Below are 144,179 nucleotides of genomic sequence, written 5' to 3'. Positions count from 1 at the left end.
TGTAACTTGCTGCTTATTGATGTACTATAGGCTAACTATAATATTTTAGAGTAAAACAAAGAAGCCTTCAAAATTTAGCATGTTCTTTTCATAACAACATAAAATGACAAGGTATTTGCTAACATAAACCAAGATCATTAGGTTAACCAACTGAAAGGAATTTTATTGGTGGCAAGTATATCCTAATCTGTGGCTTGGGAGGCTTAGGTGGAATAATCTAAGAGCATATTTGAAACATGGAAACATTATTATTATGATTACTATTCTTATTTATTGCTAAATAAAAGAATTTATGAATGCTAAAAACTAATACAATGCTTATTTGGATAAGTGGCTGCGTAGAGGAATATTGTTAGTTCAATAGATAATAATTTTCAAGCATTTTTCTCACATAAAGCATGAATACTAGTTAGTATTTAATTTAAACAAATCTATAGTATTTACATAATTCTATATAAGAAAAATATGTTTTAGAAGATTGAATATTGTTGCTTAATAAAATCCTTTATAGAATCACAAATTAGCTAAACTAAATACATTATAGAGTCTAGGTTAAAGAACCATAATTATACCCTCCAGTCCCTTTTCTCCCAAAGAAAAACTTGTTCAGGAGAAGTCTTCCAAACTTATGCTCATGGGTAATGGAGGTCATATTTTGCATCGTTGGCCAAATATGTCGAAGTTGACATGCAATGTCAGCTGCATTCCAAAAGAAAAGAATATTCTGTTGATACAGCTGTAGAAGAGTATGCTTTTCTTCTTATATATGCAATTGTTTCTTTATTGAAAATCCTAATAGCAAAACAGTGGGAGATGATGTCCCCAACTCAATAACCTTGAAGCATATCTAGTACATATTAGCAAAACAGAAATGAGTTGTTTTCTTAGGGCACTTGTCTTAATATTTTGCATGTCTGCATGTACATGTATAAGTATCTGTGTGTCTATTTGCATTGTAACCTTTGGTAGGTTTTATGCCTGGAAATCATGATGACATCAGTAACAGATCTATAACTGAACAGTGTTTAAAACCCTATTTTCCATTCAGTTCAGTTCAGTTCAGTCGCTCAGTCATGTCCGACTCTTTGCGACCCCATGAATCACAACACTCCAGGCCTCCCTGTCCATCAACAACTCCTGGAGTTCACTCAAACTCATGTTCATCGAGTCAGTGATGCCATCCAGCCATCTCATCCTCTGTCGTCCCCTTCTCCTCCTGGCCCAATCCCTCCCAGCATCAGAGGCTTTTCCAATGAGTCAACTCTTCGCATGAGGTGGCCAAAGTACTGGGGTTTCAGCTTTAGCATCATTCCTTCCAAAGACATCCCAGGGCTGATCTCCTTCAGAATGGACTGGTTGGATCTCCTTGCAGTCCAAGGGACTTTCAAGAGTTTTCTCCAACACCACAGTTCAAAAGCATCAATTCTTTGGCACTCAGCTTTCTTCACAGTCCAACTCTCACTTCCATACATGACCTCTGGAAAAACCATAGCCTTGACTAGACGGACCTTTGTTGACAATGTCCCTGGTTTTTAATATGCTTTCTAGGTTGGTCATAACTTTCCTTCCAAGGAGTAAGAGTCTTTTAATTTCATGGCTGCAATCGCCATCTACAGTGATTTTGGAGCCCCCCAAAATAAAATCTGACACTGTTTCCACTGTTTCCCCATCTATTTGCCATGAAGTGATGGGACCAGATGCCATGATCTTAGTTTTCTGAATGTTGACCTTTAAGCCAACCTTTTCACTCTTCTCTTGCACTTTCATCAAGAGGCTTTTTAGTTCCTCTTCACTTTCTGCCATAAGGGTGGTGTCATCTGCATATCTGAAGTTATTGATATTTCTCCCAGCAATCTTGATTCCAGCTTGTGCTTCTTCCAGCCCAGCATTTCTCATGATGTTCTCTGCATAGAAGTTAAATAAGCAGGGTGACAATATACAGCCTTGACATACTCCCACCAGTCTGTTCCCTGTCCAGTTCTAACTGTTGCTTCCTGACCTGCATATAGGTTTCTCAAGAGGCAGGTCAGGTGGTCTGGTATTCCCATCTCTTTCAGAATTTTCCACAGTTTATTGTGATCCACACAGTCAAAGGCTTTGCATAGTCAATAAAGCAGAAATAGATGTTTTTCTTGTACTTTCTTGCTTTTTCCATGATCCAGCGGATGTTGGCAATTTGATTTCTGGTTCCTCTGCCTTTTCTAAAACCAGCTTGAACATCTGGAAGTTCACGGTTCACGTACTGCTGAAGCCTGGCTTGCAGAATTTTGAGCATTACTTTATAAGCGTGTGAGATGAGTGCAATTGTGCGGTAGTTTGAGCATTCTTTGGTATTGCCTTTCTTTGGGATTGGAATGAAAACGGACCTTTTCCAGTCCTGTGGCCACTGGAGAGTTTTCCAAATTTGCTAGCATATTGAGTGCAACACTTTCACAGCATCATCTTTCAGGATTTGAAATAGCTCAACTGGAATTCCATCTCCTCCACTAGCCTTGTTCGTAGTGATGTTTTCTAAGGCCCACTTGACTTCACATTCCAGGATATCTGGCTCTAGGTGCGTGATCACACCGTGATTGTGAAAGAAAGAAAGTGAAGTCTCTCAGTCGTGTCCGACTCTTTGTGACCCCATGGACTGTAGTTTACCAGGCTCCTCCGTCCATGGTATTCTCCAGGCAAGAGTACTGGAGTGGGTTGCCATTTCCTTCTCCAGGGGTCTTCCCAACCCAGGGATTGAACCCGGGTCTCCCACATTGAAGGCAGATTCTTTAACCTCTGAGCCACCAGGGAAGCCCGATTATCTGGGTCTTGAAGGTCTTTTTTGTACAGTTCTTATGTGTATTCTTGCTACCTCTTAATATCTTCTGCTTCTGTTAGGTCCACACCATTTCTGTCCTATATTTATTTTCCATTAATAATTGCTAAAAGTTGACACTTAGAAAATTTTCACTGTTTTGAAGCAGAGGATGGCAATGTTTCTTGCAAGAGTCTGGATGGTAAATAATGTAGATTCTAAGGGCCATTGCAACTATGACTGTATTGTAATAGTACAAATGTTCTCCAAGACCATATATACATGAAGGAGTAAGGCTCTGCTCCAGTGAAACACTACTGATGGGGAAATTTAAATTTCATGCAATTTTTTATGTCACAGAATCTTATTCTTTCAATTTTGTTTCAACTTTTTGAAAATGTAAAAACCGTTAATAGCCGGTGAGATATACAAAACAAAAAACAGACATTGGTTTGCATTTGACCAGAAGGTTGGAGTTTGCCAAACCCTCTGCCCTAGGGGAATGTTTGGACAGATATTTACTCCATAATTCAGTTCACTATATGTTAATTTTGGTGTAACATTTGTTTCCTCTCAAAGAATCAAGTTTCTACATTTCTTCATATTTAATGTCAGAGATTAATAATTGGGATTTTTGAGAGATGGGGGAAGAGAAGAGGCCAGCAAAGAAGAAGAGATGGGGCAGTAAGCTCTTTGCACTGAAAAATTAAGAAGGTAAAAATCACCTAAATTTTTGTTTTTCAAAAGAAGAGCTGATGTTTGGCAGTCTTTTAATAATGTTGCAACTTTCAGACTCTCTAGAGAAATGCAAAAGTTACGCCTTCCCTAAGGTGTTCATTACCGTGTTACTTTGGTTAAGAAAATTAACATAACACGAACAAAGTGAAGGCTAATAGTCAGCATATTAGCTCTAAATGTGTAAAATTGAAGTAAAAGCATTTTCTCAAAATACTCTTAAAATATGATGAATATGTTGATACGAAAGAGGTATTTAATAATTACAGAAAATCATCATGATCATTAATACATTCACTGTGGAAGGAAATCTTGATAACTTATTGTTTTAGCTTACTGTTCTTAGAGATTCAAATTCATTGACTGAATATTTCACCATATTAAGAAATCAGTATATTTTAAAAGGTATGGTAGTATTTTGTGGTAAAGTTAATGGAAAATAGATTATGTTTTAGAGATGCATAATAAAATATAGATGGAGTAATAGGATTTCTGGGTGCTTTGCAGTAATTCCCGATGGGGAGATGAGTGAACATACAATTGAAACCATAAGTTGATAATTGTTGAAGTTGAGTGATGGGCCCCTAGGGGTTCATTCTTTTTATTTTGGTCTAAGTTTTGTTTTTGATATTTAAGTAATTTGACTGGGTTGGATCTTAGTTGCAGCAAGCAGGATCTAATTTCCAGGAATCAAACCTGGCTCCCCTGCATTGGGAATGCAGAGTCTTAGCTTCTGGACCACTAGGGAAATTCCTGTTTTGGCTTAAACTTGAAGTGTGTGTGTGTGTGTGTGTGTTTATGTATGTGTGTGTGTGCGTGTACATACATACATATATATATATATATATATATACACACATACATACATACAGGAATTCCCAAGTGACTCAGTAGTAAAGAATCTGCCTGCCAATTCAGGAGACACAGGAGACGTGAGTTCAATCCCTGGGTTGGGAAGATTGCCTGGAGAAAGGGATGGCAACCCACTCCAATATTCTTGCCTGGAAAATTCCATGGACAGAGAACCGGTGGGCTACAGTCCATGAGGTCACAAAGAGTTGGACACGACTTAGCGACTGAGCACATGTGCATGTATATAGAAGTGTGTTAGTTGCTCAGTCGTGTCTGACTCTTTGCGACACTTTGGACTGTAGCCCACCAGACTACTCTATCCATAGAATTCTACAGGCAAGAATGATGGAGTGGGTTGCCATTTCCTTCTCCAAGGGATCTTCCCAACCCAGAGTTTGAACCAGTGTCTCCTGCATTGCAGGCAGATTCTTTACCATCTGAGTCACCAGTGAAGCCCATATATACAAAAAGTTTCCCTATGAAACATGGATTCTAAAAAATCTATTATTTTTCTTTCCTAGCCCAGTTAAATCTTTCCGAGACCCCAAATGCATGGATGGACCCTTCAATACATTCTATTTTTCAATAACTGTATATTAATATATATAAATTGAATATATATTAATAGCTACAGGAATGATGCTGAAGCTGGAACTCCAGTACTTTGGCCACCTCATGCGAAGAGTTGACTCACTGGAAAAGACTCTGATGCTGGGAGGGATTGGGGGCAGGAGGAGAAGGGGACGACAGAGGATGAGATGGCTGGATGGCATCACCGACTCGATGGACATGAGTCTGAGTGAACTCCAGGAGTTGGTGATGGACAGGGAGGCCTGGCGTGCTGCAATCCATGGGGTCACAAAGAGTCTGACATGACTGAGTGACAGAACTGAACTGAACTGAACAGGGGATATAAATGTTAAAAAACGAGGTATTACATACATGGAACCAATTAGTAAATGTGTACTTTTATGATTATTTATTGTCTTCAGTGGAGTTTGTTAAAGCAGTTAAGAGTATAGACTTGGAAGTTAGACATATGTATCCTGTCAGTTCTGTGACCTCAGGTAAGTTACTCAATTTTGTTAGGCCTCATTTGTTTCAAATGAAAAATAGGTATAATTTTATCTATGTTATAGGGTTTTTAAATTACATGAATGTCATATTTAATCATGTAATGCAGTTAAAATGTTTAGTAGTAACATGGAAATAATAAACAATAAATGTTAATAATTACTATAAATACAAATGTTTTTATTTTTAGCATTATATTTGAAAATAATTCATGGGATAAAAAGTACTGTGTACAGTGTTATAACATTTACTTACCCTTCTTCACTTCAGAAGTCTTAGTCTCCAGAGGAAGTCACTTGTAACAATGGTAACTGTTTTAAAGTGATTAGTGTTATTCTGTAAATAATATGCTATTCAGTTCAAGTCAGTTCAGTCGCTCAGGCATATCTGACTCTTTGTGACCCCATGAATCGCAGCACATCAGGCCTCCCTGTCCGTCACCAACTCCCAGAGTTCACTCAAACTCACGTCCATTGAGTCGGTGATGCCATCCAGCCATCTCATCCTCTGTCGTCCCCTTTTCCTCCTGCCCAAAATCCCTCCTAGCATCAGGGTCTTTTCCAATGAGTCAACTCTTTGCAGGAGGTGGCCAAAGTATTGGAGTTTCAGCTTCAGCATCAGTCCTTCCAATGAACACCCAGTACTGATCTCCTTTAGCATGGACTGGTTGGATCTTCTCACAGTCCAAGGGACTCTCAAGAGTCTTCTCCAACACCACAGTTCAAAAGCATCAATTCTTCGGCGCTCAGCTTTCTTCACAGTCTAACTCTCACATCCATACATGACCACTGGAAAAACTATAGCCTTGACTAGATGGACCTTTGTTGGCAAGGTACTATCTCTGCTTTTCAATATGCTATCTAGGTTGGTCATAACTTTCCTTCCAAGGAGTATGCGTCTTTTAATTTCATGGCTGCAATCACCATCTGCAGTGATTTTGGAGCCCTAAAAAATAAAGTCTCACACTATTTCCACTGTTTCCCCATCTATTTCCCATGGAGTGAGGGGACCAGATGCCATGATCTTAGTTTTCTGAATGTTGAGCTTTAAGCCATCTTTTTCACTCTCCTCTTTCGCTTTCATCAAGAGGCTTTTTAGTTCCTCTTCACTTTCTGCCATAAGGGTGGTGTCATCTGCATATCTGAGGTGATTGATATTTCTCCTAGCAATCTTGATTCCAGCGTGTGCTTCTTCCAGCCCAGCGTTTCTCATGATCTACTCTGCATAGAAGTTAAATAAGCAGAGTGACAATATACAGCCTTGACGTACTCCTTTTCCTATTTGGAACCAGTCTGTTGTTCCATGTCCAGTTCTAACTGTTGCTTCCTGACCTGCATTTAGGTTTCTCAAGAAGCAGGTCAGGTGGTCTGGTATTCCCATCTCTTCCAGAATTTTCCTCAGTTTATTGTGATCCACACAAAGGCTTTGGCATAATCAATAAAGCAGAAATATATGTTTTTTCTGTAACTGTCTTGCTTTTTTGATGATCCAGTGGATGCTGGCAATTTGATTTCTGGTTCCTCTGCTTTTCTAAAACCAGGTTGAACTTGAATAATATAATATTACTATTTATTAGTTTTATGCAGTGTCTCTCAGTCTCATATTAAAATAGATTAGTTTAAAACCACACTTATCTACTCTTTCCCTGATTTTTAAACATCAACTTCTTTCTCTCTCTCTCTTCTTCCTCCCCTCCATCTTCCTTCATTCTACCTTCCCTCTGTCCCTCCCTTCCTCTCTTTTTTCCTTCTTTTCTGTCTTTCCTCCCCCTCCTATCCTCCCTCTGCTGCTTTTGTTTCCTTAAGAAACTATCTAGATATGTATTCTTATCTATAAAAACTTTACATTGAAGAATTTTTTACCTAGGGATTTTTATCAGAATCACATCTGAGGAATTTTTAAAATACAGTTATCAAGGTACCATCTCAGTCCCAACTGATCAGAATCTTCAGGGATTGAACTCAGGCATATGTACTTTTATAACAGCACATTTGATCACAAATCACTCATTTAAAACTTACTGATAGCTTTTAATCTATAGGATAAAGTATTACTTTAGCTTGGGAATGTTTTCTTTTATAATGTCTGTCTCTATTCTTTTTTCACTCTGGAATATGTGTAATTTTCAGCTTGCTCTCCCATTCTCTCTTCTCCAAATCCATGATTTTTTTTTTTCTGATTTCTGTACTTTTCCTTTATTTTGCCAGTAAGAATGTACTAAACTCTGTTTATTCTTTTTAACTTAAGATGATGACACCAATAGAATTGTTCTCTTTTTGTGAATGACAAATCCTCTTTTCGTGTAATTCCCAATGTATAACCAATATTAAATTATACCTGAGAATTTTTTTGGCATTGTAGCTGCCATATAATAACCCCATATTTGATTGAAACTCTTTAAGTGAAATCTGTAGAGTATAAAACCTTTTTATATGTTGTGGAGGGGGAGGTTGTGTGAATTAATGGGTATAGGAGTAACTTATAATGAGTAAGAAGACTTGAAGGCAGAACTGTTAGGGAGTTAAATTTTTCAGGGATTTGTGAAGTCCCTTTAGAAGGAACTCATCTTATGGAAAGACAGAGACTATGCATACAATGGATTTGTTATGGAAGGCAGTGAAAAATTAAGGTATTTAGTTTATACTGTCTTCCTTTACTGCCTACCCCAATTAGTTTCCTCATTTATTTCTTTTTTCCCTAATACACATACCTTTGACCCCTAAAGCACGTTAGCCAGGGCTGTAGTGAATAGAGGCTGTAACAATAAACTTTTTTTTTATTTTTAATTTTGAAAGCACAAAACTCAAAGCATTTAATGCACTGAAATACAAAAGGAAGGGGAACAGTAATTGATGTTACTTTGGCATGAAACCTGTTATTGTTTCAGAACAAGAAAAGTAGTAGATTACAAAATGTGGCCTTGGCATAAGATTGGCTTGTTAGTAGTTTCTGTGGCCTTGAGGAGCTTCCCAGGTGGCACTAGTGGCAAAGAACCTGCCTGCCAATGCAGGAGACATAAGAGACATGGGTTTGATCCCTGGGTTGGAAGATCCCCTGGAGGAGGGCATGGCAACCCACTCCAGTATTCTTGCCTGGAGAATCCCATGCACAGAGGAGCCTGGCGGGCTACAGTCTATAGTGTCCCACAGAGTTGGACATGACTGAAGTGACTTAGCACACATGCACACATGGCCTTGAGACTTGGTGTCCAAGGCTTTTTTAGTGATATTACTCTTTGTCCAAACCATAGTTATTTTAGCTTTGTAAAAGTATTACTCTCTGCAATAAATATTGGCAGCTTCAGTGTATACCTTGGCATGCACCGCCAACTCCTGAAGCAGCTTTGTCACATTCAGCATCCTTGGCAACAGATCATGACTAAGTGTTTGAATTTAAGCAAGAACAGATCATAATGCCAGCTGAGACACAGGAGACAACCCTTGGGGGAACACCATGAATAAATGAATGGGGATTTTGAAGAGTGATAATTTCTTTTAAAATAGCTAGGATGCATAGTTGGATAAATGTATTTAGTTTTTCATTAATATGACCTGCCTATCTCTATGCCTGGCATGCTGCAGTCCATGGGGTCGCAAAGAATTGGACATGACTGGGTGGCTGAACAACGATCACTGCAACCCCTAACTAGTAGAGCCTCAAGAAGCGCAACAACACTTTGAAAAGATTCTGTTTCTTTGTATTTAAAATTGGGTCTCACTGGCATGCCCGGAAGATGTCCATTTGGAACAAGGACATTAAAAAGGGCACAAGCATGTGAAATTCATGAGGCTCTCTGTTTAGGAGAATAATAATCAATAGGTCAATTTTCCAGATATAAACACAGTGTTTACCATAGCTTACAGAAACAACTGAGATTTTCCACAGTTCAGACTTCAGAGCCTAACTTTGCTGATACCAGAGGCAGACAGGGGAGTCTTCCAGGAAGCCTGGGGACTGGTAGCTCATAAAGGTTTGGCTGGTTTTGATGAAAATTAGTGTGATTCGATGCACAGATGAAAGAGCAAATGGGTTTTCTTTACTTGATGAAAGCAGTGGATTCTGAAATTATGCACAGCAGGTACAGATGGAAGATACTGCACAGATTTCAAAAGATACCTCATATAGTTTTTATGCCGAGACACTTGTTTTATCCTTTTACCTCACAGCCGTTTTGTGGGGAGAGAAGAGGAAAAATTGAGCATATTAATCTTAAAAAGAAGACCTTGTTTTATAGGGAAAAGTAAATGATGAAAAGACAATCATAAATCATGCTGCTTACTCTTCATTCGTGTGTTTATTAAGCAAATATTTATTGAGTCCCCACTATGTGCTGGGCACTTTGCTATAACAGATTTCTAACCTTCTTCAGTTGACTAAAATAGTGTCATTTCTAGGCAATTTTATGAAGCAAACAATAGGGCAATAAAGTCATTTATAAGCAATAGAGTCGTTTCCAAGTAATTTTGTGAAGCAAACAAATTTTCTTGAGACCTTGCTCTTCCCTTTCCTGAGACTGTGCTGCTTTCATTCCCAGAGTTATTCACTGATTCCACTTTTACTAGCACTTTACTCTCTTCCATCAGTTATAATTTCTTCTAAGCATCAGCTTATAAAGTCCTACATCTTGAAATCAGCGAAAACATAAAGCATTAATAGAGTGTGTATGTTTGTGTCAGTCCACAGAGGTATGTGTAAAAAAAGTATTTTGCAGTGAGAGTTCTTGCTTGGAGGTCTGCCTATCACACAGTGTTACCACCACATTCCTTATGTTCAAAATCAAACTCATGTACCCTTCTTTGAAATGCTTGGAGTCAGAAACCGTTTATATTTGTTTGGTCTTTCCATAGAATATATTCAATAAATTTCTTCTAGATAAATTTAATTAATTCATTCAATATTTGAGTACTTACTCTGTGTTGTTTTAGGGGTTTGGGATAGAGGACTAAACAAATTAGACAATAGGAAAATCCTTATCCCTGTCTCAATTAAAGGGCAAAGGCAGAAAATCATTACTACTTTGTAGGTAATTTAATGCATCCTGTGTTTGAGGGCAGTGGCGTCCCCATCTTAAGGAAAGGCATGAGCAGGGAAGAGTAAATCAGATGATAGCCACTTATTACACTCTACTCCCTCAGTGTCATTACCTTAGAAACACCAGGGGATCCATAACAGTAACAATAATAATAACATACTAATAGTTACTGGGCCCCAAACCAAAAAATTGAATTAGAGTCTCACCTATTGCGGCTTAGCCACTAGTTCATTGTAGAACTCATCCACTAAGACTTTCCTGGTTATTCAGTTGTTAAGAATCCACCTTGCAATACAGGGCACATAGGTTCAATCCCTGGTCAGGGAACTAGATCCCACACGCTACAACTAAGAGTTCTCACGCTACAACTAAAGATCCCACATGCTGCGGAGCAACTAAGCCTGCACACTGCAACTAAGACCCTGATGCAACCAAATAAATACACGAATTTTTTTTAAAGACCCCTCCCCCCTTAAGTAATTCTCATGCACCACCGAATATATTAGTCACTGGACTACATTTGAAACTCTAGAAAACCATCTTTCACATATGACTTCAAAGATTACTCCAGCCATCTCCATTTCTTTTCAACCAAATGTAAGGGAAAAGGAATGTATATCCTTTTAATCAGAAGTTTCACCTCACGTTTCACTGGTGAGAAGTGAATCTTTTGTCCGCATCTAGTCACATGTCAATCAGCTTAGTTGCTCAGTCGTCTAACTCTTTGTGACCCCATGGACTGGAGCACTCCAGGCTTACCTGTCCATCACCAACTCCAGGAGCTTGCTCAAACTCATGTCCAGTGATGCCATCCAACCATCTCATCCTCTGTTGTTCCCTTCTCCTCCTGCCTTCAATCTTTCCCAGGATCAGGGTCTTTTCAAATGAGTCAGTTCTTCACATCAGGTGGCCAAAGTATTGGAGCTTCAGTATCAGTCCTTCCAATGATTATTCAGGACTGATTTCCTTTAGGGATTGACTTGTTTGAGCTCCTTGCAGTCTAAGAGAATCTCAAGAGTCTTCTCCAAACACCACAGATCAAAAGCATTAGTTCTTTGGTGCTCAGCTTTGTTTATGGCCCAACACTCACATCCATACATGACTACTGGAAAAACCATAGCTTTGAGTAGACAGACCTTTGTCAGCAAGGTAATGTCTCTGCTTTTTTTTTTAATTTTTTTTTATTTTTAAACTTTACAATATTGTATTAGTTTTGCCAAATATCAAAATGAATCCACCACAGGTATACCTGTGGTCCCCATCCTGAACCCTCCTCCCTCCTCCCTCCCCATACCCTCCCTCTGGGTCGTCCCAGTGCACCAGCCCCAAGCCTCCAGTATCGTGCATTGAACCTGGACTGGCAACTTGTTTCATACATGATATTATACATGTTTCAATGCCATTCTCCCTGTCTCTGCTTTTTAACATGCTGTCTAGGTTGGTCATAGCTTTTATTCCAAGTAGCAAGCATCTTTTAATTTCATGGCTACAGTCACCATCTATAGTGATTTTGGAACCCAAGAAAATAAAGTCTGTCATTGTTTCCATTGTTTCCCCATCTATTTGCCATGGAGTGATGGGACCAGATGCCATGATCTTAGTTTTCTGAATTTGAGTTTTAAGTCAACTTTTTCACTCTCCTCTTTCACTTTCATCAAAAGGCCCTTTAGTTCCTCTTCTCTTTCTGCCACAAGGGTGGTGTCATCTGCATATCTGAGGTTTATTGATATTTCTCCCGGCAATCTTGATTCCAGCTTGTGCTTCATTCAGTCCGGCATTTCACATGATGTACTCTGCATATAAGTTAAATAATCAGGGTGACAATATACAGCCTTCATATACTCCTTTCCCAATTTGGAACCAGTCTGTTGTTCCATATCCCATTCTAACTCTTGCTTCTTGACCTGCATACAGATTTCTTAGGAGACAGGTAAGGTGGTCTGGTATAGTCACAAGGGAGGCTGAGAAATACTGTCGAGTTGGGCATCCATATGGAAACAATGTGTGTTGCAAGGAGGGGCCAGGGACAAATGAAAGGGTTTGTCCTATTATTGCCATATCCCATAGAGGGACGATAAGTTTGAGAATAACTTGATATGGGTCATTTCTTTTTTTGACAGCTATAATTCAGCTAGTTTCAGATGGAAACTGGGTCTGAAAAAGCTGAGAAGTGGAAATACTTGAATTATGAAAGGTTTTCCTTTTTCATCCATTCTGTGTCAAAACAACATTTGAAAGCAATTGAGTTGACTATGAACAAAAGAATAACAGCACAAGAATTTCTCCCATTGATTGTTTCCATAGTTTCTATATTGTCACTGATAATGAGAAATTTGGGGTATGGGAGGGAATCTATTGTTTCAATTGTCTATTACAAACAATGGTTGTTGGGCAAAAAGGCTAGAGATTTCATGCACAATCAATGGGTGTCCTGACAGTCAGGGGTAGTAAGAGAATTGGAGGCTGGCAGAGCGAATGCCACATGGGATGAATAATGACACTCCCTGCATTTGCCCCACTCAAAGCAAGAAAAGGAAGAGAAGAAAGAGAAAAATGAATTTTCATTTTGGAATAACCAAAATGGTTATTCTGATAAAAGCCAGGCCATATCAGCTCAGTGAGATTAAATAATTAAGAGCAAACAAGTCTCATAATCCACTACAACAGCTGCTTCTTTCAAACCTATGATTGTAACAATTGTTCTCTTAATCAGAGAGATCAGTTAACTTTCCCAAGGTCACACAGATTCATATCCAAGGCTGGCAACTTCATCAGACTTTGTCTTTTAATCTTGCTTAATGGATTTTATTTTATTATCTAACTTTCCCTGGGTCTATAAGATCTCTTTCCAAGTAGACATTAAGTTCTGTGAACCTCAAGGACCCTATTACCTTTCACAATTCTTTTCCTATAATTTTCTCAAAGAATGGTTATTAAATAAAAGCATGAAAATGAAATAATATATAAAATAGTTCCACTCATCTTCATACCAACCAAACTGTATCCTTTTATAATTCACCCTATTCTTCCAGAATAGCATATCAAATGGTGGGAACTTTTAGAAAATATTTCCCCCAGGAGTAGTCAGGTTATCTCTGATGGGTTCAGTGCTTCAGCAAATATTTTCCCATTGATTCAGAACCCTTTAAAAGTAAATTCTCTTATCTTCAGCTGGGTGAAAAATGGCTTGATTAGAAGTAAATGTGTGCAATTCTAGTATAACTGTGTATAACATCTGCTGTCATTTATTTTTCTTATTAAATTGTAACCTGTGAGACAGGCTGGAAGCTTAGTGGTAGTATTACTGCAAAGACTCGAGCCAATTCCCAGTCTAAATGCCAAACTACATAGGGTGTAGAAAAGCTAAGTTAAGCTTTAGGATCTCAAATGGATTTTATGGTAGTCTCTGACACCAGTCATCTTAAGTAATAGTGAAACATAGCTGTGGTGTTTGAATATTTTCTGGCATTTAAGTACAGATTTTTATGGGGAGATGTTCTCATCTCAAATGGATTGAACTAGGGGTGGGGGAAAGGGTCTTTGTCTTTTTTTTTTTCCCCTCACTGATATACCCCTAATACACAGAATAGTGCCAGAAACACAGTAGGTTCTTGATAAATATCTGTTGACTCAACACTCAATCACACGAGGATCATTTCTGTCTCCAAAGAAGGGTCTTGGAAGGTGGGGGTGGGTAGGGCAGCAAGGTTATTAGCTTGAGACCTAAAATTTAAACATGTTGAGTGCATGCCGTCTGTTAGAAATCAATAACTGTCTTCTGACACCCACCCTCTGCTAACCCCATTGGCACCATCCTTCTTGGTTCAGTTGAAATTCCACCTTTCAACTGACACCGTTCCATCTTCTTCACTGGAATGTAATTTTGTGTCTTTTTTTTTTTTTTTTTTTTTTTGAGTTCCACTTAATAACTTTTATTCTTGGATTCATTTTTAAAAATCTTTTAGCATCATCTTCCTGGTTTGACACAATATCTATCCTCAGCCACTTAACTACCAACACATTAAGCAGGAGATTTTTAGGTTTATAAGCTCTTATTTTGATTATTGCTCATTGTAATAGTAATTTGTTACTCACTTTATTACTCACTGTAATAGTATTTTTTTTTTTTTTTTGGAGTGGAGGCACACAATAGTGAAAACACAGAATCCTAACCACTGGACCACTAGGAAATTACCCAAAAATATATTTAAAAAATTTATTTCTTCATTTGGGGGCAGGATAATATGTTTAATATAATGATGTAAATGTCGGGGCTTTTAAAAATTTAAGATTGTTTCTCTAATCAAAAAACGTCAACATATCTATCATTTAAAAGAAATTTCTCAGAGAAAAGAGACTATAACTTAAAGAAGAAATAGTTGGAAGATAAAAGGTTATCTTGTATCCTGTATCCTGTGTTCTGAATGGGAAAGCTAGTAAATGAAGGAAAAAGTGAAAGAGGGATAGAGGCAGGAAAGAGGAGCAGGAAGAAGAAAGAGAAAGAGGAACGGGGGAAGAGCACTGGATAAATCTATTGTGGTATTTTGGGAATAAGGAGGTTTCTTTGATAATATAAGAATTCTTACAATTTTATCACTGGAAGTGTTAGAATAAAGAGGCTTGTGAATTTTATTTAAGGTAGTTGATTTTTTTTTAAAGGAGAAACAAACAGTGCCATTCCTACAACAGCAAAGCATTTCAGTAATTGCTTCTAGTCTCTTAGAAGGTGCAAAAGAACTCACCTTTTACTCACAAACCTAGCTGGATACCACGTTCATTTAAAAATATTTCTTAGCATTCTATCACTGTCAAGCTGGAGTAACACTATATGAAATCTTGCAGGTACAAAGGTAAAATATCAAGTAGTATTTACCAAATCCCATGTTTCTGAATTAAGAAAACTCTTTTCATTGACACAATTACTCTACACTCACCATCTTACGTAGATACATACTGGGGGGGCAGAAGGTAGTCAATCAGAAATTTATTAGTCATATTTAGAAGCATCTGACTTTTAAATTATTAATTAACAACTTTATATGTAAAACCAAGTTCCCACATCAAAATGTTATTCTAATTTCATCAACCAAGCACTTTAGGAAATGAAATATTGTATCAGACTAAAGCAAGTGTATCTGAAAAGTGTGGGTCTTGTCCATTAGAATAGTTTGTAGGTAATGTCATGTTTGAATCTCTGGCAAAAATATTAATATTTGACACCAATAATTTTTCCACTGCCAACCTAAGTACATTGCGTATTAATGTGAAAATCATCTTGTATTTGGTCATTAAAGTATAAAATACTGATCTAAATTTTTTCATTTGTATACCCTTTTCATTACAGGTTTTTAAGTGCATACTCTTAACATAGCTATTTAAAAAGACTAAAATACATGTATTTTTATATGTACTGTACTTTATAAAGTATAAACAAAACAAAAATGGTGAAGTATAATAGAACTTCTATTTATATATATTTTTAGCCTGAAACAGTTGAGTTGTCCAGATCTGTACATGTACTCTTTTGGAAACCACTGACCTAAAGACTCATATTCACAACAGTAAAAGTATATAAGGAACAAAAGGTACAGATCAATAACTGTGGTGAAAGGGAATTTTTAGTCATATCAATGAAGAAAACACTAAATAACGTCAGTGGAATGGTGGCAGGAGTTGCTCTGGAATAATGGATACTAACAGTGGTGTAATAATTAATGAAATATGAGCCTAAGAAGTACTAGGAAGATTAGTAATCCTGCCTCATCAAATGATCACCTTATTCTATGTGTGTGTGTTTGCATACCTGTAGAATGTACAAAAGGCTATTACGTAATGAATTTTTAAAAGTCTCCTAATGTAAAAGTTTGGTTCAAAAAGAGTGGCCAACTTCTTACCATAAAGACTGTTTCTCCTCTAACGACACCATGAGAAACACAATGAATTCCAGGTTCATTTTGCCTTTTGTGCCTTTCAAGTGCTTCATGCTATATCATAAAAACCGTAATTTAAGTACAGCCTTAGCTGAGAATTTCCTCATTTATTTTTCAAAAGTAATGCTGTAAAGAACACTTCCAGGAACATTATAAATCACATCTTACTATACTGAGATACTTAACTAAATTGAGAGGCATTCTTGCTTTTCAAGTAAATATGAATTCTGTCTTGTTTAAATATTCACCCAGAATTAGTCCTATAAATTATTTTGCCTTTTGTCACTAAATACACATGCATTTCAACATGAATATTATTTTAGAAATCGACTGTAACTAAATACTTAGGCACTTTCAAAAGTTTTTTTTAAATGAATGGATCATCTGAATTTCTTTCAAGCCATTAAGTCCACACCATGAATACAGCACTGAGAAGCCATATTCTGTACACACATCAGAAAGATGAAATAAATGTTTTTTAAATAAAATTGCATACTTTTAGTTCGCTAACGTTAATAACGAGTGAGTTCTCCATTACCGACAAATAGCTATCCAAATCTCTGTTTAGAAATGGAGGCCCAGTGGCAGATGTAAGTGACTATTTGGTCACCTCACATTTAATTATCTTCAGGGGTAGCACATTATCTCTCCCGAGAAGAGAGTTCTGAAACAGGTCAATCCCCAGCAGGCACCTGGGCATGATGGGGGTACCAGACTGTCACTCCATCACTGAAAAATGTCCTACGAATATCTGAACACCAGGGGAGAGAGATTTTTTTTTAATGTGACTTTAAAAAAAATTCCTCTTCTTAAGCTTCCCGAACCTCCTATATCATCATCCCAGTGACATGACCAATTGTCATTTTACTTTCTGTCTACGTAACCTCGTGCACAGCTAGGAAATAATGATTTAGGACTTGAAATTCAAAACATAATGGTGTTTCTGTTTTTTTCATTCCTCATTTTACTCGACACCCCTGCAGAGTTGATGCAAGTACCGAGCTCCCTTTGAAGTCAGCTTGCATCATCTTTGATGGAGTATAAAGCAATAGGAGATACTGACTGCAGTTTTGAGCATCTCAATTCCCATCTCAGATGATGCTCATACATTTGTCATTAAATGCGTGGCCAGAGTAAATCCTTGGAAGAATTGCCAAGCAGTTAAAATTGGCAGGTGTAGGCTACACATTTCTACAATAAAAGAATAGAAAGGAAGAATGTTAAACTGTTTTTAAAGCATTTTATCTCATCTTCCACTTAGATTATTCTTACAGTGAGTGATTGTTGTAATGTGTTCTTTTTACTTGGTTCACTTTTTCTAATACTTTTCTTGCTTTGTGAAGTTATGTTAAGCAGATATATATGTATAGAGATGCCCCAAATATTTTAGACCTTGAAGGATGATGTTCTTCTTTGTTATGTTGTTTTTTCAGTTGCTAAGTCATGTCCAAGTCTTTTTGCTACCCATTGGACTGTAGCCCATCCAGCTCCTCTGTGCATGGGATTCTCCAGGCAAGAATATTGAAGTGGGTTGCCATTTCCTTCTCCAGAGGATCTTCCTGACTCAGGAATTCAACTCATGTCTCCTGCATTGGCAGGTGGATTCTTTACCACTGAGCCAGCAGGGCAGCCCCTTCTTTGTTTACATAATGGTAAAATAAAATGGTATCTATGGACAAACACTAGGATAGTTGGCTTTTTAATACACTTTGCTCTCAGCTATAATTATATACCATAGAGTGAAGATGAGAGTAATTTGGAGAGAAAAGAAAAGCATTTGATTGTGAGCTTTTTCTGCGTTTGTGGTAGACACTAGTACTGATCACTAATCTCTGGTTTTCATTTTTTATGGGGCACAGAGGAGAATTGTATTTTTCTTCTCCCTTGATGGTGGGTTTTAGTCATGTGACATGATTTGGCCAATAAAATATGATCAGGGGGCTAGGTGAAGCCTTTGATTCCTTGTACTCTCTTCTTGCTCTTCTGCAGAGATGATCATGGAAATTATGTTTGCCATGAGATCAAAGTATACATTATAACACCAAGGAAACCTGTGGAATATAGATGCTATAGAAAGTGACCCAGGAGGCTGCAGTGGGCTGCCTGATTAAAAATTTCATTTGTGTTTTGTTAAACCATTGCAATTTTAGTGTTGCTTTTTACCACAGTACAGTCTAGCTTATCCTAGCTGAGATATCTATCTATTTACTTTTTATATACAGGTGACCCTTGAATAACATGGGACACTTAAACTGCATGGGTCCATTTATACTTGATTTTTTTTCACTATATATACTACATATGTGCACGCGTGCATGCTGTGGCTTCAGTCGTGTCCAACTCTTTGTGACCCAATGGACTATAGCCCACCAGGCTCTTCTGTCCATAGAATTCTCCAGGCAAGAATACTGTAGTGGGTTTCCATGCCCTCCTCCAGGGGATCTTTCCGACCCAGGGATGGAACCTGAGTCTCCTATGTTTCCTGCATTACAGACAGATTCTTTACCAGTGAGCCACCAGCCAAGCCCCATGTACTACAGAACTGCACAATTCATGGTTGATTGAATCCTTAGATGAGGAACCATGGATATGGAGGTCCCACAGTAGAACTTTATGGGGATTTTTGACTGTGTGGAGGGTCTACATCCCTAACCTCCATATTGTTCAAGGTTTCAACTGTATATATAAATATTTTTGTGCATACACACACACATGCACATGATTTTACAGAAAATAAATTTAGTAATTATAACCACTCAAAAGATACCAAACATCTGTTTGTGAAATCACACAATACTTTGTGATTCCCATTGGCCTCTGTGGAATATATTATTTATAGCTCTACAGTAAGTGTCTCCACGCCTTCTTTCTCTAAGCACTTAACATTCTACTCTTCTTCAGATAATCATACTCATTTCTCTTACCTTATACCTTTCTGAAATTTCAGTTGTCAAAATCATTTTATTTTTAATAATAATTTGGAATACACTTTGACTGTTGGGAAAAATGAATTTCAAAGGAGTTTAGCAGATAACAACTTTATAGGAGTTAAAAGAGCAGAGTATATTGTGGGGAATGCCTAGTTGGTCTGGGTGGTTGGATCATAAGTTAGAAGGCAGCCAGGAGTGGAGATGAAGGTCGTGGCAGAAAATATGTGTGGATAATTCTTTCCTGTGCTGCCTTACATCTATATATCACAACAAGATATTACATTCCATTAAGTTCTACAACATTTCCATTATAAACACAATCTGAATCCTAAGAGGAAAATACTGACTACCAGAAACGTAAGATTCTCAGAGGGCTTTAGCACACTGTATGCTAAATTGCAGACAGACATGTTAGTTCCCTTTGAATCAGTAATTTAACTCTTTTCCCTTATTTTTCCATCGAATTTTCAGTAGGTCACTCTCAAGTCAAAATTTAATTTTATGTGGTTGAAGCGGTAGAGCCAAAATGAAATTGCATGCTGTAGGGGGAAAAGATTTAACCTACTTTTAATAGCCCCTTTGAAAGATACTTTGAAGACATGACTTACTCTCATAGTATGTTGACTATTTGAAGAATGAATTATTATATCCTTGTCAAATTTTAAATAGCATGCTGTTAAAAATATTAGTCACACAGGGGGCTGTTTGACAGTAATGTCACAGAAAAACTCTGGTCTATATGAACAGGCAGAGTCTGCAACTTAATATTATAGTTGCAAGGAGCTCTGCCTTTCACGGGCATCCACAAAGAAGTGGGGGTGGGAAACCACTTCAGCTTGACTTGGAACATTGGTGGGTTTCTGCCAACCAACGCTGAGTGGGTTTGTGTTTCCTCTCTGCCTGTCCTTTCTCAGCAGAGCTTAGTGGAGAGCCTAAAAGAAATGAAAAAGCTATCATTGCAACTCGGAAGAGTTTCTTTCTTTAAAAAAAAATACATCCAAGAAATATGAGTTGAGATCTAGACTAGAGGTTGTAAAGAAAACGATCCAAGAATTTCTTTTAAAAGGCAAGTTTTTTTTTTTTTTTCTTAAGTCTATAAAATAAGATTAGAAACTGTCTTGGATGAGTCCAACTGTGATTAAAAAAATAAACCTTTTATAGTTGAGTCAAGAATTGTTCCCCTTTTTGTTCTTTGACTTTTCCTTGCAGGGAAAGGGGCAATCTTTACCTAATCAGAGCAAAGCTAGAAGAATCACTGAGGCAGCGGAAGCGTCACACAGGTGAAGGTCAGGCCAATTTTCCCCCAGTAATGCTGTTTTATCACTCACCCAACAAAGATTGGGGCCTTTCTTTCCTTGATCCTTTTGTGCTTTCCCCTATTACTTTAACAGATCTGAACAAGCCAGAGAATTCTTCATCCAAAAGTTCCATTTAGCTCCATTTATTTCAGATCCTCCAAATTTCACATCTTGATGTTATAGCAACTTGCGGGTAATATAAAATCCATGTATCAGGCAGGAAGGCAAAGTTATCTAAAAACAGACTTGACACAGGACACTGATTGTTTTCACTGGTCCTTTGCCCCTCAGCGCTGGGCTTCACGTCAGCCCCGTGCATCCAGCCACTTTTTAGTGTCAACGGGTTCTGTCTTCTGTGTGTCTACTACACATGAATGCTGTTCATGAAACTCTGTTACAGGTTGGATGATGTTACACTTGGCAGCTTGGACAAGGGTCGTGTTGAGAAGCCACGACTATAAAACAAAGACTTACCCTAGGGATATGTGGGGTCCTAAACAAATGTATTCTGCAGTGGCTTCTGAGTAACTGTGACAGCTATAATACTTCAGGTCACAATGGTACTCTAGTAACCCAATCGCTCTTAGGAGTAGGTTTGGTGTTGATGCAATAGGATATCAACAGAAAGAAATGGGGAAAGTTACATTTTGCAAAGATGAAGTTAAAAATTAGTTTAATTAAAACTAAACACTACTTTTAAAGTATTGCAAACATGTAAAATATCATGTATGAAACGAGATGCCAGTCCAGGTTCGATGCACGATACTGGATGCTTGGGGCTAGTGCACTGGGACGACCCAGAGGGATGGTATGGGGAGGGAAGAGGGAGGAGGGTTCAGGATGGGGAACACATGTATATCTGTGGTGGATTCATTTTGATATTTGGCAAAACTAATACAATTATGTAAAGTTTAAAAATAAAATAAAATTAAAAAAATAATAAAGTATTGCAGTAAGCTTTTTGTAATTTATTTTTTAATTGCAGGATAATTCCTTTACAATGCTGTGTTGGTTTCTTCTGTACAATGCAACTCAGTCGTATTTATATATATATATATCGCCTGCCTCTTGAGCCTTCCTCCCCCGACCCATCCCACCCCTCTAGATTGTCACAGGGAAAAGTGTAACATTTTGATATAAAACTAAGGCACTGCTGCCAAGTCCTGGCAGCTTTGACTCAGTCTTCCTGTATCTGAGGAACTCTAAATTATCCTGGCTTGCTTACCCTGCCCTCTCTCCACCTTTCTCCTTTCACTGATCTTTTTTTCTCACATCTTACTTGCCAATTATTTCTCTCTCCTTTTTCCCTTTCTTCCTTCCCCAGAGCCCAGGTGAGGGAATGGCTGCTTTCAGATGGAGGGATCCCTTCTCAAAGTGGTTTAAAGTAGCTTTTTAAAGCTAAAAAAATTTTATAGCTTCATGGACATACTGAAAATGTTATTTCAAGAAGACTGTAATGAATGTCTAAATGCTAGCTATTTGAGTGCTTTAGAGATGAATAGATTAGGGTCTCCAAGAGGATCAATATTCATATTTAATCATAAATACTTTGCATTCATTATAAAAGATCCAGAATTATTTGCTGGTATTTTATCAGTTCATATTAATCTCTATTTTGAAAGAGAAAGAATTTAAAATATCACTAGTTCTTCCTTTATTTTGGAATATACTTTCTACCACCCATTTTGTATCTGCAAACTTCTATAATACCTATATTTGCTTCCCATTGTCCACAGTTCTGTTTATCTTCAAATGGAATGATTTTTCAAACCACAATTTTTTAAATTAAGAATTCAGAGACTTCCAGTTCTATTACAAATATGGATTAAATCAAAACACTTACTTGTAGCTTTTTATTTGGTTCACAAAGCAGTTTTCAGAAAACAGTAATGTACGATTCCCTGTCTGGCACAGTAAACAACAGAACATCTTTTATCTCTCAGTTGATGTTAGTATGCTCACTTAACCAGCCATTGTATATTGTTTCTTCTAAGGGTTGTAGATATTTAAATACAGTAAATGCTCTATGACATTGCTTCTGTTGTGAAGTTAATTCTTTTCCTGGAGGAGAAGATCAATTCACAATTACTTCAGGGCAGTCAATATAGGCCATCTTCGTTGGCCACTGATTAAGCAATAAGATATGATAAGCAATGTATTTCTGGACAATTTAACGTATCTATGGACAGATTTTTTTTAAAGCAAAAGACTAAAGGTCAAATGACTTTAACCACTTGAGAAGTTTATTGCCAGAAGTTTTCTATTACTACAAGGATACTTAAACATAAATTATTGAAACTGATACAAACACAGGATGTTTTTAGTGGATACTTAGGAAATCAAGCCAAAACATTTTTTTTTAAAGTTAATTAATGGAAGTGCTATACATTGTACTACGGTTTACTATGTAGCATCTCATTTAATTTTCCAGTGATCTGGTGAGGTGCCTCTTATCCTCATTATACAGTTGAGGCACATGAAGCACTGGCTAGTGTGCTTTGCACTATGATTTAGAATTCTGAAATTAAATATTGTTGGATTCCAGCATGTACACACTGCTATATTTAAAATAGGTAACCAACAATTTCCTACTATTTAGCACAGGGAACTCTGCTCAATGTTATGTGGCAGCCTGGATGGGAGGGGAGTTTGGGGAAGAATGGATACATGAATATGTATGACTGAGTCCCTTTGCTATTCACCTGAAACTATCACATTATTAATTGGCTATACTCCAATATAAAATAAAAAGTTAAAAAGTATTCTTAGATTCCAAGCTCTTGATTTAGCTGACTTAAAGCATTCTTCTCCCCTACCCAGACTATAACTTCTTTTCTTTTTTGAGATCAAAGATCTTTTTAAAACACAGGGCTAACCCGTAGGTTACTAGAAAACAATTCTCCAAACTTCATGACTCTTTTTTTAGTGAGTTTTGCAAAGATTAATAAGAGTTATTAGGTAAATCATTCAGTAACCCCTGAAGAGTAAATTGAAGAGCAAATATAATAGTAGACATGCTAGACCAGACATCTGGAAAAAACTTTTGGGCTTCACTGGACAATATTAAGATTTTTCTTGAACATGCCCCACCATGCTGAGATTCTTTCTTGATTTTTGTTGTTGTTCAGTTTTTAAGTTGTGTCTGACTCTTTGCAACCCCATGGACTGCAACACTCCTGGCTCCTCTGTCCTCTACGATCTCCCAGAATTTGCTCAAATTCATATCCATTGAGTCAGCGATGGATGTGAGAGTTGGACTATAAAGAAAGCTGAGCACCGAAGAATTGATGGTTTTGAACTGTGGTGTTGGAGAATACTCTTGAGAGTCCCTTGGAGATCAAGGGACTGATCAAGGGACTGCGAGGAGATCCAACCAGTCCTTCCTAAAGGAGATCAGTCCTGAGTGTTCATTGGAAGGACTGACGTTGAAGCTGAAACTCTAATACTTTGGCCACCTGATTCGAAGAGCGGACTCATTGGAAAAGACCCTGATGCTGGGAAAGATTGAGGGCAGGAGGAGAAGGGGATGACAGAGGATGAGATGGTTGGATGGCATCACGGACTCAGTGGACATGAGTTTGGGTAAACTCCAGTAGTTGGTGATGAACAGGGAGGTCTGGTGTGCTGTGGTTCATGGGGTTGCAAAGAGTTGGACACGACTGAGCGACTGAACTGAACTGAACTGAAGTGATGCTTTCTAACCATTTCATCCTCTGCCACCCTCTTCTTCTTTTGCCTTCATTCTTTAACAGCATCAGGGTCTTTCCCAATGAGTCAGCTCTTCTCATCAGACAAGATGCATCTTGATAGCATTGTCCTACTTATGCACCTGTTCTATCTCCCTCGGTCCAGGCACTCATTGTCCACACCTGCCTCCTAGGTGCTGTGCTCAACTCTACTCTTCCTGTATGTATGGACATACTCTAGTAGTTTCTTATTGTGAGAGAAACATGGTCAGCTCTCTCAGAATTAATGGGTTAATGTTTCCTAAGTTACTCCTGACCCCTCACTCAGTATGCTTTAGACTTAACCTCTCAATTCCACCCATCTGTTTTGTTTTCCTCCTCTACTGATTCCCATATTTCCTGCCTATTGTTTTCAGTAGAGATACCCTGATAAGAAACACCTAATTTCATTTTATATTCCAAGTGCTTATCATAGTATCTACCATATATTCTATGTGCCTAGTTGCTCAGTTGTATCTGACTTTTGTGACCCCAGGGAGAATGCCATGGGGATTCTCCACGCAAGAATACTGGAATGGGTTGCCATGCCCTCCTCCAGGGGATCTTTCCAACGCAGGGATCAAACCCAGATGTCCTGCTTTGCAGGCAAATTCTTTACCACCTGGACCACCAGGGAAGCCCAACTCTAGTTATATCTATACTCAATAACTAATTGTTTTATTTGCTACATTGATTTACGAATAATTTTATGGATCCAGAATTCCAAACATTAACTAAATAGTAACCAGCACAGAATATTATTTAATATCTAGCTTAATTTTTTATCATGGCTCTTTTAGCTTTCTGAACTCACTTTTACTTTTAATACGATGAGACTGTTGCTCAGTCACTTCAGTCGTGTCTGATTCTTTGTGACCCCCATAGACCGTAGCCCACCAGGCTCCTCTGTCCATGGAATTTTACCGGCAACAATACTGGCGTGGGTTGCCATTGCCTCCTTCAGGGCATCTTTCTGATCCAGAGACTGAACCTGGGTCTCCTGCATCTCCTGCATTGCAGGCTATTTCTTTTACTGCTGAGCCACTGAGGAAGCCCTAGATTTTCTTTCTTTGTCTTCACTAAAGCAGTTTCTTCTGTCAGTTTCTGTGACACACCACTCACCTTGCTTTTATTCTGTCTAATGACTTTACTCATTCATTTATTCAGTATCTATTGAGGATCAACTATGCTTCTGTCTTTTCTTCATGTTATCAAGATTACAGTTTTTGCAAAACTCAATAGCTTTATACTGATTTAAAATCACTTGCACATTCTCACTATACATCATTTCTCCATCTTAGTTTTCCAAATTGTAGTCTTATTGTATCTGTCTGTGTACATGTGAACACATGTATATTCCTGGATATATTCCAGGTCAGAATTTGTTGAGTCAGTTATTATGCAGGTGACATTTTTAAACTAAAAGAATCCCCCTTGGTTCCTCTTTTCGTCAAAATCAGAGGAAATGCACAAGTATGGTCTTCTGTTGTCTCGTTTAAACCTAGGTGAGTTCATCAAAAAGTAATTGAGGCTCTCTTAAGTTTTTGGGAGGGGATTTTGATTTGAAATGTTGAAGGGTATAACTATTTTCATAGGGCATGAGTTTGTGAGGTTGTGTGCAATTCTAGAGGATCTGGCTGGGAGGGGTGCCTGTCTGAAGGAGGAACCAACCTAAAGAGAAGAAGACCCAAGAGGTGAAGGGAGCTGACTTCTAATGTCATTCTTTGAATTTCTGAATCCAGTTTTATTCCCAGGTCTCATTATTAATCATGGAAACAAACAATAACTTCATCTACCTCTTTTCTTTATACCAATTGGAACTTTTAAATTTTATTTCAGCTTTTGTCACTTGAAACTAATAAGATATTCTTAAAATTTGGGTTATAATAGGGATGAATTGTAGGATTCAAATAAATTACTTTCTCCAAAACTTATTACCTGAAATATTCACCCAGGATGCAGATTTATTCTGTAAGAAATAAATATCACTTTTGAAAGGACTGTTTGTATGTATATATATGAGTCACCCACATTTTGGAATCTCTGCCTGTATTTACAATCCTTTAGATTCCAATAAGCCCTAGAGAATTATGTCTAATGAAACTGGGGAAGGAAAAGGTATTTTCAAAATTCATTATTATTCTCTCCTTTATCATGTTCCCAGGGTGAGTGATATAAATTACCACAGATATGTTGAGCCTAGATCAAGTCTAGCTCGCCAAATATAAATTTATGGTCAAAAATAGGCTTCTAATAGTTTCCTCAGAGTTCTTTTATAATGTGGATTAGATAGAGTGTTTACCACTTTCTTTTCATGATTTCACTGTTAAGGAAGACTTGCAGCAGTCAAATTATGGTGTCACATAAAAATTTACTCAGCAAAGTCTTCTTGTCAAAATCTCAGGCAAAGTAGTGTCTTTACGGTGAACTGTTTGAGTGCTACTTCCTGTTTAAGTGAAATTCCATGGACACCATGCATTTTGAGGTCCAATATTGAGACGAAACTTCAAGGTGTACTTTGTTCATCTTTTCTAGGCCTCTGAGGTCTGCACAAATATTAAGCTTTTATCCTTAGAATGCTTTTTCAGACCATTGCCAGGAAGACCTGGTCTGCTATATTGCTGCAGATGGCTGCCTCTAATACACCAATAGTTATTAGAGGCTCAAATCACGGGTTCTTAGATTACCCCTGCCCACCCCCCACACCTAATTTTTCCTTTTTTTCCCCATTTGTAAAAGGCTTCTCTAAGAATTACTGTACATGCACAAAAAGGCCCCATTTAGAAAATAGTTTGTGCATCCCCATTCTGTACAGTAATGGCCCATATAACTGTATTAAGTCAGCTCCTTTAATAGGCAGAGTGCCTTTTTAGTTTGTGAGAAATATGCCCCTGCTGAGGTTTGAACCAGGTACCCTTGGATCTAAAAGCACTTGCTTTACTCTTTAGAGAAAGTGAAATCTTCTTAAAAGGGGGTTGAGGGGAGGGGGGAGTTCTCTGACTTTGGAACTGTATTTTCAGTTATTTTATTTTTCTTTCTGAGTTGCTTTCTTGGTCTCTTCCCTCCATCCTTTATTTTATCTGTTCTGCTTCATTATTTGGCTCATGTGGGCTTTAAAAAATATGAATATGAGCCTTTGCATCTAAGATCAGCATTTAATATCTAATAATGGCAACATTGTTGAGCTAAATAATCTGTAAATTCCAGGTCTCAAACTTGGACTACAGAAGCTGTAATATATTCCCACTGCGAAGAGTTCATGAGTCTAAGTTATTTGTGTCAAGTTAAAAGTAAAAATACTTTTTCCCATGGAAGAAAAATGACCATGTGATACTATGAATTAGATTCTCTCTGTTTATTGTTTCATGGTGGCCATTTTACCAACAAGACTTCTAGAACACTCTTTATTTAAAATATATTGTGATAATTAAGGAAAAGTTTAATCTCATGACCCCTTGGATTTCCATTATACACCAGTTAGCCAAATTCTAGTGATCTTGCTGCAATTCGTGATGTAACATGCCATGATTCTTTGCAAATCTCTTCATATTCAAAAAGGTTTACAAGCTCAAGGTACTTATGAGCTTTTTAATAGGATTTCTTATTTTATTGTCAAAACTAGATTGTGTTCCCAATGTTTAAGAGTATGTAGGAATCTCTAATAAACAGGACAGATGGAGTAATAAGTTATAATAGCACAGTAACCAAAGGGACTTTCCTCCTCTTTTGTCATAGCAGAGTTCCATTTGGATTATAATAGCCACAGGAAATGAGGGTTTAGATCCTTAGTTGCCATTGTTTCATCACTAAACACTTCTTAAATGTTCACAACATGCCAGGTGCTTTATGGAACACATAAAGACTAGTTCTTGCATAGAAGGGAAAAGTTTATTCAGGGATAACATTGGACACACTGTAATTACTCCCACTGGAGCCATATATATATATAGCTAAAGGGGTTTCTGGGTACAGAAAAGAGAATTTATCAAGGCATGTTTCCTTTTTGTTGCAATGCCTGCCCTGATTCTTCACCCATAACTCTCTAAGGGTGAACTTTTAACAATTTAGATCTGAATTTAGTATTTCATTCAAGGTCAGAATATGAAAAACATTGTTATTTAACAGGATCTTTGAAAGCCAGGGATCCCTGTATGGATTCTTTCTTGGACAGTGAAATTGCAATCCAGCTCTAAGCTCCAGGAATCACCTGAGGTTCAAAGTTGACCTGAGATCAGACTGAATCCAAGGAGGAGTCTTTGACCCAGAGAGCAATACCAGTTCTATACTAGAACACATAATATACTATACTATATTGGAAGACAAAGTCTCAGAATAAGTGCTTTTTAATTACTTATAGTCTCATTAGTGTCAGACCCAGTTAACTATACAATATATATGTGATTGTCCAATAAATATTCAATAAATATTTGTAGAACAAGGGGAGTTCAAGGAACTGTAGTAAGAAAATAACAAATCTAATCTCTGACCACAAAAAAATGAAAGTAATATTTCAAAGCCAATTAGACACCTTGATAATTGAGAAGTGCTGGATCTGAATTTGGGTTTTCCTAACCTAGACCACCTGACCTGCCTGTTGAGAAACCTATATGCAGGTCAGGAAGCAACAGTTAGAACTGGACATGGAACAACAGACTGGTTCCAAATAGGAAAAGGCGTACGTCAAGGCTGTTTATTGTCACCCTGCTTATTTAACTTCTATGCAGAGTACATCATGAGAAACGCTGGGCTGGAAGAAGCACAAGCTGGAATCAAGATTGCCGGGAGAAATATGAATAACCTCAGATATGCAGATGACACCACCCTTATGGCAGAAAGTGAAGAGGAACTACAAAGCCTCTTGATGAAAGTGAAAGAGGAGAGTTAAAGGGTTGGCTTAAAGCTCAAGATTCAGAAAACTAAGATCATGGCATCTGGTCCCATCACTTCATGGGAAATAGATGGGGAAACAGTGTCAGACTTTATTTTGGGGGGCTCCAAAATCACTGCAGATGGTGATTGCAGCCATGAAATTAAAAGACGCTTACTCCTTGGAAGAAAAGTTATGACCAACCTAGATAGCATATTCAAGAGCAGAGACATTACTTTGCCAATAAAGGTCCGTCTAGTCAAGGCTATGGTTTTTCCAGTAGTCATGTATGGATGTGAGAGTTGGACTGTGAAGAAAGCTGAGTGCCGAAGAATTGATGCTTTTGAACTGTGGTGTTGGAGAAGACTCTTGAGAGTCCCTTGGACTGCAAGGAGATCCAACCAGTCCATTCTAAAGGAGATCAGTCCTGGGTGTTCTTTGGAAAGAATGATGCTAAAGCTTAAACTCCGGTACTTTGGCCACCTCATGCAAAGAGTTGACTCATTGGAAAAGACTGTGATGCTGGGAGGGATTGGGGGCAGGAGGAGAAGGGGACGACAGAGGATGAGATGGCTGGATGGCATCACCGACTCGATGGATGTGAGTCTGAGTGAACTCCGGGAGTTGGTGATGGACAGGGAGGCCTGGCCTGCTGTGATTCATGGGGTCGCAAAGAGTCGGACACGACTGAGCAACTGAACTGAACTGAACCGAACCGAGACTTTTATGTACACTGCATGCATGTTAAGTCATGTCAGGTGTCTAACTCTTTGCAACCCAGTGAACTGTAGCCCACCAGGCTCTTCTGTCCATGGGATTCTCCAGGCGAGAATACTGGAGTGGGTTGCCAAGCCCTCCTTCAGGGGATCTTCCCAACCCAGGGATCAAACCCGCACCTCTTTATGTCTCCTGCTTTAGTGGGCAGGTTCTTTGCCACTAGTGCCACCTGGGAAGTTTTTCTTTCAGGGTCAATATTAGGCATTTTTAAAGTTTTCCTGGCCATAAGAATGTTCCACTGAACTCTTTGCAAAAATTTTCTCCTTTCTCAATTATTTTCTGGAAAACTATTTTTTTTAAGGAGCTCACAATTTCAGTAATACAGACAAAGGGCTTCAGTGGTTTGTTTTGCTAATTGCGAGAGTGAAGATAAAAAGGTTTATTAGTTCCTTTCCAGCATCACCAACTCAATGGACATGAATTTGAGCAAACTTGGACAGATAGTGGAGGACAGAGGAGCCTGGCGTGTTGCAGTCCATGGGGCTGCAAGGAGTCAGACACAACTTAGCTACTGAACAACAAAGTTCCTTTCTTATATATCTCTGGGTCAAGAATAGGAAGGCTTTGAATGCTTAAATGAGGTAACAAAAGTATCACTGAAATAATGCAAAAGTACAGAAAGGGAACATTAAATTTTAGACTTCTTGTTTCTGCATGAAAAAGTAAATGTAAAAGTTGTGTACAGTTATTTCAAACAATCATGAGCATAATCTCCAGCTGAGAATTTTGGTCATTTTCATATAATTGTATTTTCTTGTTCAGTAGCTTAGAACACATTTCTCTCCAGGCCTCTCCAAATTCAACTCAATGTAGTCAATACCTTTTCTTTCCACTTTCAATTCTTTCTTAAAGGAGCATAATTATCAGCAAAAATGTTTTGTAGAAAGATAAGGAGAGATCAAATTGCAGTATAAAGTCTTCTGAAGGATTACCATTACCTTACACTGTATGTTCTTTTAATTAAATACCCTGCCTTCTCCTGCAGATAAGTAGCATTTTGAAAGAGGGAGACTCCATGGGGTACAACCAGAACAAAATTCTCTCTCTCCTCTTCCTGTTCCCCCCATTCTCTGCCACCCTTACCTTAATCATTCAAACCACTTCTTCAGACTTGTTTTCTCTGCTACTTACACGAAATCTCAAGCAAGTGCCGTAACTTTTTTCTGGATATTCTTAGATAACAAGTCCCACAGTCAATTTTGGTAGAAACAAGTTCTCATAGATATGAAAATATCCCATCCAGGGAAATACTGAAAATCTGCTGTATTTCACATAAAATCAAAATTTCTCCTCCTTTTTCAGCATAGAAGTGCTTTAGGCACATCACGCAAAGGAGAGTAAGAGCATGGTTGACTTCATATTTATTCCTTATCCTTGCTGTCCAGTTGTAGTCGGTCCTTCTCCTTATATCTAAGTCTTGGCAGCCACAGATCTGTCCTCTTTCTCTATGTGTGCTTGCATGCTCAGTTGCTCAGTTGTGTCTGACTCTTTGTGTCTGACTCTATTGACTGTAGTCTGCCAGGCTCCTCTGTCCATGGGATTCTCTAGACAAGAATACTGGAGTGGGTTCCCATTTCCTTCTCCACGGGATCTTCCTGACTCAGGGATCAAACCCACATGTCCTGAGTCTCCTGAATTGACAGGCAGATTCTTTTACCACTGAGCCACCAGAGAAGCCCACTCTATTTCCCTATAGTTTTGCTTTTTTCAGAAAGTTGTTGTGGGAAATACAGTTTTAGTATGGCGTTCACTTCTCGTCCATAGAAACTCCCATGATTATGCTACTTTGTATGGGTGAGCGAAATACAATCACACAAGCCCTTTAAAAGCAGAAAATTTTTGACAGCTGGTAACAGAAAAGGAAATCAGAGCAGGAGGGAGATTCAAGGTGAGGTTTCTGGCTTGCTGAAAAAGGGAGTCAGTGGAAAGGACCTGATAGTGAACTCTGGGAAGTGAGAGCAATTCCCAGCTAACAGGCAGCAGGGAAACTAGCACCAGAATCCTTCAATCATAAGGAACTAAATTCTGCCAAAACCTGAATGAACTTGGATACTGCTTCTTTCCCAGAACCTCTGGATAAGTGTCCAGCCCAGCTAACACTTTAATTTTCTTTTTAGAAGATCCTAAGCCATGAACTCAACTGAGTTTGCCCCAGACTTCTGACATAAAGAAATATGAGCTAATAAATGGACATTGTTTTATAAGCTGCTGAATTTCTGATAATTTGTTCTGTAGCGACAGAAGACAACTACAGACATGTCAATGAAATTATAGAATATGTTACTTTTGAGGACTCACTTCTTTCCTTCAACATAATGCATTGGAAATTCATTCATATTGTGATATGGATCACTGAGTAATATTCCAGTGAACAAATGTACAATTTGTTTATCCATTCACCACTTGAAAGACATTTGTGTTGGTTTTAGTTTTGGAGGGGAGAGGCTACTCTAATCATTAGCATACATGTTTTAGGTAAAAATAAGTTTTCATTTCTTTGCATAGAAATCTAGGAGTGGGATTCACATTACATAGTAAGTATATGTTAAAATTGGTAAGACACTACCAAACTGTTTTCTAAAGTGGTTGTACCGTTTTGCATTTGCACCAGCAATATGTGGGAGTCCCAATAGGCATTGCCATTCTTATTTATTCTAGCCATGCAAATAGGTGTATAGCAGTCTATCACTATTTAATTTTATTTTAAATACATTTATGACAAGCTTTAGAGGTTCTGCACAAATGATCATTTTTATAGAATTGTGATATAAACATATAAGCATATTTTCATTTCTTTATTTGAAAATCACATTTTGAAAATATAGCTTGGATTAAGGCCATCACATTTTTAGATACGAAGAGTTTTCCACTGACATGTTAAGAAAGCAGATCTGGGCTGAGATTCACTCACTCATTCAATGTTTACTGATATCAGCTACTGGATGTGTACCAGGAATGATGCTGGATTCCAGGGATAACCGTATGTGTAACATGTGGCCCTACCCTCAGGAAGTTCATCCACTCTGAGGAAACATATATGATGTGTACTTGTAATCAGTCCCATCACTTCATGCAAATAGATGGGGAAATAATGGAAAGAGTGACAGACTACTTTCTTGGGCGCCAAAATCACTGTGGACGGTGACTGCAGCCATGAAATTAAAAGATGCTGCTGCCTGGAAGAAAGTGAGAAACCTAGACAGTGTATTAAAAAGCAGAGATATTACATCGCCAACAAACGTCCATCTAGTCAAAGCTATGGTTTTTCCAGTAGTCATGTACGGATGTGAGAGCTAGACAATAAAAAAGACTGAGTGCCAAAGAATTGATGCCTTTGAACGGTGGTGTTGGAGAAGACTCCCGAGAGTCCCTTGGACTGCAAGGAGATCCAACCAGTCCATCCTAAAGGAAATCAGTCCTGAATATTCTTTGGAAGGACTGATGCTGAAGCTCCAATATTTTGGCCACCTGATGCAAAGAGCTGACCATTGGAAAAGACCTCGATGCTGGGAAAGATTGAAAGCAGGAGAAGAGGATGACAGACAGTGAGATGGTTGGATAGCATCACCGACCCAATGGACATGGATCTGAGCAAGCTCCAGGAGATGATGAAGGACAGGGGAGCCTGGCGTGCTGCAGTCCATGTGGCCACAAAGAGTCACACATGACTGAAACAGACCACAAATATAATCTGGCAGTGGTCATGATGAAGGTATATGAACAGGAATATGAGGTTACAGGTGAGGGAGCAATGAATTCTGCTTGAGGGAGCAGGCTAACGAGGTGATGAGCTATGTATGACTCTAGGTGTGCAATGCCTGAGAAAGACTTGGACTTCCCTGGTGGCTCAGACGGTAAAGCATCTGCCTATAATGCGGGAGACCTGGGTTCCAAAGACTTACTATCAGGTAATATTAATAGTTAAGATTCATTATAGAATAGACTACTGGTATACAATTGGAGTCATTTTGAATAACCTAATGACAGATGTTTTCTCTCAAATTCTTTGAGACTTTTGAAATCCTTCCCAATTAGCTGTGCTGGATATATAATTAAGGATAATATATGACATGATTTTGAAGAATCCTAATAGGAAAGGTTCTTATTTTCACAGATGTGTTTTCTTGGTAGAAGCACAAAACTGGGTAAAACAAACATGATTTTGAGTTTTTTTTTTTTTTTTTGAGAAGCACCAATAAACACAGTAAATAGGATTTCTTGGCAAAATCTTTCTCGCTTCGATGTTGCCTTTGTTTTGAAGTTAGTCAATCATTTTTGCAGCACAAATACATATGTGTGTGTATGTATGTTTGTGTGTGTGTCTCAGTTAAACATAGTTGGAAATCATTAGAAATATTAGAACTAAGTCATCATGGGAGGAAATAAATATGCTTGTAAGTAGCTACTTCTGCTAGCACTGGGATTTTTAAGTCTTACATTCAATAACAAATTACCTGTATTCTAACATGAATAGTACAGCATGAGTTAAAGGCAACTAAAAGGGCGTTTGTAATTCTGTCTTTCTAGTATACCCAGTATTTACCATACTCAGAGCCAGAGCAAAATGTGGCAGGTCTCTATGTGTGAGAATAATTGTGAATAAACAAAATTGTGCCAAGCAGATTAGGACTGACATATAATTGACTAAATAGGGCGTTAATCATCCAGCCGTTGTTGTAAGAACATTCTCACACACAAAGCCCGAGTTCTAAATCAAGTATTTGGACATTGTGAGTTTTATTTGATTTTAAATTTCAGAAGAGTTTTCATTGAAGTAACATTTACTTTCGCTGTGTGTAATCTGGGCTCAGCAGGTTGTAATGTTATAGCCTTTGATGTTCACCAAGTTTGTTTATGAACTGTGTTAGAGATGGCAATCCAATATCTTCCACAAAAATTCAGAGACAAACACAGGACATCTTTTTTCTGTCCTATTCATAAGAGTGTCCTTACTGCCAGAATGTAACCAAAGATCTGTTAGAAATGTAAAGGAGATTGCATCTGTGCACCAAAGAGAATGTGATTGGTGTACCAATTGCAAAAGACAGTGAATTTTAGGTGATTTCAGAATGTACCACAATGAGTGTGACATCCTGGAGTATTTTCAAAGCTGACTGAGGCTGTGCATAAGCACCCAGTCTATAGACTGTGAGTGATTTATACACACCAACGTATTTTCAGAATATTAAGTGTATTTTCTTTTGTTTGTTTTTGGCTTTTTGCAACCTTACAGCTTGAGCTAGGTTTTGTGAGAGCTACAGAAACACCATATTGCAATTTTTGAGAGCTCTGCTTTTGATGGCTTGCAATAAACCACACAGGATATTCCCATTGGGGGAAAAGAAGTTGTAAACTGTCACGAATATTACCATTTACATGATTTGGAGCTTGGGGATCTCTTGTTTAGATTTTTAACTCCAGCTAATCGCAGATTTTTTTTCTGTTTTGAAAACAATGATTTGAATGTAAACCAATGCAAAAAGGCCCAATAAAAGAATGTCAACAAACTAATTAATTTCTATAAAAAACAGAAAGAAATTTCACATGCTCTGATTTTTCTGTTTTTGAGGATGGCTCCAGAATATACACTTCATTTGCAGAATCACTCAAAACAAATTCTACTGACAAATGTAGAGTTTATCTCTGTCTTTGTCTAAAGATGACATCCAGCCAGGTAGCACTGTGAAAATATATTAACACTCACCCAAAAGAGGTAATTAGGAAATGTCAGATGAAAACACTAAAAAGAAAAAAAAATTAAAAAGTCACAAACCTCTACTACTGACAAGAATAGGATTTTCATAAAACTATTAATTTAGAATGTTAAATGGTAGACTTATCATCTCTGTTGTGTTCAAAGCAGACAGGATAATGGTGGGTCTCAACATTTTTCAATTTATTTTTCCCTTCTTATAAAGACATTCTTCTTGAATTCTCTACAAATGCAGCCGTCTTGTCAGAATCATTTTCAAAGTGAAATGTGTACCTCAAGATTAATCAATCAGATGAAGAATCCATTTGGTCAGCTTGTAAATGTAACCTGTCTATAAATAGATTTCTATGTATTTTTATTAACAAAAGTAGAAATTATACTTATGAACACTAAAAAATTATTGTACATATCATTTATTCGGTTTTACAAATAGGCTACTTTATATGTTAAATAAAATGTAAGCTACCATTGTTGAGTGGGAAACCTTTAACTGTTCATTAATTTAACAAATATTTATCAAGGATCAAAAGCCAATTCCCATCTCACCGCAGCTCTTCCATTTGCAGTTACCATCATGTCTCCCTGAATCAGAGAGCTAGGCTCTGAATAGATCTCTCTGCTTCTGCCCTTGTTTTCTTTTTTAAACTGTTTCTTTTATTTATCTATCTATTTTTGGTTGTGCTGCACTGCTTGTGGGATCTTAGTGCCCCAAACAGGCATTAAACTCGTGCTCCCTGCGTTGGAAGTGCAGAGCCTTCACCACTGGATCACTAGGGAAGCCCCTGCCCATGTTTTCTTCTTGTTAAAAGAGCAGCCAGAATGGTTCTGTTAAAGTATGAATCATCTTGTGGCTCTTACCTGTGCAGAATTTCCCAGTTATTCCCCATTTCACTAAGAGTAAAATCTGAAATTCTTTTATTGGCCTCAAAGACCCTAAATGGTCTGTTCCCATTCTCTGTCCTTATTTTCCTCTCTGACTACATCTTCCACCTCTTGCTTATGACCTTCCAAAGCTTTAGTAAATTGAGATATTCCTAGAGCTTTAGGTGTACTCCAGCCTCAGGACATTTGCATTTGCTGTTTCCTCTAACCAGAACAACTTTCCCTGGCTACCTGCAAGACTCACTTTCTTGAGATTTTGACTCAAATGTCACCATCTCATTGAGAATTTCCTTGCCTATTTTAAGATTCCTACACTTCCCCACTCCCACTACAAATGCGTACATTTTTGTTTTTAAAGTTATTTATTTTGGCTGCACTGGGTCTTGGGTCTTCCTTGTGGCACACAGGCTCCGTGTGTCATGTGGGATCCAGTTCCCTGACCAGGGCCTGAACCTGAGTCCGTTGCATCGGGAGCATGGAGTCTTGTCCACTGGACCACCAGGGAGGTCCCCCAAATGCAGAGAGCTTGTCTGTATTGCTTTGCTTGATTTTTTCCCTTTCCTTAACTCTCACCACTATCTACTGAACTACATATTTTACTTACTAATCTGATTTATGCACAGTTTCTCCCGCTAGCATCTAAATTCCATGAGGGCAGTGAGTTTTGTCTTTTTTTTTAACTTGATTTCTAACATCTGGCACAATGCTGACACAAAGCATACTATTGTAGGGAGGTACTGCTGTAAGTGCGGGGATCCAGGTGTTGTAAGTAGACAAGCTCCACTCTCACCACATGACCTTCCAATGGAAGAAAGTAGTTAACGAACAAGCCAGCAGGCAAGTATGATAGCATTAGATCAGAGATAAATGCCGTGAAGTATAACATGTCAAGGAAACATGATAAAGTGACCAGTGGTCCTGGGTTGGGGCTCCTTACAGGTGGGTGGCAAGAAAAGACATTTCTGAAAGTAGCATTTGAGCTGAAGCCTGATTCACAGGAAGTAGTACAAAGATAGCTGTGTCAAAGGCTAAATGGTCTAACATCAGAGGGAACAGAATTTTATATTTAATAACATTTATTATTATTAGTAAGGCTTTATTTCTCAAATGTGACTAGGTGTTCTTTTTTTAAATTTTCTTAAGACTTTTTACTTTAAAAATTTGTGGTGGGGCTGGGTCTTTATTTCAGCTAAGGGCTCTTCCTTGCCGTGCACAGGTTTCCCTAGTTGAGGCGCATTGGCTGGGGCTCTATCTCTGGGTCCAGAAGATCCCCTGGAGGAGGGCATGGCAATCTACTCCAGTATTCTTGCCTGGAGAATCCCATGGACAGAGGAGCCTGGCGGGCTACAGTCCATGGAGTCACAAAGAAGTTGGACATGACTGAAGAAACTTAGCACACACATGTGGGGCATGGGCTTAGTTGCCCCGTGGCATGTGAGATCATAGCTCCCCGACCAGGGATTGAACCTGTGTCCCCTGCTTTGGAAGGCGGATTCTTAACCACTGGACCACGAGGGAAGTCCCAGTGTGGTGAATTCGAAAGAATTTAAGGTATGGTGCTTACGAAAGTGTCACTTGCTCTATACCTAGGGACCAATACTCACATGAAGCAACAGATAGTAAAAGATGGAATTTTAAAAAGGAGCCACAGATATGAATGCTGGATATAATGATCAGCATGAGAGAAATTGATGACTGAAAACATGGGCAAAGGTGAGAATGAGCTTTGTGTGTAAAAATAATAAAGAGGAAATGTGCTTTACCGCAGCTAAGGTTTTGTAGTAGAGAGACGGAATCTTGGGATGTGTGGAAATGGGGCGCTTGCCTTGGATGCTAACCAAAGGAGTGTAGGACCTGTTTTCTGGAAACCATAGGAGCCATGCCCAATTCTTCCATTTTACTCACTTCTACACGCAACTCATCAGTGAGACAGGGAGACCCTGCTTCCCAAATACATCCCAAATCATCCACCGTTCCAGGTACTACCTTATCCAATTTATCGTCTTCTCTTGCCTGTACTATTAGAGTTCTACTTCCTCTCCCTGTTTTCACTCTTGGGCCCCTAAATTTCTTTCTGCACAGAACACATGCTCAAAACATGTTGGTCACTTCATTTTGAACTTAGAATAAAATTCAAACTCCTTACCATGACCTGCAAATCCTGCATGACTTACTCTTACCCTCCAATCTTTCATAAGAACTCCTCTGCTTCACCATGCTCCAGCCACGACTTCCTTGTGTTCTCCGTTTTTTTTCTGGAAATAATAGGGGGTTACGGTCTCTAGTTATCTAGTTCTTGATATTCTCTGAGTCTTAAATTTTTTACTCATCTTCACATAGCTTTCTCCTTCTCACTCAGGAGTCACCTAAATGTCAAATCCCTGTGGAGGAACTTCCTGACCATCTTATCTAAACACCACCTCCATCATTCTCTGTAACGTTACCCAGCTGAATCTTCTTCCTAGTGTTTAATCATCATGTGAAGATATTTTATGTATTTGTTTAGCTCTTTATTATCTGTCTTTCTGTACCAGTATATAAAGGCTTCCCTGGTGGCTCAGTGGTAAAGAACTTGCTTGCCAATGCAGAAGTCACAGGTTCAATCCCTGGGTCAGGAAGTTCCCCTGGAGAAGGAAATGGCAACCCACTCCAGTATTCTTGCCTGGAGAATTCCATGGATAGAAAAGCCTGGTGGGCTACAGTTTATGGAGTCACAAAGAGTAGGACATGACTGAGTGACAGAGCACACACCAGTATATAAACTCTGTGAAAGCAGAGGTTTTTGTTTCTCTTGCTCCTCAACATGTCTCCAGAGCCTAAAAACTAAATTTTAAGTATTTCTGGAATGTACTAGGTAGATAATAAGTTTAATTAAATTAATGAAAATAGGAACAATTGAAACCTTTTAACCTATCAGTTCAGTCACTCAGTCGTGTCCAACTCTTTGTGACCCCATGAATTGCAGCACGCCAGACCTCCCTGTCCATCACCAGCTCCCAGAGTTCATGTCCGTCGAGTTGGTGATGCCATCCAGCCATCTCATCCTCTGTCGTCCCCTTCTCCTCCTGCCCCTAATCCCTCCCAGCATCAGAGTCTTTTCCAGTGAGTCAACTCTTTGTATGAGGTGGCCAAAATACTGGAGTTTCAGCTTTAGCATCAGTCCTTCCAATGAACACCCAGGACTGATCTCCTTTAGGATGGACTGGTTGGACCTCTGTGCAGTCCAAGGGACTCTCAAGAGTCTTCTCCAACACCACAGTTCAAAAGCATCAATTCTTCAGCGCTCAGCTTTCTTCACAGTCCAACTCTCACATCCATACATGACCACTGGAAAAACCATAGCCTCGACTAGATCGAACTTTGCTGGCAAAGTAATGTCTCTGCTTTTGAATATGTTATCTAGGTTGGTCATAACTTTCCTTCCAAGGAGTAAACGTCTTAATTTCATGGCTGCAGTCACCATCTATAGTGATTTTGGAGCCCAGAAAAATAAAGTCTGACACTGTTTCTACTGTTTCCCCATCTATTTCCCATGAAGTGATGGGACCAGATGCCATGATCTTAGTTTTCTGAATGTTGAACTTTAGGCCAGCTTTTTCACTCTCCTCTTTCACTTTCATCAAGAGGCTTTTTTAGTTCCTTTTCACTCTCTGCCATAAGGGTGGTGTCATCTGCATATCTGAGGTTATTGATACTTCTCCCGGCAATCTTGATTCCAGCTTGTGCTTCTTCCAGCCCAGCGTTTCTCATGATGTACTCTGTGTATAAGTTTAACCTATAACCCCTGTTATTTCCAGAAAAGATGGAGACCATAAGGAAGACGTGGCTGGAGCATGGTGAAGCAGAGGAGTTCTTATAAAAGATTGGAGGGTGAGAGTAAGTCATGCAGGATTTGCAGGTCATGGTAAGGAATTTGAATTTTATTCTAAGTTCAAAATGAAGTGATCATATGTCAGGGAGTGCTTATGATGATATGATGATGTGCTTAGTTGCTCAGTTGTGTCTGACTCTTGGGACCCCATAGGTGTAGCCTGCCAGGCTCCTCTGTCCATGGGATTCTCCAGGCAAGAATACTGGAGTGGATTGCCATTTCCTTCTCCAGGGGATCTTCCTGACCCAGGAATCGAATCCAGGTCTACTGCATTGCAGGCAGACTCTTCACTGACTGAGCTACAAGGGAAGCCCCAGATAATAAGTTTAATTAAATTAATGAAAATAAGAGCAATTGAAACCTTTTTACCTATTTATATGAAATTGGAAAGCATATGTTGAAGTAGCCTGTCAGGGAGATCTGGACTGAAAATAAAGAGGAATTGACAGCTGTGAGATATTTCATAAATCAATGGGGCCCACTCACTGACAAGAGACAGAGAATTACAGTGAAATCAAAGGAGAATACATCAAAGATGATTCATTCTGTCATGATCAGTGAATGAGTCAAAAATAATTTTTACAAAGATTCCAGTAGCTAGATTACATAGTTAATGTGAGATAATAGTAATTAGCAAAGGTTGCTCTATGGTTGGGAATAGTTCTTTGTACAAATTTTTTTTTTTTCTTGTTACCGTGGCATATTTTTGCAATATTATTGTTGTTGTCATTATTGTGCATTTATTTGCAATGGTGGGCCCATAATGAGGTGTGAACTGCTCCCCTGGAGTAGATTAGACACTTTTGGAAAGTTTGTATTATATCTTTGGAGCCATGAGGGTGCTGTTGAGTAAACTGCTACTCCCCCACACCCACCTCATTTCTGCGCATAAGAAATGTATCTCATGATACTCTAGCCTTAAAGAAAAATGTTAATGAATCTTTCAACTGTATTTATTTTTCCTAGGTCCTTCGGATTAGAATATATTTCTAGCTATCACATTTCCCTACCTCTTTATCTTCAACAGTTTTCTTGGAGAATTAACCTAGGTAACTCATAACCACTTTTTTACTCTTAAAATTTATTAAAGACCCCAAACAATTTTTGTTTAATATCTGTCAGCGTGCACTGTTTTAGAAATGGAAACTTTGTACTTACAAGAGAATGAGCTTAAAAAATTAAGTAATATTGCTGTGAAACAATATTGTTATGAAAACAGTTTTGACCTTGCAGACTCCTTTAAAGGGTGGCAGGGACCCCAAGGTGCCCGGATCATACTTGGAGAACCAATAGTAGATAAAATAACTAGCATTTATAGAGATGTATTGATCTGTCATTTGCCTCTTGTCTTACTTAGTATTTTCATAATTAAAAATATTTGCCATTCTTTCTTTATAGGGCTGGTACCAGGATCAGGTATAATAATGAAAATAAAACTTTTTCCACAAGCATAAGTTTGTATTTGCCTGTAAAAAACAAAATTTAGAGCTATCATTAATAACTCTGATTAAAAATTTTGGTTTTGAAGAATCTGAATATTTTCATTGACTTCTGAATTTTCTGCATTCTAGCTTTGTAAATGATGGATGGTTATTTTTATTAAATCACATTTAGGACTATTTTGTCCAACTCAAAACATGAAGTAGTTTGGCATATTTATCAGCAAAATATATGAGTTTTTGCTCATAGTGCTGTAGCTTATGCTTTATTCTCAAACTCAAGTTATATATTATAGCAAAAATATCAGCTTTTGAGTTAATAAAGTATAGGATGGCAGAGTTAATGCCAAATATACATTTAAGAGTGCAATCACTTTAATTGCATATTCTTTAAAGAAAGTCTGAGGGCAAAAGGTACCGATACTACTAAAAGTTATAATATCTAAAAATTTCATGGTGTTTCTAATTTACAATGCTCTCTTCACATTCACAGTCTTTTTGTCTCCACAGTAATTCTATGAGATTTCAAATTATTTTCTGTATCTTCACTTCATAGAAGAAAAAAAAATTGAGACTTTGGGAGTTTATTAGTTTTCTATGGCTGCTGTAACAAATTACCACAGACATAGTGACTTAAAACAACACAAATTTATTATTTTACAGTTCTGTAGTTCAGAAGTTCATTGCCATTGGCTTAGAATCAAGGTGTCAGCAGAGCTGCATTCTTTCCTGGAGGCTTTAGAGGGAAATCCATCTCCTTGCCTTTCTCAGCTCCTAGAGACCACACACATTCTTTATCTCATGACCTTTCCCTCCATCTTCAAAACCAGCAATATCAGCCGAGTCCTTCTCATACTGCCATGTCTCTGGGTCTATTTTCTGATTCACTCTTCTACTTTTAAAGACCCTTGTAATTATATTGCCTCCACCTGGATAATCCAGGATAATCTTCCTCTTTTAAGGTCATCTGATTAGCAAGCAATTCCACTTACAATCTTAATTCTCTTGTGCCATGTATCCTAATATATTCATAAATTCTAAGGGTTATGATATAGACATCTTTGAGGGAGAAGGGCAGTATTCTGCTTACCCTGGGAGGACAAGCATGTTTACCAAGCTAAGAAAGTCTGAGGTTCAGACTTAGATCTGGTCCTCTGATTCCCTTATCCTTTCAAGGCAAATTGTCTTTGCTCTTGAAAGTCTTACCATGGGATGAAGGACAGGTAAAACTGCTGGAGAAGAGCTGGAAGTGGAGAGATTTAACTCATGAACACTTGAGCCTATCATGAGGGATCTGGGGCCTTGAAGGAGAGATAATAGGCTAGAGGATGAGTTGTTCAATTCCATCTATTTTCTTCTTCCTATGCCTAACACTTTTGCCTTTATTGATCTGTACTCTTCATCTTCCCTTTATTTTCTTAAATCATCATGACATGGAGATGACATTTAACTTAAATATTAGGTTAAATTTTTATTTTTAAATGCATTATTATAATACCTGTTAGTACAATTTGTTTATAGGGCTTCCTAGGTGGCTCAGTGGTAAAGAATCTGCCTGCCAATGCAGGAGACACAAGAGACTCAAATCTGATCCCTGAGGAGGAAATGACAAGCTACTCCAATATTCTTGCCTGGAAAATCCCACAGACTGAGGAGCCTGGCGGGCTACAAACCATAGGGTCACAAAAGAGTTGGATGTGACCACACATCTGTGCACACACAGAGACAACACCTGTTGTCAATTTATATGTCCTTATTTTTTTAAGCTAGAAAAAATCTAAAACAAATTTTGTTCTATTTCTGTAACCCAATATTTGTGTTAGACACATTAAACTTTTTTTTTCACATTAAACTTTTTAAAAAATTTTATTTGTTTTTTAATTAAAGGATAATTGCTTTACAGAATTTTGTTGTTTTCTGTCAAATCTGAACTTGAGGTACACATGTGTAACCATAGGTATATATGTATCCCCTCCCTCTTGAAATGTGTAAAATGATTTTTACTTCTGTTAGGCAGTAATTTCTGTTAGGAAAAACTGTAGCTATTTACTTATTTTCCCCTTGAATTATTACAACCATATTATCTTAGAACCCATTAAGCTAAATTATTTAGCATGAATCTACTTAGCTAATTAATTATATAGTTAGTTACATCCTTGGGGACACAGGATACATAAATTTTGATAAGGATAAAAGAGATGGGAAAGGAGAGAAGAGAGAGGGTCCTAACGAGAGTAAGGGTTCTGAAGAGGAAAGATAAGTATTTTTGCCAGTGGATAATTTGAGGAAATTACTTGATCCGTTTGTGCCATGGTTTCCTCATCTATAAAATGGGGATTATGACAGTATCCTATTTTAGGTGTTGCGAAAAATAATGAGCTAATATATGTAAAGTACTTGGGCTTCCCTGGTGGCTCAGATGCAGGAGACATGGGTTCAGTCCCTGGGTTGGGAAGATCCTCTGGCGAAAGGAATGGCTACCCACAGCAGTGTTCTTGCCTAGAGAATTCCACGGATAGAGGAGCCTGGCAGGCTATGGTCCATGGGGTCACAAAGAGTTGGATATGACTAAGTGACTACCATTTGCACACTTTCACAAAGCACTTGCATTTTGCTTAAAGTATTAAATTTACTTATTTTAATATATGCAGCTATTATAATTTTTATTGTTATTTTTATTAGAGAGATAATCCTAGAAGAAGAATAAGGGAATGAAAACATTTGGGGAAAAAAAAAAAACTATACCTAATTCACAATTTTCTTTATAGTTGAGTCTGTTTAGCTATTTAGAGTCTTGAGATTTCTGTCTCTGTTAACATGAGAGAAATCCCTTCTAAATGTTTCCTACTTTTTGTAAAGGAATATGCCTATTAATATACAGATCTCTAGCCACCCTAAAGTATAAAAGCTTCCACCTGACCCTACTTGTCCTGTAATCATTGTTCTTTTCTCCTTCTAACTTTTGATGCCAAATAGTTCCATCCAATAGTGACTGTTACTGTCTTTGTGTCCTCATCACATACCTTTTCTCATTCCCCTACAATCTAGCTTGACTTGCTACCACGTGAATATCAGTCCTTTTAGCACCATCAAACCCTTCACAAAATGTACTAAATTCAGAAATAATGGAAGAATAGAGGAATCCATAAGAATTAGGACCTACTGCTACTGCTGCTAAGTCGCTTCAGTCGTGTCCGACTCTGTGCGACCCCAGAGACGGCAGCCCACCAGGCTCCCCTGTCCCTGGGATTCGCCAAGCAAGAACACTGGAGTGGGTTGCCATTTCCTTCTCCAGTGCATGAAAGTGAAAAGTGAAAGTGAAGTCGCTCAGTCGTGTTGACTCTTAGCGACCCCATGGACTGCAGCCTACCAGGCTCCTCCGTCCATGGGATTTTCCAGGCAAGAGTACTGGAGTGGGATGCCATTGCCTTCTCCAAATTAGGACCTAGGTTGGTCCTAATTCTTTTTCCTAAGAAAAAGATCCAATAGATTGGACCTTTCCAGGTTACTTAATACAACTAGACATCAATTATCTTATCTCTAAAATGGAAATAATCAAAGACACAGATTACTCAAATAGTACCTATTACATAGTCTCTGTCACTGAATGATTTTTATGGTATAGGTCATTTTATGTGTATTTTAAGACAAGTATATTGCAAAAAGTGTGAGAAAAATATTAGTTTTGTTTTATACACCAAATTTGGAAAATAGTCTAAAGTTGTATTATTTTTGAAGGTGGAATTAATCATTGTATTCGTGCTATTGTGATGTAACAGCATCACTTTCATACAAATTGAAAGACAAAATAGGCAGCAACATTGGTCATGCTCTACACATATCAGAACTTTTCTGAGTAATTTTGATAATGATTGTAGTAATAACTTTTGAATCATCAATATTAAAATTTATTTTTAATACTATAACAATGTTGCTCAAGTTCTCCTTAAACTGTGATAACACTTTTGCTGAAAATATGAAAAACTTTGGAAAGATATTTAGATGTGATAAAAACACTTTGAAAAAGATCTAGACTCTCCAAAATATCCTGTCCTGTTAATTTAGAAAAGGATACTTGGAGTAGTTTTAGAAAAAGTGTTGAGGAAAATAAGGTACTTTAAATTTTGTTCTTGAAATATAGTTAATTTACAATGTTAAGTTGGTGTCAGGGGTACAGTAGAGTGATTCAGTTATACATGTGTATATATTTTTGCATTTTCTTCCATTATAAGTTATGATAAGATATTGAGTATATTCCCAGTCCTATACCGTATGTCCTTGTTGGTTATTTACATTATATTATATATAGCAGTGTGTATATGTTAATCCCAAACTCACAGTTTATCCCTCTCCCACTTTCCCCTTTGGGAACCATAACTTGTTTTCTAAGTCTGTGGGCTTATTTCTGCTTTGTAAATAAGTTCATTTCTATCATTTTTTCAGATTCCACAAAAGTGGTATCATTTGATATTTGTCTTTCTCTTTCATTTAGTATGATAATCTCTAGGTCCATTCATGTTGCTGCAAATGGCATTATTTTATTCTTTGTTATGGCAGAGTAATATTCCATTGTATACAGGTACCACATTTTCTTTATCCATTCATCTGTCAATGTACATTTAGGTTGCGTCCATGTCTTGGCTACTGTTGGTATGGCTACATGAACGTTGGTATGAATAATAGTGAAATAATATTCACAGTGAAATAATGAATTGTGAAATAATGAAACTTTCAAATTATGTTTTTCTCCAGCTATACGCCCAGGAGCTGGCTCATAGGATCTTTTGATAGCTGTATTTTTAGTTTTTTAAAGAATCTGCATAGTGGCTATACCAGTTAACATTCCTACCCATAGTGTAGGAGGATTCCTTTTTCTCCATATTCTTTCTCCAGCATTTATTATATGAAAAATAAAGTACTCTTTGAATCACATACATCATATAATGGGCAGATAAAATTTTATATAAAAGAATGTGAGGCATGACATAGCTGCGAGAAAAAAACAAGGTCAAGCCACACTGACTGGGGATTTATGCATATCAAAAACACAACCTTTACATTTATTCCTATGGAAAAATTTATCTTAACTTGTGTGTGCTTTAAATTATGTGAGGTCTTCAGGAACACATCTCTCTCATAATATTAGAACACCCTGCATCTTTAGGTTCAAGTCCCATTTCAGTCACCAGGTGCTGGAGGAGTGTTTAAACAATTTGTTTAAATAAATACTCCCTAAAGCTTGCTTATATAAACTGATGACTTATTTTTAAAAATACCTCTACATCTTTCTAAATGAACAAAGAAATGTTTCTTACAGCGAAGAAGCACATTTCCCCTCTGCAATCACAGGGATGGTCTTCACCTCTATTTTCCTTGATGAGCTGCAGGAATCTCCTTTACCTGTCATTCAATGTCTGGCCTGTGTTAGAGATGCTGTTTTGGCAGAATCCAAAAGCCGGTCTGCTCAGTTCAGTTCAGTTCAGTTGCTCAGTCGTGCCCGATTCTTTGGGACCTCATGGACTGCAGCATGCCAGGTATCCCTGTCCATCACCATCTCCCGGAGTTTACTCAAAGTCGTGTCCATTGAGTTGGTGATGCAATCCAACCATCTCACCCTCTGTAATCCCCTTCTCTTCCCGCCTTCAATCTTTCCCAACATCAGGGTCTTTTCAAATGAGTCAGTACTTCAAATCAGGTGGCCAAAGTATTGGAGTTTCACCTTCAGCATCAGTCCTTCCAATGAATATTCAGGACTGATCTCAGTTAGAATTGACTGATTGGATCTCCTTGCAGTCCAAGGGACTCTCAAGAATTTTCTCCAATACCACAGTTCAAAATCATCAATTCTCCATTGCTCAGCTTTCTTTATAGTCCAACTCTCACATCCATACATGACTACTGGAAAAACCATAGCCTTGACTAGATGGACCTTTGTTGACAAAGTAATGTCTCTGTTTTTTAATATGCTGTCTATGTTGGTCATAGCATTTCTTCCAAGGAGAAAAGGTCTTTTAATTTCATGGCTGTAGTCACCATCTGCAGTGATTTGAAAGCCTGCAAAAATAAAATCTGTCACTGTTTCCACTGTTGCCCCATCTATTTGCCATGAAGTGATGGGACCAGATAACATGATTTTAGTTTTCTGAATTTGAGTTTTAAGTCAGCTTTTTCACTCTATTTCTCTTTCATCAAGAGGCTCTTTAGTTCTTCTCTTTCTGCCATAAGGGTGGTGTCATCTGCATAGCTGAGGTGATTGATATTTCTCCTGGCAATCTTCATTCCAGCTTGTGCTTCATCCAGCCCAGTGTTTCTCATGATGTACTCTGCATAGAAGTTAAATAAGCAGGGTGACAATATACAGCCTTGAAATACTCCTTTCCCAATTTGGAACCAGTCTGTTGTTCCATGTATAGTTCTAACTGTTGCTTCCTGACCTGCATACAGATTTCTCAGGAGGTGGGTTGGGTGGTCTGGTATTCCCACTCTTTAAGAATTTTCCACAGTTTGTTGTGATCCACACAGTCAAAGGCATTGGCATAGTCAATAAAGCAGAAGTAGGTGTTTTTCTGCAACTCTTTTGCTTTTCGATGATTCAACAGATGTTGGCAATTTGATCTCTGGTTCCTCTGCCTTTTCTAAATCCAGCTTGAACATCTGGAAGTTCACAGTTCACTTGTCTGCTACTGCTCAGGTATACAAACATGACACATTAGGGTCTCTTGATGTCTCGCTCAGCTGTGACTCTTCCTTCACCTCTTCACTCTCCATGCCCTTGACCTGTGGGTAACTGTACCAGAGGTAGCAAATACTGTTTTGTGCTTCCTAGAGTAACTGTGGATTAGAAAATATGTCCATGAACTGCTATCCACTTGACAGCACTTTGTGTTCCTTAGCCTTGCATGGTTGGTCTGGGATTATCCTCTCTTCATGGCTTGGGAGTTCTTGGGAGAACTGAAGTCCCCACCTGAAGTCACAGAGCTCCTTGGAGCCTGTACCCAGATCACTTATTCTTTCAGTATATTTATTGATGAGGTCACAGCTCTGCCTGAACTACTTTTTGTGAATACTTTTGCAACAATGACATAGCAACAAACAAAAAGAAACAAGACCAAAAAAAAAAAAAAGATAGTTTGAACCATAATTTGTTCTCACTTTGAAAATGAGCTACTGCAACTCTTTAAGTTGGAAATGATGAATATTCCAAATGGAAGTAATTTCTGCCAAATGTTATAGACATAATGTGTGAGAAAGATTTTCTCAAATTGCTCAGTGTATCCATGCTCAGTGTATATATTTTCTATACTCAAGGCTGTCAATCTAATTGTTTAAATAAATACTGCTTGGAGAGCTTATATGAATAAGAGCTTTATTATCTAAGCTACTTATTTTATGAAGTCCATTTCTTTCTCAAGGATTCCTTCAAACATACACTTTCCCTTCGGCCACCAGGATTGTGAACCACATTTATAGACATAAAAATGTAACACAGGTTTTGTTTAGTTCTACATTTTAAATTTAAGGGCTTCTCTGGTCCCTGAGCCAAAGTGGTAAAGAATCTGCCTGCCAATGCAAGAGATGAGGGTTTATTCCCTGGGTTGGGAAGATCCCCTGAAGGAAGGCGTGGCAACTAACTCCAGTATTCTTGACTGGAGAATTCCATGGACAGAGGAGTCTAGCAGGCTACAGTCCATGGGGTAGTTAGTGACTAAACACCAATTCAGCTCTAGTTGAATCTACAATCTGCAAATTAAGGGAAACTACAGAAATGTGAAAAATCATTTTTGCACTTGATTTTTATGTGCATTTTTCAAATTATATGTATCTTCTTTGTAACAAAGAAGCTATTTATCCTTAACAATGCACAGAATAACTTTCTTAAGTGAGTTGGGAAAAGTAATTTATTAAGTTTGTACTATAAAACTTCTAGGTAGAAATTGATTTACATAACAGTAATTTAGTGTCCTTAGTATCATGAATGATATTTAAATATGTAATAAATCTTAAGAGCATGGGCGCCAATTGAACAGAAAGGGTATTGATCAGTTGGAATTGTCCCTGGTAATTACTATGACACCAGCTTTCATATATAGCCCTGCTACTAATAGTTTCTCCTTATCTTGTTTACATGGCTTATTTTTGCCTTGAGAAGAAACACAGAAAAGGAAGAAGGTGATGGACAGTTTTTGCTTTTCCTACTCTCGTAGGACAAAATAACTGGTTATAAATTTGAGCCTGCAATGCAACTAAAGAGATTTCTAAAAAATATCAATTTTAAATTAATTTAATTTAAAGTGTTTGCTGAATATATGAATTTGTTCCAATTCTTGCAGTGTATGAGATATCATTTATAAGTCATTGTGCTGGTCAGAACACACTGACATACAAGAACAAGTTTGAAAAATACAAAATTGCACCATGGAAGAATATTATCCATGGAAATTTAGATTGTGGCAGCCAGATACACTAGCTGGAGATTCACTAGCTGAATGAGTAGTCCATTTTTCCCCTACAAGAAGAAATTAACCATCTTGATCACCTGGAGTTGGTTAGGTACTGCCAGGAGGCATTTTACACACCTTACACTACAGCTGTGTCCTTTGGATTTAGGTTCTGAAATTATCTTATAGAGTCAAATTCATTAGTATCAAAATTATTCCTGAAAATCTCTTACAAAAATATCACCATGGAGACTGAAAATCCGTCTCTTAATAAACCCAGAATCAGTTTTTAGATCATCTTTGGAGCAGATTGTTCTTTTTTGCTTTGATTCACAGATGAAATAGCTTATATTTAAAGAGAAAGGCTCATCTTAAAACACTATTAAAATAACTCAAAATGGCAAGATGCTTACACCACAAGAGAGGCAAAAGATCTGAGACCGAAAGCATGGATTCACAGCTAAAGTGATTGTGAGCATTCTCAGCTAATGCTCACTCACACTGGAACCTAAGTTATTTTAATATTAAAGTGGATGGAATCTCCTACATCTTGTAAACGTGCTATTTCTTCCTTCCTTCCTCCCTTTCTTTCTTTTTTTCTCTACCCCACTCTTGAAGCCCAAGTATATAAAGTTGAACTTGCTTTATCACACTAATTGAATGTGCCTAGAGTGTTATTCTACTGTATCCATAATATTTGTAACAGCCCTATAAGGTAGGGTAATCATTCTCATTGAAAAGATAAAACACTTGTGGACAGTGGGGAAGGAGAGGGTGGGACGTATTGAGAAAGTAGCATTGATATATATGCACTACCATGCGTAAAATAGCTAGCTAGTGGGAAGCTGCTATATAACACGGGGAGCCCAGCCTGGTGCTCTGTGATGACCTAGAGGGGTGGGATGGGGGTGGTGGGAGGGATGCTCAAGAGGCAGGCAATGTGGCTGATTCACATTATTATACAGCAGAAACCAACACAATGTTGCAAAGCAATTATCCTTCAGTTAAAAAAAAAAAAAAAGATAAAACGCTGAAGCTAGGAGAGGTTAAATGTCACACTGCAGATAGCACAGCTGGCAGAGCTAAGCCTGAAGAAGTACTGACTCTGAAGACGTTACATCTCCACCAGGGTGTAGAAGTCCTCCAGCTACTGCTCTGGTACTCTATTGTTTACAGAAGCTTCACCGGGCCCCTGTCCTTAGAAGTCTATCTATGGGCTGGAAATACTGCTGAGACTCTACCTGACCTGTGGAGTGACAGGGTTCTCCTCTTGTCTGTAGACCCAGGGTCTGAGACAAAAATGCTGGTTATCAGACAATTCAAGTTCAGAGCAATTATACATTTGAAATAAAACCTTGATATAAAAACCATAGCTCTTAAATTCTGTCTGCTATTCATTCTCAGGTTGAATCACATAAAACTGCCATTTTTTGTGGGTGAAAAATATTGACTGCAAGTAATATTGTGGAGTCCAATGTAAATTTATCACCATGACTTTTATAGTAGAAAAAGGCCTTGAAACAACATAAAATGTTTTTTGGTCACCTTGTAAAATATAGCCTTCTGGTGACTATTCTATCAATCTGAGTTTGGTTTTTCTCTTTCTCTTCATAGTAATTATCAGAATCTGGAGTTGCCGTGTCTTTTTTTCCCCCCTGCTTGTTTACTTTCTGACTGCTCCCCCCACCCTCCAACTCCTTAGAATTTACTCTGATCACCTAGAAATATACTAGGAACATAAAAAGCACTTGTAAATATTTGTTGAGTAAAATAAGCTTGATGATTTGAGAATGATTAGATATATTTTCTATTTGGAGTGTTGCTATGAAACATACATTTTCAATTCCCCAATGTCCCTTTGAAAGAGATAAATTAATTCATTTCATTAGTGATATTGTATTGCCCATGGCATGACTTGTCAGGGTGGCTATAAGAGACTAATGATTGGATAATGAGAGTTTATTTATCATAGAACCAATTTTTGCTACTGAATTGAAGTATAAATAATGGTGTATCAGTATTTACATTATAAATACTGTTTGGATTTGTTAGTTTGTCATAAAAATTCTTCCTAAGCTGAAACAGCTAATGGGTAAACACTGCATATACCACATATAATATATCAAAATAAGAGTACCACAGTCCTTTGTTAAGTACAAACATTGCATACAAGTAACTTTTATTTGATGAGAGTGAAGCTGTTGAAGAATCCCAATTTCTTGATGACACTCAGCATTTTGAAAAAAATGATAGGATTAAAATAATCTTGAAGAGATAAACTGTGTACCAATAAGAAAAGATGAACTTCTACTAGAATTTTCATTCAGAAGAGATTAGAGTCCTCAGATAAGATGAAGGGTCAAGACTGTTTTTTTTAATTGGAATTACAATGTTGTATTGGTTTCTGCTGTACAATGAAGTGAATCACCTGTATGTATATATGTATCATCTCTCTTTTGAACCTCCCTCCTACTCCACCCTCAGCCCACCCATCTAGGTTATCAAGGAGCACTGAGCCAACTCCTTTGCCACTCAGCAGCTTCCCACTATCTGTTTTACACATGGTAGTGTATGTATGTCAATCCCAATCTCCCGATTTGTTCCTCCCTCTCCTTCCTCCACTGTGTCTACATGTCTGTTCACTATGTCTGCATCTCTATTCCTGCCTGCAAATAAGGTTCATCTGTATCATTTTCCTAGATTCCACATGCACCTGTTAATATACAATATTTGTTTTTCTCTTTCTGACTTTACTCTGTATGACAGGTGCTATATCTGTCCCTGTCTCTACAAATGACCGTGTGCTGTGCTTAGTCACTCAGTCGTGTATGACTCTTTCAACCCCTTGGACTCTAGCCCGCCAGGCTCCTCTGTCCATGGGGTTCTCCAGGCAAGAATACTGGAGTGGATTGCCACATCCTCCTCCAGGGGACCTTGGAGGAGGGATCAAACCCAGGGATTGAACACAGGTCACCCTCATTGCAGGCAGATCCTTTACCATCTGATCCACCAGGGATGACCCTATTTCATTCCTTTTAGCAGCTGAATAACATTCCCTTATATATTAATATTATGCCATTGTATAATAATATTCCATTGTATATATGTATCAAATTGTGTATGTGTTAAGTTCAGATCAGTTCAGTCGCTCAGTCGTGTCCGACTCTTTGCGATCCCATGAACTGCAGCACGCCAGGCCTCCCTGTCCATCACCAACTCCCGGAGTTCACTCAGACTCACGTCCATCGAGTCAGTGATGCCATCCAGCCATCTCATCCTCTGTCATCCCCTTCTCCTCCTGCCCCCAATCCCTCCCAGCAACAGAGTCTTTTCCAATGAGTCAACTCTTCGCATGAGGTGGCCAAAGTCCTGGAGTTTCAGCTTTAGCATCATTCCTTCCAAAGAACACCCAGGACTGATCTCCTTCAGAATGGACTGGTTGGATCTCCTTGCAGTCCAAGGGACTCTCAAGAGTCTTCTCCAACACCACAGTTCAAAAGCATCAATTCTTCAGTGCTCAGCTTTCTTCACAGTCCAACTCTCACATCCATATGACTACTTGGAAAAACTATAGCCTTGACTAGATGGACCTTTGTTGGCAAAGTAATGTCTCTGCTCTTGAATATGCTATCTAGGATGGTCATAACTTTCCTTCCAAGGAGTAAGCATCTTTTAATTTCATGCAATCACCATCTGCAATGATTTTGGAGCCCCCAAAACAAAGTCTGACACAGTTTCCACTGTTTCCCCTCTATTTCCCATGAAGTGATGGGACCAGATGCCATGATCTTAGTTTTCTGAATGTTGAGCTTTAAGCCAACTTTTTCACTCTCTTCTTTCACTTTCATCAAGAGGCTTTTGAGTTCCTCTTCACTTTCTGCCATAAGGGTGGTGTCATCTGCATATCTGAGGTTATTGATATTTCTCCCGGCAATCTTGATTCCAGCTTGTGCTTCTTCCAGCCCAGCGTTTCTCATGATGTACTCTGCATATAAGGTAAATAAGCAGGGTGTTAATATACAGTCTTGACATACTCCTTTTCCTATTTGGAACCAGTCTGTTGTTCCATGTCCAGTTCTAACTGTTGCTTCCTGACCTGTATATAGGTTTCTCAAGAGGCAGGTCAGGCGGTCTGGTATTCCCATCTCTTTAGAATTTTCCACAGTTTATTGTGATCCATACATTCAAAGGCTTTGGCATAGTCAATAAAGCAGAAATAGATGTTTTTCTGGACCTCTCTTGCTTTTTCCATGATCCAGCAGATGTTGGCAATTTGATCTCTGGTTCCTCTGCCTTTTCTAAAACCAGCTTGAACATCTGGAAGTTCACGGTTCACGTATTGCTGAAGCCTGGCTTGGAGAATTTTGAGCATTACTTTACTAGTGTGTGAGATGAGTGCAATTGTGCGGTAGTTTGAGCATTCTTTGGCATTGCCTTTCTTTGGGACTGGAATGAAAACTGACCTTTTCCAGTCCTGTGGCCACTGCTGAGTTTTCCAAATTTGCTGGCATATTGTGTATGTACCATATCTTTTTTATCCATTTATCTATTGTTGGACTTTTAGGTTTTTTTTTTTTTCCATGTCCTGGCTATTGTAAATAGTGCTGCAATGAACACTGGCGTACATGTGTTTTTTTGTGTTATGCTTTTCTCAGGGTATATGCCCAGGAGTGGGGCTGCTGGGTAATATGTTTGTTTTACTTTTAGTTTTTTAAGGAACCTCCATACTGTTCTCCGTAGTGGCTGTATCAATTTACATTTCTACCAACAGTCCAAGAGAGTTCCATTTTCTCCACACACTCTCCAGCATTTACTCTTTGTAGATTTTTTGAAAATGACCATTCTGACTGGTGTGAGATGATACTTCATTTTAGTTTTAATTTGCATTTCTGTGGCAAAAAAAAAAAAAAAAATGGTGGGACCAAAAAAAGTTGTTGCAAAGAAATACATCTCTGACCACTGGTATGCCAGCAGTCTTGACATTGAAGGGTCATGTGACTTCCCTAAGCATCAGAGATGGGTTTTTATGAAACTAATGTGTAAGTCATTACTTTCTGAGAAAATACAATTTGGCTACAAGTATCTCTCCAATATCCAAAAAGCTTATTTCCCAAACATAACATTGTGGCTAATTGAGAATACACCCAAATCCTTCTTCTCTTCCATTGGAGGTGTCACTTCTCTGATGGAACTAGTATAGTCAAAGATGCCACCATTATAGAACTTAGTGAGCAGCCTAGCAATGGAAGTTTGTCATGGAGCTTCCGGTTTTCTAGTAGCTAAGGGTGGGCAGATTTGCAAATAGCCAGCAGCAGAAATGACTGTGACCTGTTTGGGAACCTAATAAGCATTAAGAACTACTGATTCATCTACAATATTTAAAGTTTCCTCTGAAGTGACCATCTATTTGCCACTTCAAGGGTTTTGTATATGTTGGGCTTCCCTGGTGGCTCAGACGGTAAAGCATCTGCCTATAATGTGGGAGACCTGGGTTTGATCCCTGGGTTGGGAAGATCCTCTGCAGAAGGAAATGGCAACCCACCCCAGTACTCTTGTCTGGAAAACCCCACGGACGGAGGAGCCTGGTGAGCTATAGTGCATGGGGTTGCAAAGAGTCAGACATGACTGAGCGACTTCACTTTGACTTTCTTTAGAATGTTCTCTTGGTTAATGCTGACTTATTCTTTCAAGATTCTATTCATATATCATTTTCTCAGAACAACATTCCTTACCACTAACCCCCAAACTTCCATCAACATCCACAGGCACACACACAGTCACGTGCACACAGGCCCCTTCTGTGATTCCTCCATAGCACCTTAACGGGTGTGTGACCTTTAGTTCCATAAGGACAGTCCTGTGTCTTCAGTTTTGCTTTGTCCTCAGTATCTAACAGAGTATCTGGCACATAGCGGGCTCTTAGTAAACATTGCTGAGCACTTGACTTTTTGAAATTGATTTTGTTCTGTACCTCTGTGCTTTTCTTTGAACCAGAGTTTGAAATAGGTACAGACTGTGCATTCCTTGTGGGACTGCCTTGGTCTGTTTCTAGCCTTAACTCTGCCTTCCTGCCAAACCAGTCATTTCTCATCTCTGTTGATTGCTCAGTGGCTGCCAACTGCAACTGTTGCTTTGGCTTTGGCTCTCCTATAAGATCCATAACTGAGGCAAGTTTCTTTGGCATTAAACTTTTGGCTCTATTCGATTGAGCATCTGTAATTACCTTACAGTATATTGGGTACTCAGATATAAAAATGAAGAAGGTTGGTCTTATTTTTGAAGATCTTTGAGTCACAAGGTAGGGAGAGAAACACATGGATGGATCAATGCAGCAATGTGTGTTGAGTGTCACAGTCAAGGTGCTGTATGATTTAGCCTATATATATATATTATATATTTTTATATTATTTGTATACTATTTTTATTATATAATAATAAATATAGTAACATTTATGTTATTATAAAATATTAAAAATAATATAAAATATATTTATATTATTTATATGATAATTTATATATATATTTATATTCTTTCTCAGGTTATTTTCCATCGTATGTTTTAATCAATATTCAGGTATTCCTTTTAAAAAAAAAACCTTTCTATTTCATATTGGGATATAGCCAATTAATTATTCTGTGATAGTTTCAGATGAACAGTGAAGGAACTCAGCTATACATATACATTTATCCATTCTCCCCTAAACTCCCCTCTCATCAAGACATCAAGACTGTCACATGGCATTGAGCAGAGCTCCGTGTGCTCTACGGTACGTCCTTGTTGGTTATCCATTTTAAATATAGCAGTGTGTACATATTGATCCCTAACTTCCTAACTATCCCTTCTCTACCCTCTCCCCACCCCCAGCAACCATAAGTTCATTCTCTGAGTCACATTCAGGTATTTCTGATGCTGTAGGCCCCAGAACCAGCCCTTTCTTCACAAACATCAGCATTAATTTGTTTGAGTTTTCAAAATTATGTTCCATCTTGTCACAGCCTTCTCTTTTACTCTTTCCTCACTACTTTACAGGAATTTAATTTCTTTTCATAGAAATCATTCTCATTTTGAGGATATTCTCATGTTAAACCACAAAAAGAAATAATTATATTTGGTGGAAAATACAGCTTTTTAAAGTGAAAATTATTTTATTTTATTTCATTTTAAAAATTTTTATTGGTTGCTTTACAATGTTGTGTTACTTTCTACTGTACTGCAAAGGGACTCAGCTATACATATACATATATCTCCTCTCTTGTGGATACCCTTCTTATTTAGGTCACCAGAGAGCACTGAGTAGAGTTCCCTGTGAAATGCAGTAGGTTCTCATTTGTTATCTACTTTAGATAATAGGGAAGAGAAGGAAATGGCACCCCACTCCAGTACTCTTGCCTGGGAAATCCCATGGACAGAGGAGCCTGGTAGGCTACAGTCCATGGGGTCACAAAGAGTCAGACAAGACTGAGCGACTTCACTTCATATATAGTACCAGTATATATATTGTATATATGTCAATCCCAACCTCATTTGTTTTCTATTTTATATATATATACATATATATATATAGAGAGAGTACCAGTGTATACATTGTATATGCTGCTGCTGCTGCTAAGTCACTTCAGTTGTGTCCGACTCTGTGTGACCCCATAGATGGCAGCCCACCAGGCTCTGCCATCCCTGGGATTCTCCAGGCAAGAACACTGGAGTGGGTTGCCATTTCCTTCTCCAATGTGTGAAAGTGAAAAGTGAAAGTGAAGTTGCTCAGTCATGTCCGACTCGTCTCGACCCCATGGACTGCAGCCTACCAGGCTCCTCTGTCCATGGGATTTTCCAGGCAAAAGTACTGGAGTGGGTTGCCATTGCCTTCCCCCATATATTGTATATAAGTCAATCCTAATCTCTCAATTCATCCCCTCTCCTTCTCCCTTGGTATACATATGTTTGTTCTCTGTGTCTGTGTCTCTATCTTTGCTTTGTAAATAAGGTTGTCTATACCGGTTTTCTTCTGATTCCACATACCTGTGTTAATATATAATATTTGTTTTTCTTTTTCTGATTTACTTCACTCTGTTATGACAGACTCTAGGCCCATCCATGTCTCTACAAATGACCCAAATTTGTTCCTTGTTATAGCTGAGTAATATCCTGTTGTATATATGTACCACATCTTCTTTTTCTATTCATCTGTCATTCAACATATAGGTTGCTTCCATGTCCTAGCTATTGTAAATAGTGCTGGAGTGAGCATCGGAGTGAATATGTTTTTTCAAATTATGGTTTTCTCTGGGTATATGCCCAGCAACGGGCTTCCCTGGTGGCTCAAATGGTAAAGAATCTGCAGATTCCTATTGTGAGAAGCTGTCTTTTCCATTAGATATATTTTAGTTCTGCTATTATTCCAGTTGGATTTGATCTTTTATCCTTTGGGGCTTTATTTACTTATTTTTGTGCACTTCCTATCTATTATTCTTACTGAATTCTTTCTTGAAATATAGTCTATTGGAAAATAGAATCTGAACTCTGAAAGGGACCTCAGCTCTGAAAATATGGAATGAAATCAAGTTAACAGTACGAGCTAGAAAGCATGAGTCCTGCCTGCCTGTCTCTCACCAAATGATAACTAACATTTGTACAGTATTTCACATATTCAAAATGCATTTTTCACACATTATCTCATTTAATGCCAATGCCTTCCCTGTGAGTGGGTTATTCATAACTCTACAGCTAAGAATAGATTTCAGGAGAAGTCAAGACTGGTCAAAGATTACAGCACAAGTAGAGGAAAGGATCCATCAAAAGGAAGCCTTTTGCCTCCACATTTCGTGATCTTCATGTATCTTCTAAATGCACAGTGTCATCCTTATAGGCTGTGTTGGTTTCCTCCGGGTCCAAAATTTTATTCATCTTTATGCCCATCCCTCCAGTGTGCATTCGACCTGGTGTAAGTGGAGTTTCATGTATATGTTTCTTGGTTAGACTGATTTTGTTCTTTGGGTAAGAGTTTGTTCAGTTGTTATTCTATTTTCCTGAAAAAAGGTAAAAAGTTTACATTAAAAACTTAATTTCAAAGTCCAGAAAGAAACAGAAAATAGCACAAAGAAGTCAAACAAGCCAAAGAACAAAAACAAATCAGCATTTTCTCTAAAATGAATGCAATGACATTTAAGCTTCAATTACACTTCTCGCTGCCCTGCAAACAGCCACGCCAGGATCCCAAGGTTTCTTGCTGATTGAGAGCACATTTTGAGTTCCCCTCATTGTTCCTGGCAACCTGCTCCGGTGTAGCAAGCAGGATATTCAACTTGACAAGGCTCTTTCTTTCTGGATCAGGGAGGGAGCAAGATTCTTGTCAGTTTGAATCATGAGCCCACACTTGGCAGAGCTGAGTGGACAGGCGCAGTGGGGGGAGGTGCCATGTGCACGCCATCCGTGTGCCGTCATGTGGGTCTCTCTCCCTGTCACCCACATAACTCTGCTGGCTTCAAGCTATCCTGCTCTGAGAGGGCCTCTTTATATTCGGCCAGCTGATTTGCTTCTGACACTAATTCAACTCGTTATCCAGTTTCAAAATTTTTACTTTAAGGCTTTATTTCTCTACCAATATTTTTTTCAGAGCTGCAGCTGAGAATATCCAATTCTAAAATTCTCAAGGTTTTAAAGTTTTAAAACACATTTCTAAGGATGAAAATGCCTTTTTTTAGAGTCCACATCAAAGAGCTTTTAGAAATCATCAAAGAAAACTGAAAACCTACTGTATGCTGCTCTAAAAATAGTTTGTCTTTATTATGATTTTATTTTTTTTTTGTTATGATTTTAAAAACTGAATTTTAAAAGAATGACAAATAGAATTAATAAAAGATGAAATCTGGACACCCTGATTATGTAATAAAGAAAACAAAAGCATCTTATTATTTATACATTTACCCCTAAGAATTCACACTTCATTTGTATTTGTTGTAAGAAGAAAAAAGAACAAATCTTTTCTGGTTAAGGATCTAAATAAAGGTCTGAAAAGTAAATGATTTGGTGTCGTTTTTCTTCTCGTAGGTGTTGAGAACAATATTTTTGATTATTGTAGGAATGTAGAATTTTATCCTTTGCAGTTTTTGATTTTAAATCATCAAATAGCAGTAAAGAGTCTTTTGAATGCATGTAAATTTTTCTTTATTTTTATGGAAATGGAATCCAACACAGCATTTTGAGATTTAATTATAGAATTTTGTGATGTTCTTAGGGTAGGAAAAAATTTTCCTCTGCCCTTTTTGGTACTTCTGGATGGTCTAAGAATTCAATTAACATTAAATTAACAGGAGAAAATCAAATTTCATTTTGCATGCATGGGAACCCCACGTACACGAGAGACTCCAAGACAGAAAGGTAAAACGAGGTGCCTATGCCATCCCAAGCAAAGGGAAGGGAGAGGGACCTGGAGCATCCAGTGACACTGAGGTCACTCACAGGATGAGAAGAAGAGCAGGTGTTGAGCAAGTGGTGTTTGCCTTTCCCGCAGGGTTGACATGCAAAGTGACGCATCTTGGGGAGGCCTGTCCAGAACACATTTATGAATATCTAGTTAAAGAAGGGTCACTTTGGCATGTGGATGATTTTGAACTGAAGGCAATCAAGACTCTGAGGGCTCAAGAGAAGTGTTCTTCCCTCTTCTTTAAAGAATTTAAATTGGGGAGGCCTGTTCTGAACCCCTTCATGACTATCCAGTTGACTTGCTAGATATATCAACTAACCAAATAATTAAGAGAAAGAGAAAGAAAATGACTAATGTTAAATCCAGTCAAAACAGTGTCCTGTACTTTCTGTCATCCTTTTCAATAATGTTTTCAGCTGAATCTGAAACTCAAGTAGTAAACATAACACTTTGCATAATAAACTCAATATTTTTATCTAGACACCTAATACTAAGTGAAAGTCCACCACATCTTTACATGTGTATCGAAATGTTAACTTGCATTAAGAATCTGTAACATATAATAACTATGAAAGCATTGCTGTTTGGGGCTGTTGTCTGCATCCTTTTCACTTGTCGATTCCTTGGTTTGTTAGTTACATTCTGCTTGTTTCCTTTAACAGAAAGTCATAAGGGGGCATGTATTATCATTATTCTATTACTGATTTAACTACACTTCAAATGTAGCTTTTTCCTACTGGGGTATACCTTTATGGATTGATCTAATGCACTATATCACCATTGTCACCATTTACTGATAATTACTCTTTGAGTATTTTCTAACCTGGATGGTTCCTCACAAGGCCCTGTGATGCTATATATTTTTTCAGTTCTGGTTCTAGTTCTAGTTCTCCCCCTAAAAGATTTTTCAGTCTAAAACCACTAATATAGACTAGTATTGAGATTAATGATTATTCAGGAAATTTGGGCAAGTACTCAATATATATGTATATGTAGCTTATCACTTAAAAATGGAGCTATATAGTATTTAGAATAAAGATTAGTTGAGTGCTGAACCGATAGATAAGATACAAAACAGTCAAGCAGAGATTAAAATGCAAAGCAGAAAAATTTAGAGAGCAGAATTTTTTTTTGCCCTTGAGTCTTCAGGGTAGTGAAGATCTCTCTTGCTGTAAACAGATGTGCAGAAAGATTAAATTACTATTTAGGGTTGGAGGGGGATCGTCTATACCCAATAGATGGATGAAGCTTTCATATTAATCATGACAAGAAAGTATTGCTAAAAGCCTATGTTGGTCACTAACCTTAGAGTATAGAGTCTGAGGATTTGATTATTCTTTCTGAGGTGGTCTTACCGTCTCAGTTTTTAGGAGGAGATTGAGAAAGGACACCTATGGCAGACTCTCTTATGATGATATCATTTCATACCACTGGAAATACCTTGGGAGGCAGAGGCTACCAGCTTACCAGGATCTTGAAGGGGCCCTACATCATTGAATGACCGCAGAATAGCCCTGGGGATGGTAGGCAAGCAGTGATCAGAAAATGAGAGGAAGCCACAATTAAGGAAATCTCATTTCTTAATTCAGCTTATAGATTTCTCAAGTGCAAGCTGATGAAATACAAAGGTCAGCTAAAAGTTTGATTTCTTCTTGTCTGTTTGTTTAGTTATGATCTATGGCTGTGTATTCTCATAAAAGTGTGATAAAAAAAGGTTAAAATCATTCGGAGTTGATCAGATGAACTGTTTGTAGCAGGGGCAGTAAAGAGCATTTTAAAATGGAATATAAAATCACCTGTAAGAGGCAAGATTTTGAACTAACTGGGCGTATTGACATATGTTATGAGTTAGTGTTCTTATGATTTTTCGAATTATGCCACTGTACATAATAGAGCGTTGTTTGATAGGCCTCACTAAGTGGCCTGGCACTAAACCAGATCTGTCATGTACAGGAGAAGAAGGCAATTCCAGCTTCATCTAAATAAGCTCATATTAAAATAAGGAAAAACAAATGTGACACAGCTGCAGTAGCCTGGCCAAGTTAAAATGCTTACAAATATTTTATGTCTGTAATATAAGACTGCTTACTAATGGGAGAGTATTATGTGTAAAAGAGTGCCAGATTGCCTTTGATATAAGTTGGTAATAAAAATGCTGTAGGGTTAGTATTTATGGTCCTTGTAGGTTATAATAACATGCTTCCTGTGTTATTACTTTAACAGACACTAAGAGAAAAATCTATACAGTATGGTCACATTCCTTAAATAGCATGTACAGCACATGCACAATCAGCTAGGATATTGAACTGACAATTTATCAGGCCTTGTTACATGTCTTGGAAGTAATAGTTTATTTAAACATGTGCCTTTTCTTTCCTGAGGACTGTTTTCTGTGTGCTCTGGGTTTCCTGTGTGTTATGTTCTACTGCCATACAAATATGAATATATGTAAAATTAGTAAAAGTCACACTTAGTCAATACTACACAATGTTTTTTATTAGTGAGGGAAAGAATATAGCTGAGTTAAGGCAATATAAAATGATGAAGTTCTGAAATACATGAATAAACATTTTTTATTGTTTTTATTGTAGTATAATTGCTTTAAAATGCTGTGTTAGTTTCTGCTATACAACAAAGTGAATCAGCTATATGCATACATTTATTCCATCCCTCTTGAACCTCCCTCCCACCCCCCATACCACAGAGTACCAGGCTAAGCTCCCTGTGCTGTACAACAGCTTCCCACTAGCCCTTTATTTTAAACATGTTAGTGTAAATATATCAATGCTACTCTCAATTTGTCCCACCCTCCCCTTCACCCACTGTGTCCACAAGTCCTTTCTCTGTGTCTCCATCTCTATTGCTGCCCTGAAAGTATGTTCGTCTGGACCATTTTTCTAGATTCCATACATATGCATTAACTTATGATATGTGTTTTTTTCTTTCTGACTTACTTCACTCTTTGTGACAGACTATAGGTCCATCCCCATCACTACAAATACACATCACCCAATTTTGTTCCCTTTTACGCTTGAGTAATATTTTCTGTTGTATACATGTACCACGTCTTTATCCATTAACCTGTGAATGAACATTTATGCTGCTTCCATTATACAGTGTAGGTGACAAATCAATTCAAGATATTAGAGCTGATAGAGTGCCTGAAAAACTATGGACGGAGTTTTATGACACTGTACAGGAGGCAGGGATCAAGACCATCCCCAAGAAAAAGAAATGCAAAGAGGCAAAATGGTTGTCTGAGGAGGCGTTACAAAGAGCTGAGAAAAGAAGAGAAGAGAAAGGCAAAGGAGAAAAGGAAAGCTATGTTCATTTGAATGCAGAGTTCTACAGAATAGCAAGGAGAGATAAGAAAGTGTTTTTCGGTGATCAGTGCAAAGAAATAGAGGAAAACAATAGAATGGGAAAGACTAGAGATCTCTTCAAGAAAATTAGAGATACCAAGGGAACATTTCATGCAAAGATGGGCACAATAAAGGACAGAACGGTATGGATTTAACAGAAGCAGAAGATATTAAGAAGAGGTGACAAGAATACAGAGAAGAACTATGCAAAAAAGATCTTCATGACCCAGATAACCATGATGGTGTGATCATTACCCTAGAGCCAGACATCCTGGAATGCAAAGTCAAGTAGGACTTAGGAAGCATCACTACAAACAAAGCTAGTGATTCCAGCTGAACTGTTTCAAATCCTAAAGATGATGCTGTGAAAGTGCTGCACTCAATATGCCAGCAAATCTGGAAAACTCAGCAGTGACCACGGGACTGGAAAAGGTCAGTTTTCACTCCAATCCCAAAGAAAGGCAGTGCCAAAGAATGTTCAGACTACTGCACAATTGCACTCAACTCACATGCAAACAAAGTAAAGCTCAAAATTCTCCATGCCAGGCTTCAACAGTAAATGAACTGAGAACTTCCAGATGCTCAAAATAGATTTAGAAAAGGCAGAGGAACCGGAGATCAAATTGGCAACATATGCTGGACCATGAAAAAATCAAGAGAGTTCCAGAAAAACATCTACTTCTGTTCTATTTACTATGCCAAATGTTTGACTGCTTGGATTTAAACAAACAGTGGAAAATTCTTCAAGAGATAGGAATACCAGACCACCTGACCTGCCATCTATTTCTAGACATATATTTTTGCTTTATTGACTATGCCAAAGCCTTTGACTGTGTGGATCACAATAAACTGTGGAAAATTCTGAAAGAGATGGGAATACCAGACCACCTGACCTGCCTCCTGAGAAACCTGTATGCAGGTCAGGAAGCAGCAGTTAGAACTGGACATGGAACAACAGACTGGTTCCAAATAGGAAAAGGAGTATGTCAAGGCTGTATATTAACACCCTGCTTATTTAACTTATATGCAGAGTACATCATGAGAAACGCTGGGCTGGAAGAAGCACAAGCTGGAATCAAGACTGCTGGGAGAAATATCAGTAACCTCAGATATGCAGATGACACCACCCTTATAGCAGAAAGTGAAGAGGAACTCAAAAGCCTCTTGATGAAAGTGAAAGAGGAGAGTGAAAAAGTTGGCTTAAAGCTCAACATTCAGAAAACCAAGATCATGGCATCTGGTCCCATCACTCCATGGGAAATAGATGGGGAAATAGTGGAAACAGTGTCAGACTTTATTTTTCTGGGCTCCAAAATCACTGCAGATGGTGATTGCAGCCATGAAATTAAAAGACACTTACTCCTTGGAAGGAAAGTTATGATCAACCTAGATAGCATATTCAAAAGCAGAGACATTACTTTGCCAACAAAGGTTCATCTAGTCAAGGCTATGGTTTTTCCTGTGGTCATGTATGGATGTGAGAGTTGAACTGTGAAGAAAGCTGAACGCCGAAGAATTGATGCTTTTAAACTGTGGTGTTGGAGAAGACTCCTGAGAGTCCCATGGACTGCAAGGAGTTCCAACCAGTCCATCCTAAAGGAGATCAGTCTGGGTGTTCTTTGGAAGGAATGATGCTAAAGCTGAAACTCCAGTACTTTGGCCACCTCATGTGAAGAGTTGACTCATTGGAAAAGACTCTGATGCTGGGAGGGATTGAGGGCAGGAGGAGAAGGGGATGACAGGATGAGATGGCTGGATGGCATCACTGACTCAATGGACGTGAGTTTGAGTGAACTCGGGAATTGGTGATGGACAGGGAGGCCTGGCGTGCTGCAATTCATGGGGTCGCAAAGAGTCAGACATGATTGAGCAGCTGAACTGAACTGAACTGAACTGAAGTTGGTCATAACTTTTTTTCCAAGGAGCAGTGAAAGTGAAAGTGTGAAAGTCATTCATTTGTGTCCAACTCTTTGCAACCCCATAGACTATACAGTCCATGGAATTCTCCAGGCCAGAATACTGGAGTGGGTAGCCTTTCCCTTCTCCAGGGGATCTTTCAAACCCAGGGAATGAACTCAGGTCTCCCGCAACATGGGCAGATACTTTACCAGCTAAGCCACAAGGGAAGCCCTCCAAGGAGCAAGAGTCTTTTAATTTCATGGTTGCAGTTACCATCTGCAGTGATTTTGAAGCCCACAAAAATAAAATCTGTCACTGTTTCCACTGTTACCCCATTTATTTGCCATGAAGTGATGGGACCAGACACCATAATCTTAGTTTTCTGAATCTGAGTTTTAAGTTTGCTTTTTCACTCTCCTCTTTCACCTTCATTAAGAGGCTCTTTAGATCTTCTTCACTTCCTGCCATAAGGGTGGTGTCATCTGCATATCTGAGGTTACTGATATTTCTCCCAGCAATCTTGATTCCAGCTTGTGCTTCTTCCAGCCCAGCGTGTCTCATGATGTTCTCTGCATATAAGTTAAATAAGCAGAGTGTTAATATACAGCCTTGATGTACTCCTTTTCCTATTTGGAACCAGTCTGTTCCATGTCCAGTTCTAACTGTTGCTTCCTGACCTGCATACAGATTTCTCAGGAGGCAGGTCAGGTGGTCTGGTATTCCCATCTCTTTCAGAATTTTCCACAGTTTATTGTGATCCACACAGTCAAAGGCTTTGGCATAGTCAATAAAGCAGAAATAGATGTTTTTCTGGAGAAGGCAATGGCACCCCACTCCAGTACTCTTGCCTGGAAAATCCCATGGATGGAGGAGCCTGGAAGGCTGCAGTCCATGGGGTCACTTAGGGTCAGACACGACTGAGCGACTTCACTTTCACTTTTCACTTTCATGCATTGGAGAAGGAAATGGCAACCCACTCCAGTGTTCTTCCCTGGAGAATCCCAGGGACAGAGGAGCCTGGTGGGCTGCCATCTCTGGGGTTGCACAGAGTCGGACACGACTGAAACGACTTAGCAGCAGCAGCAGCAGATGTTTTTCTGGAACTCTCTTGCTTTTTCCATGATCCAGCGGATATTGGCAATTTTATCTCTGGTTCCTCTGCCTTTTCTAAAACCAGGTTGAACATCTGGAAGTTCACGGTTCATGTACTGCTGAAGCCTGGCTTGCAGAATTTTGAGCATTACTTTACTAGCATGTGAGATGAGTGCAATTGTGCGATAGTTTGAGCATTCTTTGGCATTGCCTTTCTTTGGGAATTAGAATGAAAACTGACCTTTTCCAGTCCTGTGGCCACTGCTGAGTTTTCCAAATTTGCTGGCATATAGTGTGCAGCACTTTCACAGCATCATCTTTCAGGATTTGAAATAGCTCAACTGGAATTCCATCACCTCCACTAGCTTTGTTTGTAGTGATACTTTCTAAGGCCCACTTGACTTCACATTCCAGGATGTCTGGCTTAGGTGAGTGATCACACCATCATGATTATCTGGGTTGTGAAGATCTTTTTTGTATAGTTCTTCTGTGTATTCTTGCCACCTCTTCTTAATATCTTCTGCTTCTGTTAGGTCCCTACCATTTCTGTCCTTTGTTGAGCCCATCTTTGCATGAAATGTTCCCTTGGTATCTCTAATTTTCTTGAAGAGATCTCTAGTCTTTTCCATTCTGTTGTTTTCATCTATTTCTTTGCATTGAGGGCTGAGGAAGGCTTTCTAATCTCTTCTTGCTATTCTTTGGAACTCTGCATTCAGATGTTTATATCTTTCCTTTTCTCCTTTGCTTTTCTCTTCTCTTCTACACAGCTATTTGTAAGGCCTCCTCAGACAGCCATGTTGCTTTTTTGCATTTCATTTCCATGGGGATGGTCTTGATCCCTGTCTCCTGTACAATGTCCTGAACCTCCATCCATAGTTCATCAGGCACTCTATCAGATCTAGGCCCTTAAATCTATTTCTCACTTCCACTGTATAATCATAAGGGATTTGATTTAGGTCATACCTCAATGGTCTAGTGGTTTTCCCTACTTTCTTCAATTTAAGTCTGAATTTGGCAATAAGAAGTTCATGATCTGAGCCACAGTCAGCTCCTGGTCTTGCTTTTGCTGACTGTGTAGAGCTTCTCCAACTTTGGCTGCAAAGAATATAATCAATCTGATTTCGGTGTTGACCATCTGGTGATGTCCATGTATAGAGTCTTCTCTTGTGTTGTTGGAAGAAGGTGTTTGACCAACCTAGACAGCATATTAAAGAGCAGAGACATCACTTTGCCAACAAAGGTCTGTATTGGTCAAAGTTATGGTTTTTCCAGTAGTCATTGATGGATGTGAGCATTGGACTGTAAAGAAAGCTCAGCACTGAAGAATTGATGCTTTTGAACTGTGGTTTTGTAGAAGACTCTTGAGAGTTCCTTGGAGTGCGAGGAGATCCAACCTGTCCATCCTAAAGGAAATCAGTCCTGAATATTCGTTGGAAGGATTGATGCTGAAGTTGAAACTCCAATACTTTGGCCACCTGATGCAAAGAACTGACTCCTTGGAAAAGACCCTGATGCTTGGAAAGATAGAAGGCAGAAGTGGACAACAGAGGATGAGATGGTTGGATGGCATCACTGACTCGATGGACATGAGTTTGAGTATCCTCTGGGAGTTGGTGATGGACAGGGAAGCCTGGTGTGCTGCAGTCCATGGGGTCACAAAGAGTCGACATTACTGAGTGACTGAACTGCAGTGAACTGACCATTGTAGAGAGTGCTGCAATGAACATCGGAGTACATATGTAACAGTATTTTTAACTTACTTCTTTAATGAGTATTACTTTAGGAGACACACATTATGAATGTGTGTGATGTCAATCCAGCAATACTGAGGTGTTCCTGCAAAAGATTATAATCAATATTGAATTTGAATCACCTCTCTCTGATCCATCCTAGCCAACTCCTTAACCTTGGCCCATTGGCTATTAACTGGGGATGTTGTAGAGATAAATCCAACAGAATGACATTGTTGAAGCTGATATCAGGTTTCGTTGCAAACCTAGGAATACATTTTTAAGCAGATGTGAGGTCATGTGGCATTCTTTCAACCACCCTACATATGAGTTAACTATTCCACCTTCATGCTGGGCTGGTCCACATATAGGTTTCCTCTTGAGGAAACTATTTGCAAGTATTTTTGATAGAAATAAATGGAATTTTCATCTAGCCCATATTTAGGGTGATACTCAGCAATTAAATAAAAGTGATGTAGTTTGGGGTCTGATAAGCAAAAATTGAGACAATATGGCAGCCAGAATTACAAGATGGTCTTCAAGAGTCCTGCTCTTTCACATACACACTGTTGAGAATCTTCTTCCTATCATTGTGGGTGGGGCCTGTGAATATCATGAGCTGTTATTCTCCTGATTCTGTTACATCATGTGGCAAAAGCGATTTTACAAATGTGATTAGGATCCTTATTCATTTATTTTGAATCAGTCAAAAGAGGGATTATCCTACATGGGTCTGGATTAATCAGTGAGACTTAAGAGGCAAGAAACAGCAATAGACTGCCTCCTATTGGCCTTGAAGGAGCAAACTGCCATGTGTAGAGAGAATGGGGTGGCAAAGAATGGGCCTCAGCCCTCATGGCTCCAGAGGAACTAAATTCTGCTAATATCCAGTGAGCTTGGAAGAGGATGCCAAGATGACATGAGACTGTACGTCCCGCCAACGCCTTGACCCTGATGACAGCACCCAGCTGGACTGTGCTCAGACTCCAGACCCACAGAAACGGAAAAATAATAAATTGTAAGTGTATGTTGTTTTAAAATACTAAGTTTGAGGTACACACCTATTTGTTACACAGCCAGTACAGATGGTCTGCCATTCTCTTTGACAAGGTTTAGTTGCTCTTATGCCTAGAAAAGTCTCTTACTGAATTGAAGTCCACACCTTCAGGTCTATGTTCTAGGGAAATAGGAAATTGTCATAAAATGCCCTTCTTGTAATAACTTAGTAACTTTCCCTTAGATTTCTAGTCTATACTGCAAAAAAATCTGGAATCTATTAACTTTTATAGTTAGTTCAGTTGCTCAGTCGTGTCCGACTCTTTGCAACCCCATGAATTGCAGCACGCCAGGCCTCCCTCTCCATCACCAACTCCCGAGTTTACTCAAACTCACATCCATTGAGTCGCTGATGCCATCCAGCCATCTCATCCTCTGTCGTCCCCTTCTCCTCCTGCCCCCAATCCCTCCCAGCATCAGAGTCTTTTCCAATGAGTCAACTCTTCACATGAGGTGGCCAAAGTACTGGAGTTTCAGCTTTAGCATCATTCCTTCCAAAGAAATCCCAGGGCTGATCTCCTTCAGAATGGACTGGTTGGATCTCCTTGCAGTCCAAGGGACTCTTAAGAGTCTTCTCCAATACCACAGTTCAAAAGCATCAATTCTTCGGCGCTCAGCTTTCTTCACGGTCCAACTCTCACATCCATGCGTGACCACTGGAAAAATCATAGCCTTGACTAGATGGACCTTTGTTGGCAAAGTAATGTCTCTGCTTTTGAGTATGCTGTCTAGGTTGGTCATAACTTTCCTTCCAAGGAGTAAGCGTCTTTTAATTTCATGGCTGCATCACCATCTGCAGTGATTTTGGAGCCCCAAAAAACAAAGTCTGACACTGTTTCCACTGTTTCCCCATCTATTTGCCGTGAAGTGATGGGACCAGATGCCAAACCTTTAACCTCTACCTTCATTTAGCATTTCTATAGAACACATTTTTAGGTTTAATGATGTTTCTTTCTGAACTCACTTCAGTTTTCTCACATATCCTGTGTTGACTTCCAACAGACTCAAAATCCTGTAAGGCACTGGCCAGTGATGATAGAATAAAGTATTGGTCCTTGCTCTTATGTTCCTGTTTGTAGGAGAATATCCCATTCATTTGGCTTTTTGTTTGTTACTATTTTTAACACCAGCTAGATAATTGTTGATTCAAGTTCAATTTGGGTGTCCATTCTGACTTCATATCGCTTCTCTTTAAAGCCATAGCAAGTATTTCTGAATTTTAACTGTTTGAAATCAGTTGAACCAGGAAAATATCAACAGCTTGTTTCTGTTTTTTCGCTTTTGTTTCATTTTGTTTTAATTGTGGTAAAAATTGAATAACATTTATCTCAACCATTTTTAAGTATACAGCTCAGTGGTGCCAAGTATATTCACACTGTTGTGTAATCAATCTCCAGAACTTTTTCCTCTTGTGAAACTGAAATTCTATACCCATTAAACAGTTCCCCATTTCTTCCTCCCCACAGCCTCTATAACCACCATCATGTCACTTTATGTTTATATAAATTTGAATACTCTAAATATCTTATATAAGTGAAATCATACAATATTTGTCTTTTTACAATTGGCTATTTTGCTTAACATAATGTGCTTAAGATTCATCTATGTACTAGTCAGGGCTTTATGTTACAGTTCTCCAGAAAAACAGAATCAGTAGGAGATATATATATATACACATATACATATATATATGTATATCTCTGCAAAAATTGAGATTAGGTGGTAGACAGAATTCCAAGATGGCCTCCAAGAGTTCCATCCTCTCATGCACATGCTCTGTAGAATCCTCTTTCCATTAGTGTGTGGGATCTTTTTGCTTGTTTTTTTTTTTTTTTTTTTAATACTTTGAGTGGTAAAAATAGAGCAGAAATAGTATTTTGTTCAGAGAGGAAAAAATATACTGCTATGGTCATAGCTCTAAGGATGACTGAAATAGTCTCTGCCTCTCAATAGTGCATTGTAGTATAAGTTGATTTCAACCACATCTTCTCCAGCTTCAATATATCAGATCACATTAATACCATAATGATACATGAAGAAACAGAGCATGTGGAAACCAACCTTGATCATGGCTTCTTTCATTTGTGACTTTAGCTGCCCTTGAGTGTGTATTTTTGTGGATCAAAAACTCCCTTGTTACCACTTAGCACCATAATGAACTGATGTATATTCCAAGTTGCAATAGGCTAGTTGAGAAGGAAGATTAATCAGTGCAATGAAATAAACATTAATATAGTGACAATGGTATCAATCAATTCTGGAATCACCAACTTGTTTAATTTAGAGCAACATGATCACATCCTAAGTCAGATACTTTAAGTATGAAGTACATTGAGAAGTCAACAAAGAGAGAAAACAAACATCATCACCTCCCTTCTCCTCCTCCCTCTCCTCATCCACTTTCTTCTTCCTCTCATCTCCTCTCCTCTCCTCTTCTCTCTCCCACTCCACAGTTGTTATCTTTAATATGAAGTTTACTCCTCTACCATTTACTTGATCTTTTCCCCTGATTCACTGATTTGTTTCTGAATGAATTGTTTAGTTTTTTTTTTTCTTTCTTTCTTTGGGGTAGGGGTAGGGGATATCATCATGCAGATTCTCACATAAATAGGAAAATATAGGCTATGTGACTTCCTTCAGAATTTTCTGAGCATTCATTATCTGGCTAAAACTGTATATGCAATTCTAACATAGAAAGACAGACTCCTGAGCATACTAAAGTGAGTCCTGGGGCCAGAGAAAGGGGGCAAGGATTCTGCATGGCTTAGAGCTGTTATGAGGGATAAGTCACTTAGTGCTTGGTGGACGAACAGTCTGCATACCTTAAGAGAAAGTCTGCTCTGCCCAGATGGTTATGTCCCCCTCTGTGGAGCCACAACCTCTACAATCAGGGTTCTGTCTTCAGAGATTGCATTTATGCCAGGTATACAAGTACTGTCATTTGGGTTAATGAAAGAAATTTAGATTTCATACTTGTTGACCCTCCTCTCATCTACATATATATATGAGAGAAATAAAAAGGAGCACCAAGACATATAAAAGGGGGAAAAAACTCATGGGAAGAGAGTTAATATAGGAAATAGGAGAAAATATTAAAATAGCCATAGTCAGTATCCTCATGCAGATATTTGAATAATAATATCACATCTACTAAAACAATTCAACATGTGTTTTTTTGAATTTTCGTGTCTCAAGCTGATTTTCAAAATCAGTGTTTTAGATTTCGAAGTGTGGTCCCTGGACCCACAGCAACATTATTATCAACTGAGAACTTAGAAATGTTAATCCTTGAGCCTCAACATAGACCTATTTGAATTAGAAATGTGGGGTATGGAGCCCACCAGTCTGTGTTTTATTGAGCCTTGCAGATGATTCTTATGTGTGATGAAGTCTGAGAACCCTACTTGGCTGCATATTAGCATCGCTACTGGTGACTGGCTCCTACCCCATGCAATTCTGACTTAATAGACTTGGGTGCAGTGTGGACTTCAGGAGTTTCAAAAGTTCCCCAGGTGACTCTACTGTGCAGATAAGATGAGAACAATGCTCTGAATTACCAGGCCTGAATAATTAGATCCCTTTCCAGATCTGGTTCAAGCAGTGGTTCCCAAATGTGTCTACTCTTTGAAATCACTTGGAGAACTTCACAGATAACTGCTGCAGTGCAGCACCCTAGAGACTGTGATTTAATTGGTCTGGGGTATGGTCTGGACTTTAGAAAACAAGAATCAGGCTCTTCTAATGTGCAGAGTTTGAGAATCAGTGGGTTAAAAGCTAAACACCTTGTTCTAAAAGCTAAATGCCTTGTTTTATTTCTAGTTCCAAAGGCTAAATTCCTAGGCCCAAAGCAGACACAAAGTGTATGATCTTTATAAAGATTTATTATATAGATTTATGATATATATATATGCACACACACATACATATATATACACACACACATATATAACAAGTAGGATTTAACTGTTTCCCAACATCCCTAAACAAAATTAAGCTTAAAAAATAGATGATTCACAGCCCAAGTTAAAGTATTTTCCATCCTGGCAGTGCTGGCCTAAGAATCTCATGAGAGCATTAAAAACCTAATACTTAGGCCTCACCTCAGACCAGTTAAATCCAATTAAATCAGAACCTTTGGGTGTGAGGTATCAGAATTGTTTAAATTACATCAGAACGTTACAGAGTAATCAAAAGGTCAGTATTGTTGAAATACCCTCAGAAAGTTCCAAAGGTCCTGAGAACCACAGGTTAGAGTATAGCCTTACTTTAGATGAAAAGGAGATTTGCTCTTTCCAACTTTCTCATATGTCATAGAAGAGCTGGGCCTGCCTTGTGTGACCAGGAACAAAATGACAATGTCACCAGTACAGTGATGATACCCACATCAATATAGGACCTTATTTCATAAAAGAGTCTGTCTGGTATACTTTTGGCTTTTATTACAAGTTGGCTGGATCCCCCTGCTCAAATTGGCAAAACTAATACAATATTGTAAAGTTTAAAAATAAAATAAAATTTAAAAAAAAAAAAAGAATATTATTATTCATTATTATTACTAGCAGTAAAGCATTTGAGATACTAAACTACTGCAATAAAACTAAGTTACAATAGCTTATGTTGGTGAAGTGATTTTCAACCAATGGTGATTATGTCACCCAGAGGATATTTGACAATGTCTGGACATATTTTGTTTGTCACAACGTTGGGGCAAGGGAGGTTTCCACTGACACATCGTAGGTAAAGGCCAGGGAAGCTTCTAAACATCCTAAAATGCACAGGATGACTGCCCGCTCCAATAAAGAATCATCCAGACTAAACTGTCAGTAATGCTGAGGTTGAGAAATCTTGCTTTTGTGGAAAGTCTACAGGCTACTACTCTTTCAAGGGAAATTGTAGATCAGGGAGAGAAAGTCTATTACAAAGAATAATTTGTTTGGGGAGATTACAGAAAATGTCCAGAACTTCTTAATAGAACCAAATATCCTGAAGATCATACCTTGCTCCTTAGAAAAGAAACTCAACCACACAGTGGTTTCGAATTATCACAGCATCTATTGAAAGCTTGCTCCTGTATTTCTCAAAGTAAATTCAAATGTACAATATCTAATATATTTTAACAATAGAACTTCATCTCTATTTAAATATATTTAGACCAACCAGCAAATCATCTAGAGGATTTTATTTCCATGTTTTCATTCCCTAAGCCCTGAGGGCCCTTCTCTATCTTCTATCCAGGGTAATCCAGGTACATTTTTAAAATGACAGCTGATGAGTCAAATCGTCTGGAAAGCCTTGGGTCACAAGACTGACATAAATCCTTAAGAAGATGTATTTCTTGAAGGTAGAGCATTTGCTCTGAGGTACCAAGGTCTGGCAAATCCCTGGCATTTTGTAGGTATTCAATGTTTTGTTAAACAAACAAATGAATTGTGATATATTTTCATAAATAAATAAATATATTTATTTATTTTGTTATATAAACAAGTGAATGATGATCATTACTTGCTTTAATGCACACCCAGGAAAACAACTCTTTTGCATGAACTCTTATGTGGGTAACTTCTATCATATCAAAAACAGTATTGAGGTTCATTCGACCACAAAAGCCCATGTTTATACTTAGACTCATTAATCAATGTTGCATCCTGCTTCTCCTAGTCACTTCAACCTTTATTTTAAGAGTTCAAGGTCATTTGTGCAAGATAAGTTGCTTCAGTCATGACAAACTCATTGCAACCCTATAGACTGTAGCTTGCCAGCTCCTCTGTCCATGGGGTTCTCCAGGCAAGAATACTGGAATGGGTTTCCATGCCCTCCTCCACGGGATCTTCCCAACCCAGGGATTGAACCTGGGTCTTCTGCATCACAGGCAGATTCTTTACTGCTGAGCCACCTGGGAAGCCCTGTTCAAGGTCACTGAGCACAAATAATAAACTGTTTCTCTTCCCCAGATAAAATAGTCTAAAAATCTAACCAAAACAAATGAGCAAGAAGTCATGGAGCTTAATGTTTTTTCAGACTTATTATTTTAAAAAATCTTCATGAAAATACATTTTTTTTAAAAGAGCTTGAATCTCTGAGCTTCTGAAAATATGTTTTCCTGCTCCTTCTAGCTATATCTGCCAAAGTCTTAGTTCTACATGCTTGTAAGATACTTTAAATCATTTGTGCCTATTCATTTTGATTACAGTAACTGGAGGAAAAACAAAGTGAACCATTCCAGAAAGGGCTACAGAAAGTATGTTATTAACATTTTTCTACCATCAAATTTAGTCATCAACTTAATTGCTGAGATTTAATTGTTCTCATGAGGCTTTCACAGTGACTGCTTCATTGACCATCTTGTTCTACAAAGGAAATATATGTACTGACTCTGAAATTCTATATTATTTCTGGGAAAAGAGAATAATTTAGTTGATAGAGAAAGCAAACATATTTCATTCAAAATATGTATTTGTGAGACTTTTGAAGAATAATCAGGGCGAATTTAAGAATACTTCCCATTCCTTCAGTCCCTGACAGCTAAAGATCTCAATGCACCATTTACAGCATAAGAGAGTCAGCAGCTAGTCAACAAACCTCTAATAAAAACTTCTTCCCCTTTCACTTATGTTTAACAAAAATAGAAAGACCATTGAAATGCAGACTAAGGAAAAAGCAAGACTATCAGTCTGACTTACTAAAGGACTTTTTATGTCTTGGTGCTGTATCTCAATTGTTTATGTATTTTTGCTGCATTTCTGTGAGTTCTTTTCCTGTTCTCCCAAGATAATTTTGTATTATGGAGGAGGAGATAAGAATGGAGTGTTATATTTTGGAGCGGAAAGAGTAGTTTCCTATATATGTCCTTTCACAATTGTACTATACAATTAACATCTACATAGCATTCTATTCTCTGTATTCCCCGTAAATCATCTTCAGATACAGGTTAATTCTAAGTAAAAGACCATTAAGGCTTATATCATTTCATTATACCCACTGCAACTAAATTTGTTTCTGTGTATAAATAGACAGATTTATGTGTATTGTTCTGGAAACAAAGTTTAATGACTCTGGAAACCACTAATTGTATAATGTGATATATGCCATAGAAAGAAAACTATGAGATGCATTTTTCAAAGTTATATATACACACATGCACATATGCATGTGGGGGCATGCTTACTGGATATAGAAAAGTGGGAAGAGTTAAGGCTCAGTTGTGAGTGGCATTTGTCCATGTGTATTTGAGGAATGGCAAAGACACACAAGCACGAGGAAATACATAAATACATATTTTAATCCCCTCTGCACAGTATAGGAGAATCAATTAGCTGTAAATGGTGGTTTGAATTGTTATGTAGATTTCTTAGTTCTATGAACTTTTAGGATTCTATGAATGTTATTTTTTTGCTTTTTAAAGAAACACACATGCCCACCAAACTTTTCATCTGAGTGAAGACTGAAATCTCTATTCTTGCAGTTCTCCAAGTGTTTTCAGGTTCTTTAAAATAGAAATTAGTATCCTAGTCCATCTTTTTCATGTTTCTCATCACTTGACAGATCTTTCTTCAAGTTCTCTATGAATCCTTCATTGAATCATTAGAGGTTGTGTTCAGAGGTTTAGTAAGGGAAGAAAACTGTGGAGAATGTTTTACAGAGTAAGAATATGGAAAATTAAGTGATAAAAGTTGCTTTCTTTTAAGGGGCAATTGCAACAAATGACAACATTTTCTTCCAATTTTCTTACTTGCAACAAATCAGCTTACTTTAAAACAATTCATTACTTAAATTACTCCAAGATGTATATGCTACATGAGGGGAATGACTTGTCCAATTATTTTAACACTTATTTCTAACATATAATGAAGCCCTGGTTAAGAACTAGCAAACAAGTAGTATTGTAGTCCATCGTAAAATGTTAACACAGGGAAGGAGGAGCCTACAATATTTTTGTTTTCTGGAAAATGAAACAATAGCCACTAGATGTACTACTGTTAAATTACAGTTCTCTATTCCAACATAGAAACTTGGTTGGAGATAACAGAATTTACTCTAGTTGGTTCAACTAGTAGTGGATTATTAAGAAATATTAGAAATGTAACAAAACTTTTGAAAAGACTGAGGGAATAGATTCTAGGTTGAACTTACAGTAATAATTCCAAGCATCACACTGAAGAACTGCTCACATCAGAGCCACAGTAATTTTACTGACTTCAGGCTTTTTCTACTACCAAGTCTAGAACTACACTGGACAGGAAAACTGCCATATCTGCTGTCAGTCTCAGATACAAGCTCTCCATTTCTGTCACTCCAGACCTGGCTCCTTACTACATGCTTCTGAGTTAAATCTCATACAAATGCATCTAGTTAGTAGAAACTGCACCTTACACAAAGAATGACTACATAAAATTTTCAAATTCTAACTTGGAAAGGTTTACAATTCCAGGACAACAAAAATATGAAAATGAGGTTCATTGTAGCTTAGAGACAACTACAAATGACAAATATCTATTCTATAAACTCTTCATTAGGCCAAAACTCTCAATATTTAAGTTTCCTTTATACTAGTTTTACTATTATTGTGATTTCAATTTGGAGTCTGAGAGCTAGAATAAGAATTAGGACACACAGCAAACACAGAGAGAGGACCATGGGAGGACACAGCAAAAAGATGGCCATCTGCAAGCCAAAGAGAGAGATCTCAGAGGAAACTGAACCTGCTACCACCTTGATCTTGGACTTGCGGTCTGCAGGACTGTGAGAAAGTAAATTTCTGTTATTTAAAAAAAAATCAGTCAGCTAGTGGCTGTCCAGCATTGAAGTGATACAATAAAGAAGTCAGAGTTGGCTACCTTGTACTGAATTATCTAACTTGGTAAGTATCTTCAGTTTCTTTGATATGGCATCAAATTCTGTTTCAGTATGAAACTTAATTTATCAGTTCAGGACCATTTTAACAAAAATTATATCTCTTTGTTTCTAGTGAATGGTTAGGCCATAAAGTCTGAATCAAGCCAAAAGAAATCCAAAAGCAGAATCTTTGACCATCCAGTGGTTAGGATTCTGTGCTTTCACTGCCAAGAGCCCGGGTTCAATCCCTGATGGGGGAACTAAGATTCCACAAGTCATACCATGCAACAACAACACCAAAAAGAATCCAGAGGTTTCCGTTTACATAACTTTTAGACTGCCAGAACTACCAATTTACTTGGAAACAGTCCTTTACAGATCACATGTTGGCCTGACTATGTTAAAGCGACCTCCTCATAAACATAGTCTTAATTTTTAGATAGCAACTAGCTGGATATTTTCTCCAAACCTAGGAAACATCTTACATATGGGTACTGAAGAATTAAGAATAATATAATATACTATAATATATTAATAATATAATATAAGAATGATAAGATAAAATATAAAATTAATATATGTAAATAGATACAAATAAACACCATGTAAATAATAATATAAGAATACAGGTATCCGAATCTAAAGTAAAATTTGTTTTTACATTTGACAAAGGAAAATTACCATCCACACTTGAGCTTTCCAGAGCATAAAAACATTTTGATGAAATATTTGAGGACCTGGACCAAGTGTGTGTGGTAAACATTTCATACAAATAACAGCATGTGCCCAAAGTTCAGGCAAGCACATAATCGCTTAATGAAAACAATTAGTAGCATTGGCAAACACTTCTCTTGATCTTTCCATGCCTATGACTGTATCTATGTGAGAAATGCTTGTGTGACTGTATGGCTATTCCAGTATTCTTTTCACAATTTATGTTTCCCAAAATATTATCTAGGCTGAGGTTACCTTTCTCCCAAGCAAAATTTTCCCTGTATTGGACCTGTTTTCTCCACTTCATTCCAGACTCTCCCCCTGTTCCTGTTCCTCATGGACTTAACCACCTGAAAACATTTTATTTATTTATATTTAATTGAAGGATAATTTCTCTACAATGTTGTGCTGGTTTCTCCTATACATCGATATGAATCAACCTTAGGTATGTCCCCTCCCTGTTGAACCTCCCTCCCACCTCCCACCCCATCCCACTCCTCTATGTTGTCATTAGTCTTTGTTTGTTTGTTTGTTTTCCATTATTCTTTGTTGTTGCTTCTGCCCACTCCTTTCCTGTGCTGCTTTCTCTTTCTTGCTTTTGCTCTAATTGTTTGTGTTCATCTTAATAAACTTATAAAGTATTTTTGTGTATGCTGTTCTCCCACATAAACTCAAGTGGGCTGACAATAGGGCCAGTCTTTAAGTGGAAGTTATGGGAGAAAGGGTGGTATCCAGAAAATGCTAGGATGATGGTATTTTTTCTTCTTGGTGTGGGAAATTTAACTCTGAAGGTCATTAAGAGAATAGCCTTTTGATCCAAAATTTTAGGCTATCATCAGTCAATATTGAAGAAAAAAAGGAAGAACACTATGGATGTTTAAAAGAGTCTTCAGAGCAAAGAAATGTCAGAGACCTTTACCAAATAGAATGTGTTCAATCTCACACTCAGACATTCGAGAAAAGAGTAGAGCTGAAAGATGTAACTATAACTAATGCTGCCTTTAGGAGCTGGTGTGTGTGTGCCCTCTGTCGCTCAGTTGTGTCTGACTCTGCAACTCCATGGACTGTAGTCTGCCAGGCTCCTCTGTCCATGGGATTTCCCAGTAAAGCACACTGGAGTGGGTTGCCATTTTCTCCTCCATGGTATCGTCCCAACCCAAGGGGAATGGGATAAATATTGTGAAGATTATTTTTTAGTTAAAAAGGCATAGTCATACTCTCTAAAGATAATTACATTTTCTCTACTCATTTGTATGTCCTTATCTACCAGAATTAAGTGCTGAACAAAATGGTTGTTATTGATTAATTGATTTTTTGATAGGATGGTTTCTGACTGGTTAGCTGATCTGGCAAAGAATGCTAATATAACTTTAACTCCAAAGGGTTTTTGCAAAAGTTTCATGAACAAGAGAAGGCAAGAGAGAGAGAAGACAGAAACAGAAACAGAGAAAGGCAGAGAGACAGACACAGAGACACAGAAAGGCAGATAGAGAGAACATTTTCTCATGAAATTAGATAGGTGTTTGAGATTGCAAAAGCAAACAAGGTATAGCTGTTTTAAGGATTTTATTCTAGAAGGGGATCAGTCTTGTGGGAGAGTGATTTATTCTGTCTCAAGGATCAAGGAATTCTTCACAAAAGGGTTGTTGCCTGAACACAGTTTTTAAAACATATTTCTCAAAGTTTAGTGCAGCTTTTCTCAGTTCTTTCTGAATATTAGGAGGAAAATTACCTGATAAGTACTTAAATTGCACCATTGTCCAGATATCTTGTTTCCCCAGCCTTCTCCAAGAGGAGTCATTCTAATGGGCAGCTTGAAAATTATTGGTGCAGTGTCCATTAGTTTTATCACAAATTCTTAGGTTCTCAGGATCTCAAGTTTGGGGGCACTTTGAATAAATATCTCAAATGATGTTTGTATCCCTAGGTGTTTGAAAAGTTTAAACAATAGACAAGATGTCATTAGGTACATTGACAGTGGTGTGACAGGAGGGCATCCCAGGTAGAGGTAACAGTCTGTGCAGATCCACAGAGGTGTGGAGCTGGATAGTGGATGAAGAGGCTGAAGATAAGAAGAAGCTCCTTTATGAAGACTGTAGTGTGTGAGCTCAAGAGCTGGACTCTTGTCAGGCAGAAGAAGAGAGCCATGGATGGTTTTATAGCCCAAGTGACATGCACAAAAATGAATTGACAAAGACGATTATGGTGCAGTGTGCAGGAAGGACAGAAGAAAGGAAGACCAACGTGGAGGCTTTTGAAAATATCCAGGTGGTGCATGGAGCAATGATGAGGAAACAGAAGTCCTACATACAGTTTGAAAGAAGGATTCAGAGAACTTAGAGAGATGTATTAAGAAAAAGAGGAGGACTTCCGTGTGTGTTTGTTCTTGCTTTGAATGGCAACAGCAGCACCTGCGTTTTCTATTTTACATGTTATTGAAGGGAATAGTGGGGCTTCCCTGGTGGCTCAGTGGTAAAGAATGTGCCTGCCAATGCGGAGACACGGATTCTATACCTGGGTCGGGAAGATCCCCTGAGAAGAAAATGGCAACCCACTCCAGTGTGCTTTACTGGGAAATCCCATGGACAGAGGAGCCTGACCAAGTATAGCCCATGGAATTGCAAAATTGTTGAATACAACTCAGTGACTAAGAAAAATCAACAAAAGGGTATACTACATACCCCATTCATGTTCTTTATGAATGTTTAATATGAATGCATGAATGCAGAGAAACATACCATGTTGACAGGAAAAAGGAAACATTATCAATAAGTGAATTTGCTTTAGATGGTAACAAGAAATCTAGTTCACTTGGTAAATTCTAAGGTATACTTGCAACATCAACTAAATTAAAACCTAGTTTTGGTAATACCATTTTGAAAATTCAGATATAGCGTGGCAAAATTAAAGGGTAAAATTAGTTACTTTCTGACTATCCCAGGTTTTATGAAATTGACTTAGAACTTGAGGAAACAGTTCTGATTGGAAACTGGACCTCCCATGGCTTCACCTATTATATTAAATTCTCTCTGGAGTTTGAACTAGAGACAACTTTATTTTTGAGTGTTTCGTTTGTTTGTTTGGATTTAATAACTATATGAGAAATAACTGTTTTCAGGAGTGCTGTGAATGTAAAATATGAACAAACCTAATAATGTACTTAATGAACTATAAAAGGGTAGATTAATATCCTGTGTAAGTTTAGCAAGCTAATTATAATACAACGAGAGGCCAATGCACATATACTTTACTTAGCTCTGTGTGGGAAGGGAATTTCCCATATTCCTGGTTCAAAGGAGATCACTGGTATGCTGAATCACAAAAAGCAGAAAAGGCATGATGTTCATTAAGGATAAAGTGGGGAAATTAAAAATATAGCAACTATGGCAACTGCATGTGCTGTTTTCAAATTTCAGTCATTTATTTAAATATTTTAACAACTCCCAAGTGATGCATATGATTTGAAATAAAATTATCAAAAAAGAGTGCAAAGTCAATTTTTGGGAGAATTACAAGTGCAAAAAATGATCAAGCCACTCAAAGTGGCTTGGAAAATGTCCATGGACACTAGCAAAATAAATAGTGTATGTAATTCAATACATAAAAGGATTAGTTCATTTATTATTTATTTCATTAAATTATTTTAATGAAAATAGCCATGTCATCTTTTCTAAGAAAAATTCATGCTCACTACAAACTTTTTCAGAAAATCATGAGGAAGAAATATATACATATTTTCCCCTCTATCTAGAGAGGACTACTACTGATAATTTGGCTATGCATCCATGAAAAAAATAGTCTTAGAAGTTACCTGCCTTAAGTGCTTTGCATAACCTGCTCTTTTCCTCTTATTAATGTGACATGTACACTTTTTTAATGTCAACCATTTAAAGTGGTTGTCAATGCCCTAGTATCAGACATTAAGTTCTTACAAGTAAATAAAATATGAACAAAATCGCAATAAGCACCCTAGTACATATACTTTCACACACTCATCTAATTATTTTCCTATATAACTATCTAAATTATTAACCTCAAATTATATGATCAAATTGATGTTTAAAAAATCAGTGTATAATTTGCTCTCATATTGTCACTGAAAATGTTCATCTATAAGTCCTAAACAATTTCATAGCTAAAAAATCAACCTAAACAACATTTAAAGTGTTTTTTGAACATTTATATATTCTTTCATACATGGTCATGCTCATTAACATAATTTCAATTGTCTTATTGTGTATTATAATTTTTATGTAATCCAATCTATTAAACTTTTCCTTGGAAAGCTGTTTGCCACTTTAAAATTATAAAAATAGCTTTCTAAATATTCTTTATATTTTATTACTATTTTCTTCCAATTACATCATTAATTCATTTGAGATTTTTGGTATAAGAATATAATACTTTTGAGTCAAGATCAAATTGTTCCAATGTTATTCATTTTTAATCCATCCTTTCCCCCTCATTGATAGAAAAATGCTAGTTTTACTACATAGTATATCCAGTAAATCCTTACTTGTCTGTTTCTGGAATCTTTAATGTATTCCATTGATTTCTTTTCCCCTATTCTCTCAGAAACAGTTTAATTGATTACATTTTTTATAACAAATTTCTAATACCTGGTAGAGCAAATCTTTCTCATTTTTAAATTTTAAGTTGCTTTCAGGTAATACACAGTTACTTATTTTGATTAATTTTAGTATAAATTTTTTCTTAAGTTCAATTGGAGTATTAAGATCACTGAGGCCTGTCTTTAGTGTGGATCCTGTTAGTCAGTTTAGCCAGAATCTCCCTTATGCTTGATGTTTCCCCCTTAGTAACTTTCCATCCATTGCCCCACCTCACCCTGTTCCTTGGCTATGTTTCCACCTGCATCTTTGGAATTGAGACCAGTCTCTCCCTCACTGTAAAATCCCCTTGCAGTGGCCTCTATACCTTTTTGATAGTCCTGATTAAAGTCTTCCTTTGGCCACCTCATGCGAAGAGTTGACTCATTGGAAAAGACTCTGATGCTGGGAGGGATTAGGGGCAGGAGGAGAAGGGGACGACAGAGGATGAGATGGCTGGATGGCATCACTGACTCAATGGACGTGAGTCTGAGTGAACTCCGGGAGTTGGTGATGGACAGGGAGGCCTGGCGTGCTGCGATTCATGGGGTCGCAAAGAGTCGGATAGGACTGAGCGAGTGAACTGAATGGAACTGAACTGTCATCTTTAGCAAGACTCATTGAATACTTTTTCTCTTTAACAGTACTTTCATAAAAGCAAAATTTAGAAAAATACTTGTAAAGCAATTGTTTTCATGTGACTGAAAAATCAAAATTCCAAAGAATAATTGAATTTATTGTGCATATCTGGGTGTTCTGATGATGGCTTAGTGATGTTTATATGAGTAATATAATAAAGCCACACATAGTTAATAAATTCTTATATATATATTCATTAAATTTATTTGTATTGACTTCCTTTTAGCAAAGCAATAAACACATAATTGAGATTTTGCATAATATGTGTTATGAATGTAATGTTACAATAGACCACCTTTCTAGTGCCTATTTATCATTATTTTCATTTTGAAAGCTTTATAAGTGAAAGTTTTATAAATGTGTTATAAAACTTTTAAGTTGTATAAATGTTTATAAATGTGTTATAGACTGAATACTAAACTTTCAGTTTATTTTAGTGAAATAAAATAACTGCTAAATTTTATAAATGTGTTACATACTGAATCATGTCCTCCCCAAATCTATTTATGCCCAACCCCAGTACTCAGATTTAAATTGAAGAAAGTGGGAAAAACCACTAGACCATTCAGGTATGACCTAAATCAAGTCCCTTATGATTATACAGTGGGAGTGAGAAATAAATTTAAGGGACTAGATTTGATAGACAGAGTGCCTGATGTACTATGGATGGAGGTCTGTGACATTGTACAGGAGACAGGGATCAAGCTGATCCCCAAGAAAAAGAAATGCAAAAAGCCAAATGGCTGTCTGAGGAGGCCTTACAAATAGCTGTGAAAAGAAGAGAAGAGAAAAGCAAAGGAGAAAAGAAAAGATATACCCATTTGAACGCAGAGTTCCAGAGAATAGCAAGGAGAGATAAGAAAGCCTTCCTCAGCGAACAATGCAAAGAAATAGAGGAAAACAATAGAATAGGAAAGACTAGAGATCTCTTCAAGAAAATTAGAGATGGCAAGGGCACATTTCATGCAAAGATGGGCTCAATAAAGGACAGAAATGGTATGGACCTAACAAAAACAGAAGATATTAAGAAGAGGTGGCCAGAATACACAGAAGAACTATACAAAAAAGATCTTCACAAACTAGAAAATCATGATGGTGTGATCACTCCCCTAGAGCCAGACATTCTAGAATGTGAAGTCAAGTGGGCCTTAGGAAGTATCACTACGAACAAAGCTAGTGGAGGTGATGGAATTTCAGTTGAGCTATCTCAAATCCTAAAAGATGATGCTTTCAAAGTGCTGCACTCAATATGCCAGCAAATTTGGAAAACTCATCAATGGCCACAGGACTGGAAAGTCAGTTTTCATTCCAACCCCAAAGAAAGGCAATGCCAAAGAATGCTCAAACTACCACACAATTGTGCTCATCTCACATGCTAGTAAAGTAATGCTCAAAATTCTCCAAGCCAGGCTTCAGCAATACGTGAACCATGAACTTCCAGATGTTCAAGCTGGTTTTAGAAAAGGCCAGAGGAACAAGAGATCAAATTGCCAACATTCTCTGGACCATTGAAAAAGCAAGAGAGTTCCAGAAAAGCATCTATTTCTGCTTTGTTGACTATGCCAAAGCCTTTGACTGCATGGATCACAATAAACTGTGGAAAATTCTTTAAGAGATGGGAATGCCAGAACACCTGACCTGCCTCTTGAGAAACCTGTATACAGGTCAGGAAGCAACAGTTAGAATTGGACATGGAACAACAGACTGGTTCCAAATAGGAAAAGGAGTACATCAAGGCTGTATATTGTCACCCTGCTTATCTAACTTATATGCAGAGTACATCATGAGAAATGCTGGGTTGGATGAAGCACAAGCTGGAATCAAGATTGCTGGGAGAAATATGCATAACCTCAGATATGCAGATGACACTACCCTTATGGCAGAAAGTGAAGAAGAATAAAAGAGCCTTTTGATGAAAGTGCAAGAGGAGAGTGAAAAAGTTGGCTTAAAGCACAACATTCAGAAAATGAAGACCATGGCATCCACTCCCATCACTTCACAGCAAATAGATGGGGAAACAGTGGAAACAGTGGCTGACAATTTTTCTGGGCTCCAAAATCACTGCAGATGGTGACTGCAGCCATGAAATTAAAAGATGCTTACTCCTTGGAATGAAAGTTATGACCAACCTGGACAGCATATTAAAAAGCAGAGACATTATTTTGTCAACAAAGGTCCATCTAGTCAAGGCTATGGTTTTTCCAGTGGTCATGTATGGATGTGAGAGTTGGACTATAAAGAGGGCTGAGCGCCGAAGAATTGATGCTTTTTAACTGTGGTGTTGGAGAAGACTCTTTAGAGTCCCTTGAACTGCAAGGAAATTCAACTAGTCCATCCTAAGGGGAATCAGTCCTGGGTTTTCATTGGAAGGACTGATGTTAAAGCTGAAACTCCAGTATTTTGGCCACCTGAGGTGGCTGACTCATTTGAAAAGACCCTGATGTTGGGAAAGATTGAAGACAGGAGGAGAAGGGGACGACAGAGGATGAGATGGTTAGATGGCATCACTGACTCAATGGACATGAGTTTGGGTAAACTCTGAGAGTTGGTGATGGACAGGGAGGCCTGGCATGCTGCAGTTCATGGGGTCACCAAGAGTTGGACACGACTGAGAAACTGAACTGAAATGAACAACCCCAGTACCTCAAATTTTTATGACCTTGCTTGTAAAAAGGGTCATTGCCAATGTATTTAATTAAGATATGGTCCTACTGTAGTAGGGTGAAACCTTATCCAATATGACTGGTGTCCTTATAGTACAGGGAAAATTTGAATGCGGACATACTCACACAGACACAGAATATGATAAAGATGAAGGCACACATCGGGGTGATGCATCTTCAAGCCAAGAAAGGACAAAGATTGCCAGCAAACCACCAGCAGCTAGGAGACGAACATGGAATGGAGTCTTCCTGACAGCTGTCAGAAGGAACCAACCCTGCCAACACCTGAATCCTAGACTTCCAGGCTACAGAACCATGAGACAACTTTCTGTTGGTTTAGTCCCTACTTTGTGGTACTCTGTTATGGCAGCCCTAGCAAATTTCTAATGGGTTAACATATAACTCATTTTATTGGTAAAAACAAATATTTTATGTTTTCTCCAAAGTGCTCTTCTCAGATATGCTTTCACTGTCTGTTAGAATCTAAAATTCTACAGTTCTTTAAAATCTTTCAATGCTGGAATATTTTGCTGTGGGTGTTTATTCGCTAGTTCAGTTCAGTTCAGTCGTTCAGTCGTGTCTGACTCTTTACGACCCCATGAATTGCAGCATGCCAGGCCGCCCTGTCCTATCACTAACTCCCAGAGTTCACTCAGACTCACGTCCATTGAGTCAGTGATGCCATCCAGCCATCTCATCCTCTGTCGTCCCCTTCTCCTCCTGCCCCCAATCCCTCCCAGCATCAGAGTCTTTTCCAATGAGTCAACTCCTCGCATGAGGTGGCCAAAGTACTGGAGTTTCAGCTTTAGCATCATTCCTTCCAAAGAAATCCCAGGGCTGATCTCCTTCAGAATGGACTGGTTGGATCTCCTTGCAGTCCAAGGGACTCTCAAGAGTCTTCTCCAACACCACAGTTCAAAAGCATCAATTCTTCGGCACTCAACTTTCTTCACAGTCCAACTCTCATATCCATACATGACCACTGGAAAAACCATAGCCTTGACTAGATGGACCTTTGCTAAGTCATGTCATATTCTTTGAGACCCCTGTGGACTGTAGTCCACCAGGCTTCTCTATCCACGGGATTTCCCAGGCAAGAATACTGAAGTTGATTGCCATTTCCTTCTCCAGGGTGTCTTCCTGACCCAAGGATCAAACTTGTATCTCCTGTGTCTCCAGCTTGGCAGATGGATTCTTTACCACTGAGCCACTTGGAAAGCCCAAAAGTTACTCCAGCTGAAAGAAAGGAAAATCTCATTCCCAGACTAAAGCACATAAAACATAGGATGCATTGCTCAATTCTTTCCAAGCCCCTTTTAAATGAGATGAAACTTTGAGCTACTGTGGCCAGCAACCACTTTTTACAGAAAGTAAATCTTAGTAAACATTTTATTAAAATAAAACTACTCACAATTCCAGTGTTCAATTTCTATGCCAGGGAATCTGTATTTAGTTTCAAGCATGTGCTTCCCAGGTGGTGCTGGTGGTAAAGAACTCGCCTGCCAATGCAGGAGATGTAAGAGACCAGGATTCAGTCCCTGGGTTGGGAAGATCCCCTTGAGCAGGGCATGGCAACCCACTCCAGTATTCTGCCTAGAGAATCCCATGGACAGAGGAGCCTGGTGGGTAGGGTCCACAGGGTCACAAAGAGTCAGGCAGGACAAGTGGTTAAGCACGCTTGCCCGTGTTACATCCAGACCTACATTTATAGAACTAATAAGATGAATGTGAATTGTCCAGTTTTGTAAAACATTCCTTAGCCCCTGCAATGAGTTTGTGAGTACTTCTTGAACAAAGGGGAGAGTGAAGAAAAGTGATAACTTAGATGTTTGACACTGTTGGAAAACAGATCTTTATTGAGTAAGAAATATATTCACAGTATCTGAGATGGAATATTTTATGAGTTACTAGTCTTTCTACCTTCCCTAGGTGCTTTGGCTACCAGTATCCTCCTTGAACTGTGAAGCACCACCATCTTTTATTTCAGGGTATTGAGATGCTTTCCACAAAAGTGTCTCCCAGAGTCAGAAGAGCTGATGTTTAGTAGTGTGGTTCCAGTGCTGAGCACTGGATTCTTTGTGTCAGAGCTATATGTGTGCAAATGAATTTACTTTTGTGCATTTCTTTTTTTTAATATAGTTGACTAAAAATGTTGTGATAGTTTCAGGTGTACAACAAAGTGATTCAGTTATATATATACATGTATCCATTCTTTTTCAATTTTTTTTCCCATTTTGGTTGTTACATAACATTGAGCAGAGTTCCCTGTGCTATACAGTAGGTCTTTGTTGGTTATCCATTTTAAATAAAGTAGTGTGTACATGTCAGGCCTAATAGAAAAGCTCTAAGGGACTTCTCTACACTGTTGAGCCCAGGAAAGGAATTCCTCCCTCTGAGTCTATACTGCTCATTACCGAAGGGCAGTTCTGGGGATAAAGCCCCAAGTGTTTTTAGACTTTTCTCATGGCTCGCTTCTGTCCCTTTGCCAGTCCTCATCTATTTATCGAGAGTTTGTTATAGTGCCATTTAGAATTGTCTCATTTATCATCCTCTAGAGATTAAAAAGAAAAAAGGGAACATATTGTAACTCTATGCCCTCTTATGATTTGCTTCAAAGACTTTTAATCACGCACATATTTTTATGTGCACCTGTGTGTATGTGTGTGTGATTACTGCTGTTTTCAGCTTTTATTAAGAACTAAATATGCTCTATTTTCAGTTCTTTTTATTCATTTTGGTATATTTTTGAGAGAAGGGAAAGAAAAGTGTCCTGTCTCTGCTGCCTGTGTAAAACATTCCTGATTAATTTTTAAAACTAGAAATATTTATGACTGAATTCATAAAATTCATTGAATTCAACATGGAAAGTTTCCAGCCTAAAAAACATGTACACCTGAAAAAATATATAGGCTCTGAGTTTAAGACCAGAATGAATTGGTATTTACTGAGTAGAACCCAATAAGTGAGACTAAGTTATATAAGGAGAAACAATCTGTTTGTCTTTGTATCCAGTGGAACTCTTGTAGACCATGGAACCAGGAGTTCTAAGAAGGTTCAGAAGAGTATGCCTTAGACATACTGCATCCAATTTCAAGGCAGAAAATATTTGCTATAAGTTTAGTTGAAAACAAAAGAAGTACAATAGTTCTGAGAAAGATATCAAGTTCATAAAGTTTTCTGGCTGTTTAAAAATTATCCTGAAAATGATGTTGGTTTCAGTGCTCATTGGTTGGAAAGCTTTATAAAATATACATAATATACATTTAATGCCTTCTTTTTAGTAAATTGTGTACAAGTATTTTCTGGAGATAAAGATTATACAGTACCATTGGGCCATTCTGTACAGAATTTGGTACTATACAAGCATATTGATAGATTAAAATTTCATCTAGGGAGACCTTAGCAGAAACTCCAATAATAAATATTTTGGATGAACTTCTTCCTGTTCACTGTCATTTAATTTTTTCTTTCTTTCTTTTTTTTTTTTTTTTTTGGTAAGAGGATAATTGCAAAGGGCTAAAGGGGAGTAGAAGCAAAGGAGTTGTAAGCTGCAGATATATGCCATTATTTCAAGGTGTTAATGGAAAAGTTTCAGAGAATTAAATAGGCTGTTGGTAGGAAATATAGCTTTAAAAGTATTTTATAAATGGTGAAAATAATACTAGGACATTGCAGAGCAAAATATTAGATTTTAAAGATAAGGAAAAATTACCTTTGGAAATCTGGACACACACCCCCAACTCCACCCCTTTCCCTTGGCCACACATACAAATCAAGTAACTAATAAGGGAAAGAAAATGAGAATAGCTTCAGATTTCTCAGCAGCAATATCTTAAACTATAAAACAATAAAATAATGCAGTTAAAGTACTCAAAAATGGAAATGTGAACCAATGGTTTTATACCCAGCCAAATATCCTCTTAGTACAGGGGCTGTAAAGAGTTATAATCATGCAATACATGAAAGAATTTATTTCAATAAACCTTTCCTGAGGAATCCTCTATAAAAAGAGTTTCAGTAAATCTTAATATCTGGAGAAGCTTCTTTATAAAGTCTGGGGTTACGGCTGAAAGCATTTAAAATCTAAAAGAAGAAGATAAAAATGACAAAACACTGTGTGCATATTGCAGGTTCTGATGTTGGAGAAATAATGTGATCAATTAAAAAATGAAAGGAGAAAGGCCAGAGTAAAAGGTGAGTAGAGTGAACTTGTTGATTGATCCACTGGTGTTAGGATAAAAAGATATATTTAAATCTGATAAATGAAGAACGTGAATTTTAAGTGTATTTTGTTCAACGGGCATCAGCACTGAGATTATACTAAAGAAGGAGGAAAAGAAACAGGTACCTTCTGACATTAACGTAAATAATACTAGTTTTGGAACAAAAGTATGGTTATAGAAGGGTATTTGAGTAAAGCTAACCATTAGGAAGAAGAGTTCAAATCTTCACAAATAGCAATGGAAATAAGCAGGGAAAAGATAGCAAAGCAAGCTACTAATATAATGGAATATATTCATACTTACACACTTATAAAACTTAATACTGTTACAGAACTGTGACCAACTGTATTAGTTATATCAATGCATATTAGTGAGCTTAACTTACATAATATAAGAAAAAGATTTTCAGATTGACTAAGGAAGCAAAATTCAACTTTATGCTATATGCAAAAGACATAACTAAAATAAAGTGAATTGAAAGCACTAAAGATAAAAGTATGTGCAAAAATATGTCAAATAAAGGCAAGTAAGAAGAAAGCAGGGGCCATGATCTTGATCTAAAACAAGGTAGAATTCAGGCTGAGAAGAATTCAGCATTACAAAGTAGGACACTCTGTAATGCTAAAGGCTACCATTCACAATGAAGATATTAATATCTATTCACCAACTACCAGTACAGCTTTCATAGGGCAGAAATGATAGGAGATGAAAGAGAAACAGACACATATTAAAAATAGGAAACTTTTGTACACCTTGCTCAGATCTAGATGGATCAAGAAGACAAAATGTCAGGAAGAACATAGAAAACCTGAAAACCATAATATAAAATATACAGATATATCTTAAATATTTATCTTGATAACACAAAATATACCTTGTTTTCAAGTATACATAAACATCTATTAAATTAGTTAATATTAGTTTAAAAATAAGTTAAAAAAACAGTAATGCAAGCTTTATTAGACCACAAGGCAATAAATCCTCAATTAGTTAAAATGATAACAAAAAAGGACTCTTTCACCAGGAAATTTGAAAGAAGTTAACTCATATCAAAGGAAAAATACAAACAAAAATGTCCATATTTCTGGAAAAGAATAATAATGAAAACATACTATATTAGAATATAGTTAAGACATTCATAAAAGAGTTAGTAGAATATTTTGATTTTGGAAGAGCATTCTATGCATAAAGGACTATAGAGGGGACTTCCCTGGTGGTCCAGAAGTTTAGACTCCATCCTTCCAATGCAGGGAACTTGGTTTCAATCCCTGGTCAGGGAACTAGATCCCACATGCTGCAACTATGAGTTCACGTGTGGTGAACGAAGATCATGCATGCCAGAACTGAGACCCATCACAGCCAAATAATAAATATTTTTAAAAAAGAGTTAGAGAGAACCGCAACCCACTCCTGTGTTCTTGCCTGGAGAATCCCAGGGGTGGAGGAACTTGGTGGGCTGCCATCTACGGGGTCACACAGAGCTGGACACGACTGAAGTGACTTAGCGGCGTACTTGAATATCACCATGGCTTCAGTGTGGAGGAAGGGTAGATGGAGCATAGAAGCTCAGAGACCAGGTAAATTAGACTAGAATGGCAGCAGTGGAGATGAAAAAGTGGGCAGATTTTAGTCTAGAAGGTTTGGTTTTTGAGCTGTAACCTACAGAAATTGGGAAATGATTGAATGTAAATGACAACAGACATGAGAAACAAGAAGAGTCATGGTTCACTGGATAGGACTTGGATGAGTGGACGTGCCATTTAGTGAGATAGGAAGACTGAGAAGATTTGGGGTGTTCTGGGAGTGGAAAATAACTTACAAAATAGCTTACAAAATAAACTACCAAAATTTCAAATAGAAGAAACTGAAAACACCAATAAAATATGATTAAATTCAACTTTTTAATAAAAAAATCTATATTTAAAAAGATATAATTTTCACCTATCAAATTGACAAATTATAATGGTGATGAAATGAACACTTTGATACTCTTCTAATTTTTTAAAATAAACTTTCAACCTTCCTATTAGCAATATGGAAATATATGGCCTATAAACTACAATTCAACTTCTAGGAATGAAATCTGAAGCATTAATTAATTATTTGTACATATATGTATGTACAAAAATGTCAATCACAGCCTTATGTATAATAGCAAATTGGAGTCAGTCATGAATTTTCATGATATAAATTTTAAATAACAAATGAATAAATTATTACACCAACATTCAATAAGCGTCTATACAGTTATTATTAATCATGGTTTTGAAGGCATACTTCAAAAGGCATTTTTAGTTATATCAATGGAGAGTTCTTTGAAGTTAGCAAGATATGTGTACCAAGCTTTATTCTAAAATACAAAGTAAATTTCACATAAAAATAAGCAACCAAAATGTATCAAGGTCAAATAACCATAAAAAGTTATAATAAGAAAAAATGAAAAGGAGTAGCGTAATATTCTGAAAGACAAAGAAAGCACACTATAACCGTATGTGTGATTGAAACTATTATATCTTACTTCAAAGTAAGTTAAAAGTCATTAAGAAAATTATTTAGGACACAAAAGAAACAGCATAAGCATGAATTAGAAAACTCAAATATAGTAATATCAAGTGAGAATGCATGGGCATTAGAATCTATGTAATTAAAATTGTAAGTTCTCATGTGATTAAGGAGAGCCCAAACTGTAAACATTGCAGAACACACACACACACACACAGGACAAAATATTTTTTAAAATATTTCAAAATGTTCCCAGTGGTTATCTCTAAGTGGTAGAATTACAGGTGATTTAAATTTTTTGCATTTTTTATATTTTCTTTTTTTTTTTGTACAATGAACCTATATTCTTTCCATAAATCTTTTGTCATGGAGAGGACCTCAGGTGCAAAAGATGAAAATGATACTCCTCAACTAAGGAAACATTATCTTTAGTCTACATGAGCCCCTGCTTTTATCTCATGTGTGTGCTTGCTCTTATTTTCATCCCTGCTTTACACTCTCCTTCCATCTGTAAGCAGCTGCCCTCCTGTATTGAAGGTGTACCACTTTGTCTATATGTCTTCTTTTAAGTGTTTCTATTTATGTGCATGAATCTCAGTTTACATAAATGGAGAAAGAACTCTCTGAAGTAACCAAGCCTCATTTTGAAAATGCAGAATATAAATAGCAACAGAAGTATATGAAGGTAAAATATCATATTAATACAAAGTTTCAATAAAAGAATGAAGAGGAATAGTATACATTCCTAAAGACAAGGAAAACACCCTATATTGGCATACTTAACAAAAATTAAACTGTTGCACATTGTATATCAAAATAAGCTAAAAAGCATTAAAAGTGATTTAAGACATGAAAGAACAATATAAACATGGATTAGAAAACTCAGAAATCATTGACAAAATTAAGGAAAAATCTTAAATATAAGGAAAAAGTTATTTTAGAAATGAAGAATAAGCTGGTTGAAATAAAAAGATAACTGAAACAATATCATGCTCCTGATAATTAAAATTTCCAAAGAAGGAAAACCAGCTGTCCTGGTGGCTCAGAAATAAAGAATCCACCTGTAATGCAGGAGACACATGCAGAAGATGCAGACTCGATCCCTGGATTGAGAAGATCCCCAGTGAAAAAAATAGCGACCCTCTCCAATATTCTTACCAGGAAAATCCCATGGATAGAGGAGCCTGGCTGGCTACAGTCCATGGAATTGGAAACAGTTGGACTCAGTGACCCTAGAACAAATGAAGAAAGAGATTAAAGCAATTCTGAAAGAAAGAGGTAAATCATGTAAGTAGGCAAAATAAATCTAATGTGAATATTGGAGTCCCTGAAGAACAAATCCTAGCAAGGGAACAGAAGCAATATTAAGAACTATAACTCAATATATTTTTTCTAGAAACAAAACACACAGATTTGAAATCACATATTGAGAGAGTGCACTTTGTACCTGAGAATGTCAATCCAGGAAGGCCAACCACAAAACAAATTGTAAAATTTCTGGACTTTAAAGGAAAAAAAATATCCCATATGTATTTAAGTAAGCAATTCTGTGACTTACAGGCCATAAAATGAGATTGTCATCAGAAATTTTTGTCAGCAACTCTTTAGTCCCCAGAGTAAATGGAGCAATGTGTTTAAGATGTTAAAGAAAACAAAATGTAAACCAAAGACTGCGCTGTAATGTAGCAAAAAAGTATCTTTAAGTATAGAGGGTAGAAGCAAATGGTTATCAAAATGTCAGACCTCAGGGAATATTATTAATAAAACCTTAACTAAAGGATCAACTTTAGGCAAACAAAATCACGAAAGAGAATCTACGTAAGAACTGGTGGTGAGCATTACCTTCTTCAGGATGCCTTCCTGACCCAGGGATCGAACTCAGGTCTTCTTGCATTGCTCTCTGAGCCATAGGGAAGCCTCAGAGTTCATCATGAAAATACTTAGTCAACTTATTCGCTCCAGTTTAAAAAGAATCAAACGAATCTTTTTCTTAAGAAATATATTAGTAAAGGCAGCAGCCGAGAGGAGCTACCCCACACCCAAGAAAAAGAAATGCAAAAAACCAAAATGGCTGTCTGAGGAGGCTTTACAAATAGCTGTGAAAAGAAGAGAAGTGAAAAGCAAAGGAGAAAAGGAAAGATATACCCATTTGAATGCAGAGTTCCAAAGAATAGCAAGGAGATAAGAAAGTCTTCCTCAGTGATCAATGCAAAGAAATAGAGGAAAACAATAGAATGGGAAAGACTAGAGATCTCTTCAAGAAAATTAGAGATGCCAAGGAAGCATTTCATGCAAAGATGGGCTCAATAAAGGACAGAAATGGTACGGACCTAACAGAAGCAGAAGATATTAAGAAGAGGGGACAAGAATACACAGAAGAACTGTACAAAAAAGATCTTCACGACCCAGACAATCACGATGGTGTGATCACTCACACTTACCTAGAGCCAGACATCCTGGAATGTGAAGTCAAGTAGGCCTTAGGAAGTATCACTACAAACAAAGCTAGTGGAGGTGATGGAATTCCAGTTGAGCTATTTCAAATCCTAAAAAATGGTGCTGTGAAAGTGCTGCACTCAATATGCCAGCAAACTTGGAAAACTCAGCAGTGGCCATGGGACTGGAAAAGGTCAGTTTTCATTCCAATCCAAAGAAAGGCAATGCCAAAGGATGCTCAAACTCCTGCACAATTGCACTCATCTCACACACTAGTAAAGTAATGCTCAAAATTCTCCAAGCCAGGCTTCAGCAATATGTGAACCATGAACTTCCAGATTTTCAAGCTGATTTTAGAAAAGGCAGAGGAACTAGAGATTAAATTGCCAACATCTGTTGGATCATAGATGTTGGCAATTTGATCTCTGGTTCCTCTGGCCTTTTCTAAATCCAACTTGAATATCTGGAAGTTCATGGTTCATGTACTATTGAAGCCTGGCTTGGAGAATTTTCAGCATTATTTTGCTAGCATGTGAGATGGTTGCAATTGTGTGGTAGTTTGAACATTCTTTGGCATTGCCTTTCATTGGGATTGGAATGAAAACACCTTTTCCAGTCCTGTGGCCACTGCTGAGTTCTCCAAATTTGCTGGCATATTGAGTGCAGCACTTTCAAAGCATTATCTTTTAGGATTTGAAATAGCTCAACTGGAATTTCATCACCTCCACTAGTTTTGTTTGTAGTGATTCTTCCTAAGGCCCACTTGACTTCACATTCCAGGATGTCTGGCTCTAGGTGAGTGATCACACCATTGTGGTTATCTGGGTGATGAAGCTCTTTTTTGTATAGTTCTTCTGTGTATAGAAAAACTTTTGTATAGTTCTTTTGCTTAGTGACTGCATTATTATTATTTAGTCTCCTTTGTTTTCCTTTGCTTCAGCATTTCTCACTTCATCTTATTAAACTTATTTTTGACTAAAGTTTTCCATAGGCAAAAGGCAGGCAGAAGACATGGTGAGGGGCAAGGACCATAATATTTTGCTCCATTTCAAGACCATGTTGACACTGCATATTACAACCTCTTTTAATCCTCTTATAATTCTAGTTCTATGGGAAACTTCCAGATATTCAAGCTGGATTTAGAAAAGGCCAGAGGAACCAGAGATCAAATTGCCAACATCTGTTGGATCATCAAAAAAGCAAGACTGTTTCAGAAAAACATCTACTCCTGGTTTATTGACTAGGCCAAAGTCTTTGACTGTGTGGATCACAACAAGCTATGGAAAATACTTAAAGAGATGGGAATACCAGACCACCTGACCTGCCTCTTGAGAAATCTGTATGCAGGTCAGGAAGCAAGAGTTAGTACTGGACATGGAACAATGGACTGGTTCCAAATCGGGAAAGCAGTACATCAAGGCTGTATATTGTCAGCCTGCTTATTTAACTTATATGCAGAGTACATTGTGCAAAATGCTGGGCTGTATAAATCACAGCTAAAATCAAGATTACCAGGAGAAATATCAATAACCTCAGATATGCAGATGGCACCACCATTATGACAGAAAACAAAGAACTAAAGAGCCTCTTGATAAAGTGAAAGAGGAGAGTGAAAAAGTTGACTTAAAACTCAACATTAAGAAAACTAAGATCATGGCATCTGGTCCCATCACTTCATGGGAAATAGATGGGGAAACAATGGAAACAGTGAGAGAGATTATTTTGGGGAGCTCCCAAATCACTGCAGATGGTGACTGCAGCCATGAAATTAAAAGACGCTTGCTCCTTGGAAGAAAAGCTATGACCAACCTAGACAGCATATTGAAAAGCAGAGACATCACTTTTCCAACAAAAACCCATCTAGTCAAAGCTATAATTTTTCTAGTAGTCCTATGTGGATGTGAGAGTTGGACTATAAAGAAAGCTGAGTGCCAAAGAATCGATGCTTTTGAACTGTGGTGTTGGAGAAGACTCTTGAGAGTCCCTTGGACTGCAAGGAGATCCAACCAGTCCATCCTAAATAAAATCAGTCCTGAATATTCATTGGAAGGACTGATGTTGAAGCTAAACTCACTCAATGCTTTGGCCACCTGATACAAAGAGCTGACTCATTTGAAAAGACCCTGATGCTGGGAAAGATTGAAGGTGGGAGAAGGCGACGACAGAGGATGAGATGGTTGGATGGCATCACTAACTTGATGGACATGAGTTTGAGCAAGCTCCGGGAGTTGGTGATGGACAGGGAAGCTTGGCCGGCTGTAGTCCATGGGGTCGCAAAGAGTTGGACACGACTGAGTGACTGAACTGAACTGAGTCACTAAGCATAATCAAGGACGGTTAGTTCTTTCTCAAGGGCTATAGATAATATTCTGAGCCATATCCTGTGAACTGTCTTATAGATACCGAAACACCAGGTGGAGAAGTTAACGACATGAAGACCAGACTGTACCGGGACACGAGCAGGCACAATTCTGAGAACTGACCACAAAGAAATGGGAACAAATGGCCCCTGAAAGTGTTAGTCACTCAGTCATGTCCAACTCTTTGCAACCCTGTGGACTGTAACCAGCCAGGCTCGTCTGTCCATGGAATTCTCCAGATAAGAATACCGGAGTGGGTTGCCATTTCCGTCTCCAGAGGATCTTCCCAAACCAGGAACAGGACCCGAGTCTCCTGCATTGCAAGCAGATTCTTTATCATCTGAGCCATCAGAGAAGCCCCCTGGAACTAAATATTAACTGTGCCTAAAACAATCAAGATGATCCTGGTTAGACCACTGGTGACCAGTTTGAAGATGACAGTGCTGTTTCTGCCTGTAATCACACAGTCTATAAAAGCTCTCACCCCTTGTTCATTGGAGTGATGAGGGGAGTCTGCCTTTGGATAGATGTCCGCCACCCTCCCCCTTCCCTACCACCCGAGTTGCCGGCATCTGAAATAAAGTAAACTTTCCTTTCCACCAATCTGACCTGTTTATTGGCTTTTGAGTGGGGAGCAGCTGAAACCACACACCTGCTCTTTTGTTAACAATCTGACAGTGTAGTTATATTACAAACCTAAAAAGCAGGTGTAGAATGGGAATGGTGTGTGCAAAATTTGCTTTAGCTGTTCAATAATCATGTTTTATTGTGGTGGACCTGTATTGTTATTCTGAGACTGTTGCACGTATAAACTAATATAAGGTTGTATAAAGCAAATGGATATAGAGTATTTGAATTCTGTTTGTCTAGTGTCGTTAGCTAGAACTCCTAGTGTGGAAGACAGGCGATACTGTCATTATATAGAAGAGATGAAGTAATAGCTATCTAGTCCTGAATTAGCCTAAAACTCTCAAGGCATCTTATTTTCAAAAAGATGAATCTGTAATGTGAATACCCTCTCCTCTATTCTAAAAAAGCCTAGAAACAATGGTTAACGACTCACCTAGTAGAGACGAGCATTATTATGCCTCAGATATTGGTATTGAAAGAGCAAATCATTTTTCTTTTTGGTGCTTGTTCTTGTTAATAAGCTTTGGAAGAATAAGAATATCAGTTTCCTTCCCTTCTCTTACTCTCTCTTTCTTAATTCATTCCTTCCCCTTTTCTTTTCCTTTCTTTCTACCGCATTGAAAACTTGACAAAGTTTAAACAGCTTACATTCTAAAGAGACAGATTACCTTTTCTTCTTTTAACTCTAGACAACCATTTAAAAAGATAGCTATCTTAAAAAAGCAATGTTAGAAAACTCTTCCAAAGATTGGCAATTTTTTGTTTAGCTTAAAATGTTTAAAATGTTAAGCACCAAAATTAAAGTGCTAAAATGATATAAATAATATTCAGTTATGTACGGACATGAATAGTATCTGGAATAAATTGTTGATAAAGGGAAAGCTTTGTATGATTAAAGTAGTGTTGATACAATGAAAAAGATAATTTTTTTCCATTGCTTGGAAAATAATTTTTAATACAAAAATTACTTTTTTAAAAAGTGGTTTAGCTTTATCAAATTCTGGTTTGGGTACTCTGCAAAAAAAGTATTGTTTTGTTCTAATGTCTTTCTTCAAAGAATGAAAATGGTTTTTCTGGCTTCTCAAATGATCACTTATATATGTTAGGTTTTTATTTTCTTTTTTACTCAGCAGTTTATGTATTCCAAGATTCTTTTAGTTATCAATCAATCCCCATTTTCAGGCATTACAGGCTGACTATTATTGTAGCTTAGTTGCTACGCCATGCCTGACTCTTTGTGACCCCATGGACTGTGGCCCTCCAGGCTCCTCTGTCCATGGGATTTCCCAGGCAAGAATACTGGAGTGGGTTGCCATTTGCTCCTCCATGGATCTTCCAGACCCAGGGATAAACACTGGTCTTCTGCATTGACAGATCAATTCTTTACCGCTGACCCATCCCAGAAGCCATTAATTATCGCTTATTGCATTTGAAAGCCACTATGGGATCTGCCTTTTGAGAAATTTGTATGCAGGTCAGGAAGCAACAGTTAGAACTGGACATGGAACAACAGACTGGTTCCAAATAGGAAAAGGAGTACGTCAAGGCTGTATATTGTTACCCTGTTTATTTAACTTATATGCAGAGTACATCATGAGAAACGCTGGACTGGAAGAAGCACAAGCTGGAATCAAGATTGCCGGGAGAAATATGAATAACCTCAGATATGCAGATGACACCACCCTTATGGCAGAAAGTGAAGAGGAACTCAAAAGCCTCTTGATGAAAGTGAAAGTGGAGAGTGAAAAAGTTGGCTTAAAGCTCAACATTCAGAAAATGAAGATCATGGCATCCGGTCCCACCACTTCATGGGAAATAGATGGGGAAACAGTGGAAACAGTGTCAGACTTTATTTTTCTGGGCTCCAAAATCACTGCAGATGGTGACTGCAGCCATGAAATTAAAAGACGCTTACTCCTTGGAAGGAAAGTTATGACCAACTTAGATAGCATATTCAAAAGCAGAAACATTACTTTGCCAACAAAGGTTCATCTAGTCAAGGCTATGGTTTTTCCTGTGGTCATGTATGGATGTGAGAGTTGGACTGTAAGAAGGCTGAATGCCAAAGAATTGATGCTTTTGAACTGTGGTGTTGGAGAAGACTCTTGAGAGTCCCTTGGACTGCAAGGACATCCAACCAGTCCATTCTGAAGGAGATCAGCCCTGGGATTTCTTTGGAAGGAATGATGCTATAGCTGAAACTCCAGTACTTTGGCCATCTCATGCGAGGAGTTGACTCATTGGAAAAGACTCTGATGCTGGGAGGGATTGGGGGCAGGAGGAGAAGGGGACGACAGAGGATGAGATGGCTGGATGGCATCACTGACTCGATGAACGTGAGTCTGAGTGAACTCCAGGAGTTGGTGATGGACAGGGAGGCCTGGCGTGCTGCGATTCATGGGGTCGCAAAGAGTCGGACATGACTGAGCGACTGATCTGATCTGATCTGAATGATGGGATTGCCAGCATTCTTGGCTGTGACCTTGTATATCCACTATGTTCATTCCCTACTTGTCTAGAAATTGTGAAATTTTCCTATTTCAGTATCATGATCCACAGCTGAAAAAAATCATTTCCTGAAAAATGGATGAGGCATTTAGATGTTTTTTTTGTGAAATAAATTTTCAGTGGAAATTATACGTCTTTTTAAAATAAATCTAAACATTTAAAACTAAAATCATAATAATGGTAAAATGTGTTCAAAGGGATCCTATGGCTTATATGGGCATGCATTGAAGCTCTACATTTCCACTCTTCATGATTGTCATTCTTTATCATCATTCCAGTGGAAAAATAAGTCATCCTGTGTTATGAAGTCCACATTTTTATTTAGGCTCCTTCAATAATATTTATGAGAATACCAGAGGAATGTTTAAGTGTCCATAAATCCATCCTGGTTGTCCCTGATCAAGTCGTCAGTCAACTCACTGTGGATCACTCACTATGCTTCTCCAGCTTCTAAGTGTGAAATTCCTTATTTCTTTACATGTAGCTAATACCAGAATATAACAGTTTCCCTAAGATTCACCAAGGTCTTGGTGGTAAAAAAAGAGACTTATAATGTGGAAAAAAAGAACTTTATATTCTCTACTGGGAACCACAACTTTTGGACACTGACCCTGAAACCTTGCTTGAAAAATCATAGGTCTCCTCAATTTTATGCCATGTGTCAGCAGTCAGGTTATCTCTATCTAACCAAACTGCCTTTACCCCTAAATAACTTCTCTCTAATTTCCACTACCCCAAAGAGAATGTATCAGTCAGGAAATGAATCTTGCTCTCATAGTAACCCCCAAATAAAAATGTAAAACAATTCAGGAGGCACTGTCCAGGACCAGAAATGAGTGATCAAGACCATATTTTGCTTTTCTGCCATATAGAATATCCTCCAGGTTTCCAACAGGGATATTTGAATTCCATGGGTCACTTTTCTATTTTACTCAGAAAGAAAGAGGGAAAAGGGCCTGCTCATTTCCCACAGTGAAGATTTTCTTTGATTGGGCTACACAACATGTCTGATTACATCTCATTGATCAGAACTCATTTAAATGGGCCACTAACTACAGGGCTATGTGTCTCCTTGAATAAATTTGGAGTTCTGTTACTGAGCAGGAGGAAGATGGGTGTTCAGAGTTATCAAGAAGTCTCTGCCAAAGAGAGGATAAAATGAAAATGGTTCATCTTCAGCTCAAGTCGTTGGTCCAGCTCTTCATCATTTAATCTGAGACACAACTAGGAATCCCACAGAAGAAGGATTTTTACGGCACCATGCAGAAAGCTCTCATTCCTTAGAATCAAAACTTTCCGCACCGGGTAAGTTCTTTATCTTTGTTGCGTTGTTTCTGCTTGTTGTTATTAGTTGCTTAGTCGTGTCCACCTCTTTTGTGACCCTGTGTGCTGTAGCCTGCCAGGTTCCTCTGTCATGGGATTTCCCACGCAAGTATACTGGAGTGGGTTTCCATTTCCTTCTCCAGGGGTAACCTTCCCGACCCAGAGATTGAACCTGTGTTTTCTACATTGGCAGGCAGATTCTTTACCACTGAGCTACCAGGAAAGCCCTTATCTTTGCTTAGGAAGAGTTTATTGAGAGTTTTGCCAAACAAGAGATTTGTATGTGCCTAAAGATAAAATCTCTGTCCTCTCTCAAATTTATAGAACAAAAATGTTGGTATCTTTCAAAATAGTAAATGTCTGTGTATAATAATATATACATACATACAAATAACCGTAACACATAAATATGTGAATGCATCGATGTGTATTTGCATCTATATGAAACAATGAGAATATGCAAATGTTATAATTGTTATTCTCTCTGTCTAGTAAGATTATGTTTAGATTTTAAGATTTAAGATTTTAAGATTTAAGTATATTTGTCAGAGTTTCTGCAAAGAACTTTAAAAAATTGTAATATATAAGAAAAATAATGTTTATAAATCTATATGCTGATGCTTAATAAGTAAATGTCAGTGGAACATTTCTAGCTCAGAAGAAAAACTTTAACACATTGAAAGTGCAATATCATCTAATCGATAAGTAGCAACTGTAAATTGTAGGTTCCTGATAAACAATCATAATTGTATGTAACAGCAGGGCGGGATTCCTAAATTGTGTTTAAAAGTAAAGGAATTAGCTTTTCAGTATGTTCGTTTAATATACTTGCAGTTTAGAGGCTTCTTAATTAAGACTCTCTTGGGTGTACTGGGCTCTGTATGCAGACAAAATATGGAATTCTGCTTTTCTATATTACATGTTGTTAGTGCTAAAATATGTGCATTGCAGTGTCTTTGCAAATTTATTTTCAGTTTCTCTAGGCTTATATTTGTGTTTATTTTTGTCTTCTGTGAAAGCAATCATTTCCTTTAGAAGATGAGGCAAAAATACGTGTAAATGCCTATATGTTTATATATGGACCTTTGTATATAAAATGTATACATTTATAATATGAGCCATATCCAACTCTTTGTGACCCCATGGACTGTAGCCTGCCAGACTCCTCTGTTCATGGGATTTTTTTTCCAGGCGAGGATACTGGAATAGGTTATCATTTTCTTCCCCAGGGGATCTTCCTAACCTAGGATTCGAACCTGCATCTCCTGCATCTCCAGCATTGCAGGCAGATCCTTCACTACTGAGTCATTGGGGAAGTCCAACATTTTTATTATTTGCATGTATATGAATGTATATATATATATATATATATATGAGTATGTGTGTATGTATGTATATACATTTTAACTTCCCAATATTTTCTTTTTCTTTCCTTGTGTTTCTAAAGCCTCACTGAATCCTAATTAAATGTGTTAGTCATGCTGAAATAGCCACTTGTATGATCATAACAGAATACTATTTAGTTATTGTCTGAGAAATAACCTTTTCCAATCCTGTGGCCATTGCTGACTTTTCCAAATTTGCTGGCATATTGAGTGCAGCACTTTAATACTTTGGCCACCTGATGTGAAGAGACAACTCACTGGAAAAGACCCTGATGCTAGGAAAGGTTGAGGGAAGGAGGAGAAGAGGGTGACAGAGGATGAGATGATTGGATGTTATTACCGACTCAATGGACAAGAGTTTGAGCAAACCCCAGGAGACAGTGAAGGACAGGGAAGACTGGGACAGGGAAGGCTGGCAAGCTGCAGTCCATGGGGTCACAAGCAGTCAGACATGACTTAGGGACTGAACAGCAACAAATAACCCTATGAAAGCCATGGTCTATGTGGTTACTTGCCTCCACTCTAGTATGACACGGGAAGCATTTAACAATCAGTACACCATGACCACTGACCAATCAGAGGTACTATGACCATCTATTTAATTAGAATAAGCACTTTCATGTCCTAGATAAATTTTAAATCTTCTCATAAAGTGTTTTGTTTATGGTACAAATCTGATACACTTTCTAAGAAGTTAAGAGTACTTTTAACAGTGAAAAACATGTGTCTTGAATGATTTTCACATTCCATCAAAGGATAAACAAATAGAGAATGGATACTCAGCCTTTCTCCTCATATTTATTCAGAAACTGTTTTCAGATATCAAAATGAACTCTGTAAAAATGGAGCAGAAGAAAGATCAGAAAATTCATAATGTTTCCAACATTATGCAGCTAGTACGTAGTCACACAACAATTGAAAAATGTTTCCTTTCTCTCACACATTCTTTTTCTTGAATGAGATTGAAGAACCTCAAAGGAGTAGGTTGTGTTCAATAAAATCATTCTTGGGTGCAAATGGAGGCCAAATTGGCAAAAAAGATCATGGTGAGCTATGAGCTATTGTTTGAGGGAAACGTGACCCTTTTCTTTTTTTTTTTTTTCAAATTTTCCCTTGTTTGTATTTTAAGCTGGTTAAAACTATGGGCATACCAGGAGAGAAATCAATTTTTTCCTTTACTTAAAATTAACATATGGTTATTATAAAATAACTATAAATACATGAGCATGTAAATTTGATTTTTAAATGTTTTTAGGTTTCTTTTCATGTCATGTGCTCAGCTCAGTTCAGTCTCTCAGTCGTGTCCAACTCTTTGCAACCCAGTGGCCTGCAGCAGCCAGGCTTCCCTGCCCATCACCAACTCCTGGAGCCTACTCAAACTCATGTCCATCGCGTCAGTGATATAACCATCTCATCCTCTGTCGTCCCCTTCTCCTCCTGCCTTCAATCTTTCCCAGCATCATGGTCTTTTCCAGTGAGTCAGTTCTTGAATCAGGTGGCCAAAGTATTGGAACCTCAGCTTCAGCATCAGTCCTTCCAATGAATATTCAGGATTGATTTCCTTTAGGACGGACTGGTTGGATCTCCTTGCAGACCAAGGGACTCTCAGGAGTTTTCTCCAACACCACAGTTCAAAAGCATCAATTCTTCATCACTCAGCTTTCTTTATAGTCCAACTCTCACATCCATACATGACTAGTGGAAAAACCATAGCTTTTACTAGATGGACCTTTGTTGGCAAAGTAATGTCTCTGCTTTTTAATATGCTGTCTAGGTTGGTCATAACTTTTCTTCTGAGGAGTAAGCATCTTTTAATTTCATGGCTGCAGTCACCATCTGCAGTGATTTGGGAGCCCCAAATAATAAAGGCTTTCACTATTTCCATTGTTTCCCCATCTATTTGCCATGAAGTGATGGGACCTAATGCCATGATCTTAGTTTTCTGAGTGTTGAGTTTTAAGCCACCTGACATGCCTCCTGAGAAATCTGTATGCAGGTCAAGAAGCAACAGTTAGAACTGGATGTGAAAAAACAGACTGGTTCCAAATCGGGAAAGGAGTACGTCAAGCTACTTATTTAACTTATATGTAGAGTATATCATGAGAAATGCTGGGCTAGATGAAGCATAAGCTGAAATCAAGATTGCTGGGAGAAATATCAATAACCTCAGATACGCAGATAACACCACCCTAATGGCAGGAAGTGAAGAAGAACTAAAGAGCCTCTTGATGAAAGTGAAAGAGGAGAGTGAAAAATTTGGCTTGAAACAACATTCAGAAAACCAAGACCATGAGCTCAGAAACTTAGGTAACACTACCAACTAAAAATGTCTGGGGGAAGATTTGGTTTCACAGGTAGCTTGATCTAGAAACATAAACAATGCTTCTTTCCATCTTTTAGCTTAGCTATCTGGAGACAGTGACCATTATCAGATAGTTTCTCTCTTCAAGATGGCATCTTTGGTTTAAATCCCCTGGGATGGATCTCTTTCAATAACCCCATGAAAAGAATCAGTGCAACGTTTAATACTGATGGAACATCTGTCTAATCCGGAAAATACAATAGTCTCATTGGTCAGGTCTGACTCACATCCCATCCCAAGAGTGGTTGAGGTAGAGCATAGCCCCCCAGAGTAAAATCATAGTATGGTCAAACACCATATATGAGTGAATAGGTAGCAATGACAACACATTTTCTTATACATGTGGACAGAGAGACCCTACAAACCAAAACAACTTACTGAAAGAACTAGTAAAATTTCCAGTTCAGCAAGAGAAAAAGAAAACTCAGGTGGGATACAAGAAACAAGAGTTAGCATAGAAATAGATGAAGTATTTTAGCAAATTTAATTAAATGAATGTCCCCCCAACATAATGCTCCCCTAAATATCCACTTCACAGTCCCCAGGACCTGTGAAAATGGTCCCCTTACATTCAAATGGAATTTTATATTGTGATTAAATTGATGATCTTATAATGGGAGATTTACCCTGCCATCTTTGGATTATGTAGGTAGGTGCAATGTTATCACAAGAGTCCTTATAAGAGGAAGGCTGGGGTTCAGAGAGGAGAGAAGATTGTCTGTGGTGGTCTTTGAAGATGGAGGAAGGAGCCACAAGCAACGAAGCAAAAGGTCCCCTGAAGCCTCCAGAAGAAATGCAGCCCTGCCAATACTTGAATATATGTATATCTATTTTGAAGTTAATTTATTTGTTTTTGGTGGCACTGGCTCTTTGTCACCTCTCATGGGCTTTCCCTAGGTGTGGTGCGTGGGGGCCACTCTTCGTTGTGATAAACGGGCTTCTCATTGTGGTGGCTTCTCTTGTTGCAGAGTACAGGCTTAGCCGCTCTCAGGCATGTGGGATCTTCCCAGACCAGGGATTAAACTGGTGTCCTCTGCTTTGGCAGACAGATTCTCAACCACAGGACCACCAGGGAAGTCCCCAAACCTTCATTTTAGATTTCTGACCTCCAGAACAATGACAGAGTAAATTTGTGTTTTTTTAAGGCACTACATTTAGGATAATTTATTACAGCAGCCAAGGAATCTAATGTAGTACTAAACATAAAAACTAAGTTTTCTATATTTTGCAAATGAATAGAACATCTAGTTATTTTTTGTTGTTTTTCTGGAATTGAAATTTAACTGAGCATCCTATATTTTACCCAGCAGTTGTAATAAAACATAACCTTTTTGTTATGTTTTTGTTTTACTTTGTTTTGTTATGTGATTAAAAAATAATTTAAAAAAAAAACCCCAAAGGATAACAAAATCAGAGAAGGATTTTGATAAGTAGTTTAAGTAATGACCTAAATGTTGGCAACATTCTCCCACTGCTTCTGATAAACTGGCAGTAGTTTTGCAAAAGTAACTTTATGGGCTCAAGTCACTTTATGTAGAATGGACAGGAGCTTCCAACCTGCAAGACATAAGGTAACAAAGTATTCGCTGACCTGATGCATAGTCCAGTGCAGGGAGTGTGAGAAAGGTTACATTTACCATGAGGAATCATATTTAGCCTTGTTCACTCTTGGTTTCCTCATCTGTAACACAGGTAGAAAAACAGTAATTTATTAACAAGGAGGCCTGGGAATTAATAAGGTAACCTGTAGAAAGTGTTTGAACTAGTATTGAGCAAGTAATAATCAGTATACAAATGTTTAACTAACCCTTATTGTCATGACATCTACCAATATGTGACACAATTATGTATATATGTTGTTGTTGCTGTGTAGTTGCTAAGTCACGTCTGATTCTGCCACCCTATGGACTGCAGCATGCCAGGCTTCCCTGTCCTTCACTATCTACCAGAGTTAGATCAGATTCATGTCCATTGTCATGCTATCTAACCACCTCATCCTCTGCTGCCCCCTTCTCCATTTGCCTTCAGTCTTTCCCAGCATCAGAGTCTGTTCCAATGAGTGTCTTCTATATTGGAGGCACTGATTTTTTCTGACTCTATATTCTAATCAATTAAATTTAATTGATGTGTGTTTAGACAATATAGGCAACTCCTCTTCCCCAGTCTCTGTACATGTTTTTTAAAATTTCATTCTAAGTTCATTTTATATTTTAGTGCTACTTTCTATATGTCTAAAATTCATTTTTATTCCAACCCCATTTCACCAATGAAAATCTAAATCTATGCCAAGGATTTCTTCCATTGCAATCAGCTATATATCTGAATTTTAATTTTATTTAAGAGATATATTTTCTAGCATATTGATTAATAAAAAAGAAGAGGCCTGATCCAACTAATGTCAATGATAAGTGGCTACCTTTAATGAGAATGTGACCATCATTTACTTTGAGACAATTAATTTTGTAAACATTTATCCTATTTTTGATATATATCTTTGTGTGTCAGTATAACATGATTATTTAAAAAGTAAAATAATTCTACTATTGACTAATATTCATTTCAGTTCAGTTGCTCAGTTGTGTCTGATTCTTTGTGACCCCATGAACCACAGCACTCCAGGCCTCTCTGTCCATCACCAACTCCCTGAGTCTACCCAAACCCATGTCCATTGAGTCAGTGATGCCATCCAAACATCTTATTCTCTCAGCCATCTTGGTCATCACCTTCTCCTTCTGCCCTCAATCTTTTCCAGCATCAAGGTCTTTTCAAATGAGTCAGTTCTTCACATCAGGTAGCCAAAGTATTGGAGTTTCAGCTTCAACATCAGTCCTTCCAATGAATATTCAGGACTGATCTGCTTTAGGATGGACTGTTTGGATCTCCTTGCAGTCCAAGGGACTCTCAAGAGTTTTCTCCAACACCATAGTTCAAAAGCATCAATATTTCAGTGCTCAACTTTCTTTATAGTCCAACTCTCATATCTATACATGACCACTGGAAAAACTGTAGCATTGAATAGATGGACCTTTGTTGACAAAGTAATGCCTCTGCTTTTTAATATGCTGTCTAGGTTGGTCATAACTTTTCTTCCAAGGAGTAAGCGTCTTTTAATTTCATGGCTGCAATCACCATCTGCAGTGATTTTGGGGCCCCAAAAAATAAAGTCAGCCACTGTTTCCCCATCTATTTGCTGTGAAGTGATGGGACCGGATGCCATGATCTTAGTTTTCTGAATGTTGAGCTTTAAGCCAACTTTTTCACTCTCCTCTTTCACTTTCATCAAGAGGCTCTTTAGTTCTTCTTCACTTTCTGCCATAAGGGTGGTGTCATCTGCATATCTGAGGTTATTGATATTTCTCCCAATAATCTTGATTCCAACTTGTGCTTCCTCCAGCCCAGAGTTTCTCATCATATACTCTGCCTATAAGTTAAATAAGCAGGGGGACAATATACAGCCTTGACATACTCCTTTTCCTATTTGGAACCAGTCTATTGTTCCATGTCCAGTTCTAACTGTTGCTTCCTGACCTGCATACAGGTTTCTCAAGAGGTGATCTGGTATTTCCATCTCCTTCAGAATTTTCCACAGTTTATTGTGATCTACACAGTCAAAGGCTTTGGTATAGTCAATAAAGCAGAAATAGATGTTTTTCTGAAACTCTCTTGCTTTTTCCATGATCCAGTGGATGTTGGCAATTTAATCTCTGGTTCCTCTGGCCTTTTCTAAAACCAGCTTGAATATCTGGAAGTTCATGGTTCACGTATTGCTGAAGCCTGGCTTGGAGAATTTTGAGCATTTCTTTACTAGCATGTGAGATGAGTGCAATTGTGCAGGAGTTTGAGCATCCTTTGGCATTGTCTTTCTTTGGATTGGAATGAAAACTGACCTTTTGCAGTCTCGTGGCCACTGCTAAGTTTTCCAAATTTGCTGGCATATTGAGTGCAGCACTTTCACAGCACCATTTTTTAGGATTTGAAATAGCTCAACTGGAATTCCATCACCTCCATTAGCTTTGTTTGTAGTGATACTTCCTAAGGCCCACTTGACTTCATATTCCAGGATTTCTGGCTCTAGGTAAGTGTGAGTGATCACACCATCATGATTGTCTGGGTCATGAAGATCTTTTTTGTACAGTTCTTCTGTGTATTCTTGCAACCTCTTCTTAATATCTTCTGCTTCTGCTAGGTCCGTACCATTTCTGTCCTTTATTGAGCCCATCTTTGCATGAAATGCTTCCTTGGCATCTCTAATTTTCTTGAAGAGATCTCTAGTCTTTCCCATTCTATTGTTTTCCTCTATTTCTTTGCATTGATCACTGAGGAAGACTTTCTTATCTCCTTGCTATTCTTTGGAACTCTGCACTCAAATGGGCATATCTTTCCTTTTCTCCTTTGCTTTTCGCTTCTCTTCTTTTCACTGCTATTTGTAAGGCCTCCTCAGGCAGCCATTTTGCTTTTTGCATTTCTTTTTCTTGGGTGTGGGGTAGCTCCTCTCAGCCGCTGCCTTTATTAATATATTTGTTAAGAAAAAGATTAGTGAGTTTTTTTAAACTGGAGTGAATAAGTTGATTAAGTATTTTCATGGTGAACTCTGAGGCTTCCCTATGGCTCAGAGAGCAATGCAGGAGACCTGAGTTTGATCCCTGGGTCAGGAAGGCACCCTGGAGAAGGAAATGGCTACCTGCTCCAGTGTTCTTGTCTGGAGAATTCCATGGACAGAGGAGCCTGGCACAAAATGATGAACTTAGCGCTTAGTTTTCATTTTCTCTATTTGAGAAAATTTTCTAAATTAGTTTTGAAAAAATTTAATATAATATATGTGCACTTCAAATTCCATAATATCTTTATTTTATTATCTGTTAAACTACAGATAATAGTTACAGTAATAACTACATCTGATATTATCTGATATTACAGATAATAGTGATAACTACATCTGACCATTTTTCTTGAAGAGGTGATTGTCATTATTTATGTTCTGCACATCACACACACACAGCTTGGTGGAAATCCAGCTACTGCACTGACTGATCACATAAACATGGCTCTTCATAATTTATTAAGTTGTATTAGTAGCACTGTTAATTCTGCTATGACATTTATTTGTTACTAGGAAATTCTTTAATTGATGTATTACTCTAAAATGCTAGAAGTATAACTATCTGGAATGTATATTTCTGTCAATAAAATATAAGAATCTTTATCTATTTGAGAGTAATGTTAAAATAAAAAGAGAACTAAGATTTGGTCCAACTCTCTCATTTGCAGGTAAAGAAACTGAGCTTCAGGGAGATGAAGTTTTCATTATTTGAGATATGACTTTTGGTGAATAGCATGCAAAGAGTAAGCTCTTTTTGATGTGGACCATTTTAAAGTCTTTAAGAAATTTGTTACAAGAATGTTTCATGCCTTGGTTTTTTGGCCTCGAAGCATGTGGGATCTGGGGTCCCTGTCCAGGGATCAGTCCCACACTCCCTGCATTGGAAGGCAAAGTCTCGACTACTGAATCTCTAGGGAAGTCCCAAAGAGAAAGTATTTTGATCTATATTATTTCCACTAGCTTTGATCTACATTATTTCCACTGGCTTTCCAGTCATTTAGATGGCCAATTAAAAAAAATTTTAATTGTAGGATAATTTGCTTTGTGTTGGCTTCTGCCATATAACAGTGTGTATCAGCCACAAGTACATATATATCCCCTCCCTCCTGGACCACCCCCCGACTCCCCATTCCGTTCCACCTCTCTAGGTTGTCACAGAGCACTGGGTTGAGCTCTCTGTGCCCTTACAGCAACTTCCCACTGGCTGACATGACAACCATGTCGGTCCTACTCTTTCAGTTCATCCCATCTTCTCCTTCCTCCACTGTGTCCAAAGTCTGTTCTCTATGTCTGCATCTCTATTCCTACCCTGCGGTTAAACTACCATATGCCCCAGCAATCCCACTACTAGGCATATACCCTGAGAAAACCATAATTGAAAAAGGCACATACCCCAGTGTTCATAGTGACACTGTTTATGGTATCTAGGACATGGAATATGTCCTAGCAACCTAAATATCCATTGGCAGATGAATTCATAAAGAAGCTGTGGTATATTTATACAGTGGAATATTACTCAGCCATAAAAAGGAATACATTTGAGCCATACTAGTGAGGTGGATGAACCTAGAGCCTACAAAGTGAAGTCAGTCAGAAAGAGGGAAACAAACTTTGTATATTAATATGGCTCAGATGATAAAGAATCTGCTTACAGTGCAAGAGACCTGCGTTTGATCTCTGGGTTGGGAAGATACCCTGGTGAAGGGAATGGCTACCCACTCCAATATTCTTAGAGCTTTCTGGTGATTCAGATGGTAAAGAATCTGCCCAATGCAGGAGACCCGGGTTCATATCCTGGGTTGGGAAGATCCCCTTGAGAAAGGAAAGGCTACCCACTCCAGTATTCTTGCCTGGGAAATCCAATGGACAGAGTAGCCTGGCAGGCTACAATCCATGGGGTTGCAAAGAGTCAGATACCACTGAGTGACTAACACACACACAGAATCCAGAAAAATGGCATTTTATTTTAAATTTTATTTATAAGTTGTTGATTATTTAACTTTTAAAATTTTAATTTTATTTAAAAGTTTTTGAGTATTAAAATATCCAACAAAACATTCCTGTCATTGTGCTTTCCACTCTTTCCCACATATGATTCACATTCTATTTCTCTGATGCAGATATAAAAGTCAAGAGGTACTTGCCAAGATGTATATCAGTGTCTCTATTATCCTCTATTTTTCTGAAGTGTCTATGACACTTTATTCCTTTTAAAAAAGCTATACAAATTTCAAAGGGGGATATATATATATATGTATGTATAGCAATTGTATAGATTTTAATGGTCAAGTGAGTATTTCTATAGCTTTGCTTGACTTTAATTTTTTTTAAAAATTTATTGAAATATAATTGATTTACTATGGTTGTGTTTCATTTCTGCTATAAAGTAAAATACTCAAATATATTTATATTTTCATATTATTTTTCATTTTTCATATTCTTCTCCATTATGGTTTCATAATTTCATGTTCTTTTCCATTATAATTTATCATAAGATAGCGAATATAGTCCTCTTTTTGTATTCATTTCCACTATGGTTTATCACAGGATATGAATATAGTTCTCTGTGTTATACAGTGGGACCCTGTTTTTTCTCCATTCTATATGTAATAGTATGCATCTGATAATCCCAAACTCCCAATCCTTCCCTCCCTGATCTTCCCCCCTTAAATATAACTAAATGTTTTTATGTTGTAGACTTGTAGACTTTGGAATCAGAAAACTATATTTAAAGTGAATTTGAGTCTTCAACACATTGGTAATTATAAGCTAGCATCTAAGATTCATAGGAAACATGTGTGTACACACTCAACAAACATAAAATATGCATGTTCACAACATATGCACACATATATATATACACTACACATATCATACATATATATATATATACACATACATATATATAGTGCATGTGTTTGTGTGTATGTATAAATGTAATGGTTTTGTGGAGCCAAGCTGTGGAAGCTAGACTTACTTCACGTTAATCCATGTTTTCTAGCATCACAGGGGCTTAGATTATTTTCTATTGAAATTTCTCATCTGCTGCATTAAAAGAAAAAAAATCAGACACTATTTTGCTAAGCTACAAAGCCTAGTCCTTCTCAACCCATTGTAATCTGTGGATGTGTTGAATATGAAAAGAAGACTTGAATGAAAATGTGAACACTTTCTTTGAGTCATAAAATTCCCAATAGAACTTAGATTCTTTTCTTGAAATGAATACCCTTAAGTGTCTAGGTGTGTAAACATTATATGCATAAAATATCTATATAATAGCCTTGTATAGACCTTAATATGTGGATTTGCGAATGCATCTTTGATATGGTCTGACAGTAATTCTTTTTATCATAAACTGTTATTATATTTGAAATCATTATGTGCTTTGAGCACCTGGTTAATCTTTTGCTTAAATTCTGTGTCAGCCAGGTGTCCTTTTAGGGATCACAGAAAGATTGGACCTCGTTTAAGTGTGAAATAATCCTGTTTCTTCTATCTGAGAGTGAATGAGCCTGGGATTAGATCAGATAAAACACACTCAAGCTAAAGTGCACAAGGTGGATTATGCAAGAAAAGAGGATTTAGTGAAGAACGGATCCACAACTTTTTGTTAACACAGAGAATGGTGTCTTTTGTAAGCAACATTTGTGGAAACTCAACTGGAGCTTTAAAAGCTATGTCTTTTGTTGTACATTTCTCTGCATACATTTGCTTTGTAGCTGGGAGTGCTAACTTTGGAAGCCATGCTGGGCCAGGGCTCATGCTCATTTTGCCTAATGAAAAGCTAAGGATGTACTTTTACTCATCCATTCTTGTTTTGTCTTCTTTGAAGTTTATAAAGCTCTCCTGAAAGATGTGAAGTTCATTAGGTTGTTTTTATCATAAACACAAATTAAATATCTCTTCCCTGGGGAGGCATAAGCTTCAAGTATAAGCTCTACTTGCTATAATATTTACTTCATTATTAATATATTGCTTCTTGTTCTTAATATTAAAAAACACCTAATAAGACTTATTAAGGTACATTCTGAATTTAATGTTATACTTGTTAAATTACTAATGTCTTAATGCATCTTCTCAAAGTTACAAGTTATATATAGAGCTGACAGGTATATAGGCAAGAGATGCTTTCAGCATTACTGGTGTAAGATTTGGCACTAGAACTTCTAAATATCATAATTCTATAAAATTCTCTGGCTCTGGAGATTTTCCTATGCTCTACGCTCAGAGGCATGTTCCTTCAGTTTCAAAGTTTCAGCATTTCTTTTATAACATGAGTTTTTTAAATGGGAGGGGAAACAGACATTTTCTTGTACCGTTGGTTTTGGTTTGTGATATGACCAATCAGTAGAACCTCTAATTTAGAGTTCAAATGATTATCAAATCCACTCAATCATTCCTGCTTTATTTAATGAATCTAAATATCTACATATTATCTGATCAACCAAATGATTAGCTATAGGATGTCAGTGAGTGCTTCTCATACCTGCTTTTTCCTGCAACACTGCACCATGTTACACTTTCTGAGTGTTTTTCTGAATGTTGTATTTAAAAGTTTTTCTGAATGTTGTATGGCAAAGTAGAAATGCTCAAAAAGTAGGTAATTCTGGAGGTCTGAATAAAATTATTACTTGAATTAATCAATTTTTTTATTGAGATACTTTTAATACAACCGAGGTAAGAAGGACTTTAATGATCATATCTTCCTCAGAATTTTGTTTTCGTATTATTTATCCTTAATGAAAAAGTGCTAAAGCATGTTTGTGAGACTATGAAAATATCACATACTCATATATGTGAAGAGAAATATCTCTACTCTTAGCTATAATGAGATGTGATTCAAGAAGAAAAGTCTGGCTTATTCACAGTAACTTTCTTACCTGTCTACCACAAAGATGTAATTTTTATCAAGAGTATCATGTATTAGATATGTGCTTTGTATGACTTGTCTTAAAATCTTTTAAAACTTGAGTAATAAATTTAAAAATTGACAAATTAAGCCAGTAGAGAGTGATACAGATTAATAGCATATTGAACTAAGAGGAACTGTTTGTCAAGGGATTTTGACGATAGGAATGGATTTTTGGCATCCTCTTTTGTGGCTCAGACGGTAAAGCGTCTGCCTACAATGCGGGAGGCCCAGGTTCTAATCCCTGGGTCAGGAAGATCTCCTGGAGAAGGAAATGGCAACCCACTCCAGTATTCTTGCCTGGAAAATCCCATGGACAGAGGAGCCTGGTAGACTACAGTCCATGGGGTCACAAAGAGTCAGACATGACTGAGTGACTTTGCTTTGTTTGTTTGTTTGAATATCATATAATTCAGTAACAATTCTTTCAGATAAATAACACTATGGTTTTGCTTTGGCTATCAAGAGGTTTGAGCCAAATTCATGATCCAGTGCTCTTAACTCTATAGGAACATATACTATGCATTTTTGCAAGCTAATCTTTCTCATGGACTTTTTTCTTAATTGCATTTTCCTTTCAATCATATTCTTTTGGCTATTAATATTATCCTTTTATAATCACTAGTATTTGTGTAATGTTCTTTAAATACTTCTGTGAAATGGAATAGGAAACAAATATATAAATAGTAATAAAGATTATTTATAACTCTATGAGCTTATTTATTTTTATTTACTCTTGTTCTTTATAATTATTATTATATTTCACCAAGTGCAATTTATATACATTTTCTCACTGAAATTTAAAATATATGGCAGTTTAGCCAGGGAGTTGAATAAGCTTTCTACATATTTTTATATGTTGCTAACATATTAACCACAATTTATGGTTGTGATTCTCAAAGAATTGTGATTTGATCAATCAGTCCACAGGGAGTTCAGCAGTTTGGAAAGAAAAGTTATTGCACAAATATACATTTTAGAAATTTGAATAAGAAAGCTGATTATCATAAAAATTCTAGCATCTGCTTAGTAATCTTTACTGTACTAAAGATTGTGAAGGTACTGAGAAGGATGTAGTTAACAGTTTATCTCAGTTGCATTTATTTTTCAGGAGACAGCTCACTTGGTTAATTTTTTCATATTATTCTGTATTTCAAGTATTTATTTTTAGTATTTATTGTTATTTTAACTAATAGGTTGTGTTAGGTCCCTAACTTTTTGTATTATAAATGGCTCAAAAGTTGGTCTTTGAAAAGCAAAAGTCTTAAAAATCAAATAGCACTGTTCAGAAAAATACCATAGTTAAATATTTAACAATACTCCAGGGAACTTATAAAATGTAAAGCTGTATATCCAGGAATGAGAGTACATATCATGATGTTTCTGAAGAAAAGTGATAAAACTGGAACAAAATGTGACACTTAATATCTGAAAATTGCCTTTTATTCAACTAACTAGAGATCATCTTAATCTTCAGGATATTGTCTATGATAAAGTATGATTAAGTAGTGACATAAAGCTATGGCGAGTTTTATATCATTTTTCAAACAAAATGACCTTGATGGCAAATATCTCCAGAACAAGCACAAACTCATGCATTTTAGCAAGAAATTGATGAATTTTTCTGCTAAAATAGGAAATAATCAAAATTTACTATTTTATTTATAGCAACACCATTTGCAGGTCACACATTGCCAAGAAGCATATAAAACCATCTGCAAAGTTACAAATATTATGCTCAGAAGAAAGTGAGGCAAGCTGTTGGCAAGCTCCTTTATCGAATGACACCATTTGGCTTTGTATATCAACAAACATACTACTAAGAAAAGAAACACTACATTGGGAGAGTGTGAAGAGATTTTTGACTTATAGCTGGATGAAACCTACAAAATGGGAATCTGTTCTTAATATATGTGCAGGAAAAGACATATACTCAATAGATAATTATGATATTCATTTTGAAACAAGAAGCTATAGGAGAAAAATAAATCTTTATGAGCCTTGACGTAGAGTGGGGAAGGCGCTTCAGGCTTGTTTCTGAGGGAGCACAAGCAACGTGTGCGGACTGAATAACGCAGTAATGTCATCCACTCAGTGCTTTGCCCACATACTGCTTTATTCGTAGACACCAGTTGGTGGTTAACAAAATGCCTCCTGATTTTGATTTAGTGCTGAAGGAAATGGTGAACACTGTGGTCCAATGATGCTAAACATTTGAGAAACCCTGTTAAATGTCAGACTCTGATAGCGCCTCATTAGAATTATTGCTAGAACCTTTTCTAATTAGTTTCTGAGATCATTCTTGACTCACTCTAATCCATGGGTTGGCAAACTTTTTCCATAACGTCTTCATTGTAAATACTTTCAGCTTTGTAGGACATATGGCTTCTGTTGTAACTACTCAACTCTATCATTGGAGCACAACATGTAAACAAATAAGTGTGACAATATTCTGATAACACTTTATTCACAAGCAAGCAGTGGGCTGGATCTGGCCCGTAGGCTACACTTTTGACTCCTGCTAATCTATCTGGTACTTCTTCCAGGGGAGTTAATGTAATGTGAAATTTTGATCATAGCACACAACTACTAAGCAGCTTTCATTTTCCTTTGTTGATAATTAAAGCTTGGTATCTTTAGAATGGTATTCAAGGTCTTTCTTATTTGACCTCTCTCTCTCTTTTGAGTCTCATCTTATGCTTTTCTTCAATATGAACTTGAAGATATAGCAACTCTACTCAAAATGAAGCACAGAGAGGAAAATACAAATAAGCAAACAAACCAGTGTGTCAGTGTAATCAAATAGCTTCAAGAGTTCTAATGTGTGCTCTGTGTGTGTGTGATTGGAGAGGTGAAGAAAAGGACAGAGAGAACAAAACTATTTTAAATTTAGTGGTAGAAAAATTTTCCAAATTTGATGAAAACTGTAACTGTGCAGATTCAAAAAACCCAAAATATCTAAATACAAGTAACAAAGAAAAAAACACCAAAGTACACTGTACCGAGGTGTTTAAAACTAGTAATGAGGAGAAAATCTTAAAATCAGAGAGCGTAAAAAGACACATTATATCTCAAGGAACAAAAATACATATGACATCATTTCAACTTAGAAAGAATACAAGCCAGAAGACAGTGAAGCAACATCTTTGAAGTATTGAAAAAAGTACTAAAGCAAACAAAAATACTAACCTTAAATCTTTGACTAGTTAAAATATCTTTCAAAATAAAAGGTAATTTTGGTGGTTCCTCAAGAAATTAAATGGAATGACTGAAGACTAGAAATTCCACTGCTAGCTAGATACCGAATAATTGAAAACACAGATTAAGAAGGGCTTCACCGGTGGTTCAGTGGTAAAGAATCTTCCTGCAATGTAGGAGACCTGAGTTCAATCCCTGGGTCAGGAAGATCTGCTGGAGAAGAAAATGGCAACCCACTCCAGTATTCTTGCCTGGAAAATCCCATGAAAAGAGGAGCCTGGCGGGTTACAGTTCATGTCACAAAGAATTTGACATAACTGAGCACGCACACACATACACACACTCATATGGATACTTGTTCACCAATATTCATAGCAATATTATTCACAACTGCTAAAATGTGGAAACAACTCAAGAAACTATAAATGAATGGATAAACAAAATGTGGTATGCACATATACAGGAAATATTATTTAGTCACAAAAATGAATGAAGTTCTGATATATGCTATGACATTGATGAAGCTTGAAAACATTATGATGAGTAAAATAAGCCAGACACCAAAGGACCAGTGTCATGTGATTCCACTCATTTATAGAATAGGCAAACTCTTATAGATAGAATTAGATTGGAGGTTACCAGAGGCTGGGAGGAAGGAGAGGGAGGAATTATTGCTTAATGGGTACAAAGTTTCTGTTCGGGTTGGTGAGAATTTGGAAATAGATAGTAGCACAGTTGTACAATAATGTCAATCATTTATCAAAAAATTATTAAAAGGCAAATTCTGTGTGTATTACCACAATAAAAATTCTTAGAACTTCAATAAATTAAAAGAACATTTTAAAAGTTTTAAAATGCTGCTTGACAAGTAAAACATATTTTAACACAAAACAAAAGAAAAAACATAAAACACGCCAAAGATGAAATAAAGACTTTCTAAGACATATAAAAGCTGAAAAGACCCATCACTAGAAAACCTGCAGTATAGGAAATATTAAAGGAAGTCCTTCAGACAGAAGAAAAATGATACCAGATGAAAATCTGAGTCTAAACAAATGCCAAAAATGGTTAACTACAATGTAAATATTTTATAATTATTTAAAATACCTGTTTAAAGCAAAACATTTTAAAATATAGTTGGGCTTATAACATATATAAAGCAATGTTTAAGACAACAATAACACAAAGTCTGGGAGCAAGAAATGGAGAAATTCTGTTATGAGGCTCTCGTATTATACTTGAAATATTATTATATCACTTGAAAATACAGTCTAATGATTTAAAGATATATACTACCAACCCTAAAGCTTCTACATTTGGACACTCAGTAGACTGATATGCTTTCCAAATCCAAATAAAACATTTCCAAACATAGATAATATAACAGGCAAAAAAACAAGTCTCAATAAATTTAAAAGAATTTAAGTTATACAAAGTTATTCTCTGATAACAAGGGAACTAAAGTACAGATCAATAATGGAATTATATCTAGAAAATCCTCAGATATTTGGAAACTAAATCACATACCTCAAAATAAACCATAGATCAGAAAAGGAAATTAGAAACTATTTTGAACTGAATGAAAACAAAACAGAACACATCAAAATCTCTGGGATGAAGTTAAATAAATAGGAATGTATAGTGCTAACACCTATGCTAGAAAATAAGAAAGGTCCAAAATCAGTTACCTCATTTTATACTTTATGAAATAGAAAAAAGAAGAGCAAATGAAACTTATAGAAAGCAGAACAAAAGAAATACATAGTTCAGAGAGGAAATCAAGGCCATAGACAACAAAAAATCAATAGAGAAAATAAGCAAAGCCAAAAACTGCTCTCTGAGATCTGTATAATCTATAAACTTCTAATATACAAGCAACTCCTACAGCTCAACTCCAGAAAAATAAACGACCTAATCAAAAAATGGGCAAAAGAACTAAATGGACATTTCTCGAAAGAAGACATACAGATGGCTAACAAACACATGAAAAGATGCTCAACATCACTCATTATCAGAGAAATGCAAATCAAAACCACTATGAGGTACCATTTCACACCAGTCAGAATGGCTGCGATCCAAAAGTCTACAAATAATAAATGCTGGAGAGGGTGTGGAGAAAAGGGAACCCTCTTACACTGTTGGTGGGAATGCAAACTAGTACAGCCACTATGGAGAACAGTGTGGAGATTCCTTAAAAAACTGGAAATAGAACTGCCTTATGATCCAGCAATCCCACTGCTGGGCATACACACTGAGGAAACCAGAAGGGAAAGAGACACGTGTACCCCAATGTTCATCGCAGCACTGTTTATAATAGCCAGGACATGGAAGCAACCTAGATGTCCATCAGCAGATAAATGGATAAGAAAGCTGTGGTACATATACACAATGGAGTATTAGCCATTAAAAAGAATACATTTGAATCAGTTCTAATGAGGTGGATGAAACTGGAGCCTATTATACAGAGTGAAGTAAGCCAGAAGGAAAAACATAAATACAGTATACTAATGCATATATATGGAATTTAGAAAGATGGTAACAATAACCCGGTGTACGAGACAGCAAAAGAGACACTGATGTATAGAACAGTCTTATGGACTCTGTGGGAGAGGGAGAGGGTGGGAAGATTTGGGAGAATGGCATTGAAACATGTAAAATATGTAAGAAACGAGTTGCCAGTCCAGGTTCGATGCACGATACTGGATGCTTGGGGCTAGTGCACTGGGACGACCCAGAGGGATAGTATGGGGAGGGAGGAGGGTTCAGGATGGGGAACACGTGTATACCTGTGGCGGATTCATTTTGATATTTGGCAAAACTAATACAATTATGTAAAATTTAAAAATAAAATAAAATTAGAAAAAAAAAGAAAAAAAAATCTATAAACTTCTAATCATACTGATCAGACAAAATAAGAACACACAAATTAACATCAGAAAGAAAAATTGAGACATTATTAATGATTCTAAAGATAATTAGAAAGTAACAATTAGAAGTGATAATTAGAAAATCTTATGAATAACTTTTGTCAAGTAATTTGATGATTTGAATTAAATGCATACATTCCCTGAAAGAGATAATGTCCCAACATGAGGACGACATAACTCTTACACTAAAACTAGGAAAAGACATTATAAGCAAAGAAAACTACATCCCGGTATACCAGTATCTTCCATGAATACCAGAACTATATACCAAAATCCTCCATGAATATAGACTTCAAAGATCTCAACAAAATTTTAGCAAATGGAGCTCCACCATGTATAAAGTTTACTACATCATGACCAAGTGGGATTTAGCCAAGTAATAAGGTTTAACATTCAAAATTCAATCAATGTATTTCCCCATAATAACAGATAAAATAAGAAAATATATGACCAATAGGTCAATAGGTGCAAAGTATTTAACATAATCCAATATCCAATTTTGATTAAGAAATATAATCTTACCAAGCTAGTGTAGAAAAGAAACTTTCTCAGCTTGATAAAGGATATCTACAAAATCTATGGTTAACATCACACTTAATGGTAAAACACTGAATGCTTTTTCCCTAAAAGCAAGAACTTTATGGAAAGTCAAAAGGATGTCCATTTTTACCCATTTTCTTCATCATTGTACTGGATATTGGGCCCAGGGCAGTAAATCAAGAAAAAGAAATAACAGGCATCTGAATTGAAAAGGAAAAAACAGAAGTCTTTATTCACATATTACATGATTGTATACATAGAAAATCTATGATAAAAGCTACTAGAAGTAGTGGGTGATATTAGCAAGATGAAAAAAAATCAATATAACCATTAATTGTATTTCCATGTACTATAAAATTGAAAGAATAATTCTATTTATAATAGCAACAAAATATAACATACTAAGGAATGGATCTGATAAATGGTGCACAAGACCTGTGTTCATTGAAAACTATAAAATATTGCTGAAGGTAATTTAAAAAGTCTTAAGTAAATGAAAATATCTACTGTGCCCATGGATCAGAAATTCAATAGTTATTAACATGTCAGTATGTCAGTTCTTTCCATATCAATCTTTAGATTTAATTATATGTGGAATATATCATGCAAAATGCTGAGCTGGATAAAGCTCAAGCTGGAATCAAGATTTCCAGGAGAAATATCAAAAACCACAGATATGTAGATCACCCCACTCTAATGGCAGAAAGTGAAGAGGAACTAAACAGCCTCTTGATGAAGGTGAAAGAGGAGAGTGAAAAAGTTGGCTTAAAACTCGACATTCAAAAAACAAAGATCATGGCATCTGGTCCAATCACTTCATGGCAAATAGATGGGGCAACAATGGAAACAGTGACAGACTTTATTTTCTTGCGCTCCAAAATCACTGCAGATGGTGACTGCAGCCATGAAATTAAAAGATGCTTATATAAAAAGCTGTGACCAACCTAGATAGCATATTAAAAAGCAGAGATGTTACTTTGCCAACCAAGGTCTGTCTAGTCAAAGCTATGGTTTTTCCAGTAGTCATGTATGGATGCGAGAGTTGGACCATAAAGAAAGCTGAGTGCCAAAGCATTGATGCTTTTGAACTGTGGTGTTGGAGAAGACTCTTGTGAGTCCCTAGACTGCATGAAGATCAAACCATTCAATTGTAAAGGAAAGTTGAAAAGTTGAAAGTTAAGTCACTCAGTCTTGTCCAACTGAGCGACCCCGTGGACTGTAGCCCACCAGGCTCCTCCGTCCATGGGATTCTCCAGGCAAGAATACTGGAGTGGGTTGCCATATCCTTCTCCAGGGGATCTTCCTGATCCAGGGATCAAACCCAGGTCTCCTGCATTAGAGGCAGACGCTTTAACCTCTAAGCCACCCGGAAGGCCGAATTGTAAAGGAAATCAGTCCTGAATATTCATTGGAAGGACTGATGCTGAAGCTCAAGGCCCAATACTTTGGCACTGATACAAAGTACTGACTCATTGGAAAAGACCTTGATGCTGGGAAAGACTGAAGGCAGAAGGAGAAGGGGACGACAGAGGATGAGATGGTTGGATGGTGATGGACATGGGTTTGAGCAAGCTCTGGGAGTTGGTGATGGACAGGGAAGCCTGGCTTGCTGCAGTCCTTGGGGTCACAAACAGCCAGACACGACTGAGCAACAGAACTGAAGACATTTAACTCAATGAAACAACAAATCTTAATATACAACCTGAAATTATAAACCGTCTGGAAAAAATATAGGGTAAAGGCAAATTCTTAGCTAAAACATAAAAACCATGATCTATAGGGCAAATATTTAAAAATTAGGTTTATCAAAATTAAGAACATCTGTGCTTCAAAATGGGGCTTCCCAGTGGTGCTAGTGGTGAAGAATTCACCTGCCAGTGCAGCAAACTTAAGAGAGGTGGGTCCGATCCCTAAGTGGGGAAGATCCCCGGCAGCGGGGCACCCCAACTCACTCCAGTATTTCTCGTGGACAGAGAAGCCTGGTGGGCTACGATCCATAGTATTGCAAAGAGTTGGACATGACTGAAGCGACTTTTCACAGCACAGTGCTTCAAAATATGCTACTAAGAGGATAAAAAAAAAACAAAACCTAACACTGAAAGAACATGCTTGTAAATCATGTGTTCAGTAATGGACCTTTATCTAGAATGTGTATATTGAGAAATCTCAAACTTATTAATAAGAACAAACAATCCGATTATTAAAATGCTCAATATATTTTAACAGACATTACATAAACAAGATATGCAAATGAAAAGATGCTAATCATCATTATCTATTAAGGAAACTTTTACTAAAGCCATAATGAAATAACATTATACACCCACAAGAATGGTTAAAATTAAGAAAAACTAATAATCGCATCAAGTATTGGTGTGAATGTGGAGCAAGTAGAACTTTTCATCACTGCTAATATAAACATTAAAGAGCACCACCACTTTGGAGAACAACTTGAAATTTCTTAGACATTACATACCTACCATTTGAATTAACCATTCCATTCCTAGATATTTTTAAGAAAAATGGAATAATATGTCCCTACAAAAACATGTATATGAGTATGTGCATCGGTTTTAACTGAAGTAGCCCCAAACTGGAAACAAACCAAATATTCATCACCAGGTAAATTGATAAATTACAGATTATGCATGCAGTGAAATATTACTCAGTAATAAAAAATGGAATTATTGGTACACACAACTACATGGATGAATCTAGAAAGAATTAAAAGAAGACATACAAGATAATTCCATTTATAAAAAACTCCAGAAAATGCAAACTAATCTAGAGTAATAGGAAGATCGGTGGCTGTCTGTCTGGGGGTAAGCACAGGAGGGCAGAAAACAGGAATTATAAAGAGCAAGAGAAAATATGGGGGATGATGGGTATATTCATTATCTTGATTGTTGTGCCAATTTCATGGGTGTATACATGTAAAATATATCAAAGGATGATTTTTAAATATGCAGTTTACTATATGCCTATTATACTTCAAAGAGACTGTTTAAAAATAAAGTCTTTTCTCTCAAGGAGCTTTCAATCTTGAATTTTGGGGGGAGACATTACATGGCTCTACAATGATTTTTGAGATAAAATATTTAAGTTAAATACTATTGAATTATTTTAAGGAGAAATAAAAGCATTTGTCGGTTTGACAAATAAAGTTCCCTTTAATTTTCTCATGTACCTAGACTGCCAAAGCCTCTTACGTTCTTATTGAAAATGTTGTTGGCCTTCTAAGAAGATAAAGTTGTATCAACATAATCTCTATGAAACAATGCCCTAGGCAGCTTCTGACCTTTCTCCAGTAGGTATAGTTTGGTATGGTTCATCTCCTGTGAATTTCACAGCAGGTATAAAAATTAGACAGTTGGGAATTTACTAGGAAATCAAATATGACATCGTCATTTGTTTAAATCAAGGAATGACTTGTTTTTCAAGATGGTAAAGCATCAACCTACAATGCAGGAGACCTGAGTTCAATCCCTGTGTCGGGAAGATCTCCTGGAGAAGGGAGTGGCAACCCACTCCTGTATTCTTGCCGCCCCCCCCCCACCAAAAAAAAGGGGCTCAAAGAAATACACATTACTATATATTAACTAGACAATTAAAAGTCCAGGGAGAGGCGATTTTTATTAATCTTATGGTTTATCTATGTTATCTAGAAAGCTCGAAGTTAACCCCCTGAAGAACTGCAAATTACTTATTCATGTCACTTATTTTTCTCATTCATACTTTCACTTATTTTCTCAATAAACTCACAGGAAAGATTGCTCTTCCAGTGCTCCCATATTCTTTCACTGACTTTTACTGATCCTGCCCCATCAGATGCTCTTTACTGTTCTCTCTCTGCTTAATTTGTTTTCCCCAACGTTCTCCAAATTATCCCCCACTCCCACATCCTACTCCTCACTAACCTTACAACTGCCCACCTTGAGGATGTTTGCAGAAAACCCACTGTTTCAAAGAGATAAATAGTTGTCATAATGCATATGTTGAATAAACACAATCTATAATATAATCAATGTGCAACTTTTCTTTGTATCTCACCATTAGTTTAAAATCTGTTACTTGAGACTAACATTTGTATCCCTGGATAGAAATTTGGAAAGAAATCATGAATTTTGTGCTCACTCTAGATAGAGTCTTAGTTCAGCAATTAGAAAGTGTCCGGTAGAAGATAATACTTTGATTTTCTTCCCAGATTAAATTTTTATTCCTTTTCTGTAAGCTGGTTAGAAGTTGCCTGCACCATCATGAAATGATCCTGATTCAATTTTCTCCCTTTTTTCCTACGTATGTTCTCATCTTCACTTGGTAGCTGCTATGTTAGGCCGTTTCAGGTTCAAGAAGAGAAGGAGGAAAGGTAAGAGGCAAGGCTTTTCTCATTAGGCTGAGTGGCTTTCTACTTTCTGTGTCTGACATATGGTAAAAGCCAACCTTCAGGGGGATATAAGGGTCCTGTAGAGATTTCTACCAGTGGGAACATTCTTGTGAAGTTCCTCTGATCCCTATTGGACACTATACTGAGTGGTCAATTGCAATTCATTCTGCAAGCTCTACCATCCAAATGTGTCTTCAGTTTCATGTTGCAACCCTGAGGTTCCCCTTCTGAACAGGACCCAAAACAATAATATATATCTCTCCATGTAGTCCACTTGGAGTAAAAAATTTTCTCTTGCATTCCTTGCATCTAAAAGGCAAATATTCTCTTGTAAAAATCTTCAAATAGGCATGCTTCTCTCACACAGTTTAGAATCTAGTCTGTCATATCGGTTTTTGAGTTAAAACTTCCATTTTGAGCCCTATGATGCTAATTAGGCTTAAAGTCTTAACATCTCTCATGATCATTGTCTTTAAAGCAATCACTCCAGTTGAGTTCAGTTCAGTCACTTAGTCATGTTCGAACCTTTGCAGCTCCCAGGGCTTGCTCAAACTCATATCCATTGAGTTGGTGATGCCATCCAACTATTTGATCCTCTGTCATCCCCTTCTCCTGCCTTCAATCTTTCCCAGCATCAGGGTCTTTTCCAGTGAGTCAGCACTTCAAATCAGGTGGCCAAAGAATTGGAGCTTCAGCTTCAGCATCCAGTTCTTCCAATGAATATACAGGACTGATTTCCAGTAGGATAGATTGGTTTGATCTCCATGAAGTCCAAAGGACTCACAAGAGTCTTCTCCAAAACCACAGTTCAAAAGCATCAATTCTTCGGTGCTCAGCTTTCTTTATGGTCCAACTCTCACATCCATACATGACCACTGGAAAAACCATAGCTTTGACTAGATGGACCTTTGTCAGCATAGTAATGTCTCTGCTTTTTAATATGTTATCTAGGTTGGTCACAGCTTTCTTCCAAGGAGCAAGCATCTTTTAATTTCATTCAAATTAATGCTGCAGTCACCATCTGCAGTGATTTTGGAACCCAAGAAAATAAAGTCTGTCACTGTTTCCATTGTTTCCCTATCTATTTGCCATGATTGATGGGACTGGATGCCATGATCTTAGTTTTTTGAATGTTGAGTTTTTTTTTTTTTTTTTCCTTTTTTTAAAAAATTTTATTTTGTTTTTAAACTTTACAAATTGTATTAGTTTTGCCAAATATCAACATAAATCCACCACAGGTATACACGTGTTCCCCATCCTGAACCCTCCTCCCTCCTCCCTCCCCATATCATCCCTCTGGGTCGTCCCAGTGCACTAGCCCCAAGCATCCAGTATTGTGCATTGAACCTGGACTGGCAACTCGTTTCATACATGATATTATACATGTTTCAATGCCATCCTCCCAAATCTTCCCACCCTCTCTCTCTGCAACAGAGTCCATAAGACTGTTCTATACACCAGTGTCTCTTTTGCTGTCTCGTACACAGGGTTATTGTTAGCATCTTTCTAAATTCCATATATATGCGTTAGTATACTGTATTGGTGTTTTTCTTTCTGGCTTACTTCACTCTGTATAATAGGCTCCAGTTTCATCCACCTCATTAGAACTGATTCAAATGTATTCTTTTTAATGGCTGAGTAATACACCATTGTGTATATATACCACAGCTTTCTTATCCATTCATCTGCTGATGGACATTTAGGTTGCTTCCATGTCCTGGCTATTATAAACAGTGCTGCGATGAACACTGGGGTACACGTATCTCTTTCCCTTCTGATTTCCTCAGTGTGTATGCCCAGCAGTGGCCAGTTTTTTCACTTTCCACTTTGACTTTCATCAAGAGGCTTTTTAGTTCCTCTTTGATTTCTGCCATAAGGGTGGTGATCAGCATATCTGTGGTTATTGATATTTCTCCTGGCAATCTTGATTCCAGCTTGTGCTTCATCCAGCCTGGCATTTTGCATGATGTACTCTGCATATAAGTTAAATAAACAGAAGACATTATATAGCTTTGTCGTACTCCTTTCCTAGTTCTCTTACTCCTTAAGACATTCAAAATAATTTCTGGCTATAGAATTTCAGGTCTTATTAGGTAAGAGTGAGCATTTTATATATGCCCACAGGTAGCATGTTCAGAGACCAAAAGTTTTTTCTGGAATGTTGGAAACCATTCCACAAAGGCAGCTAACATAAGCTTTAGCTATATTGTTTATTCCACAACTATTCAAACTAGAAAAATAGGGAGGTTTTCATTGCTTTTCTGTTGTTGTTTAGTTGCTAAGTTGTGTCCAACTCTTTTATGACCCCATGGACTGCCAAGCAAAAGTTGTGCTTACTGCCTGATGGGATTATAATGAAGCCACACTTACTCATTTGTCAGTGGAGAAATAACACCAGAAAGAATGAAGAGATGGAGCCAAAGAAACAACACCCAGTTGTGGATGTGATTAGTGATGGAAGTAAAGTCCAATGCTGTAAAGAACAATATTGCATAGGAACCTGGAATGTTAGGTCTGTGAATCAAGGCAAATTGGAAGTGGTCAAACAGGAGATGGCAAGAGTGAATTTCGACATTTTAGGAGTCAGCGAACTAAAATGGACTGGAATGGGTGAATTTAACCCAGGTGACCATTATCTCTACTACTGTGGGCACCAATCCCTTAGAAGAAAGGGACTAGCCATCATGGTCAATAAAAGAGTCTGAAATGCAGTACTTGGATGCAATCACAAAAATGACAGAATGTTCTCTGTTCATTTCCAAGGAAAACCATTCAATATTGCAGTAATCCAAGTCTATGCCCCAATCAGTAATGCTGAGCAAGCTGAAGTTGAACAGTTTGATAAAGACCTACAAGACCTTCTAGAATTAACACCCCTAAAAGATGCCCTTTTCACTACTGGAATGCAAAAGTAGGAAGTCAAGAAATACCTGAAGTTACAGGCAAATTTGGCCTTGCAGAACAGAATGAAGCAGGGCAAAGGATAACAAAATTTTGCCAAGAGAACCCACTGGTCATAGCAAATACCTTATTCCAACAACACAAGAGAAGACTCTACACATGGACATCACCAGATGGTCAACACTGAAATCGGATTATATTCTTTGCAGTCAAAGATGGAGAAGCTCTATTCAGTTAACAAAAGAAGACCAGGAGCTGAATGTGGCTCAGATCATGAACTCCTTATTGCTAAATACAGACTTAAATTTAAGAAAATAGGGAAAACCACTAGACCATTCAAATATGACCTCAATCAAATCCCTTATGATTATCCAGTGGAAGTAAGAAATAGATTCAAGGGATTAGATTTGATACACAGAGTGCCTGAAGAACTATGGACAGATGTTCATGACATTGTACTGGAGAGGGGATCAAGACTATTCCCAAGAAAAAGAAATGTAAAAAGGCAAAATGGTTATCTGAGGAGGCCTTACAAATAGCTGTGAAAAGAAGAGAAGCGAAAGGCAAAGGAGAAAAGGAAAAATACACCCCTTTGAATGCAGAGTTCCAAAGAATAGCAAGCTGCTGCTGCTGCTAAGTCACTTCAGTCATGTCTGACTCTGCGACCCTATGGACAGCAGCCCACCAGGCTCCTCTGTCCACAGGATTATCTAGTCAAGAATACTGGTGTGGGTTGCAATTTCCTTCTCCAAAGAATAACAAGAAGAGATAAGAAAGCCTTCCTCAGTGATCAATGCAAAGAAATAGAGGAAAACAATAGAATGGGAAAGACCAGAGATCTCTTCAAGAAAATAAGAAATACCAAGGGAACATTTCATGCAAAGACGTGCACAATAAGGACAGAAATGGCATGAACCTAACAGAAGGAGAAGATATTAAGAAGAGGTGGCAAGAAAACACAGAAAAACTGTACAAAAAAGATCTTCACAACCCAGATAATCATGATGGTGTGATCACTCACGTAGAGCCATATACACTGGAATGTGAAGTCGAGTGGGCCTTAGGAAGCATCACTACCAACAAAGCTAGTGGAGGTGATGGAATTCCAGTTGAGCCATTTCAAATCCTAAAGGATGATGCTGTGAAAGTGTTGCACTCAATATACCAGCAAATTTGTTAACCTCAGCAGTGGCCACAGGACTGAAAAGTGCACTTTTCATTCCAGTCCCAAAGAAAGCCAATGCCAACGAATGCTCAAATTACTGCACAATTGCACTCATCTCACAGGCTAGCAAAATAATGCTCAAAATTCTCCAAGCCAGGCTTCAACATTGTGTGAACCGTGAACTTACAGATTTTAGCTGGATTTAGCAGCAGCAGCAGCAGAAAAGGCAGAGGAACCAGAGATCAAATTATCAACATCCGTTGGATCATCAAAATAGCAAGAGAGTTCCAGAAAAACATCTACTTCTGCTTTACTGACTAGGCCAAAGACTTTGACCATGTGGATGACAACAAACTGTGGAAAATTCTTCAAAAGATAGGAATACCAAACCACCTGACCTGCCTCCTGAGAAATCTGTATGCAGATTGGGAAGCAGCAGTTAGAACTGGACATGGAAAAACAGACTGCTTCCAAATAGGGAAAGGAGTATGTCAGGCTGTATATTGTCACCCTGCTTACCTAACTTATATGCAGAGTATATCATGAAAAATGCTGGACTGGATGAAGCACAAGCTGGAATGAAGATTGCCAGGAGAAATATAAATAACCTCAGATATGCAGATGACACGACCCTTATAGCAGAAAGCAAAGAAGAGCCTCTTGATGAAAGTGAAAGAGGAGAGTAAAAAAGTTGGTTTAAAACTCAATATTCAGAAAGCTAAGTTCATGGCATCTGGTCCCATCACTTCATGGCAAATAGATGGGCAACAGTGGAAACATTGACAGACTTTATTTTCTTGAACACCAAAATCACTGCAGATGGTGACTGCAGCCATGAAATTAAAAGACGCTTGCTCCTTGGAAGAAAAGTTATGACTAACCTAGATAGCATATTAAAAAGAGACATTAGTTTGCTAACAAATGTCTGTCTAGTCAAAGCTATGGTTTTTCCGGTAATCATGTACAGATGTGAGAGTAGAACTATAAAGAAAGCTTAGTGTCGAAGAATTGATGCTTTTGAACTGTGGTGTTGGAGAACACTCTTGAGAGTCCCTTGGACTGCAAGGAAATCCAACCAGTCCATCCTAAAGAAAATCAGTCCTGAATATTCACTGGAAGGACTAATGCTGAAGCTGAAATTCCAATATTTTGGTCACCTGATGCTAAGAACTGACTCATTTGGAAAAACCCTGGTGCTGGGAAAAATTGAAGGTGGGTGGAGAAGGGGATGACAGAGGATGAGATGGTTGGATGGCATCACTGACTCAATGGACATGAGTTTGAGTAAACTCCGGGAGTTGGTGATGGACAGGGAGGCCTTGTGTGCTGCAGTCCAGGGGTGGAAAAGAGTCGAATATGACTGAGCAACTGAACTGAACTGATTAATTTGCCTATAACTTGAACTGCCCAAATAGCCTAGAACAAGATGGAAGGCACATTGAGATCCTTTGGTGGGTATTGATCATGACTCTGACTGGGATCCAGGTGACTGGTCAGAAGTCAAAAAAATCATAGAGGGTTTAATTTAGATGGGGGTCTCATGGCCTATTTACTGTTCTTCCTCACTTACAAATAAGAGGGTTGGCTTTAGGTGGAAGAATGCATTGAGAAAGAGAGTACTGGTAAAATGTGGAAGGAAATGGAAGATTATGGAAATAGACTTGTTGATGTAGAGAACAGACTGTATTTGCCAAGGTGGGAGGGCATTGTGGGAGGGATGAATTACTATTATATATAGGGTGGATAAACAACAAGATCCTGCTATATAGCACAGAGAACTATGTCCAATTTCCGGGGATAAACCATGGAAAATAATATGAAAAAGAATGTATATATATTTACGTATAATTGAATTTCTGCTGGAGAGTAGAAATTAACAGATAATTGTAAATTAACTATTCTTCAATAAAATTAATTTTAAAAACATATTCCGTTAATAGAAAGCTCTAAAACTTCCCATTGTTACTTTCAGATCAGGAGACAAGTTTAATAATTTCTTCACAAAAAATTTTTAAAAGACTTATTTATTGCATTATTTGTAAGGATTAATTTTTTAAACCTCCATTCCATTTCTACTGATTCAAATTTACTTTTATCAAATATGATTGAAAATGAGGAGGACTTTTGCCCTATGCTAAACCCACAAGATATTAGTGTAAATCTACAGGTTGGTATAAATTATTGGTAGTTGGTAAGGCACCAGTTCAGTTCAGTTCAGTCCAGTCGCTCAGTCGTGTCCGACTCTTTGCGACCCCATGAATCACAGCACGCCAGGCCTCCCTGTCCATCACCAACTCCCGGAGTTCACTCAGACTCACATCCATCGAGTCAGTGATGCCATCCAGCCATCTCATCCTCTGTCGTCCCCTTCTCCTCCTGCCCCCAGTCCCTCCCAGCATCAGAGTCTTTTCCAATGAGTCAACTCTTCGCATGAGGTGGCCAAAGTCCTGGAGTTTCGCTTTAGCATCATTCCTTCCAAAGAAATCCCAGGGCTGATCTCCTTCAGAATGGACTGGTTGGATCTCCTTGCAGTCCAAGGGACTCTCAAGAGTCTTCTCCAACACCACAGTTCAAAAGCATCAATTCTTTGGCGCTCAGCCTTCTTCACAATCCAACTCTCACATCCATACATGACCACAGGAAAACCATAGCCTTGACTTAGACGGACCTTTGTTGGCAAAGTAATGTCTCTGTTTTTGAATATGCTATCTAGGTTGGTCATAACTTTCCTTCCAAGGAGTAAGCGTCTTTTAATTTCATGGCTGCAGTCACCATCTGTAGTGATTTTGGAGCCCCAAAAATAAAGTCTGACACTGTTTCCACTGTTTCCCCATCTATTTCCCATGAAGTGATGGGACCAAATGCCATGATCTTCGTTTTCTGAATGTTGAGCTTTAAGCCAACTTTTTCACCGTCCTCTTTCACTTTCATCAAGAGGCTTTTGAGTTCCTCTTCACTTTCTGCCATAAAGGTGGTGTCATCTGCATGTCTGAGGTGATTGATATTTCTCCCGGCAATCTTGATTCCAGCTTGTGCTTCTTCCAGTCCAGCATTTCTCATTATGTACTCTGCATATAAATTAAATAAGCAGGGTGACAATATACAACCTTGACATACTCCTTTTCCTATTTGGAACCAGTCTGTTGTTCCCTGTCCAGTTCTAAATGTTGCTTCCTGACCTGCATACAGATTTCTCAAGAGGCAGGTCAGGTGGTCTGGTATTCCCATCTCTCGAAGAATTTTCCACAGTTTATTGTGATCCACACAATCAAAGGCTTTGGCATAGTCAATAAAGCAGAAATAGATGTTTTTCTCGAACTCTCTTGCTTTTTCCATGATCCAGCGGATATTGGCAATTTGATCTCTGGTTGCTCTGCCTTTTCTAAAAGCAGCTTGAACATCAGTAAGTTCACGGTTCATGTGTTGCTGAAGCCTGGCACCAATCATGTTCAATTTCCTATATTAGTACAACTCAACTATTGTACTGAAATCCTCAATATATCAATAAAAACAAGTAGATAGAGAAATTGCAGAAAAATTGTGTCTACATAGAAGTATATACTTATTATTCTTTAATTGGCCTAACCAACTGACTTCTTATAATGACTAGAGCTACTTTGTAGGAATTGACTCCATCTTTGGGGAAAATAAATTGGAGAGAAATAGTAAGAAAGATTTTTACCTTAACATCTTGCTTAATATTTCTTACTTTCTCTTCTCTTTTCTTCCTTTCTTTTTTTACTTGTGGCTAAAATCTGGCTCTCCACAAGGCTAGATAAGGCATCTTGTTTTCTTGTCTGTTCTGTTGTTATTCCTCAACTCAGGGCTGGATGTGTGCCCAAAATGCTATTGAGACAGAGTTTGCTAAGTGCTTTGGGAAACTTAAGGATAAAAGATACCATATTATAAATATAATTGTTATTAAATAATTATGCTGATATTTAATAAGCTTCATGTTCATGGTCTCCCCCTTTTTCCTTTTACCTCTATCACTTTTTAAATGTAATAAATTTATTATATATCAATATCAAATAGTTACATTGAGTGAAAGACAAAATAAATACTCTTTTCTTTTTTATTGGAGTATAGTTTGATTTACAATGTTGTGTTAGTTTCATGTGTACAGCAAAGTATATGCATATACTGTATATATATATGTTCAGAGAGAGAGAGATTTTCAGATTCTTTTACATTATAAGTTTTTACAAAATACTGAGTATCGTTCCTTGTAGGTTCTTGTTGGTCATCTATTTTATATAGTACTGTGTATATGTTAATCCCATCCTCCTAATTTATCCCTTTCCCCTCTTCTCCTTTGGTAAGCATAAGTTTGTTTTCTATGACTGTGGGTCTATTTCTGCTTTGTAAATAAATTCATTTGTATCCCTTTATTTCAGTTTCCACATATAAGTAATATCATATGATATTTGTCTTTCTTTTACACTTTGTATTATAATCTCTATGTTCATTCATGGTGCTTCAAATGGCATTATTTAATTCTTTTTTATGGCTAAATAATACTCCATTGTATTTATGCATATGCAATGTATGCATATAAATGTATATATATTTAGTTCCTTAAAATACTAAAAAGAGGGTTACCATATGATCCTGCAATCCCACACCTGGATATACCTGGAGAAACTAATTTAAAAAGGTACATGTACCCAGTGTTCATTGAAGCATTATTTATAATACAATAGCCAAGAGCTGGAAGCAACCTAAATGTCAATCAATAGATAAATGTATAAAGAAGATATGGTATATATATATATATATATATATATATATATATACACACACACACATTTATATATTATATTTATATTCCACTTAGTTCTTTTACAGTATTTCAAACAAAGAATAGCCAGTCATTTTAGGGGAGCCAAGAAAGATTTGAGCCAAAATTGATTTCTAGGACCTCTCTTCCTGTTATCCATTTCCTCCAAACTGTGGTAACACAAATCCTTTGACATAAGTAATGCATATTTGATATGATAGATGAAAATATGAAGGCTGGAATGATATGTGTATAGCTGTGCTGTGCTTAGTCGCTCAGTCATGTCCAACTCTTTGCGACCCCATGGGTTGTAGCCCACCAAGCTCCTTTGTCCTTGGGAATTTTCCAGGCAAGAATACTGGATTGGGTTCCATGCCCTCCTCCAGGGGACCTTCCTGACCCAGGTCTCCCACATTGCAGATGAATTCTTTACCATCAGAGCCACCAGGGAAGCCCATGAATACTAGAGTGGGTAGCCTATCCCTTCTCCAGGGGATCTTCCCCACCCAGGAATCGAACTGGAGTCTCCTGCATTGCAGGCGGATTCTTTACCTGCTGAGCTACCAAGGAAGCCTATGTATATAGTAATACAGTGAAAACATTTTAATGATTTCACACTACAGATATGTTTTATACAGCATGAGATCTCAACTGACCATCCTACTAGACATGTATTTTATTTTTTAATGTATGGCAAATATGAATCTGTATCTCTTCCATAGTTAAAACTTTTTGCAAAGCTTTTTTTGTAACACCACTTTTCAATCAGATCTGACACTATACTTTGATTGTAAATATTTCCTTAAAATAAACATAATATTTAAAATGCATTTTTTAAAGACTAAAATCAAGCCACTGGAGATTGAATAACATATCTAAAGTGATCTTAAGAATACATATACTTACACACTACATTTTAATTTAAACTCCTGTTATTACAGTAACTAGTCACAAAATGGCTCCCTATTTATGCAATATGTTAGCTGTAATGTTACTTAAATTGAACAGACGAGTGCTTCTAATAATGTATGTTTACTTCATGAACTTGTGGGCAATTACATTGTAATTATGTCTTTGTAGGTGCTTTTTACTGACATATAGAGCGCCAGTGCCTTTTAAATGTAATTGCAGTTCTCTGTACCATTTAGCAAAGCTGAAAATTGTTAAAGGTTTGTAAATTACCTACATTTAGACCATAGGCAACTAGGCAAATTAAGTGACACTGTCAGAAATGTTACAACATAAATTGGTACCAAGTATAAATTCAAGGTAGACTTTCTTTTCTAAATGAGTCTTGTTTATATTAATAGAGTACCTTCTAAAAAAAGAAAGAAAAGTGCATACTACTCATTGATCAGCCTTTTAATGCACATGGAAAGCAATGAAAGTGTTAGTCACTCCGTCATGTCTGCCTCTTGCAACCCCATGGACTGTAGCCCACCAGGCTCCTCTGTCCATGGGATTCTCCAGGCAAGAATACTTGAGAAGGTAGCCATTCCCTTCTCCAGGGGATCTTCCTGACCTAGAGATTGAACCCGTCTCCCGCATTGCAGGCAGATTCTTCTCTATGTGATCCACCAAGGAAGCCCTGAAAAGTGATGACTGGTCTGCAATGACGTTTTCAATTGTAAAACTATTTAAAATTAGGAACTTGGATTTGTTGTACAGTACTTAGGATCACTGAGTATATGATGGCTCTGGAGAAGATCTCCTAACGTAGAATTTTTATGAAACTATGTAGCAAAGTGGGGAAAAACTGGTCAGAATTTAACAGAATTTGGTCACTTTTCATATCTATAGCCTTGTTCAGCAAGTAACTTCATTCTTGAGCTTCAACTTTTTTTTTTAATTGGAGTATAATTACTGTAAAATATTGTATAGGTTTCTGTTGTACAACAGAGTGAATTAGCCATACGTATACATTATCTTCTCTCTCTTGAGCCTCCTCCCACTCCACCCATCCCGTTCCTCTAGGTCATCACAGAACACCGAGCTGAGTCCCCTGTGTTATACAGCAGCTTCCCACTATCTTTTATTACACACGGTAGTGCATATATGTCAATGCTACTCTCCCAGTTCATCCCAAGTTTCGATTTTTTAATCTAAAATATGAGAATAATAATAGTCAGCTTCAAAAGACTACTATGAAGATTAAGATGGACTGTTGTATTCAAGCCCTCGAAAGAGGTGAGTTCCTTCAGTCTTACCTTCTCCTGATAAGAAAATTTCTTTTCTTTAGACGCAGTGAAGGCTTCTCTGAGGCCGTGTAGAATCAGCCACAGAACTGTAAAGCTGACACGGATTTACTTCAGCCCATGGGATTAAAGAAACCTAGCGACGATTGTATCCTGAAAAATGTTCACTTCAGCTTCTGAAGCAATATCCCATAGAGGAGACTAGTCTCCAAAGACCAGCAACGGCAGTTAAGGAAATTAATTGTGAAAGTATTACTCTGTCACTTTGTACCTTCAGGCCAGTCGCTTATTGATGGCAAGGGTTTAGGTTCAGATAAAACCATTTCACCCATGCAAGCCCTCTCCATTAAATGGGAAACGAGCCTCTGAGCTTGACAGCCCAGAAAGCTCTGCTGCTCAGAAAACCATTCTTAAAGGGTCATTTTTTTTATTTAAGTGTAAGATTAGAGAGTCAGTATCAGGCCATATTCTTAGAATACAAATAATGAATTAATAATATGATAGAATTACATGCATTTTTAAAAATCCCATATTCATATGACATAGAAATGATCACAATTAAAGTTATTAACTGGGAAATCCTGTAGCTGTGGAGAGAGGCATTGAATAAGCATCAGGCAGCTGCTAACAGGGAGTTGTTTCTCACTGAGTAAGCCTAGGCACATCACTTGTCACTTGGAGTCACAATTTCCTCTTTAAAAAAGTAGCAATAATTAAGAACTGCCATCCCTCCTCAGATTTTAACTTTCTAAATGAGATAACATATGAGAAAAGACTTTATCTATGCATATAGTACTTGATAGTGTACTAATTTTTTTGGTAGACATTTGGCCTAGAAACTTAAAACGATGATATTTTTCTCTTTCTCATATTCTCATCATTTTTTTTCATCTTGCCTAGTGAAATGATTAAATATTGGCTTATGTATCAGAAAAGTAAAAAAAAAAAAAAAGCCACCACTGTATTCCTACAAGCAAAAATAATAGTGCAAAAACCTGTAATGTGTTCCATTTTCCATAAAATTGAGACCAATAGAAGTATATCCATAATGACTATACAAAATAGACAACTACTGAGCACCTACTTAAGTGCAGGGAACCCTATTCAGTGCTCTGTGGTGACCTAAATGGGAGTGAAATCTACAACAGAGAGGATATATGTATACCTGATTCACTTTACTGTACTGCAGAAGTTAACACAACGTGTAAAGCAACTCTACTCCAGTAAAAAAAAAAAAAAAAGTTTTTTAATTAAAAAAGAAGTGTATCCATAAATGGAAGTAAGACATCCTCCATTGTCTACTCACAAAGGAAGCTGGCGCTGTAGAGTCCAATAGCAAATTTGACTTAGGGTTGGCAGTGAAGGGAGCTTCTTGGGAACTAGAGATACTGTTTAGAGTGGATTTGGGATTTTACAGGGCTCAGAGGAGGAGGCTATTAGGTCCAGGAGCATATAGTGGCATGTGTTGAGAAAGTTTTCTGGGAAGATAGAGGGCTAAACATGACAGGGATTAGCACCCCTTGAAACTAACTGGCTTCCTGATGAGAAAACCAGTGAGAAGACCCCAGGCATGTTCAGAGACCTAGTGAGGCCAGAGTCTTTAGTCTTTGATCCAGCTCAGAATAGAATATTATTAGCACAAGGTATTTCAGAATCTCTAGAAACCTAAGTCCAGTGAGTTGAGGGAAGGATTTAATGTCTCTGAAAATGAAATGGAAGTTTTCCTTTGGGTCTGATTCTTAGAAGACCACTGATGCCAGAGAAGCAACACATGTGGAATGATGGATCCAGGCTACCATGAAGTGGCCTTGGAGAACAAACAACAGTGTATGAGAGGGAATTTGGGGAGGGAAGGTTTTCCAGCATCTACATAGCCTACTTCCCATTTTCACCAAGGTTGGCTTTATTAGACAAACTCCTAAAATGGAACAGACTTTTCTATAAGTTAATTCTGCTGAGTGTGAAGAGTAGACAATGGACAATATAATGCTGGTGATGAAAATAAAGCCCATTAAAAAGTCCTCTTAAATATATCTGTTACTCTGAACTGCTTGATAATAAAAGGGATTGATTCAGCACATATTTCAACTCACATGTTACAGAAGGGGAAATCAAGATTGACAAAGGATAAATGACTGAAAACAGATTGAGAGAGTGTTAGGAGAGGCCTACCTTTCGATGTTTCTATGTTTCAATGCTGAAAAATTTTGCAACTCTTTGCGACCCCATGAATCACAGCATGCCAGGCCTCCTTGTCCATCACCAACTCCTGGAGTTCACTCAGACTCACGTCCATCAAGTCAGTGATGCCATCCAGCCATCTCATCCTCGTTCATCCCCTTCTCCTCCTGCCCCCAATCCCTCCCAGCATCAGAGTCTTTTCCAATGAGTCAACTCTTCGCATGAGGTGGCCAAAGTACTGGAGTTTCAGCTTTAGCATCATTCCTTCCAAAGAAATCCCAGGACTGATCTCCTTCAGAATGGACTGGGTGGATCTCCTGGCAGTCCAAGGGACTTGCAAGAGTCTTCTCCAACACCACAGTTCAAAAGCATCAATTCTTCGGTGCTCAGCCTTCTTCACAGACCCGAGGCCTAGAAATGTGCAAAAGTTGAATTTATAAGGCAGTTATATTAAAGACTTGGAGGAAAGGTTTCTTTCTTTTTCTTTTTCTTATTAGAAGCAGTTACTTCTTCCAGATAAGACAGCATGTCATATTAGCATTATTTGTTAACTAACACATTATTTCTCTACTGAACTAGGTAAAAATTAGCTAACTTCAAAGTAATCATAATCCTAACATTTATTGAACACTTGTATTCCAGGGCATTCTAAATTCTTTATGCATTAACACTCCAATGAAGAAAGTGGTATTCTCGTTTGCATGTATGCATGCATGCTTAGTCGCTTCAGTTGTGTCTGACTCTTTGAGACCCTATGGACTGAAGTCCACCAGACTCCACTGTCCAGTAGACTATTCAGGCACAATACTGGAGTGGGTTGCTGTGCCCTCCTCCAGGGGATCTTCCCGACCCAGGGACTGAACCCACAACAGGCAGATTCTTTACCCATTGAGCAACCTATGAAGCCCTTTCTCATTTGCATACTAGGAAACAAACATGGAATATAAGCATTTGGAACATGGAGGGTCATACATAGACTTGGGACTTGGAAAATGTACTCAAAAACCCGAGTGGTCCAATCTGGAACCCCCTTTTTATCACAGTGTGATTAAAAAAATATGAACAAAAACTAGCAATGTATCTAACAAGAAAATTATACTTTTATATCAATAAAGCTCTAAAATCTTTTAAAAGTCTAAAGAAAATTTAAGCTTTTAGAAACACCATCTTCTTGGGAGGGATCTCAGTGAAGGCTTATTCTATCCTTAAGGCTTATAGGAAGGTTGTGACAGTCTTTTACCTAGAACAGCAATCAAGTTCATGCTGGGATGTTGGTCATCATTGGTTCTTTTTTTTTTTTTTTTTTTTAGTTCATATAGGTAAAAATTGACCATAAGCTGAAATATGAAACCACCTCGTGAATCCGTGCTTCCTCATCCTTTCTCACTGCACAATATGATTCAGCCTCTTACAACCTCCCCTCAGGGTTACTACTGTGGTCTCTTGGCTGATCTCTTTCTGTCCAGTTCAGTTCAGTTCAGTCACTCAGTCATGTCCCACTCTTTGCAACCCCATGGACTGCAGCATGCCAGGCTTCCCTGTTCATCACCAACTCCCGGAGCTTGCTCAGACTCATGTCCATCGAGTTGGTGATGCCATCCAATCATCTCATCCTCTGTCACCCCCTTCTGAGTTCAATCTTTCCCAGCATCAGGGTCTTTTCAAATGAGTCAGTTCTTTGCATCAGGTGGCCAAAGTATTGGCGTTTCAGCCTCAGGCCTTCCAATGAATATTCAGGACTGATTTTCTTTAGGATGGACTGGTTGGATCTCCTTACAGTCCAAGGGACTCTCTAGAGTCTTCTCCAACAACACAGTTCAAAACCATCAATTCTACAGTCCTCAGCTTTCTTTATAGTCCAACTCTTACATCCATACATGACTAATGGAAAAACCTTAGATTTGACTAGACAGACCTTTGTCAGCAAAGTATTAATATGCTGTCTAGGTTGGTCATAGCTTTTCTTCCAAGGAGCAAGCGTCTTAATTTCATGGCTGCAGTCACCATCTGGAGTGATTTTGGAGCCCCCCAAAATAGAGTCTGTCACTGTTTTCTTTGTTTCCCCATCAATTTGCCATGAAGTGATGGGACTGGATGCTATGATCTTAGTTTTTTGAATGTTGTGTTCTGTCCTTGCTTCTCTCAAATTTAGTCCATGCTACACCCAAGGTCATCAGAGTGGCTGCTCTGCCTTCACTTTCTGTGGCTCTCTACTTTTTCTCAGACTAAATCTACCCTTTCCTTTGCAACTTGCTGGGCCCGCCCCACCCCCCATTCTCTGTGAATACATTAGCTACCCAGATATATTTCTGACCCTTTTCTATCAATCAGACTGTACTCCAAAAAGCATGTCATCTTCATTTCTAGCTTGATCATTTTGCTCTCCCTAAATTCCCTGCTATCTTCTTTTCCTCTGCAAATATACCCATTACTCATGGCTTAGTTTGTGTTTACCCTTCATAGTGACACCTTCTCTGATGACCAAGTCTTCATTAATTTCCCCCTTCTTTCAATTGTATGATATATCTTCTGCAGTATGAAATTAAATAGGTACATAATTATATATTACACCAGTTATTATTAATTCAAGGAAGAAGTCATATCTTCCTAATTTAATAGTAGACTCTTTGAGGGCAAAACTGTTTTCTTTACTCTCTTTCAATAGCAGAGATTCATCAAAAGTCTTGTCTATTGTCAAATCATCGATTATATCAGTTGGAAATAAATTTGCCTGCAGGTATCAGAGATCCAACCATAGTGACTCAAACACATAGAGGCTTATAATTATTTTTTTCATGTAATTAGAAGTCTCGAAGGAGAAAGCAGCTGGCATTGGTTCAGTGGCTCGAGTGTCCAGTTGTTGTTAAGTTGCTCAGTCGTGTTTGGCTCTTTGCTACCCCTTGGACTGTAGCCTACCAGGCTCCTCTGTCCATGGGATTTTCCAGGCAATTGTACTGCAGTGGATTGCCATTGCATGTCCAATTCTTTTGGGACGCCATGAACTGTAGCCCGCCAGGCTCCTCTGTCCATCGGATTTCCCAGGCAAGAATACTGAGGTGGGTTGCCATTTCCTTCTCCAAGGCATCTTCCCCACCCAGGAATCCAATTCATGTCTTCTGCATTGGCAGGCAGATTCTTTACCACTGAGTCACCAGGGAAGCCAAGTCTCTGCAGTTCTTTCTGGTCTCTTCCTTATGATCTAGGAAGGGTTCTGGAGCTCTAACCATCATGTGTGAACTCCAAGCAGGAAGAAGGTAGAGGGAGCAAGAAGTCACACTTTAAACTGCTTTCCCTAAAGCCC

General features: G+C 37.7%; 1 non-coding gene across 1 annotated transcript; it reads right to left on the bottom strand.

Annotated features, from left to right (window-relative positions):
* Nucleotides 1-75,742: 75,742 nt before the first annotated feature.
* On the bottom strand, nt 75,743-75,813 carry TRNAH-GUG (transfer RNA histidin (anticodon GUG)). Its single transcript has one exon. It is a non-coding gene; the product is annotated as a tRNA-His (tRNA).
* Nucleotides 75,814-144,179: the final 68,366 nt, after the last annotated feature.

Source organism: Bos taurus, chromosome 1 (assembly GCF_002263795.3).
Source record: "Bos taurus isolate L1 Dominette 01449 registration number 42190680 breed Hereford chromosome 1, ARS-UCD2.0, whole genome shotgun sequence".
NCBI classification, from domain to species: Eukaryota; Metazoa; Chordata; class Mammalia; order Artiodactyla; family Bovidae; genus Bos; species Bos taurus.
This window is presented reverse-complemented; position numbering and strand designations above follow the sequence as displayed.